This window comes from Bos mutus, chromosome 20 (assembly GCF_027580195.1).
Source record: "Bos mutus isolate GX-2022 chromosome 20, NWIPB_WYAK_1.1, whole genome shotgun sequence".
Classification (NCBI taxonomy): domain Eukaryota; kingdom Metazoa; phylum Chordata; class Mammalia; order Artiodactyla; family Bovidae; genus Bos; species Bos mutus.
The window spans coordinates 38,040,721-38,149,219 of record NC_091636.1 but is presented as its reverse complement, the minus strand read 5'-3'; the positions used below and the strand labels follow the sequence as shown (position 1 = coordinate 38,149,219).

General features: G+C 41.3%; 2 protein-coding genes across 7 annotated transcripts; both read right to left on the bottom strand.

Moving 5' to 3' along the window:
- Nucleotides 1-22,430: 22,430 nt before the first annotated feature.
- Nucleotides 22,431-57,549, bottom strand: CAPSL (calcyphosine like). 5 transcript variants are annotated; one of them, XM_070357648.1, is made up of 7 exons: nucleotides 57,463-57,549; nucleotides 40,560-40,696; nucleotides 37,046-37,223; nucleotides 36,552-36,761; nucleotides 32,182-32,202; nucleotides 31,815-31,842; nucleotides 22,431-22,925 (listed from the first exon to the last, which is right to left on the bottom strand). In XM_070357648.1, exons 2-6 carry the CDS (start codon nucleotides 40,694-40,696, stop codon nucleotides 31,819-31,821), a joined length of 570 nt encoding a protein of 189 aa, XP_070213749.1. In that variant the 5' UTR covers nucleotides 57,463-57,549; the 3' UTR covers nucleotides 22,431-22,925; nucleotides 31,815-31,818. The 5 variants fall into 5 exon arrangements, 4 of the variants coding, with proteins under 4 accessions (XP_070213749.1, XP_005911420.1, XP_070213748.1 ...); XM_005911358.2 differs by lacking the exons at nucleotides 31,815-31,842; nucleotides 32,182-32,202 and adding an exon at nucleotides 31,660-31,763; XM_070357650.1 differs by lacking the exon at nucleotides 32,182-32,202 and having other exon boundaries at nucleotides 22,805-22,925; nucleotides 31,815-31,904.
- Nucleotides 57,550-65,159: 7,610 nt separating this feature from the next.
- LOC102269536 (UDP-glucuronosyltransferase 3A1) lies at nucleotides 65,160-102,412 on the bottom strand. 2 transcript variants are annotated; one of them, XM_005911356.3, is made up of 7 exons: nucleotides 102,319-102,412; nucleotides 99,649-99,750; nucleotides 80,569-80,683; nucleotides 75,706-76,237; nucleotides 70,256-70,487; nucleotides 65,795-66,014; nucleotides 65,160-65,436 (listed from the first exon to the last, which is right to left on the bottom strand). In XM_005911356.3, exons 1-7 carry the CDS (start codon nucleotides 102,410-102,412, stop codon nucleotides 65,160-65,162), a joined length of 1,572 nt encoding a protein of 523 aa, XP_005911418.1. The 2 variants fall into 2 exon arrangements, with proteins under 2 accessions (XP_005911418.1, XP_005911419.1); XM_005911357.3 differs by lacking the exon at nucleotides 99,649-99,750.
- Between the last annotated feature and the right edge of the window lie 6,087 nt (nucleotides 102,413-108,499).

The window sequence follows — 108,499 nt, the reverse complement described above, 5'->3', positions numbered from 1 at the left end:
CGTGCGAAGAGTTGACTCATTGGAAAAGACTCTGATGCTGGGAGGGATTAGGGGCAGGAGGAGAAGGGGACGACAGAGGATAAAATGGCTGGATGGCATCACTGACTCGATGGACGTGAGTTTGAGTGAACTCCAGGAGATGGTGATGGACAGGGAGGCCTGGCGTGCTGTAATTCATGGGGTTGTAAAGAATCGGACATGACTGAGTGACTGAACTGAACTGAACTGAGAATCTGCTCTGCATTACTTTGCCCTAGGCCGGACTATGGGGTTACAGAGATAAGATGGGATATTTCCAGCTCAAAATTGCACAGGGACGAAGACACAGAGCAACAATTAACAATGTTGTACAGAGCAATGAGTCAAAATATGAATTATGAACCTTAGTTTTAAGCAATAGAAGCTAACTCTGGCTAATTTGAGCAGAAAAGGAATCAATACTAAAGGAAATCAACCCTGAATATTCATTGGAAGGACTGATACTGAAGCTGAAGCTCCAATACTTTGACCACCTGATATTAAGAGCCAACTCAGTGGAAGAGACCCTGATGCTGGGAAAGATTGAGGGCAAGAGGAGAAGGGGGCAACAGAGCTTGAGATGGTTGGATGGTATTATGGACTCAATGGACATGAGTTTGAACAAAGTCTGGGAGATGGAGAAGGACAGGGACACCTGATGTGCTGCAGTCCATGGGGTCACAAAGAATCAGACACAAATGAGCCACTGAACAACAACCACTAAGAAGAAGTTGCATGAAGCCAGTGCAAAGTAGGTAGGAGAGTATCAGCTAACAGAGCCTGGAGCAGAGAGAGGGCATTTCCCAGCAGAGGAAACAGCTTGTTCAACAATGATGGAGCTGAGGCAGCCCCTGAACCATCTGAGGAGTTACAAATACAGGAGACGCTGTCTCCTTATCTCTCTCAGTTGGGAAGAGCAGGGTGTTGGCGGTTATTTCTTTAAGTTAGACACAGGATGCTTTCATGAAAAATAATACATAGCTACCTTGAATATCTTATTTAAATTTAAAACATATGAGTGCATGCCCATTCAGCCCTTTTTTACTACAAGGCCAAGGCTATTCCTCTGGGTCACTGATTGCAGTTCCACGTTGTCTTTCTTAAGTGACATATGCCAGTAGCACCTCATCTACTTCTTCTAGTTTTGCTTTCTTTAAAATGGAAAAAGATTTTCAAACACTTTCCAAGATACCTAAGTGTAGATGCATAGGTTTTTAAAGTGTCTCTCCACTCCAGTCTTTTACCATCACTTTTCCCACCCTGCTTGCTAGCAATAACCTTTCAACATGACTTCAGTGAGTCTTTTCAAACCATTTGAGGTAGATTTCCAGGATCAGCAGCAGTCTTTCCATGCATACTTGCATTTCCCCAGCTTGCATCCTGTAATTACAGTATAAAGTCCAACAGGCCTAAATGAGTTTGGGAACACACAACTGACTTGGGTGAGTTTATATCTTACTTGTTTGGCCCTAGGAGAAAGCCTGACCACCCAAGTTCCAATATAGGAGTCAAAGTATCTCAGAGAGAGAGTGGAGTATGCCAGTTCATTCAACACATGCTTCAGTGGAAGCTGTCTTTGGGCATCTCCTTAACTTTGCATCCTTGGTCCAGAGAGTATGCTGAGTGATGGATGAGATGGTCCTTGGTAGTACTGGTGGGACCAGTGGTTAAGCATGTGGCATGCCAGTCTAAGCTTTTAGAAAAGCTGGGGGAAAATCTTCAAGAGACAGGAATATCAGACCACCTTACTTGCCTCCTGAGAAATCTGTATGCAGGTCAAGAAGCAACAGTTAGTACTGAACATGGAACAACAGATTGGTTCCAAATCAGGAAAGGAGTATGTCAAGGCTGTATATTGTCACCCTGCTTATTTAACTTATATGCAGAATACATCATGCAAAATGCCAGGCTGGGTGAAGCACAAGCTAGAATCAAGATTGCCAGGAGAAATATCAATAACCTTACCTACACAGATGACACCACTCTTATGGCAGAAAGTGAAGTAGAACTAAAGAGCCTTTTGATGAAAGTGAAAGAGTGGAAAAGGTGGCTTAAAACTCAACATTCAGAAAACTGAGATCATGGCATCTGGTCCCATCATTTCATGGAAAATAGATGGGGAAACAATGGAAACAGTGAGAAACTTTATTTTCCTGGGCTCCAAAATCACTGCAGATGGTGACTGCAACCATGAAATTAAAAGACGCTTCCTCCTTGTAAGAAAAGCTATGACCAACATAGACAACATATTAAAAAGCAGAGACATTACTTTGCCAAAGGTCCGTCTAGTCAAAGATGTTTTTTCAGTAGTCATGCATGGATGTGAGAGTTGGACTATAAAGAAAACTGAACACCAAAGAATTGATGCTTCTGAACTGTGGTGTTGCAGAAGACTCTTGAGAATCCCTTAGACTGCAAGGAGATCAAACCAGTCAATCCTAATGGAAATCAGTCCTGAATATTCACTGAAGGACTGATGCTGAAGCTGAAGCTCCAATCCTTTGGTAACCTGATGTGAAGAACTGACTCATTAGAAAAGACCCAAATGCTGGGAAAGATTGAAGGCAGGAGGGGAAGGGGACAACAGAGGATGAGACGGTCGGATGGCATCACCAACTCAATGGACATGAGTTTGAGCAAACTCCAGGAGTTGGTGATGGACTGGAAGGCCTGCAGTCCATGGAATTGCAAAGAGTCAGACACAACTGAGTGACTGAACTGAACTGAACTGATGGGAGAAGTGGGTACTTGGGAGAATTTTAATTAGACATATGACACAATAAATATCATATATGTCAGAGTTTATGAAGGAAACTTATAGCACTTTATATTTACCCCTATAGTCACCACACTGATTTGTTTTTGCCTATCTTGTCTGATGGGCTTCCCTGGTGGCTAGTAGTAAAGAATCCACCTGCCAATGCAGGAGATGTAGGTCCAATCCCTGGGTCAGGAAGATCCCCTGGAGAAGAAAATGGCAATCCACTCCAGTATTCTTGCCTAGGAAATTCCATGGACAGAGAAGCTTAGAAGGCGACAGTCCATCGGATCACAGAAGAGTTGGACACAACTGACTGCTGCTGCTGCTGCTGCTGCTGATGCTGATGCTGAGTCACTTCAGTCGTGTCTGACTCTGTGCGACCCCATAGACAGCAGCCCACCAGGCTTCCCCGTCCCTGGGATTCTCCAGGCAAGAACACTGGAGTGGACTGCCATTTCCTTCTGCAATGCATGAGAATGAAAAATGAAAGTGAAGTCGCTCAGTCGTGTCCGACCCTCAGCGACCCCCATGGACTGCAGCCTAAACAATTTGTCTGATGCCCCTATGTGCTTCTGAGTACCCTGACAGGACTGTGACTTACTTGGGGTTTATGTCTGCTGCTAAACACAGTGTCTAAAATCTAGAAGGCACTCAATCATAAATCTAGAAGACACTCAGTCATAAACACATTGAATGAATCAATGTTAGTGAATGATGTTATATTAGTCAAGGTAATTCCTCATCACCATTCGAGACAGAAGAAAGCCAGGTTAGGCAGAGGCAGGCACAGCACCCCTGAGAGAACAGCCCATCTGGGCAGCCACGTGCAAGGAGTCAGTTTTCTCTTCCACAGTTACCTCCCCAGCTGCACTCTTAACCACCATAACCACAGAAGTGAAGAAACAAGAGGGTGGGTAAGGAGGGGAAGAATTTTCCAAAGCTCCCTTTCTTTGATGAATATCTACATTTAATTTTGTTTGCTCGTTTATTTAGCATATTTTAGATTCATATTTGAAGTCTAACTCAGCTTCTAAATTTTAATAACTTGTGGCATTTGTGTGGGATTTGTATATAGCTTGCAATGAGGCAGTTGTTCAGACAGAGAAAGTATGATGCGTAAAACCTGGTGGGTCCAAGAGACCTATTAACACTGTTCAAGACCCTGGTAAAATGAGATACAAACAACTTGAAAAGCCACAGAGGTTTGAAAAATAAAGTTTCAATGCTTAACACTTGAGTTTTAATCTGGTGGATTCCTAAACCGTAAATCATGAGGGCCGATGCCTTTCCACTCTGGGTAAAGATTACTCATTAAGGAGGAGAAAAGAATTTTTCTCCTCCTTAATGAGTAATAAGGAGACTTTTATTTTTTTTAATAACGAATTAGTTGCTGCAAAGTTGCTGCACTAGTCATTAGATAAAATGCAAAATCATCAGAAAACACATTGGTATGAAGCTAAAAACACTGTTACCCACTGAAAACAGTGAAATATTACTTTATATCCTATGACATAGTTTAATTAGATAGGGGTTTAATACATGCTTCAGCAAAATACTGATGAATATGATACACTGTAAAATCTATTTTTTATATAAATTTATTTATTTTAATTGGAGGCTAATTACTTTACAATATTCTATTGGTTTTGCCATACATCAACATGCATCCGCCACGGGTGTACATGTGTTCCCCATCCTGAACCCCCCTCCCTCCTCCCTCCCCGTACCATCCCTCTGGGTCATCCCAGTGCACCAGCCCCAAGCATCCTGTGTCATGCATCGAACCTGGACTGGTGATTCATTTTATATATGATATTATACATGTTTCAATGCCATTCTCCCAAATCATCCCCCCCTCTCCCTCTCCCACAGAGTCCAAAAGACTGTTCTATACATCTGTGTCTCTTTTGCTGTCTTGTATACAGGGTTATCATTACCATCTTTCTAAATTCCATATATATGCATTAGTATACTGTATTGGTGTTTTTCTTTCTGGCTTACTTCACTCTGTATAATAGGCTCCAGTTTCATCCACCTCATTAGAACTGATTCAAATGTATTCTTTCTAAAGACTGAGTAATACTCCATTGTGTATATGTACCACAGCTTTCTTATCCATTCATCTGCTGATGGACATCTAGGTTACTTCCATGTCCTGGCCGAAGTGAACATTGGGGTACACGTGTCTCTTTCAATTCTGGTTTCCTTGGTGTGTATGCCCAGTAGTGGGATTGCTGGGTCATAAGGCAATTCTATTTCCAGTTTTTTAAGGAATCTCCACACTGTTCTCCATAGTGGCTGTACTAGTTTGCATTCCCACCAACAGTGTAAGAGGGCTCCCTTTTCTCCACACCCTCTCCAGCATTTGTTGACTTTTTTCTTATTTCTTGAGGTATGCCTCTATTGCTATGAACCTTCTCCTTAGCACTGCTTTTACAGTGTCCCATAGGTTTTGGGTTGTTGTGTTTTCATTTTCATTCGTTTCTATGCATATTTTGATTTCTTTTTTGATTTCTTCTGTGATTTGTTGGTTATTCAGCAGCGTGTTGTTCAGTCTCCATATGTTGGCATTTTTAATAGTTTTTCTCCTGCAATTGAGATCTAATCTTACTATATTGTGGTCAGAAAAGATGCTTGGAATGATTTCAATTTTTTTTGAATTTATCAAGACTAGATTTATGGCCCAGGATGTGATCTATCCTGGAGAAGGTTCCGTGCATGCTTGAGAAAAGGGTGAAATTCATTGTTTTGGGTTGAAATGCCCTATAGATATCAATTAGGTCTAACTGGCATATTGTATCATTTAAAGTTTGTGTTTCCTTGTTAATTTTCTGTTTAGTCAATCTATCCATAGGTGTGAGTGGGGTATTGAAGTCTCCCACTATTACTGTGTTATTATTAATTTCCCCTTTCATACTTGTTAGCATTTGTCTTACATATTGTGGTGCTCCTATGTTGGGTGCATATATATTTATAATTTTATGTCTTCTTCTTGATCCTTTGATCCTACATAAATTGATCCTTTGATCATTATGTAGTGTCCTTCTTTGTCTATTTTCACAGCCTTTGTTTTAAAGTCTATTTTATCTGATATGAATATTGTTACTCCTGCTTTCTTTTGGTCTCTATTGTGTGGAATATCTTTTTCCTGCCCTTCACTTTCAGTCTGTATGTTGTCCTGTTTTGAGCTGGGTCTCCTGTAGACAACATATATAGGGGTCTTGTTTTTGTATCCATTCAGCCAGTCTTTGTCTTTTAGTTGGGGCATTCAACCCATTTACATTTAAGGTAATTATTGATAAGTATGATCCCGTTGCCATTTACTTTATTGTTTGGGGTTTGAGTTTATACACCCTTTTTGTGTTTCCTGTCTAGAGAAGATCCTTTCGTATTTGTTGGAGAACTGGTTTGGTGGTGCTGAATTCTCTTAGCTTTTGCTTGTCTGTAAAGCTTTTGATTTCTCCATCATATTTGAATGAGATCCTTGCTGGGTACAGTAATCTGGGCTGTAGGTTATTTTCTTTCATCACTTTAAGTGTGTCCTGCCATTCCCTCCTGGCTTGAAGAGTTTCTATTTAAAGATCAGCTGTTATCCTTATGGGAATCCCCTTGTGTGTTATTTGTTGTTTTTCCCTTGCTGCTTTTAATATTTGTTCTTTGTGTTTGATCTTTGTTAATTTGATTAATATGTGTTTTGGGGTGTTTTGCCTTGTGTTTATCCTGTTTTGGACTCTCTGGGTTTCTTGGGCTTGGGTGATTATTTCCTTCCCCATTTTAGGGAAGTTTTCACCTATTATCTCCTCAAGTATTTTCTCATGGTCTTTCTTTTTGTCTTCTTCTTCTGGGACTCCTATGATTTGAATGTTGGGGCATTTAACATTGTCCTGGAGGGCTCTGAGATTGTCCTCATTTCTTTTAATTTGTTTTTCTTTTTTCCTCTCTGATTCATTTATTTCTACCATTCTACTTCACTAATCCTATCTTCTGCCTCTGTTATTCTACTATTTTTTCCCTCCAGAGTGTTTTGGTCTCTTTTATTGTATTGTTCATTATATACTGACTCTTTTTCATTTCTTCTAGGTCTTTGTTAAACCTTTCTTGTATATTCTCAATCCTTGTCTCCAGGCTATTTATCTGTGATTCCATTTTGATTTCAAGGTTTTGGATCATTTTCACTATCATTATTCTGAATTCTTTATCAGGTAGATTCCCTATCTCTTCCTCTTTTATTTGGTTTGGTGGGCATTTATCCTGTTCCTTTACCTGCTGGGTATTCCTCTGTCTCTTCATCCTGTTTATATTGGTTTGTTTGGGGTGGCCTTTGTGTATTCTGGCAATTTGTGGGGTTCTCTTTATTGTGGAGTTTCCTCACTGTGGGTGGGGTTGTACCAGTGGCTTATCAAGGTTTCCTGGTTAGGGAAGCTTGTGTCGGTGTTCTGGTGGTTGGAGCTGGATTTCTTCTCTCTGAAGTGCAATGAAGTGTCCAGTAATGAGTTATGAGATGTCAATGTGTTTGGAGTGACTTTGGGCAGCCTGTATATTGAAGCTCAGGGTTATGTTCCTGTGTTGCTGGAGAATTTGTGTGGTATGTCTTGCTCTGGAACTTGTTGGCCCTTGGGTGGTGCTTGGTTTCAGTGTAGGGATGGAGGTGTTTGATGAGCTCCTATTGATTAATGTTCCCTGGAGTCAGGAGTTCTCTGGTGTTCTCAGGATTTGGACTTAAGCCTCCTGCTTCTGGTTTTCAGTCTTATTTTTACAGTAGCCTCAAGACTTCTCCATCTATACAGCATGATTGATAAAACATCTAGGTTAAAGATGAAGTTTCTCCACAGTGAGGGACACCCAGAGAGGTTCACAGAGTTACATGGAGAAGAGAAGAGGGAGGAGGGAGATAGAGGTGCCCCGAATGAGATGAGGTAGAATCAAAAGAGGAGAGAGCAAGCTAGCCAGTAATCACTTCCTTATGTGTGATCCCCAGTCTGGACCACTCAGAGATGTTCACAGAGTTATACAGAGAAGCGAAGAGGGAGGAAGGAGACAGAGGTGGCCAGGAGAATAAAGGGGGAATCAAAAGGAGAGAGACAGATCCAGCCAGTAATCAGTTTCCTAAGTGTTCTCCCCCATCTGGAACACACAAAGAGATTCACAGAGTTGGGTAGAGAAGACAAGGGGGAGGGAGGAGATAGAGGCGACCTGGTGGAGAAAAAGGAGAATCCAAAGGGGGAAAGAGCAGTCAAGCCAGTAATCTCACTCCCAAGTAAAAACGGGTTCTGAAGATTGGGTTCTTAAAGGTACAAAATTGATAACAAATACCAAAAAGCAAAGATTAAAAATCTAGAGTACAGGTTGGATTTTCAAAAATCTTCTTTTAAAGAAAAGAAAAGAGAAAGTCACAAAAATTATTAAAAATATATATATATATATATATATGAAGTTTGCTTAAAAAATAGGGTCTCTTTTTTTTTTTTTTTTTTTGCAAAGTAACAGGAGGTTATAAAAATGAAAATTAAAGGAGTAATAGAGGACTTAAAATTAAAAAAAAATTTTTTTAACATTTTTCAACTTTTTTTTGTTTTCTTTTGTTTTGTTTTTGTTTTTAATTTTATTTTATTTTTAAACTTTACAACGTTGTATTGGTTTTGCCAAATATTGAAATGAATCCGCCACAGGTATACATGTGTTCCCCATCCTGAACGCTCTTCCCTCCTCCCTCCCCATACCATCCCTCTGGGTCGTCCCAGTGCACCAGCCCCAAGCATCCAGTATCGCGCATCGAACCTGGACTGGGGACTTGTTTCATATATGATATTATACATGTTTCAATGCAATTCTCCCAAATCATCCCACCCTCTCTCTCTCCCACAGAGTCCAAAAGACTGTTCTATACATCAGTGTCTCTTTTGCTGTCTTGTATACACGGTTATTGTTACCATCTTTCTAAATTCCATATATATGCGTTAGTATACTGTATTGGTGTTTTTCTTTCTGGCTTACTTCACTCTGTATAATAGGCTCCAGTTTCATCCACCTCATTAGAACTGACTCAAATGTATTCTTTTTAATGGCTGAGTAATACTCCATTGTGTATATGTACCACAGCTTTCTTATCCGTTCATCTGCTGATGGACATACAGGTTGCTTCCATGTCCTGGCTATTATAAACAGTGCTGCGATGAACATTGGGGTACACGTGTCTCTTTCCCTTCTGGTTTCCTCTGTGTGTATGCCCAGCAGTGGGATTGCTGGATCATAAGGCAGTTCTATTTCCAGTTTTTTAAGGAATCTCCACACTGTTCTCCATAGTGGCTGTACTAGTATGCATTCCCACCAACAGTGTAAGAGGGTTCCCATTTCTCCACATCCTCTCCAGCATTAATTGCTTGTAGATTTTTGGATCGCAGCCATTCTGACTGGTGTGAAATAGTACCTCATAGTGGTTTTGATTTGCATTTCTCTGATAATGAGTGATGTTGAGCATCTTTTGATGTGTTTGTTAGCCATCTGTATGTCTTCTTTGGAGAAATGTCTATTTAGTTCTTTGGCCCATTTTTTGATTGGGTCATTTATTTTTCTGGAGTTGAGCTGTAGGAGTTGCTTGTATATTTTTGAGATTAGTTGTTTGTCAGTTGCTTCATTTGCTATTATTTTCTCTCATTCTGAAGGCTGTCTTTTCACCTTGCTTATAGTTTCCTTTGTTGTGCAGAAGCTTTTAAGTTTAATTAGGTCCCATTTGTTTATTTTTGCTTTTATTTCTAATATTCTGGAAGGTGGATCATAGAGGATCCTGCTGCGATGTATGTCGGAGAGTGTTTTGCCTATGTTTTCCTCTAGGAGTTTTATAGTTTCTGGTCTTACATTTAGATCTTTAATCCATTTTGAGTTTATTTTTCTGCATGGTATTAGAAAGTGGTCTAGTTTCATTCTTTTACAAGTGGTTGACCAGTTTTCCCAGCACCACTTGTTAAAGAGATTGTCTTTAATCCGTTGTATATTCTTGCCTCCTTTGTCAAAGATAAGGTGTCCATATGTGCATGGATTTATCTCTGGGCTTTCTATTTTGTTCCATTGATCTATATTTCTGTCTTTGTGCCAGTACCATACTGTCTTGATAACTGTGGCTTTGTAGTAGAGCCTGAAGTCAGGTAGGTTGATTCCTCCAGTTCCATTCTTCTTTCTCAAGATAGTTTTGGCTATTCGAGGTTTTTTGTATTTCCATACAAATTGTGGAATTATTTGTTCTAGCTCTGTGAAGAATACCGTTGGTAGCTTGATAGGGATTGCATTGAACCTATAAATTGCTTTGGGTAGTATACTCATTTTCACTATATTGATTCTTCCAATCCATGAACATGGTATATTTCTCCATATATTAGTGTCCTCTTTGATTTCTTTCACCAGTGTTTTATAGTTTTCTATATATAGGTCTTTAGTTTCTTTAGGTAGATATATTCCTAAGTATTTTATTCTTTTCGTTGCAATGGTGAATGGAATTGTTTCCTTAATTTCTCTTTCTGTTTTCTCATTATTAGTGTATAGGAATGCAAGGGATTTCTGTGTGTTGATTTTATATCCTGCAACTTTACTATAGTCATTGATTAGTTCTAGTAATTTTCTGGTGGAGTCTTTAGGGTTTTCTATGTAGAGGATCATGTCATCTGCAAATAGTGAGAGTTTTACTTCTTATTTTCCAATTTGGATTCCTTTTATTTCTTTTTCTGCTCTGATTGCTGTGGCCAAAACTTCCAAAACTATGTTGAATAGTAATGGTGAAAGTGGGCACCCTTCTCTTGTTTCTGACTTTAGAGGAAATGCTTTCAATTTTTCACCATTGAGGATCGTGTTTGCTGTGGGTTTGTCATATATAGCTTTTATTATGTTGAGGTATGTTCCTTCTATTCCTGCTTTCTGGAGAGTTTTTATCATAAATGGATGTTGAATTTTATCAAAGACTTTCTCTGCATCTATTGAGATAATCATATGGGTTTTATTTTTCAATTTGTTAATGTGGTGTATTACATTGATTGATTTGCAGATATTGAAGAATCCTTATATCCCTGGGATAAAGCCCACTTGGTCATGGTGTATGATCTTTTTAATGTGTTGTTGGATTCTGATTGCTAGAATTTTGTTAAGGATTTTTCCATCTATGTTCATCAGTGATATTGGCCTGTAGTTTTCTTTTTTTGTGGGATCTTTGTCAGGTTTTGGTATTAGGGTGATGGCGGCCTCATAGAATGAGTTTGGAAGTTTACCTTCCTCTGCAATTTTCTGGAAGAGTTTGAGCAGGATAGGTGTTAGCTCTTCTCTAAATTTTTGGTAGAATTCAGCTGTGAAGCCATCTGGACCTGGGCTTTTGTTTGCTGGAAGATTTCTGGTTACAGGTTCAATTTCTGTGCTTGTGATGGATCTGTTAAGATTTTCTATTTCTTCCTGGTCGAGTTTTGGAAAGTTGTACTTTTCTAAGAATTTGTCCATTTCTTCCACGTTGTCCATGTTATTGGCATATAATTGCTGATAGTAGTCTCTTATGATCCTTTGTATTTCTGTGTTGTCTGTTGTGATCTCTCCATTTTCATTTCTAATATTATTGATTTGATTTTTCTCCCTTTGTTTCTTGATGAGTCTGGCTAATGGTTTGTCAATTTCATTTATCCTTTCAAAGAACCAGCTTTTGGCTTTGTTGATTTTTGCTATGGTCTCTTTTGTTTCTTTTGCATTTATTTCTGCCCTAATTTTTAAGATTTCTTTCCTTCTACTAACCCTGGAGTTCTTCATTTCTTCCTTTTCTAGTTGCTTTAGGTGTAGAATTAGGTTATTTATTTGACTTTTTTCTTGTTTCTTGAGGTATGCCTGTATTGCTATGAACTTTCCCCTTAGGACTTCTTTTACAGTGTCCCACAGGTTTTGGGTTGTTGTGTTTCTATTTTCATTCATTTCTATGCAAATTTTTATTTCTTTTTTTATTTCTTCTGTGATTTGTTGGTTATTCAGCAGCGTGTTGTTCAGCCTCCATATGTTGGAATTTTTAATAGTTTTTCTCCTGTAATTGAGATCTAATCTTACTGCATTGTGGTCAGAGAAGATGCTTGGAATGATTTCAGTTTTTTGAATTTACCAAGGCTAGATTTATGGCCCAGGATGTGATCTATCCTGGAGAAGGTTCCATGTGTGCTTGAGAAAAAGGTGAAATTCATTGTTTTGGGGTGAAATGTCCTATGGATATCAATTAGGTCTAACTGGTCTATTGTATCGTTTAAAGTTTGTGTTTCCTTGTTAATTTTCTGTTTAGTTGATCTATCTATAGGTGTGAGTGGGGTATTAAAGTCTCCCACCATTATTGTGTTATTGTTAATTTCTCCCTTCATACTTGTTAGCATTTGTCTTACATATTGTGGTGCTCCTATGTTGGGTGCATATATATTTATAATTGTTATATCTTCTTCTTGGATTAATCCTTTGATCATTATGTAACGACCATCTTTGTCTCTTTTCACAGCCTTTGTTTTAAAGTCTATTTTATCTGATATGAGTATTGCTACTCCTGCTGTCTTTTGGTCCCTATTTGCATGGAAAATCTTTTTTCCAGCCCTTCACTTTCAGTCTATATGTGTCCCCTGTTTTGAGGTGGGTCTCTTGTAGACAACATATGTAGGGGTCTTGTTTTTGTATCCATTCTTTGTATCCAGTCTTTGTCTTTTGGTGGGGCATTCAACCCATTTATGTTTAAGGTAATTACTGATAAGTATGATCCTGTTGCCATTTACTTTATTGTTTTGGGTTCGAATTTATACACCCTTTTTGTGTTTCCTGTCTAGAGAATATCCTTTAGTATTTGTTGGAGAGCTGGTTTGGTGGTGCTGAATTCTCTCAGCTTGTGCTTGTCTGTAAAGCTTTTGATTTCTCCTTCATATTTGAATGAGATCCTTGCTGGGTACAATAATCTGGGCTGTAGGTTATTTTCTTTCATCACTTTAAGTATGTCTTGCCATTCCCTCCTGGCTTGAAGAGTTTCTATTGAAAGATCAGCTGTTATCCTTATGGGAATTCCCTTGTGTGTTATTTGTTGTTTTTCCCTTGCTGCTTTTAATATTTGTTCTTTGTGTTTGATCTTTGTTAATTTGATTAATATGCATCTTGGGGTGTTTTGCCCTAGGTTTATCCTGTTTGAGACTCTCTGGGTTTCTTGGACTTGAGTGATTATTTCCTTCCACATTTTAGGGAAGTTGTCATATCCCAAGTATGATAGACAAGCTGCTGAGATTCACTCGGTATAAGAGACCCTGAAAAGAGAGACAGCAGACATCTCAGGAATAACCCATGTGATCTGAGTTACACTCTTCCCCACCACATACCAGACTGAAGAATCATAGAACAGCTTAAGGTGGGAATTCCAAGAAAGACTTGAGCTACCTCCAGCCAGAACTGTATTTGAGACAGAACTGTGTTTGAGTGTCTCCTGTGGAGGTACGGGTCAACAGTGGACTGCCACAGGGGCAGGGGCTCTGGGTGCAGCAGACTTGGGTATGGCAGAAGACCTCTTGGAGGAGGTCGCAATTAATCCCAACATGGAGCCCCCAGAACTTACACAGGACTGGGGAAACAGACTCTTGGAGGGCACAAACAGAACTTTGTGCTCACCAGAACCCATGAGAAAGGAGCAATGACTCCAGAAGACACTGACCCAGACTTGCCTGTGAGTTTCTAGGAGTCTCCAGCAGAGGCATGGGTTGGCGGTGGCCTGCTGCAGGGTTGGGGGCACTGAGTGTAGCAGTACATGCATGGGATCTTTTGAAGGAGGTACCCATTATCTTCATTACCTCCTCCATAGTTTGGTTTCAGGTCAAATAACATGGAGGGAACACAGCCCCGCCCATCAACAGAAAATCAAAGATTTACTGAGTATGGCACCGCCCATCATAACAAGACTCAGTTTGCCCCTCAGTCTCTCCCATCTGGAAGCTTCCATAAGCCTCTTATCCTTCTCTATCAGAGGGCAGAGAGACGGAAAACCACAATCACAGAAAACTAATCAGTCTGAACACCTGGACCACAGCCTTGTCTAACTCAGTGAAACAATGAGCCATGCCATGTAGGGCCACCCAAGACAGACAGGTCATGGTGGAGAGTTCTGACAAAACGTGGTCCACTGGAGAAGGGAATATCAAACCACTTCAGTATTCTTGCCTTGACAACCCCATGAAAAGTATGAAAAGGCAAAAAGATAGAACTCTGAAAGATGAACTCCTGAGGTCAGTAGGTGCCCAATATGCTACTGGAGATCCGTGGAGAAATAACTTCAGAAAGAATGAAGAAATGGCGCCAAAGCAAAAACAACACCCAGTTGTGGATGTGACTGGTGGTGAAAGTAAAGTCCATGCTATAAAGACCAATATTGCATAGGAACCTAGAAAGTGAAGTCCATGAATCTAGGCAAATTGGAAGTGGTCAAACAGGAAATGACAAGCGTGAACATCGACATTTTAGAAATCAGCAAACAAAAATGGACTGGAATGAGTGAATTTAACTCAGATGACCATTATATCTACTACTGTGGGCAAGAATCCCTTAGAAGAAATGGCATAGCCCTCATAGTCAACTAAAGAGTCTGAAATGCAGTACTTGGATGCAGTCTCAAAAACAACAGAATGATCTCTGTTCATTTCCAAGGCAGACCATTCACTATCACAGTAATCCAAGTCTATGCCCCAACCAGTAATTCTGAAGAAGCTGAACGGTTCTATGAAGACCTACAAGACCTTCTAGAACTAATACCCCCAAAAGATTTCATTTTCATTATAGGGGACTGGAATGCAAAAGTAGAAGTCAAGAAATACCTGGAGTAACAGGCAAATTTGGCTTAGAGTACAGAATGAAGCACGGCAAAGTCTAATAGAGTTTTGCCAAGAGAATGCACTGGTCATAGCAAACACCCTCTTCCAACAACACAAGAGAAGACTCTACACATGGACATCACCAGATGGTCAATACCAAAATCAGATTGATTATATTCTTTGCAGGCACAGAAGCTCTATACAGTCAGCAAAAACAAGACCGGGAGCTGACTGTGGCTCAGATCGTGAACTCCTTATTGCCAAATTCAGACTTTAACTGAAGAAAGTAGGGAAAACCACTAGACCATTAAGGTATGATCTAAATCAAATCCCTTATGATTGTACAGTGGAAGTGACAAATAGATTCAGGGGATTAGATCTGATAGACAGAGTGCCTGAAGAACTATGGACAGAGGTTCCTGACATTGTACAGGAGGCAGGGATCAAGACCATCCCCAAGAAAAAAAAAATGCAAAAAAGCAATATGGTTGTCTGAGGAGGCCTTACAAATAGCTGTGAAAAGAAGAGAAGCGAAAAACAAAGAAGAAAAGGAAAGATATATCCATTTGAATACAGAGTTCCAAAGTATAACAAGAAGAGATACGAAAGTCTTCCTAAGTGATCAATGCAAAGAAATAGAGGAAAATAATAGAACAGGAAAGACTAGATATCTCTTCAAAAAAATTAGAGATACCAAGGGAACATTTCATGCAAAGATGGGCAAAATAAAGGACAGAAATGGTATGGACCTAACAGAAGCAGAAGATATTAAAAAGAGGTGGCAAGAACACAGAGAACTTTACAAAAAAGATCATCATGACCCAGATACTCACGATGGTGTGATCACTCACCTAGAGCCAGACATCCTGGAATATGAAGTCAAGTGGGCCTTAGGAACCATCGCTACAAACAAAGCTAGTGGAGGTGATGCAATTCCAGTTGAGCTATTTCAAATTGTAAAAGATGATGCTGCAAAAGTGCTGCACTCAATATGCCAGCAAATTTGGAAAACTCAGCACTGGCCACAGGACCGGAAAAGGTCAGTTTCATTCCAATCCCAAAGAAGGGCAATGCCCAAGAGTGGTCAAACTACCACACAACTGCACTCATATCACATGCTAGCAAAGTAATGGTGAAAATTCTCCAAGCCAGGTTTCAACAGTATGTAGCCATGAAATTCCAGATGTTCAAGCTGGTTTTAGAAAAGGCAGAGGAACCAGAGATCAAATTGCCAACATCCATTGGATTATCAAAAAAAAGCAAGAGAGTTCCAGAAAAACATCTACTTCTGCTTTATTGACTATGCCAAAACCTTTGACCGTGTGTATCACAGCAAACTGTGGAAAATTCTTAAAGAGATGGGAATACCAGACTGCCTGACCTGCCTCTTGAGAAATCTGTATGCAGGTCAGGAAGCAACAATTAGAACTGGACATGGAACAACAGACTGGTTCCAAATAGGAGAAGGTGTACGTCAAGGCTGTATATTGTCACCCTGCTTATTTAACTTATATGCAGAGTACATCATGAGAAATGCTGGGCTGGATGAAGCACAAGCTGAAATCAAGATTGATGGGAGAAATATCAATAACCTCAGATACACAGATGACACCACCCTTATGGCAGAAAGTGAATAAGAACTAAAGAATCTTTTGATGAAAGTGAAAGAGGAGAGTGAAAAAGTTGCCTTAAAACTCAACATTCAGAAAACTAAGATCATGGCATCTGGTCCCATCACATCATGGGAAATAGATGGGGAAACAGTGTCAGACTTTATTTTTTTGGACTCCAAAATCACTGCAGATGGTGACTGCAACCAATAAATTAAAAGATGCTTCCTCCTTGGAAGAAAAGTTATGACTAACCTAGACAGCATATTAAAAAACAGAGACATTACTTTGCCAACAAAGTGCAATCTAGTCAAAACTATGGTTTTTTCAGTAGTCATGTATGGATGTGAGAGCTGGACATAAAGAAAGCTGAGCACTGAAGAACTGATGCCTTTGAATTGTGGCATTGGAGAAGATTCTTGAGAGTCCCGTGGACAGCAAAGAGATCCAACCAGTCCATCCTAAAGGAAATCAGTCCTCAATATTCATTGGAAGGACAGATGCTGAAACTGAAACTGCAATCCTTTGGCCACCTGATGGGTAGAACTGACTCATTTGAAAAGACCCTGATGCTGGGAAAGATTGAAGGTGGGAAGAGAAAGGGATGACAGAGGATGAGATGGTTGGATGGCATCAACAACTGAATGGACATGAGTTTGGGTAAACTCTGGGAGTTGATGGACAGGGAGGCCTGGCATGCTGCAGTCCATGGGTTTGAAAAGAGTCGGACAAGACTGAGTGACTGAACTGAACTCCAGCTAGCTTGAATGGGGCAGTGAACCAAGTCTGAATGAATCTCTACTAGAGAAAATTACATTTCTTATACATCCGACTAGTAGACTATGATATAAAGATACATATATCCTTTACAAAAGAGGAATAGAAAAGGAAATAGCAAGTCAATCTTGCGAGAAGATTGAGGAAAGCTTTGCAAAATTTTAAACTTTTGAATTGAACCTTTAAATATGAGACAGTTTAGCAAATAATGACTTAGCTTGTCACTTAGATTGCAACCCCACAGGATATAGTATAATCCACTTCTGGCACTAACTACCCAGAGTTAAAGCTATACTGTTCTTAGTCACTCAGTCATATCCAATTGTTTGTGACACCATGGACTGTAGCCCACCAGGCTCCTCTGTCCATGGGGATTCACCAGGCAAGAACACTGGAGTGGGTTGTCATGCCCTTCTCTAGGGGATCTTCTCGACCCAGGGATTGAACCTAGGTCTCCCTCATTGCAAGAGGATTCTTTACCATCTGGGCTACCAGGAAGTTAAAGCAGGTCCCAGAAATTAAAGGGCACAATCTCCAACAAGAATGTTCTTCTTTCAGATATTTTCTCATTTCAGGGATCCCCAGGCTACTTCTACTTCTGTATTAGTCAAGATTCTCCAGAGAAACAGAACTAATGTGTGTGTGTGTGTGTGTGTGTGTGTGTGTGTGTGTGTGTGTGGAGAGAGAGATATACAGATAAAGAGAGAGAGAGAGGATTTCTTTTGAAAAATTGGTTTGCATGATTGTGAGGACCAGCACTTCTGAAACCTGTAGGGTAAGCTGGCAGGCTGCCAGCAGATGAGAGTTGATATTGCATCTTGAGTCTGAATTCTGAAGGGCAGGCCAGGTCACCTGGAAACTCAGGCAGGGTTTCTATATTACAGTCTTGAATTTATAAGCATTCAGTTAGAAATGAAGGTTCCCACAGCACCCTCAGATTCACCAATTCCCTAGAATGACTCACAGAACTCAGGAAAGCACTTTGCTTACAATTAGTTTTATTATTAAAGATACAAATCAGGAGAACCAGTCAGATGAAGATGCACTGGGTGAGGTCTGAGGGGAAATTCAGGGAGGGACTCTTTGCTCTTCTCCTGGAATCAAAGTTTATCATCCCCCAGCGCATCAATTTTTTCACCAACCAGGAACTGCTACCGAACCTCAGTGTTCAAAGGTTTATACTGGGACTCTTTGGGTGGGCCTGCTTGATCAAATCACTGTCCACGGAACTAAATTCAATCTCCAGAACACTTCCTCTCCTCAGAGATTGGGATGCCCCAAAGTTTCCACTCTCTAATTATGTGTTAAGTCTTTCTGGTGACCAGCCCCTCTCCTGAAACTATCTAGGTGCTCACCCTTTGTCACCTCCTCCCCTTGAAGTATCAAATCATGTCATTTGGTTATTCTGATGAAATATCTCCAGATAAAATCATTATCTTCTGATTTAATTTTTCCCTCTAAGGTGAAACAATAAAGTATCTTATTTCTATTGTCAGTTCACTGGGGCTACAGTAAGTTACACTCCAAATAATAGAAATAGAATAGCCCTGAGAGCAACATAAAATGACTGTGGTATTTTATACACAATGAATTAGAACAGAAGTATATAAAAGCAGCCTAAAGAGAAAAAATCACCCGCAAGCAGGCAAGGCAGGCCGGATCCTGAGTTATTGCATTGACATGCTTCATTAACACATCCAAAGTGAAGTGTATGTCTTTCCTATGGGCTGTTAGTCAGCTATGACAAGTCAGAAAAAAGGCAAGTCAGAGAGGGCATCTTTGTTAGCCCCTCCATAGACTGGTCTCTGGAGGGTCTCACTAGAAAATAAATGCAATAAACTGTCGATCTAACTTCATTAAATATTTTAATCTTCATGCCCTATGTTCTGATTCCAGTGACTAAATAACTTCATGATTAGGTTTCCAATTAGAAGTCTGTCTCTAGGGCAAAATTTTTCTCATTTTCCAACATGAATAACTTGGTTCCAGTATGTGTGATGGGACATAGCTGCACCTACCCACAAAAATCCCTTACATAGATAATGTAGGGGAAAATGAGATGGAAAATTCCTAGGTCTTGTATCACAGGGGCAAATAAAGGATGAGTCACCTCGATGTTGTTAGGCCATGACTATCAAAACCTGGAATGGGGCCATGAGGTACAAATGACAGGACTTGCTGATTAGAAAATGATTACTTTATATGGGGGCACCATCCTTATGGCAGAAAGTGAAAAGGAACTAAAGAGCCTCTTGATGAAAGTGAAAAAGGAGAGTGAAAAAGCTAGCTTAAAACTCAACCTTCAAAAACCTAAGATCATGGCATCCGGTTGCATCACTTCATGGAAAATAGATGAGCAAACAATTGAAACAAAAACAGACTTCATTTTCTTGGGTTCCAAAATCACTGCAGATGGTAACTATAGCCATGAAATTAAAAGACACTTGCTCCTTGGAAGAAAAGCTATGACCAACCTAGACAGCCTATTAAAGAGCAGAGACATTACTTTGCCAACAAAGGTTTGTCTAGTCAAAACTATGGTTTTTCCAGTGGTCATGTATGGATGTGAGAGTTGGACTATAAAGAAAGCTGAGTGCTGAAGAACTGATGCTTTTGAACTGTGGTATTGGAGAAGACTCTTGAGAGTCCCTTGGACTGCAAGGATATTAAACCAGTCAATCCTAAAGGAAATCAGTTCTGAATATTCATTGGAAGGACTGATGCTAAAGCTGAAACTCCAAAACTTTGGCCACCTGATGCGAAGAGCTGACTCATTTGAAAAGACTCTGATACTGGGAAAGATTGAAGGCAGGAGGAGAAGAGGACGACAGAGGATGAGATGGTTGGCTGGCATCATCAACTCAATGGATATGAGTTTGAGTAAGCTCTGGGAGTTGTTGATGGACAGGGAAGCCTGCAGTACTGCAGTCCATGGGTTCGCAAAGAATCAGACATGACTGAGCAACTGAACTGAACCTTATATGGTTATAGAGGTTGTTTTCTTCATTGCCATTATGCCTAAGGATAGAGAGACCTCCATTCTACCTCCACCCTGGGAGATATCTTACTCCATGTTGGTTCCCAGACCATGAAGCATGCCTCCTTAAGGAAATGGAAGGCAATGAGGGTGCTATTTCAAAAGTCACTCAAAAATCTAGTTGTCCACCAGAATTTGTACTTTTCTGAAATTAGATAAATTTTCACTGGTGGGACTGCCTGGGACTACACTTCCCAGCCTCCTTCGCATTTAGATGTAATTGCGTGACTCTTTGCCATCAAATGGAGTGCAAACAGAAGTGACATGTGTCACTTCCAGACCAAAGCTTTTCAGAAAGCTCTTCAGCCTCCTCCATACCTCTTTCCCTTTAGCAGCATGGGTATCATTGATGATGAAACTCTAGAGAGCAAGAAAACCACAACACGGAGGACTCCTGCAACCCAAAATCCCTGCACGGAGGAGAGCTGATCACCGACTGTGAACAGCAGATACATACTACTTCAGGAATGAAAAATAATTATATATTTTATATTTGAGCTTTTGTATTTTGTTTTGTTATATTTTTAGTTAATTCTTATTGGGGTATAGTTGCTTTGCAAAGTTGTATTAGTTTCTGCTGTACAAAAAAGTGAATCTGGTATACATAGACATACATCCTCTCCTTTTTAGATTTTTTCCCATATATGTCATTACAGAATATTGAGTAGAGTTCCCTACAGCAATAGAGTAGGTCCTTATTAGCTATCTGTTTTAAATATAGTAGTGTGTGTATATCAAACCCAATCTCATATTTTATCCCTCCTCACTTCCCCCTTGGTAACCATAAGGTTTTTTTTTTTTTTCCCCTATATCTGTGACTGTATTTACTTCTTATAAATAAGTTCATCTGAGCTTTTGAAAATGTGTAGGTTTATTTATTGTAGCAGCTAAATATTTATTGTAGCAAATAACTATTTATTTGTTTATGTGGTAAGCTAACATACCACATAAATATCCTCTTGCACTTCTTTGTCATATCGAGAATAAACTGCTAAAGGCAACCTTGAACTGAGAGCAAAGCTATCATTCTCTAATCCTCAAACCCAGATGAGGTCTTCTGATCTGGTCTAAGCAAACATGAGAATTGCATTCTCCATAGTCGATGAAGGATTTGGATTCCAGTTTTAGCATCAGTTGCTATGAGCTTGCTCAGTGGAGGTCTCTCTTAAGAGGTAAACCTTGGTGGCCTGGCACCCTCCAATCTTTGAGGCTGGAAGGCTGCAGGACTAGGTCTTGGACTATGAGAAATTATCCAATTGAAATGCCACCCCACAAGTGCTACTTCTCTCCTACACATAACCGGGAAGCACTTGCTTTCTTTGGCACTTTCTTCAGATTTTCACACCTTTAAAGTCGTGAAAGAGGATGGCCCAGCAGTCAAAAACCATAAATTAGCTTGGCCAACAAAGTGGGAAAATAATAAGCCAAATGCGCTGGAAGTAACCAAGCTGCTATCTCTTTACCCTCACTGCTGAAAGTTTTACCCAGAGACCAGAGGCATCAACATCACAGGGAAGCTTGTTAGAAAACTTGAATTTCAGTCCTCACCTCAGACTTCTGAATCTGAACTAGTGTATTAACAAGATCCAGGTGATGTGTAGGTTCATTAAGGCTTGAGAAGCCCAGCTTTAGCCTTCTGTCTCTCCTTCCACCTGCACTTCTTTTCCAAGATGAAGGACCTATGGGTATGCCCAGCTGTTTTTGTTCCCTGAGAAGCAGTCATTAGAGGCAGAAAAATGAGTCAGAAAATCTGACATCACGTGCCTTGGGGAGTAGCCTAGAAGCATGAGTTCGAAAGATGAATTCCAGGGACTTCCTTGGTGGTCCAGTGGCTAAGATTCCATACTCCCAATGCAGGAGGCCTGGGTTCAATCCTTGGTCACGGAACTAGATCCCACATGCCATAACAGAGTTTGCATGCTGCAACAAATGTTGATGATCCCACATGCAGCAACTAAAACCCACCACAGCCAAATAAATAAATAAATATTTAACAATAACAACCAAAAAAGATGAATTCCCAAAACAGTTTCAAAGTCCTCCCTCCCCAGTTTGCCCCAAAGTCCCAGAAAGCCTGCCTGGCTTCTAAAAGGCACTTCTCTTTCCCTTTTCATCTCTCTCAACCTAACAGGCTGATCCAGGAAGTGAGTCACTCCAGGAAGCTCCACCTTCAGTCAGGTGAGCCAGTTCAACTTACCTTCCTTTGGTCACAAGAGGTGTTTAGGTCCTCTGTTCATGCAAGTGTGGCAATTTGCTGAATTTAAATCCCCAATTAAAGTATTAAAATAGCCCCCCCAAAAGCCCTTGAATTTCAGAATAAAATAAATTTTATTTGTAAAGTAGTCACCAAGAGAAATATTAAGATGAGTAAGCTCAGGAAATTTTACACAGATGGATATTCCTCCAATTCTTTTATTATCACCTCCTACTACAGACTCCAAAGACGGCAGATAAAGTGAAGGTGTAGACAAGCAACTACATTTACATCTAGAAGAGGCACAACTATAACAAGGGCATTATTTCACTACGAAACTCCTCTCGGTCTCACTTCGCAGTTTTCCTTCTTCCTTCTTTCTTTCCTTTATTTCTGATTTGAAAGTATATCCTCAGGCATTTAAGGAAATGAACATGTTCCAGGTAAAGAAATAAGATGACTGAAGATCTATTGCTTTTAAACTTCCAGATCTCCCAGAAACTTCAGTTTATCAAAATCTACAGCATTGGACTTCTTTCAAACTCATTCCATTCTCTGAAAGTCCCTGATTTGCTAAAGAATTAATAGACAAAAGTCATAATCTCCAGGATTCTCTCATCATTAAAATGAAATAGGCATCGGTGTCAATAGAAGCACTAACACCAGCATAATAGTTCAAAAAGTCTTCTTTTGAAACCTGAGAGGGATAAAGGGCAAGGGGAAAGAAGGAAATGGTGTCAAAACATGTGGGTCATTGTAGAGCAGTTTACATCTCCCTGAAATCTTTTCTATTGAGTTTGCTTTGCAACTGGCCATCAGTCAAGAACAGGCAAATCAGGCAGGGGAGCCTGGCTTGCCTTTCCCCTCTGACCCTGAAATGGGGCGTCTGCAAGGGCCTGCCTGCCCACTGGCCAGCTATAGTTCCCCCATGACCATCATTTCTTGCATTAAGATAGAAATCACAACCATCATTTCTTGCAATAAGATAAATATCTCTAGAGCAGTGCTATCCAATTCAGTAGCCAAATACAGTGTTTTAAATCAATTGAAATTAAACATAATGAAAAATTCAGTTTCTCAGTCACACTAGTCATCTGTGACTAGTGGCTGACATCTCAGAGAATACAATACAGGACACTGCCATCATCACAGAAAGTTCTATGGGACAGTGCTCCTCCAGAATTTACTTTGTATGCTCTTACTGGTGGTTGTTATTAATACTTTAAGGTAGAGAAATTTATAGCATAAAAGAACAGGTGAAAAACTTTTTAGTGAGGGGGAGGCTAGACCAAACACTTAGATAGGGATAAAACTAGAGAGTGGAGTACTTCCCAGGATCTTTGAGTACCCAGGAGTATATGATGCCTAGGGCTCAGTAACAGGTGCAGGGGACTAGCCACAGGGGAGCTGCTAAAGGCAAACTTGTCCAGCCTCTCAATTTGGCGAGGATATGTGTTAGTGTTTCATGCTTGGCCCTGAGCTTCCTATAACAGGCAATAGAGTTAAGAGCAAAGAAACACAGAGTAGTAACCAACCTCTAGGTTCTGTCTCTCTCCCCCACCCTTAACCTCCCCTGTTCCTTAATACCAGCCCAGAGAGTAATAATATTCCCCATAGTCTTAGAAGCATCGCTCAGAGGATGGGCATTCTGGGAACTTGCTTGGCCCATTAGGTGGCAGTAATCCAACCCTGCAGGAAATGGAATATTAACATCACATTTTCAAACTCTCATTCTTGGCTGTCAAAAAAAAAAAAAAAATGGTGTTTATGGGTAACTGAGTTTTGTTCCTTTAAAAGCACAAGAGAGTACAACCTGAACAGGCCTCATCATTTTCAAAGAAATTTCATCACTGTAACTGAAACATCACTCAGGTAAATTTTTAAATACTTCAGAAGCACCATCAGGGAAGTAAACCTGAAGAAGCATGATACGTAACATGTTTGTTAGTAAAAAGAAATATATTCTGGAAATGCTTTAAAATGGAACTAGAAAAGCTAGATGAATTCTTTTAAGACTAGTTAATGCTTCAGACTTCCCCTAGTGGCTCAGAGGTAGAGAATCCACCTGTCAGTGAAGGAGAGGTGGGATCCATCCCTGGGTCGTGAAGATGCCCTAGAGGAGGAAACAGCAACCTGCTCCAGTACTCTTGCCTGGGAAATCCCATGGACAGAGGAATGTGGTGAGCTACAGTCCATGGGGTCACAAAAGAGTCAGATACAACTTAGCAACTAAACAACAATAACAGTTAATGTTTCAAGCCTTAAAACTGCAGAAATCCTACTAGATCAGAATCAAGTTAACAGCAGGGCACAGTCAGATAATGTAACAAAATGACACGGTTGGTATTGTAAATTAGGCCATGTCTAACTTTGCAGCTCAAAAAGTCTCAATCTCTGGTTCCTAGAAATGAAATCCTAACTATTGCTATGAAAGAGAAGTTCTTGCTTTCAGTGTCTACCTAGCCTACCTCTAGAAGCATGCACAGTTTTTGAAACAGAATACTTAAAATTTTATATCATAAGTATCTTGGGAAATCTGCTTTATAAAACATTATTTTGGAGCATAATTCTATTCAATTTCTATTTAAAAATCCTACCTGGAGAGGATTTACATATAGGAACACGTCACTATCTTTAAATATCTAAAAACAAAATAATTTGTTTTCCAGTTATGCAATGAAAGCATTGTCAACTAACTGTTGACCTGGGATTGTTTTATATGCAGGAACTGTTTATGACTGGCATAAATAATTACATTTGCATGCAAATATTAATAGATATCACCAAGCACCTGCAAAGCACATATGAATATAGGTGGGCTCAGCCTTCACCATCTTCTTCAGATTACTGATTTGTCCCACTTGTTTTAGTATAGATGAAACAAAAGTAAACTGTCACTCAAACCCTATCTAAATGAGCTCAATTATTGCAGCCTGAATTAACGGTGATTCACTATATTCACTTTGTAGTTTCAGAGATCACCTGAAGCAAATGGATAGTGAATGATTTTGCTAAATGAGATTTTAGGCATGACTAAGTATGAAATTTGTAGAATGGTATTTTATTTCCCAGTGTTCTGGGAAACTAAAGGACCAATCTGGGTTTACCTGATGTAATGCCTGACATTTGATAATACCCTGCATTCACACAGCACTTTATCCCATCAAAGTGGAAGCACTCTGGCAGAACAGGCCACTTGGCATCTGTCATTTTGTCTCAACTGCAGGTCGTTGTCCTGCTCTAAGGCTCCCTCAGAGGACTGATGGCCTTCACCTCTGCATGGGGCCTGAGTGTTTCTAGGACATCAGCAACTCAGAACTCCCAAGTTTAAGATCAAGGTGTTCCCAGAATCAATACCAGTCCCGGAGTGCAAGTGTTAAGACAAGCAAAGAAATAGGTACCCGGGACTTCCCTGGTGGTCAGGGGTTAAGACTCTGCACTCCACTGCGGGGAGCAGGGGTTCCATCATTGGTCAGGGAACTAAGATCCCGCATGCCGCCCTGTGTAGCTGAAAATTTTTTTAAATAAAACAATAATAATCAAGAAATAGGTACCCAAGTCTTTGATAACAGGATTACAAACTACAGGCTCAGATTTTGATTCAAATTTCAGGTGCTTGAGCTCTGAGTCACAATTCAGTTCAGTCACTCAGTCATATCTGACTCTTTGTAAACCCATGGACTGCAGCATGCCAGGCCTCCCTGTCCATCAGCAACTCCTGGAGTTTACTCAAACTCATGTCCATTGAGTCGGTGATGCCATCCAACTATCTCATCCTCTGTTGTTCCCTTCTCCTCCCACCTTCAATCTTTCCCAGCATCAGGATCTTTTCCAATGAGTCAGTTCTTCACATCAGGTGGCCAAAGTATTGGAGTTTCAGCTTTAGCATCAGTCCTTCCAATGAATATTTAGGACTGATTTCCTTTAGGATGGACTGGTTGGATCTCCCTGCAGTCCAAGGGACTCTCAAGAGTCTTCCCCAATACCACAGTTCAAAAGCATCAGTTCTTCGGTGCTTGTAAATTTACTATGAGCAGAGTGAAATTGGAGATGAATGGCGGTTGCCTCACCAGCATAACATAAAGCTGGGTGCAATCCTTTCTGCATCTGAGCCGCTTACCTCCAGTCCACTGTCGGGAACAAAGACAGAGCCGGAGACCCATGGTGCTCATGGGACCTTGGGTGAAACAGAAAATTCATCTACAGAGTTCAATGGCTGCTAGGACCTTTATGATACTCTAGAGCAAGAATGAATGAATTCCATTCATGAAGAAGAGGGAGAAGATTCAGAACAAAAGAAGACAGGTCATTATGTTTGGAGATGTCCTCTCCCTGGTTTGGTATACTTTTCTGGTGGAGGCGAGGTCCAACCTCAGCTGCTGGTTGATTGTTCACATTTTTCAGGGAGGGGTTCTCTCCTGAGGAGCACCTTCCACTCTGTTTTATGAGGGAAAATACTGGCTCTGGCGAAGCAGGTGTGAGAATGAAACAAGAAGATGGTGCTATTCTCAGAGAGGAAGAGCTGTTTCACCACAACCCCTCACCGCACCAACTGAGACAACAAGAAGGTCCCTTCTCACACAGCTCTGTTCTCAAAACCCCCGGCGATCATGTGTTTATGTGTCTGTCAACAGATTTCACCCATCATCTGCTTTGGAACACATAATTTTAGGAGATTTATCTATTGTGTTTTTATTATAACAAATAACTAGCTATCTCTATCAAGGTTTATGTCATTTTCATATAAGCAACTTGGAGAAGTAGACTATGCTTAGAAATACAACTTTCAAAGGATCAATTACATGAAAATAACATTATACGACAGTCTATCAAACCCTCGGCATGTTTGTTTCCCTTCAGTTGTAGGCATTTCTAACATTTAAAACTTGGCTATGTCTTTGAACCAAGCTCTTCATTTAAGAGAACAGGCTATAATTTCCATGAAAGCAAGTTTGCTGACTAATCTAAAAAACTGGAAGCTGTGAAGTTGTTTATTCTGTGCCCCAAAGAGATACCCATAAATCCAACAAGAGATAGTCCTTAGAGCATGTTAGTAGAATTACATGAAGAAAGAGTAGAAAGACACCCACACACCATCTAAGAACACATTTGGTTAATTTAATTTCCACTTGATTAAACATCAGCTGAAAAAATTGCATCTGTAAGAAGCCTGATGTGGGTGGAAGCATCCATCACCTGTCGGTACTCTCCTGGTTCAATGAGGCAATCCACACCCGCTAAGAGAAGTGAAAGCCCAGTGACCTGCCTCCAAGAATAGAGGGGTATTTTCCTTGATTGTCTATATCCATCAGAGTTACAATGGAATCTCCAATATACCACTGTGTGAAGGGTCCCAACTGCCCTGCTTCAGAAGCTAGACAAGACAGAAAGGAGAATTTCAGTGCCCGCTTTTCCCTTCCTCTCTGATTTCTTAAAGACTGTGTGCAGTTAGACTGGTGTGAGAGCCAGTAGTTTTATTTGCATTTATTCTAGCACATTGCTTCCAGTTCCAGTTCAGTCACTCAGTCGTGTCTGACTCTTTGCAACCCCATGAACCGCAGCACACCAGGCCTCCCTGTCCATCATCAACTGCCAGAGTCTACCCAGACCCGTGTCCATTGAGTCGGTGATGTCATCCAACCATCTCATCCTCTGTTGTCCCCTTCTCCTCCTGTCCTCAATCTTTCCCAGCATCAGTGTCTTTTCAAATAAGTTAGCTCTTTGCATCAGGTGGCCAAAGTATTAGAGTTTCAGCTTCAACATCAGTCCTTCCAATGAACACCCAGGACTGATCTTATACCACCCCTTTAAAAAGCTCCAATACTTTGGCCACCTAATGCAAACAGCACAGTCATTGGAAAAGACCTGATGCTGGGAAAGATTGAAAGCAAAAGAAGAAGAGGGTAGCAGAGGATGAGATGGTTGGATAGTATCACTGACTCAATGGACATGAATCTGAGCAAACTCTGGGAGACAGTGAAGGACAAGGAAGCCTGGCGTGCTGCAGTCCATAGAATCACAAAGAGTCAGACACGACTTAGTGACTGAACAACAACAAAAAAATTGCTTATCCCCACAACCAGAGAAGAACATGGTACGTGGCAGTGGCTCAAAAAATATTTTTTGATGGGATATCTCTTCACCCTAAAACCATGATGCATGCAGCCTACTTGGAGGGGGCCCAGCAAGCAGAGACATTAGTTTGCCAACAAAGGTTCGTCTAGTCAAGGCTATGGTTTTTCCTGTGGTCACGTATGGATGTGAGAGTTGGACTGTGAAGAAGGCTGAACACCGAAGAATTGATGCTTTCGAACTGTGGTGTTGGAGAAGACTCTTGAGAGTCCCTTGGACTGCAAGGAGATCCAACCAGTCCATTCTGAAGGAGATCAGCCCTGGGTGTTCTTTGGAAGGAATGATGCTAAAGCTGAAACTCCAGTACTTTGGCCACCTCATGTGAAGAGTTGACTCATTGGAAAAGACTCTGATGCTGGGAGGGATTGGGGGCAGGAGGAGAAGGGGACGACAGAGGATGAGATGGCTGGATGGCATCACTGACTCGATGGACGTGAGTCTGAGTGAACTCTGGGAGTTGGTGATGGACAGGGAGGCCTGGCGTGCTGCAATTCATGGGGTCGCAAAGAGTCAGACACGACTGAGTGACTGATCTGATCTGATCTGATCTGATTACTGTATGAAATGTGACTCTGTACTTGGCCACCAAACCACAAAAGAACCATACCATACATTGTCCCCCAGAGCACCATCTGGGCCTGGGAAGAAATCCTATCAAGGTTGACATGACTTTGGAAATCAGCCCCATTGACTGGCTGGAGGAGATCTGCCTCAGTCCATAATTCTACTTGTGCATCATGGGTTTCTCATTTGCCCTCTAACTGGAATTCAGTCAGGATGCCCTGCAGCTCTTGACAGCGGCTGAGTCAGGGGCTTTTCTGGCCTGGCCTGGGTTTGTTTGCCTTGGGAGGGATTAGAGGCCCAGATTCAGTGCAGATACTGGCGGCCTGTTCTCAGCAATCCTGATTCTCAGAATGTTTTCATACATTGTTCCTGCTTCATGAAAAGCTGCCAATTTCACCCTCTTCTCTTAGGCTTGCTTGTCTAATATCATATCTAGGGTCTAGGCCCAACCTGTCCAGGTCCAGGTAAAGTGCTCTGAAGTGTTCTTCTGGAGACCCTTTTTGTCTTTTATCTTCTGACCCAAGTGGTGAGTTTATATTTGCTTTTAATTGCAAAGGGAGTAACATTTTAACTGTATAAGTTAACTAAAAAGAAAATATATACTGAAAAATATTAGCAAATGATTTTTAATGATTCTTCTCTGTTCTTCCCACTGCTACCAGAAGGAATAGATTTAAATAATAAGTGATTTCTGGCCTAGTCACAGGTTAAGGCTGACAGCAGGAATGGAGTGACCCTGACCAACAGGCTATTAGATTTGTTTTCTGGAGGGTGGCGGGGTGGAGGGGAATGCGGATAGAATCCTCACTGTCAACCAGAACCGAACCTATTAGAAGGGAGGTAACTGAATGTGACCAGCTGCACTGTGAGGCATGGATTATCAGAAATCTGATAGCAGTGCCCTGCACCCCAATTAGACAGGAAGCAAAGTACTACTGGGGAAGACAAAGCTGATAGCTGCAACCTAGTCCTTCTAGAATCACATGTTTATTCTATGGCCCTAGTTAAGCAGAGGCATGAGTCATTCCCAGAATCAAAGACACAAATTATCTAGAGCAGAAGGCTTGAAACCAGTGTGCCCAGGTAACCGGGGACCCCTTCCTTAGTCACAATATGCAAGGCACAGGCTGCAGAAAACATGAATATTTTTCTGTCCATTTCTTCATAACTTCTTCTGGTTTTCTACATCATACCTACATGTGTCTTTATAATATTTGGTGCCTTTTGGACAACCACTGTCTACATAAGCATTGATAATAAGTCCAATAGAAAACCAGATTTGTGCAATTAATTTGCAAAAAAAGCTAGCTTCCCATGATATAGAGTTGCTCTCACCCTCAAGAAAAAGGTCCTTTTTCCAGCCTTTCATCAGGGTAACTCAACAACAAAGAAACGTGTCCTCTTTAACAACTGCTATAATTCTCACCCGGAAACATTTGTTTTCACAATTTTTAAATCAATGTATATCCTGATCTCAAATTCCAAATTCACCAAGTAAACAAGTGAACTGATAAGAAAAATGGCAAGTGTGTTCTGACCCTAAATCCAGGGCCACTTGAATACATAAGCTCTTAAAGGGGACCAATACTCCAGTCTATGTCCCCAAACCGGGGGAGGAGTGCAGCCAGGGTCAGAATGACAAGAAGGACTGGGACTGTCTTCGAGTAACAAGGTCATCACCTCCAGCACCATAGCCAGAGGACTGGTCTCTGTGTTTTGATCTCTGGCCCAGGAACAGAAAACAGGCAGAGAGAGCTGTAGTTTCAATATCTACTCTCCAGCAGCAGGCTCTGCCTTTGCTTAGAAGCGTCTCCTGAGGAGATGCTCACACATCAACAACATGAAGCCAGAGCTTAGACCTGAGAGCAGGAGACTCCGAGCCACGAAGTGTCAGGATGGAAACTCTGCTTTGGGGTATGCCCATGGTCCTCGTCTATGCCTCACTCTGTCTTTTTGTGCTGGTGGGAACTTCAGCGTAATGGGCCCACAGCAGGGAGGGGAGAGAGGAACATTCCACCAGATCCCTGATATGATGTGCCCGCTCACGGGGTGAGATGTCCCACATAAATCCTGAGAGCACAGCCCAGTCACAGAATTTAACCACAGGAACTGCCCTGACTCTACTGCTCAAGGAAAAGGTGTCTAGTCTCACATCAGCCTTTAAAATGACCCCAAAATGTCATTTTAAATCTATTGGCCAAACTGAGGCTTACTGAAACCACAAGCAGAGAAACTCAAGTTTTGAAACTTAAAACTTTGAAACTTGAAACTCTATGAAAATAGAGGCAAACGTGGAGTCTTCTTCTGATCCCCAGATTGGTACTGAGACTCATGAAGATTTACCATCAGTCTTAAAAATAGATAAATTCTTCAATCCAGAAATGGACCATCTAATGGGAGGTGGAAAAACACTCTGGGTGCCTGGGTGGGATTATAATATTCAAAATTTTATTAATAGCCAAGGAAGGAATCTAATTTTTTTTAGCCTGGCTCTAGGAGATTTATGGACCTTATTTTAACTGATATATATTTTAGAACTAAGGAAACAGCCTCAGAGAAGTGACAGTTAAATACTCAATGTCTTTATTTCTTCTGTCCTAGAAAATGCAGTGTATGTAAACACCTAAGAAACCCTGGAATGAATATGAACTCAGTGCTGCTCCTGGTTTTGAGCTGATGTTTAATCATTTGGAGCCACATGGCAGCCGTTACAGTCCCCTGTTCCCAGGTAATACATTCAGAGCTTCCAGGCGGTTCGCATCATGACGATGAAATACACATCAGTGTCAATGGACGCGCTCACCCCAGCATAGTAGTTCATGAACTCCTCAGGGGTCACCTGCAGTGTAAAAGTCAGGGGAAAAAAATAACACAAAGCTTTGCTTCTCACCATTTCAGTTGAGGCACGTCTCTAGAACCTGTAAATGGGAGGGAAATTTCAGTCAAGTAGACTTCTTAGTGACACCACTGAAGAATAGATCTAGAAAAAGAGAAAAATGAGGTTGAGAATGGCCATGAGGGAGTGGCCAACAAGAATAAAGGAAGAAAGTCTCGAAAATTTCCAAACCAACCTAAATGGAAAGTGAGATGCAGGTCTCGTTTTCCTATAAGAGCAGAAGCCCATCTGTCCAGGTAAGTGAGACTGAAACTCAGAATAAGAAACATGTGTTCTTTAACTGTAGTGAATACCGTCTTTCTGGGACATGTCAGAAATACCACCCTCATGTTCTTGTGTCAAGACAAGGCATGCTTTTTACCTTTAAAAATGGAGCTCCATCCTACAGAAAAGGAAAGAGATTTCTTGTTAAATACTCCTTGGCTTCATGCTTTTTTAAGATACATATGATTCATTTCAGGCACAGAGTTAAGTTCTAAAAGATCCCCCCACTCCATCCCCACTTGGGTTCTCTCTCTTTCCATGCCTGTTTCAACTAATATGTTTACTTATGCTAAGATTTTACTTTCCTTTCCTTTAAGAGAGAAGAAATGCAGTTACCAATGTATTTTTAAATAGGTCCATGTGACAAGTGCGCTCTAATTCAACTGTATTAGCAGACACAATTAGTTGACTCAGGGAAATAATTGTTTTTTGGTTTGATCTCTATGACCAGTGAATTTAGCCCCAAGTACAGGCCAGCTTATACGGGAGGACACAGACACAGTAATGATGGTTGTCTGGGAAAGTTATCACTTTTCCAGTTAGCCCTCAAATTTCAGTGTCATGAGGGATTGAAAACACCACAAAAAGTGAAATCCATAAATAATTCAAAACCCCTTTCTAGTCCCTAACAGCAAACTCTTCTATCACCAAGTCTTGGGGAACATTCTTATCTCTTCCAAGTGTTAGGTAGTTAGAATAGGAAACAGGAGTCCAGAATGGTGGTGGCTAAAAGACAAGGAAGGGAAAAGCCCGCAAAAACAGAACAAAGGAAGGTCAAGGAAGGTCCGAGGACCTGAGTGAGGACCTCAGGTAGAACAAACAGCACTCCTGGCTAGCCCAATTTACATAGGGCAGGCCCAGAGGGGAGGAAAAAAAAACAAAAAAAAAGGAGCCAAAGGACTCGCTCTCGCTTGTGCTGTCTCTTTCTCCCGCGCGCTGGCGTGCTCCTCCACTCTCTTCTCTTCGTGTCTTTGGGTCCGCATGCCCTCACGCCTCGAGGATGGATTCTCCTGCTATCTTCTAAATAAAATAGAGCTGCAACAATGATTTGTCTAAGAGCTATAACACGGTTTGTCCAAGACCTGAGAGCTGCAACGCATCGAGGGCTTTAATGTCCATCACTCTAAATCTTTGTTGTGATGAGACAGAACCGAGGAGCATACACACTCGCCCGACACAAGAATCATGAGTTGACTGACCCACTTGCATTTTGTGCTGAAATTATAAGGGAACAGAGAAAAAAGTCATAGGATCCATCCTTGTCTCCTTCTCTTCTTCCCTTCTCTCTCTTCCTCCTGCTTCTCTGCTCCCACCCCACCCCATAAAAGAGTAAAAAGCAGTAGGAAGAAAGACGTTGAATGGAGCTAGTAACTGAGCTGTGCCTATCAATGCCTGGAAGTAGAAATAAAGAATACATGTACAAGAGCTTTTGTTAAAAATTATAGAGTACCATTAATGTGCTCCTTTCTTGAGTTTTTTTATTTCTGGCCTGCTTTGCATTCCCCAGTTCTCCAGCTTTCAGCTCCATCTGGAGTTCCTTTATAGCAACAGCTCTTTGTTCATTTAAAATGTGACTCAATTTAGAAAAGTCTGAATCATGCATCAGGTTTAAGAAATATTTTCATTACTCCCTGGAATATCCCTGGAAAGTCCTTGGCACATCTGGGCGATAATAAGTGCTCAATAAATACTATTTAGATTTATGATTATGCTAAGTGAAGTTTCTGTGCATAATATGTGCATGTGTGCATGCTAAGTCACTTCAGTCATGTCCAATTCTTTGTGACCCTGTAACTGTAGCCCACCAGGCTTCTCTTTCCATGGGATTCTCCAGGCAAGAATACCGGAGTGAGTAGATTGCCGTTTCCTCCTCCAGGGTGTGCATAATATATTTAGTCATTAAACCAGGCACTTCTGAATCTTTGAGAGGAAAGATCTCGAATACCAATGTGAATAAGAGTCATTTGGGACACTTGTTAAAACTATAAATCCTTGTGTTCCACCTGCCGCCCCCCCCCCTTAAAAACAATCAAATTCTGCAGTTCTTCAGGGCTGCCAGCAACCTGCATGAATAATTCATTCCCTGAATGATGAGCACTCAGAGAGCTGGGGGTTTATGCAGAGTCTGTGAAATTCAGGTGACATCAAATGCTATAACCGCTAAAAACCCCAATAACCCTTACTTTGAGTATTTGAGAACCTACTGTGGCTTGTGAAGATAAATGTCAGAAGAAACGGGCTGGGAACTTGAAATCAGCTGAATCACAACAACTGGCTATTCTGACTTGGGTTAGAGAAAAGGGCAGCTGAGGTTTCCCCTGGCAAAGGGGAGGAACCACCTGCAGAAGAGGGGTAGATACAGGCTGGGACCCTGCATCAAGATGGGCTAATTTGGGGAAATGACAGTTGACTATTTTTCCACTGCCATCTCAGAGATCAAAGGCCAGCCTCACGGGAAGAAAACACAGTTCTGCTGTTTCTGTCCCCAAGCATTTGACTGCCCAACAGAATCTAGGCTCCTTTTAAAAATCTACTTCTGCAATCACTTCAGGCTAAAATGGAGGATATTTCTCTGCCCCTGGCAGGAAAATGTCAGCAGAAATGACATAAAGACCTCCCTCCCCTTGGTCATAGGGCTCACCATGAAGTTTCACAGAAAAAAAAAAAAAATGGGGAGGGAGGGGCGGGGAATTCCCTTTAGGACAGGAAGGCTTGTTTCCTCTCCCTATCTCCAGCATCTCCGCTTCCAGCCCACTGCCACATCAAGCCTTCCTGTGTGGCAAAAAGGTCAGGAGTCACTGTCCCCGGGGTCCTGCTGCCCCAGCCACACAGGGAACTCCCTTCCCCATCACCTTAAACCTTCAGGGCATTTCAGAGCAGAGCTGATCCTGGGTCAAAAATCCCATTTCTGGATGTTGATAAAAGACAGACAACATTCTGTCTTGGACTTCCCTGGTGGCTCAGATGGTAAAGAAAGAAAGAAAGATTAGTCACTTAATCATGTCCAACTGTTTGTGACCCCATGGACTGTAGCCTGCAAGGCTCCTCTTTCCATGGGATTCTTCAGGCAAGAATACTGGAGTGGAGTGGATTGCCATTCCCTACTCCAGCAGATGGCAAAGACTATGCCTGCAATGCAGAAAATCCGGATTCCAACCCTGGGTTGGGAAGATCCCCTGGAGAAGTGAATGGCACCAACTCTAATATTCTTGCCTGGAGAATCCCAAGGACAAAGGAGCCTAGTGGGTTACAGCCCATGGATTCGAAAAGAGTCAGACATGACAAATGGCTACCACTTCAGTTTTCTTTCATTCTGTCAGGGGAGTGTGTAATTTCCTCGGGTCTGTCTCGTCACAACAAAAATTTGAAGCAACAGACGTCAAAGCCTTCGGTGCATCACAGCTCCCAGACAGTGTTATAGCTCCATGTTACAGCTCAGTTTTATTTAGAAAATAAAGAAAAATATATCCTCAAGGTGTGAGAGCATGCCAACCCAAAAGACGCGAAGAGGAGAGAGAGAGAGAGTGCACGCACACATGCATGCGTGCAGGAGAGAGAGACCCTCGGCCCTTTGGCTCCTCTTTTTATATGTTTTTTTCCTCCCCTTGGGCCTGCCTTATGTAAATTGGGCTAGCCAGGAGCACTGTTTGTTCTACCTGAGGTCCTCACTCCGGTCCTCAGACCTTCCTTTGTTCTATTTTCGTGGGCTTTTCCCTTTCTTGTCTTTTACCCACTGCCATTCTGGACTCCTGTTTCCTATTCTAGCCACCTAACAATTCCATCTCAGTTTAAATACAGTTATGGAAACAGTATTCCTTATCCTACCAGGCAACATGTTTTGTCACTTGAAGACACGAGTTCTTGGAAATGGGTGGTTGCTTTTGTCCTTAAGTTCACTGGAGTTTAGAAATGTAAGTCCATCTCAAAGCCCACCAAAGATTAAATCAGAGTAAATTCTGTTATCTGGCTTTCCCTTAATTGATGCTTCCCTGAAATGACATTTTCATGTAGCGAAGTGTGATGACAAACAATGCTCAGGGGGATGTGTGAAAAGGCAGGCAGCATCCCAAGATGCCCTGTGAACCATGTTCCCCAAAATTGAATTATGGTCTCATTTTGAAGTTGGATATGTATTAGCATGAAGTTTGTTGAAATTAGGCTAGCTGTGTATGGCAAATATGGCAATCAAGAAACAGAACCTTTAACCAAAATGCCACAGTCTTCAGATGATGGATATTTAGCTGTATGTGGCTCCCCTACAAATATATGTGTGCACACACACACATTTTTACTACTTTTGTTCTAAGTTTTCTAGATAGTCACCAAGGAAACATTTTACTTCAATTTATTTTATATATATATATATATATATATATATATATGGTATAAGTCTTTTTAAGGCTTGGGGCCCATTTCCCATTTATAATTACAGAAAGAAATTTCACTAGATTAAGCTCTTCCACTCACCACTCCATCTTTGTCATAGGGTGAGTCAAAGTTATCCAGAAATTTCCGGAACACTTGCTCCTCCGTCCATTCACCATTCTGGTACTTTGGATGGTGTTTTGCATTGTACACCTCTCGAAGGTCTTCAATTGTTATCACACCATCTCCAGTCTTGTCTAGCTTTCGAAAAGCTTGCATAATCACCTCTTTTCTGGCTCTGGACATTGGAGGCTAGAAACATTGGAAAAAAGCCACATACACAAGTCGATGAGCTTTCCTTGTATCATCTGCAGTGAAATATTTGATTCCTCTCAATGATGTGCAATTGCAATCATTTGTGTGCCTTTAAATGATGTGCATTGTGACTGATCCAGAAAATCCCTAAGCCTGTATTGTCTCCTGCCCATCTCCTCCATGGTGTGCTATCAGCTTCCAAACACCAAGTCTTATGATAGCCAGTTCAAACCACGTGAAAGCCAAACCCAGTGGATACAGTGATTCATGGGATCACTTACTCTTAATGTGAGAAGAAACTCATTGAAGTCTATTGTTCCATTTCCATCTTTATCGAACCTCCGGAAAAGCTCTTCCGCCTCCTCCTTTTCCATGACCACAGCATAATCATTTAACCCTTTCACAAATTCTTTGAAATCAAGGGTTCGGTTGTTATTGTCATCCATAATTCGAAACACTCTGAAGATAATATACACATATAAAAAGGAAGAAAAAAACACAAAGAACAAGATATAAGAATAAAAATTCAAGGAGAAAGCCACTCTCAAGGTTTTTTGAAGTAAAGACAAAAGTCTTAGGTTCTTCTCTGGTGAGCTTCTTCCCAGCCCCTCAGAAAAGAAGACAAATGTTTAAAAATATACTGTCTTCTCTAATTATATGACATTCTGAAAATGCCAGAACTGTAAACATGGTAAAAAAAAATGCAGGGAAGAGGAGACAGATTGGGGAAAGCCCAGAGATTCTGGGCAGTGATATTTCTCTGTATGACACTAGAGTGGAAGATACATGACATGCATTTGCTAAAGCCCATAGAACCTCACAGCACTAAGAGTGAGCCGTAATGCATACATTTTAAAAAACTGTTTAGCACATCAGGGAATCCCAGGAAGGAATACAGATTGTGCTGAGAGAATTTAACTGTTTTATAAAAGTTTGAGACCATCTCACTGAAGGGGGATGGAAAGATGAAAGTGCTGACTTAAGTAACTCTGGAAATGAGTAGAGTTCCTAAGACTGAAGACAAAATGAGTTACACATAACCTCTGTACTCCAGTTGATAAAGATATTTCTCATGGAGATACAAGTTGACAATTTCCATGTTGCTATATGGGTGCCCTGGATCCGAACAATTAAAGGGATGATGGGAGCTAAGCTTCTCACTGTTGGAGTGGGGATTTATAGATAAGCTAGGACAGGGGGCTAGAATGATCTGATCAATAAGGATTGAGTTGGAGATATCGGTAGGAACTCACGTTTAGCTTAATATAAACACAGATGAATACATATAAAATATTTACAGATATGTATATAGAGAGAGGGGTTAGCCTATACACCTGTATCTTCTTGTTCTGTCAGTTAAGAGAATCTAGAAGTAACACCTCAGTCAGAACAAAAACATCTAGAGTCTAGATCTTGGTTTAAAGTACAATTCTCCAATAAAAGGAAGTGAGCTTCTTGGAGAAATGTCTGATTCTAGAACTGGGGCAAAAAAATATGCAAGATAAGCTTGGAGCATCTTACACCAAAAAGTAAAGAAGTGCTCAAAGAATCTCTGCACTGATGGAAATACATCAAACGGATACAGAAGCCAACCAAAAGACCTCCCAAGGCCAAAACTGAAACAATTTGAACAATAAAAATGTGTTGGGTTATAACCCAAAGTATAAAATACATATCCATGAGTTAATAATGGTTTAAATAAATGCTTGAATAAGTAGATAAATGTGGGAGAAAAGATAAATTTCTCTTGCTGAATTTCAAATAAATTATGTTCATACTCTGTCCTGAAGGAGGAAACCATGCTCCCCAGGCCCTAAGTGGGGCTCTACATAGGAACTTCCCTTTGAAGAGTCCAATATGGAGAGGCAGAGGGGAAAGCAAGTTTACAGAGGAGAAACCAGGCACTGTCTCAGCCAGGAGACCAAGATCAAGGCCAATGGTGATAAGCCATTCTGATAGTTGGAGAAGGAAATGGCAACCCACTCCAGTACTCTTGCCTGGGAAATCTCATGGAGAGGAGCCTGGAGGGCTACAGTCCATGGGGTCACAAAGAGTCAGACACAACTGAGAGACTAAACCACCATCAGCCTCATGTTGAAAGTACACATGCATCCTTGATTTGATGTGACGAGAATCTCATTTTACTTCTGTGGCCCCCAAAGAAACATAATCCCACTCTAACAATAAGAAGAAAAGGGGCTAAGGGGCAGCCAACCCTTGATGAGAAATGTAGGGAAGGGCAAAACCAGTTAAGGGGAGGAGGCAGAGGGCACATTCATGCAGAAGGCCAAGGAGGAGACAGTGTCTTTTCACAGTAGACTAGTTCACGGTGGAAGGGCTGGTAGGGGCGTGGGGTGGAGGTGGCATAGATGGCAGGAGAGATGCAACTGAGGGGGGCAGGGAGTAGACGAGACAGTGGTTGTCACGAAGGGTCTACACTAAGGACAAGATTGTGGCCCCAGCACGAAGGTGGAGGATGGATTGATACAATGTTGAAAGGAAGTGGGCTGGTCTTCCCATTGGACCGTGACAGCCTGGCCACCAGGAACCATTTGCCCCCATCCTGAGCTTCTGACAGACCTGGGCTTGGTCCAAGAGCGGGGGACTGTTGAAAGTGACATTCCAGTGCTCAGTAACCTGTTGGAAATGAAACCTCATGGCCACCAGGTGGGAGGTTGGAGATCCCCAGCATGGCATTCTGTATGTCTCTAACACACAACTTCTCACACCAGGAAGACACCCGTCCTTGTGACTCTTGGTGTCCTGAGTTCTCCATGAACCCTGGAGAAGCCTTGCTCACCCATGAAAGCCCTGAGAGAGCACGATGCCCCACCCATGGCAGTCACTGGGTTTAGTCTTTGGAAATAGGTAACAGGACCCAGGACTCACCCTTAGGAGGCTTACAATCTCTTTCGACTCAGGTTTCCCAGGCCTGAGGACTAATCCCAGGATCAGAGGGTGGGGAACAGGAGCTGTTCTCCTGTGAAACTGAGGGAATCCCTGGGTGGCAGGTGATTCCTGTGTCCCTGGAAGTGATGGAGACACAAAATCTGCAACTGCCTCTAAATCCCTATTGCTCCCTCCCTATTCTAATTCACTACCCCTCTTTTGGGGGAACTTTCAAATTTTACTCATGCCAAATGATTGATCCTAAGCTCAGTGAATACTTTAATAGTACATCCATTGCTTTCTCTGGACATACAGAGTCATTTCTCAGCCTCTCCTGAACACTACTGAGAGCTTGAGGTCAGCAGAGGCAAACTGTTACATTTAGCATGGATAAACAAGGTCCTACTGTAGACCAAAGGGAACTGTATGCAAGTCTCCTGGGATAATTCAGCCCTTATTGTCACCGCTTTAGGGACTGTCTCTCTCATTACCCTACTTGCTGCTGTTCAGTCGCTCAGTCATGTCTGACTCTTTGCAACCCCGTGGACTGCAGCATGCCAGGCTCCTTTGTCCTTCACTGTCTCCCAGAGTTTGCTCAGACTCATGTCAGTTGAGTCAATGATGCCATACAACCATTTCATCCTCTGTCACCCCCTTCTAGGTGTCTCTAATATCTGGGAGTGCTTCTCCCTTCACTTTGATTTGTCCCAGTAGCTGCATTTAAGAACCAAATATTGTCACAAGGGACCTCAGAGATCAATGCTTCCAAACTCTGCATTTTACAAAGGAGGAGCTGAGATCCAGGAGGAAGTGACTTGCCCGAGGGCCCATGGCTGGTCTCAGCCTCACTTGGCCACACTCTGCCTTTCTCCTTCATCTCCCTGCAGCCCACAGCCCAGGTCCTACCTGCCAAGCCCTTTGATGCCCGCTGAGCCCCTGGCCAGGCACTGCAGGCGAAGCCTCTCGATGGGGTCAGTGGCCACGGTGAGCTTCTTCTTGGCCTGGATCGCCATCTCTCGGTCGTGGCGTGCGGTCCCTGCCATCTGAGAGGGAATACACACTGGTCAGTGGGGCTCATGCCTCCCTGCATGCCTCTGGCTCAGTAGGGGGACCACAGCCTCACTGAGAAGGACATTCACAGCACACTCTCCCACCCACTTCCTGAGAACCATCTCAAACATCCCAGAATTTCCAGATTTCAGCTGCAACAACCATGTCCTGGCACATTTATTACTGGCTTACTAGTCCTGAGAACATCAGATCCCTGCAGCCTGGACAACAGTTTTAAATATACAGCCACCCCTGTTGATGATACACTTTCACCTCTCAGAAGCTCTCTTCCCATCACACAAAAATAAATCTCATTTCTCCAAACACTTTTTGAGCCAGTCTTACCTGCTTTATTCTTTTATCTAGAATTTTCCATATTCCCTTTGACTGCAGATTTAATATTCTCCTTTTTGGTCTAAAGATTAATTTTGATGCTTCTATCTTCATGGAGATTTTCAGTATTGGGCTTTGATGATTCCTACGAGTAATGAGTATGTTTTCCTGGGTTGACTGGGCTTCCCTGGTGGATCAGTGGTAAAGAACCTGCCTGCCAATGCAGGAGACGTGGGATCAATCTCTGGATCAGGAAGATCCCCTGGAGAAGGGAATGACAACCCACTCCAGGATTTTAACCTGGGAAATTCCACGGACAGAGGAGCCTGGTGGGCTACAGTCTGTGGGTCACAAAGATTCGGACATGACTGAATGACTAAGTACACATGAATGCCTGGATTGACTGGTTAGTGTCCATTAACACCTAAGTAGGTTCTCAGGACAGAAAAAGGTAAACAGACTCTCTCTCTTGAAGAATAGCTATATCTTTTTTTCTACAGTTTGCCTTTTGTGTTTTAAACATTCAGAAACAGGAGAGAGGGTGGCTGTAAGGAAGCACTCCACTTTTCAAGGTCTATGAGCAACGTACTGACTGTACTGACCCTGCAGCCAGGCATTGAGAATCCTCACAACCGTGGAAAAGCCACGGAGCTGGAGCCTGGAGACCCAGGTTCTAAGCCTGACTGCAACCCACTCCTGGTGAGATCGGAGCAAATCTCAGGGCCTCCGATTCCTCCTCCTCTGTTAAATGAAAAGATTAGACTAAATGATCTTTAAATTCCAGCTCTGCTCCAAGAAACACTAATCTTCCTAGGAGCCCACTGACCCAGTTAATTGGGGAGATTCTAGAAATTTCTTTTTCAGGGTGAGCTGTGAATAAAAGGAACAAGAGAACTTGATGGATATGCAAAAAAAATAATACTCACGGTGCAGAAAATACTGGTGTTAACAAGGGTACTGCCCTTGACTCAAAGGCTCCCCTCTGACCCCACCCCCCCCAGGTGCTGGCACTTCCTCCTTTCATCAGCGATGATGACAATCTTGCCCTCAAGGGCTGTTCCCTCCAATACAACCCAGAAGGTCTCCCCACAAAGTTCTCAACCCGAAGGTTTGTATGTAGGGGACGAGTTGTATATGAAATATCCAGTAGAGGCAAATCCATGGACAGAACACAGATGGGTTGCTGTCAAGGCCTGGGAGGGGGGCCGTGGGAGTGACTGTTTCATGGGACAGGCTTTCCTTTTGCAGTGCTGGCATTTGATATAGGTGATGGCTGCACAACAGGGAGATTCAACCGTACATTTTTAAATGCCTGATTTTATCAGGTGTGGATTTTACCTCATTGTTTTAATACCCTATGAGCTAATTACTCCTATGATTCATATTTCACAGATTAAGAAACTGACAAGCACAAAAATCAAGCAACTTGCCCAGCTCCCACCATCATCGTGGCTCACGGAAATTCACACACCATCAGGACTGCAGAACCCTGAAAAGTCGTCCAATGCCACCCCTTCCTCTGGCAACTCGGAAACTGGAGCTTGTTGGTTAAGCAACCTGCCCCCAAATCCCGGCCAACAGGGAAAATTGGGGCTTCAGACCAAGCAGGGCTCCACCACCTTTTTGAATACTGCAAAAGCATTTTAAAGTACAATTTGATGGCCCCCCAGGCAGAGGAGAGCAGGGTAGAGTCTGGGAAAACACCCCACCTGATCTGTCTTTGCAAAAGTCCCTACCCAGTGACCTCACAAACAGTTACCTCCAGAATCTAAGCTGATATATCCAGGAAAAAATGACATTCTCTCCTGCCATCCAGCCTACTATGGTACTTCAAATGCCTGTGTTAACTACCCTTTTTAATCATTTAATGACCCAGTTCATCAACAAGTAGCTAATGTTTATCATGTGATAGTTTCAAAAAGTGAAAGTGTTCGTTGCTGAGTCTATCCAACTCTTGCTCACCAGGCTACTCTGTCCATGGGATTTTCCAGGCAAGAATACTGGAGAGGGTTGCCATTTCCCTCTCCAAAGGCTCTTCCTGACCCAGGAATCAAACCCAGGTCTGCTGCATTGCATGTGGACTCTTCACTCTCTGAACCACCAGGGAGGCACCACTGGAGCAAATTACTCCAAGAAGCAAGCCCTTGATTGAATAGCTTAGAATCGTGAACTTCGAGTACTGAACTCCTCTAGTTAGCAAGGCAGGAAACAAAATTTGCTAAGAACTGAGGGCTTTGGGAAAAGGCAGGATGAGTAGAGTTTGGGTGAAGACCATACTCAAGCTTCTGAAGTTTGCATGAAGGTACCAGGGCAGGAGTCTGTTCCCAAACGTATGTCACCGGCATCACAGCACTGAACAAGCGTCCCTGACTCCAGACGACCCTCTCTCAGCCTGGAGAAGCCCGCGTGGGGACAACAGAGCCCATCTAGCCGGGCCTGCGCCAAGCAAGAGGCTGCCCTCCGAAGCGCGTGGCTGCAGCGCCACCTTGTGTTGGCACTGCGTCTGCGCAGGTTGCTGGGTGAGGCGCCAGTTCTGTCCATTCGCTCAACAAACATCTAATAAGCTCTGGGCACTGGGCTAGGAGTCCAGCGGAAGTGGGAAGACAGCTGAACCAAGGGAACTCAGGAGATGTGGCTAAGCAGCCTTGGAGTGGGGCTTTCTCAGGATTTTTCAGAGGAGGTGAGGGTGGTAATCACCCAGGCGAGGGTCGTGGGAATGCGAGAAGCGAGAGAGCAGTTGTCTATTTCCCAAGTGCAAAGGCCAGAGTGAGAAAAAAAAAAAAAGAAGAAGAAGAAGAAGAAACTATTATAATTAGAGAAACAAAAGTATTTTAGTCTGATTGAAGACTAGGGGTGTCTGTAGCGGCGGGGGTGAGAAAGAGCCGTGGAGATCGGGCAGGGATTTGGGAGTCTGGAGTCAGACATAGCCAGGAGTCTGTCCTGAGAGGGGCAGAAGGCCACAAGTGTTTCAAGCGAGGGAGCGGCCGTTTGTACCAAAGACCCCTCTGGATAAAGTGTGGGGAATGGACAGGAAGGTGGAACAGGCTGACTGTGGGAGGTGACGCCAGGCTGGCAACAACCAGATGAGAGCTCATGCTTCCAGGAAGGCGGTGTTGGCGGTGGGGGCAGAGAAGATAGAGAGATCCATCCGTGATGGAGAATAAGCGCCCAGGGGCTGCAGAGGGAGAGGGTCCCAGGCCCCACCCAGAGCTCTCCCTTGTAGCTTCGCATCCCAAGCCCCATGGGGGCAGGCCTGGATATTTGGGGCACAGGATGAGCCTCCGCAATACGTGAACCGTGAACTTTCAGATGTTCAAGATGGTTTTAGAAAAGGCAGAGGAACCAGAGATCAAATTGCCAACATCCGATGGATTATGGAAAAAGCAAGAGAGTTCCAGAAAAGCATCTATTTCTGCTTTATTGACTATGCCAAAGCTGTATTTGACTGTGTGGATCACAATAAACCGTGGAAAATTCTGAAAGAGATGGGAACACCAGAGCAGCTGACCTGCCTCTTGAGAAACGTGTATGCAGGTCAGGAAGCAACAGTTAGAACTAGACATGGAACAACAGACAGGTTCCAAATAGGAAAAGGAATACATCAAGGCTGTATATTGTCACCCTGCATTTAACTTATATGCAGAGTACACATTGAGAAACGCTGGGCTGGAGGAAGCACAAGCTGGAATCAAGATTGCCAGGAGAAATATCAATAACCTCAGATATGCAGATGACACCACCCTTATGGCAGAAAGTGAAGAAGAACTAAAGAGCCTCTTGATGAAAGTGAAAGAGGAGAGTGAAAAAGTTGGCTTAAAGCTCAACATTCAGAAAACTAAGATCATGGCATCTGGTCCCATCACTTCATGGCAGAAAGATGGGGAAACAGTGGCAACAGTGGCTGACTTTGTTTTTCTGGGCTCCAAAATCACTGCAGATGGTGATCACAGCCATGAAATAAAAAGATGCTTACTCCTTGGAAAGAAAATTATGACCAGCCTAGACAGCATATTAAAAAGAAGAGACATTACTTTGCCAACAAAGGTCCGTCTAGTCAAGGCTATGGTTTTTCCAGTAGTCATGTATGGATGTGAGAGTTGGACTGTGAAAAAAGCTGAGAGCCGAAGAATTGATGCTTTTGAACTGTGGTGTTGGAAAATACTCTTGAGAGTCCCTTGGACTGCAAGGAGATCCAACCAGTCCATCCTAGAGGAGATAGATCAGTCCTGGGTGTTCATTGGAAGGACTGATGTTGAAGCCGAAACTCCAATACTTTGGCCACCTGATGTGAAGAGCTGACTCATTTGAAAAGACCCTGGTGCTGGGAAAGATTGAGGGCAGAAGGAGAAGGGGACGACAGAGGATGAGATGGTTTGATGGCATCATTGACTGGATGGACATGGGTTTGAGTGGACTCTGGGAGTTGGTGATGGATAGGGAGGCCTGGCATGCCATGTTTCATGGGGTCACAGAGTCTGAAACGACTGAGCAACTGAACTGAACTGATGAGTGGAGGGACCAGCAACAAACAAAGGGACTGGTGATGGTCACCATATCTCCTGACATCAGACTGGGTTAAAGGCTCTGTCATCCCACCATCCTGAGACACAGCTGCCTGCCACAATCTAAGTAAGCTCCCTGCCTGCATTCCGGGAACCGTTGTGGAACAGGTTACAGAAAACTGAACATGCATGGAGGTCTGTCTCTTCATAATTCTCAGCAAGGTTCATGGAATCTCTCTTGCTGGATTCAGAGGAAAAAAAGCTGAAGAGAATCTTTAGGGAAGAGAGAAATGCTCAAGTCCTGGGTTGCTCTTTATTGGGTTGTCTTTGGCGCCATCTAGTGGCATTGCAACCTCCCTCCCTGTACCGGCTCTTTCGTCTCTCTCTCTCTCTCTCTCTTTCTCTTCCCCTCCCTCCCTCTTTCTTTCCCCTCCCCTCTCTCCTTCTCATGCCAGGTTGTGTGTACAGCTAACAACCAACAACACAGGTGGATCTAGTTACAACAGACAATGTTTGAAGGCAATAACTGGGGAAAATTGAACCATCTCTGCTGACTCCAATCTATTCAGTTTACTGGTCATTACTACGTGGTAGATGGCAAAAATAACAGTGGTTCCTGAGGACGCTTCCCTATAGAAACTACTTCTCTAGAATAAATATTAGATCCCAGTGTGCAAAGGAGCCTAGCAGGTGGCTAGCATGTCCCCGTTCTGAGACTGAAAGACTTAGTCGTGGTTTCTGCAGTAAAGACTGGGAAATCCCCAGAAAAGGTATAATGACAGGTGTGTGTCTGTGTTGTTAACATTGTGAGAGTTCTCTTGTCTAATCCATCTGAGCTTTATTCAACTAAAAAGACCTTTAACATCTCTAGCTATGCGAGCTGCTGCTAAGTCACTTCAGTCGTGTCCGACTCTCTGCGACCCCAGAGACGGCAGCCCACAAGGCTCCCCTGTCCCTGGGATTCTCCAGGCAAGAACACTGGAGTGAGTTGCCATGTCCTTCTCCAATGCAGGAAAGTGAAAAGTGAAAGTGAAATCACTCAGTCGTGTCCGACTTTTAGTGACGCCATGGACTGCAGCCTACCAGGCTCCTCTGTCCACAGGGATTTTCCAGGCAAGAGTACTGGAGTGGGGTGCCATTGCCGTCTCCACTAGCTATGTGAGGGACTATGCTAATTCTGCAGGTGATGTTATAGAGCTGTGCTTCCAAAGAAACATAATCCTGCCTCCCAGGGGACATCTGACGATGTTTGGAGACATTATTGGTTGTCACAACAGGGGTGAGTGATGTTACTGGCATCTAGTGACTAGAGGCCAGAGATGTCGCTCAGCGTATGAGGAGAGCCCTTGACAGTGAAGAATTCTCCAGTCCAAAATGTCAGTCGTGCTCAGGTGGAGAAGCCTCACTGTAGAGAAAGACCTGGGACCAGTAGGGGTGCTGAGACCACCACTGAAAAATAGACATTCCCTCCCTCCACCCCAAACACAGCATCTCTAGGTGTGAGTGCTGGGAATCTGCATTGTCATGTTTCCAGGTGGTCTTTGCTAACACACACCCAAGTTTGAGAAGCTCAGCTGTTAGCGACCAGGTCACTCTTTAGTGGCAGGAGCAAGACCTTGAGGGGAAAGGCTGGGGGCAAGGTTATAACCTAGCACAGTGGAGGATGCAAGCATGAAGCAAGGCCAGGTATACTGACCATTATAACCAGGCCAGAGACCAAGCCCTTGCTCAAAGCTTTGCACACATCAGCACACTGCCTCCCATGGAGGATTCTAGTGAGTAGAAGTCCCTCACCTGAGAATGTGCCATGAGACAGAGGCAGGGTCGAGGCTGATGTCCACTTCTGTCACAGCCACTGTGGACAACAGTTAGGGCAAGGTGCTGAGAAATTGCTTCGGGAATTCAGAGAAAGACCATGAAATGAGATGAGTGGGAGGCAAGGCTTCAAGGAAAAGATTCCTTGGAGAACTGCAAGATTTCCCGGTGGAGGAGGACAGCGAACAGCAGTGCAGAGCAAAGCAGGACACTCGTGGGTCCTAAAGAAGACCCCTCTGTCTCACTGTGGGGTCCTTCCTTGGGTTTTCAGTGCTAGAGTATCAATACTAAAGGTTCCATGTAATTTCCTTCTGGTCAAGATGAACAATTTTTCTTAGTCTCTTCGTTTTGAAGTGGCTTCCCTGGTGGCTCAGACAATAAAGAATCCACCTCCAACGCAGAAAACCGGGGTCTGAACTCTGGGTTGGGAAGATCCCCTGGAGAAGGGCATGACAACCCACTCCAGTATTCTTGCCTGGAAAATCCCTGTGGACAGAGGAGCCAGGCAGGCTATAGTCCATGGGGTTGCAAAGAGTTGGACAAGACTGAGCGACTAACTCATTTTGGAGCCTTAGTGTTATTTATTTGTTAGTTTGCTTATTTTAGTAAAATGATGTGTGAGGTGGTTTTTCCTGCACAAATTATTTTTTTAATTACTTCTACAGTGTATTAATATATGAAACAACTGGTTTTGTTTGGATTGCCAACCCCCATATAAGATTTAATTTGTTATGGTATTTAATCTCACCTGTAATGATATAAGTACACTGTGGAAATAAAATGTCGTTTAAGTCTGGCTTCTTACCAAATTTTCTCTGCACAAAAATACATTTTCTCAAGATGTTTAAAATTCAGTGTTTCAGTTATTGTCAATATGCAGGTTTCCCTAAAGCCCATATCTGATAATTCATAGTCTTTTATTCTTTCTACTGACCTTTGGAATGTGAATTAATTCCTTATTTTAACTTTTGTGATATGGCACAGTTTAAGAAAAAGTATTTCACAAATATTATTGTTATAAAGTGTTTATTTCACACATCTTCTTTAAATTTCATTTTATAATCATTCAATCAGGGTTAAGATTAGGGCTAGGTGAGTTACATGCCTAGGGCACAATGTTTAAGGAGGCCCTCAAATCTCAGGATTGTACAGATGTCAACCCTGAATTTGCCCAGGGCTGAAAGTAAGTATCTCCTTAAATATTTTGCCCCAGGGACCTACCTCAACTCACCCTAGTCCTGGTCTTGAATGCAGCATATATTTATTAAACATCTATTGTGTGGCGCACAACAGCGGTGAATGAGACAACCAAGGTCTCTTCTAGGAGTTTACATTCTTCAGGGTAGGTTTAACTTTGTTGAGTTTGAATCACAGTTGATTTTCTGGAATAGCCAACTGGTTGATTCCAATCTCCTTTCTCTGCTTATTTTGCTTTCAGTTAGGTGGCCATGACTCTCTGGCAGAGACTCAACTGGAAGTGCTGAGGGCTATGGGAGAAATCTCCCATATCTTTTGCCTCCTCCTGCCTTAAACAAGAATGTGACATCAGGAGCTGTGGCAGCCTTTCTGTAATTGTGAAGAAAAGGCCAAGGAAATCACAAAGATATCAACCTAGAACCCAAGCATCACTGAGCTACCAAACTGGTATAGCCAACTACTGGACTCCACCCTCCCATCATGTGAAAAATATAGCTTCTATTTGCTTAATCCAATGCTGATCAGGTCCTCTGTTACTTGAAGCCAAAAGTATTCCTAACTGATATATCTGGCAAAAGCTTATTCCTGCAGTGTTTAAACTGACCCTAGATTTCAAATTTTACCTGGCTAAAATAACTAGCAATCCAGTAGGAGAGCGTTGGCTCCTCTGAGAACTGGGAGAAAACATAAAGTAAAATTTTTCTCTCAGAAGAATTTCATCAACACTTAGCAGCTGCTTCAGCATTTTTGGCTATCAAGGAGACTGGGGGGAAACTGCTTAGCATGATAGTCAAGGATTCGTGTAACTACTACTGTTCATGGGGTTCTCTGGTTGGATGGCATCACCAACTCAATGGACATGAGTTTGAGCAAACTCCGGGAGATAGTGAAGAATGGAGAAGCCTGGCATGCTGCAGTCCATGGGTCACAAAAAGTCAGACACAACTTAGCGAATGAACAGCAACAAGTAACTAACACAATGTAATATGAGCCCAGGTTTGATAGGCACAGAGGCACCAGGGTTAAGGGGTCCTTGTCATAATGAGCATCCCCTGGGAATCTCCAGAGGCAGGAGCTGTCTTAACAGCACTCCCCTGGTTCCTTCTCCAACTCACTCTTCCCCTCCACTCTGTCTTGAGCCTCTGGGGTTTTACCAGGAAATTGCTTGCAATCTATTCTAGTCAGGCAACCTGCCAGATCTTAAAGAAGCAGAGTAAGAAAATATATAAACTACCCAAAGGTAAAAGCAAGGCTTTGGCTGGATTTGTGTACAAAATGCAAATGAATCAAGGTAAATTGGAAGTGGTCAAATAAGAGATGGCAAGAGTGAACGTCGACATTTTAGGAATTAGTGAACTAAAATGGAGAGGAATGGGCGAATTTAACTCAGATGACCATTATATCTACTACTGTGGGCAAGAATCCTTTAGAAGAAATGGAGTAGCCCTCATAGTCAACAAAAGAGTCCAAAATGCAATACTTGGGTGCAGTCTCAAAAATGACAGAAAGATCTCTGTTCGTTTCCAAGGCAAACTGTTCAATATCATAGTAATTCCAGTCTATGCCCTGACCAGTAATGCCGAAGAAGCTGAAGTTGAATAGTTCTATGAAGACCTACAACACCTTCTAGAACTAATATCCAAAAAAGATGTATTTTTCATTATAGGGGACTGGAATGCAAAAGTAGGAAGTCAAGAGATACTTTGGAGCAACAGGCAAATTTGCCCTTGGAGTACAAAATGAAGCAGGCAAAGGCTAACAGAGTTTTGCCAAGAGAATGCACTGGTCACAGCAAACACCCTCTCCCAACAACACAAGAGACAACTCTACACATGGACATCACAGATGGTGCAGCCTTCTTTGCAGCCAAAGACGGAGAAGCTCTATACAGTCAGCAAAAACAAGACTGGGAGCTGACTGTGGCTCAGATCATGAACTCCTTATTGCCAAATTCAGACTTAAATTGAAGAAAGTAGGGAAAACCACTAGACCATTCAGGTATGACCCAAATAAAATCCCTTAAATTATACAGTGGAAGTGAGAAATAGATTCAAGGGATTGGATCTGATAGAGTGCCTGAAGAACTATGGATAGAGGTTCACGACATTGTACAGGAGGAAGGGATCAAGACCATCCCCAAGGAAAAGAAATGCTAAAAGGCAAAATGGTTGTTTGAGGAAGCCTTACAAAAAGCTGAGAAAAGAAGAGAAGTGAAAGGCAAAGGAGAAAAGGAAAGATATACACATTTGAATGCAGAGTTTCAAAGAATAGCAAAGAGAGATAAGAAAGCATTCCTCAATGACCAATGCAAAGCAGAGGAAAACAATAGAATGGGAAAGACTAGAGATCTCTTCAAGAAAAGTAGAGATACCAAGGAAATATTTCATGCAAAGATGGGTACAATAAAGGACAGAAGTTGTATGGACCTAAGAGAAGCAGAAGATATTAAGAAGAGGTGGCAAGAATACACAGAAGAACTATACAAAAAAGATATTCATGACCAAGATAATCACAATGGTGTGATCACTCAACTAGAGCCAGACATCCTGGAATGCAAAGTCAAGTGGGCCTTAGGAAGCGTTGCTACAAACAAAGCTAGTGGAGGTGATGGAATTCCAGCTGAGCTATTTGAAAAAATAAAAAATGATGCTGTGAAAGTGCTGCACTCAATATGCCAGCAAATTTGAAAAAGACCAGTGGCCACAGGACTGGAAAAGGTCAGTTTTCATTCCAATCCCAAATAAGGGAAATGCCAAAGAATGTTCAAACTGCTGCACTATTGCACTCATCTCACGCACTAGCAAAGCAATGCTCAAAATTCTCTAAGTCAGGCTTCAACAGTATGTGAACTGTGAACTTCTCAATGTTCAAGCTGGATTTAGAAAATCTAGAGGAATGCTGGGTGCTTTTGAACTGTGGTGTTGTAGAAGACTATTAAGAGTCCCTTGGAATGCAAAGAGATCCAACCAGTCCATGCTAAAGGAAATCAATCCTGAATATTCATTGGAAGTACTGATTCTGAAGCTGAAACTCCAATACTTTGACCAACTGATACGAAGAACTGACTCACTGGAAAAAAAAAAAAAAAAAAAACCTGATGCTTGGAAAGATTGAAGCAGCTTGGGAGGGATCAGATAGTTGGATGGCATCACTGGCTCAATGGATATGAGTTTGAGCAAACTCTGGGAGCTGGTGATGGACAGGGAAGCCTGCCATGCTGCAGTCCATGGGGTTGCAAATATTAGAACTTGACTGAGCGACTGAACTGAACTGAAATAAACATTTCTTCCAAACTCCCTGGTTTTAATGAAGACACCATAAGAACCAGCCATGTAACTTCTAAATATCCCATTTTTCAGGTGCCGTAAGACCTTGGCAACAGTGATTTCAAACCCACTGCAAAGACCAAGCCCAAGTGTACGTTTTCCTCCACTTTTCAGTTCAGTTCAGTTCAGTCGCTCAGTCGTGTCCGACTCTTTGCAAACCCATGATTTGCAGCACGCCAGGCCTCCGTGTCCATCACCAACTCCCAGAGTTCACTCAGACTCACATCCACCGAGTCAGTGATGCCATCCAGCCATCTCATCCTCTGTCGTCCCCTTCTCCTCCTGCCCCCAATCCCTCCCAGCATCAGAGTCTTTTCCAATGACTCAACTCTTCACATGAGGTGGCCAAAGTACTGGAGTTTCAGCTTTAGCATCATTCCTTCCAAAGAACACCCAGGGCTGATCTCCTTCAGAATGGACTGGTTGGATCTCCTTGCAGTCCGAGGGACTCTCAAGAGTCTTCTCCAACACCACAGTTCAAAAGCATCAATTCTTTGGCGCTCAGCCTTCTTCACAGTCCAACTCTCCATAAAGCATCAGCTGTGTCACCACTTGCTTTTTTGCAGTATTAGTTACCAAAATCACCTACTTAATAATTATTTTACATTTACTTAAAATGCTCTTTTTGGAATCATTTGTCTATTTAATGTTTATTTTATAGCCACTTTATTTGCAACCTATGTGCTCTTAATTGATACTTCTAGAAAGCCAAAAAAGTGTTAATGGATAGAAATTCAATATCAGAATGCCACCTTCAGTGTAAGGATTGTGCCCAGCTACTCATAACAGAAACAGCTTGATTTTTCCTAAAAATGGTAGAGGTAGACTTTTCTTTCATATCAAAGAAGTCTGGAGGCAGTTCGAGTAGTCATCAAGGTCCAGAAAAACTACTACCTTTTACCTTACCATGGTTGTTTTTCCTCAGAGATGCCTAAAGTTACAAAATAAGTACAGCAGTGCCAGCCATTACATCACCCTCCAGGTGACCAGAAAGACAGATGTGAAGGCAAGAAGAATGCACTTCCCAGCTCAATCAGCCTTTTATAAAATGATTCCCAGAAGACTCTACCCAACTTCTTTCATTTAAATCTCATTGGTCACTCCTGCAAAAGAGGCTGGTTCTGTGGTCTCAATGTTTGTGTCCCCCCCAAATTCATATGATGAAATCCTAATTCCCAAAGATGATAGTATTAGGAGTTGGGGCCTTTGGGAGGTGCTTAGGTTTTGAGAGCAAATTAGTACCTTGTAAAAGATCCCCTGCAGAGACCCCTCACCCTTTCTGCCACAAGTGAGAAGCCATCCTTGTACCAGTTAAAGGGCCTTGACCCTTTAACCATGCTGGGTGCTTGACCTTAGACTTTCCAGCCTCCAAGACTATGAGAAATGACTATCTGTTATTCATAAGCTGCCCAGTCTGTAGTATTTTTTTACAGCAGCCCAGATGAACTAAGACAGCTAGGAAACCTAATGTTAAGCTGGAGACTTTGCCATGCTCCGGGTTCTGTTTACAAAGAGGAAGAGACTGGTAGAGATATTAGAGTCCCTCCAGAAAGTAACAGTGTAAGAACTTCTAAATCAGTTTATTTCACAATCTCACCTGCAGCCTGAGGTTTTTGGAGGCAGATGGGGCCATAAGACCACCCTGATGGAAGACACTAAGCCAAGTCCTGGGAGCAAAAGTTAGCACCTTGGTGATTTCTCACTCCTCAAACTCAGTTGTTCCAAAATGAATAAGGTCATCTTAACACATGCTGTTATCAAGCATACTCTGAGTTTAGACAAACATAGCCTAAGATGAACTAGGCCTGAGGACATCAAATCACAGCCCATGGGCTGAATTTGCTCCTCTGCCTAGTTTGGTAAATAAAGTTTTATTAGAAAATAGCCACATATGTTTGCTTATGTGTTACCTGTGGCTGTTTTCAACCCACAACTGCCAAGCTGAATAGCTGCTACAGAGACCTTCTGGCCTACAAAGCTTTGACTATTCAGCATCTGATCCTATACAGTAGTAGGGTTTCTTAGGTGGCTCAGTGGTAAAGAATCAGGAGAAGCAGATATGGGTTCAATCCCTGGGTGGGGAAGATCCCCTGGAGGAGGAAGTGGCAACCCACTCCAGTATTCTTGCCTGGAGAATCCCAAGGACAGAGGAGTCTGGTGGGCTATGGTCCACGGGTTCGCAGAGTCAAACACACCTGAGCGACTAACACACACACACACACAATTGCTTGACAATTCTGCGTTGGTTTCTGCCTTACAGCCACGTGAATCAGCCGTAAGTACTGCCCTGCTCACACAAATGACACTGTACACTTTGAAGTATTGGGGAAATCTTAATTCTATTTGGCTTCAGGTTTTGAAAATATGTAGGAGCACTGGAGGGAAAACAGGGTCCTGGGTGGCAATGGAATCATGCCTGGAGGTGTGCAAGAACATCATGGATGGTGGGAACGTTCACGGACATTAGTGTCCCATGGAGGCAGCCGTGGCCTTTCTGCACCCACAGTGATCATTCCTGTAACACTGTCTTCTCCCAAATGCCAGTGTTTGTTTCTGGAACATAGAAAACTGCTTCTACGCACCTTGCTGTTTTTTAATATACAAAACTGAGACCAGAATGAAGATCAAAAATTTGTAAGGAAAATTCAGTAGGGTGAAGTCTGTTGAATGTATTAATTAAAGAGATGAAAGAAAAAGCTGATACCAGAAACTAAACACTCTGCTCTTTGCACCTGCGCACCCATCATAACTGCAAGTTACCAGGCGAGGCATGTCCCTTGAGACCAAGAGCTCCTCCCGTGCAGAGACACCAGACTTTCCTCAATCCCTTATTCCACTATCAATCTCCTAAATCTCCTCAGCCTCTGGATTATCTTTCACTGAAAGTGAAAGTGTTAGTCACTCAGTTGTGTCTGACTCTGCGACCCCAAGGACTGTAGCCTGCCAGGTCCCTCTGTCCATGGGATTCTCCAGGCAAGAATACTGGAATGGGTTGACATGCCCTCTTCCAGGGGATCTTCCCAACCCAGGGATCATACCCAGGTCTCCTGCACTGCAGGCAGATTCTTTACCATGAGTCACCAGGGATGCTGAGCTCAATATTCTGTTTGCCCAGCCCCTCCCCTGCCCCATTCTCCATCCACATCTGTGCTACAGGAGGTTGACCTCTATGAACTGCATTAACCAGATTTCTTTGCTTTAAGGCTTCAGGTGAATTCAGCTCACAGGAGGCACCAGCAGGGAGATCAGAGGGCAAGCAGAGAAAGTATTAGTGGCTCAGTCATGTTCAACTCTTTTCGATCTCTTACACCCAACAGCTTATACCTCTCACTCCCCCATCCTCAGACTCCTCCTCCCTCTCTATATCTGTAACCATCTGCTCCCTTTCATTCATGAATCTGCAGTGGTCCCTCAGCCCTAGACTCCCTCCAGCTCTCACCCTTCAAAGCCAAACTACTTGGAAGAGACTCTGTTTTTAACTTTCTCATGCCCCATTCCTACTTCAGTCCACGGCAGTCTGGTCTTCACTCTGTCACTCCAGAGAACATACACTCAGGAAGTCATTACCAGCCTGACTGCCAACTTCAACAGTCACCCTATTTCACTCCTGCCAGCAAGACCTTTTTCAATCCTTCTTGAAACTCTTCTCTCAATGTCTATGAATCTAACTTCCTATCTCCCTTCCTCTCGGGTCTGATCTCTTTGGTGTCTCCCTTGTCTTTAAACGCTACTATTTTCCAGGATTCAATGATTTATCCTCTTCTCACTCTCATATATCCTGCAGCAATCTCAGCCTCATCCACTGTTTATTACAACTCATCCCATATCTTTATTCCAACTTGTTCACTCTCCTCAGCCTCAGAGCCAGATCTCAAATTTCCACACAAAACATGCACTTTAATAACCTACAAACATTGCAAGTTTAATGTACCAGAACCAAATTTATTATCTTTGCCTCCTTATTATTCCTTGCCTCAGGAAATGGCAACACCATTTTCCAGGTCATTAACTGAACATCATCCTAGGCTCCTTTTAACCCTCTGCCTTGAATTAGCAGCCAATTCCCTAAAATATCACCATTTTGACACCTCCGGAATCTGTTCCTTCCCCTGCCTCCATTGCCATGGATACCACTTTAGCCCAGGACCTGGTCTTCTCCTATTTCCATTGTGGAAATTTCCCCTCAACTGGTTCCCAGCCTCCAATCTTGTCCTTCCAATCTATCATTCAGATGACTGGCCGAGTGATCTTCATAACATGGAAATCCGAACTGCATACTCAAGTCTAAGATCCTTTGGTTGCTCCCCACTGTGTACAGGTAAAGAGCAAACATCTTAGCATTTGATGTGTACATTGGCCCTGCCTATCTCTCCAGTCTTTTTTCTACTAATCTCCATCCCTTCACAATCTATTCTACATCCATACTCACTCATACTCCACAAACACATCATGGTGTTCTGGACCTCTGTGCCTTTGTACATGAACTCCCATTTTCAGGAACACCCTCCATCCCTTGTTGGTCTAGGGAAATCCTACTCTTCCTTGTAGAACCACTATGGTGAAGCCTCATATAACCACTGTCTTCAGAGCGAAACAGCCTGCATCTTCCTTGGTATAATCTGTGCAAAGCCCACAGACATCCACACTGCACTATGATATAACTTCTCTTTCAGGACTGCCTCTCCTGCTAGGTCCTTAAAGGCATAGACCTTTAAGTTTCCTGTTATCATATTATCAACACTTAACAGAATACTACAGACTACTACTGGAATTCATCATTAGTATTATTAGATAATTACTATTTGAATAGAAATACAAATGAATGTTCACAATTTAAATCTCACTATTTAAAATACACAATGACAAAATTAAAGGATTTCTGTAGTTGTAAGATTTTGAGGAAAAAATAAGAGATTTAAAAACAAGAGAGAATTCCATCTACTTAGTATGTTTTAACTATGCCCCAGACTGGAGGCCAAGGGGGTGGACACCTGGATAAATGGCATTACCATTTGCTAAGGTTCTTTTCAACTTCGTGACCAATCCAATCAACTCTTTAGTAAAATTTTTAACATACTGTGTCAGTTTAATAAGAATTCTGATTCTTATCTGATTCTAAGTGGTCAGTTCAGCAGGCAAGGTGTCACAGAAATAACATAACAGAATGTTAGACAAACCAAAGTCTAAAGCAAAGCTCAATCTTTTCATTGTTTTTAACTTGGAGATATTTAACCTTCCTGAAGCTGTTTTATCAATGGTCATACAGGCTCCTTACAGCAATTTACCCAAACACTTCACACTCAAGCACCCAGGACCTAGTGACTGCTCACTGATGGTTGTTTCCTTCTCCTTTACTGAAGGAAATTGATTTTCTACATGCTTATCCAAGCACCCTACACAAAGATGACAAAAACCTCTCCCAGTACCAGGCCATTTCCATGCTAGACCGCCAGCCAAGAATGCTCATAAACATTTTGATTTTCTTTTTAGAAAGTCACATCTACTGTCTTCTTTCCTTTTTAGCTAAAGTGAAACAAAAGTGATCAAATCAATATAGTGTTAATGGAAAAAAAAACTTTGATTTACCTTAAATGCTAATCTGTTGCCACCAGTTGCTTTGAACTGAAACTATGGACGCTCTCTCTTGCAACTGGGAAGACTGGTCCCCTCCCATCCCCCTTTGCCCCTCCCTTTTACCTTCCATCCTCACCCCTCCTGATCTGCCTTCTTCCTGACAATTGGATATCTTGGAATCACTACTGCAAACTTACAGTCTCATTGGCTCAGCTCACTGTCAATCGTGATCCCGGCCCTACCTTTTCTTGAGTTTACACTTCTGTTGCCTAGGAAATGCAGTGACCGTCAAAGCCTGAGCTGTTTACCCTAGGAGAGAAGCCAGCCGGAAGTTGACTGGCAATTGTTTGGTTTCTAAAAGGGCATAAAACTTGCCTCCTAGGTTTTATAAGATAATGTTAAGCAAATTCTCTTCCTTCTTTAGGCAAATCTTGCCTGCCCTTCTGTTGTCTCCAGATGACTTGCTGCTAGAGTGTCTAATTATCAGGTGAGACTTAAAATCATAACACAAGGGAGCAGGCAGGTATAATTACAGGTGGTTCAAAGTTCTCCCACCTTCTCACAGACACACAGAGAAGATGTCATTTCCCACTGTTTCAATCCCTGGTGGTTTTTTTTTTTTTTTCTCTCTCTTTTTTTCCACTTCTCATCTCTTTTTATACTTATTCCCTAACTGTAAGTTTGCCAGAGGAGAAGTGGCCCTGTTTAGAAAAAGAACTCCTGACTTATGTTCTCTCTCATTGTATCTATAGCATCTCTCCTCCCTTCATCATCTCTGCCACTTTTCTTGCTTCCATAATGAAATGACACAAAGAATGGAAGACTAGAACCATGAAGATCTGTTCTTATCTTACATTATATGTATTCTCAGGCAACTGTGGCCATTAATTTCTACAATCTCTAGAGTAGGCTCTAAATCTACATTGTCAATTTCTCAGAATTACCCTGGAGGTCAAGGGGGTGTGTTCTCTGTGGATTTTAATGGAGATTTGTCTTGGTTGAGGGGATTTCCAGCAGAGTGTAAATTGAAGGGCAAAAAAAAAAAAAAAAAAAAGCCACTTGTTTGAAAATAAGTCCTTTTCTCTTTTTGGGGGTTGGATGCTGAGGGCCTCTGCCTATGGTTCATGACTCTGATCAAGCACTAAGCTGGTGCTGACACTGACAGGGATTAGATGTGCTCCCCACCTCCACTGCAGGCTTGTTCTGAGTGTCTTCTCCACACACCACTAGCCATTTTCATCCAGAAATGCCCCTTCTTGCAGCAGCTGACCTCATGGCATCAAGCTGTCTGTTTAACTTTCACTAAGTGAAATTGGGCTTCCCTGGTGGCTCAAATGGTAAAGAATCTGCCTGCAATGCAGGAGACCCAGGTTCAATCCCCAGGTTGGGAAGCTCCCCCTGGAGGAGGGCATGGCAACCCACTCCAATATCCTTGCCTGGAGAATTCCATGAACATAGAGGCATGGCAGGCTACAGTCCATGGGGTTGCAAAGAGTCGGACACGACTGAGCGACTAACACAACAAAGTGAAATTACTGCGAAATTACTAAGCCAAACTAATAAGCTCTTAGGGAGTAATCACTTAGAGAAGATGCACCACCAATGACAGATACATCTGCTTTTTAATTAAACAGTAAGATAATGGGAAACTGAGAGCCAGTAGAGGGCCAGGAAAGTCTGGATCATCTTTACACATTCCAAGGTGCTCAGCACGGTACACTGTACAGAGATGAACTCAGTCAGTGCTAGTTGAATCAAATTGTTGACCTGGATTAAATGCATTCATATGAAGGCTATTTAAAATATCTGCTTTTCAGAAGAAGTTAAGTCCTGTACTAAGTAGGAGTTTGTGTAAGACCACATACATTTCATTTACTTCCTTTCACTTGAATAACTGGTTGACAATTAAATAAATAATGTAATCACCTTGTAATAACTTGCAATTAGGGTGTGATAAACCAAACAAAGAAAGGTTGACATACATTAAGACAGTATGGCACTGCCACAAAGACAGAAGTATAGATCAATGGAACAAAATAGAAAGCCCAGAGATAAATCCACGCACCTATGGACACCTTATCTTTGACAAAGGTGGCAAGACTATACAATGGAGAAAAGATAATCTCTTGAACAAGTGGTGCTGGGAAAACTGATCAACCACTTGTAAAAAATAAAAAATGAAACTAGGATACTTTCTAACACCATACACAAAAATAAACTCAAAATGGATTAAAGATCTCAACGTAAGACCAGAAACTATAGAACTCCTAGAGGAAAACATAGGCAAAACACTCTCTGACATAAATCACAGCAGGATCCTCTATGACCCACCTCCCAGAGTAATGGAAATAAAAGCAAAAATAAACAAATGGAACCTTATTAAAATTAAAAGCTTTTGCACAACGAAGGAAACTATAAGCAATGTGAAAAGGCAACCTTCAGAATGGAAGAAAATAATAGCAAATGAAGCAACTGACAAAGAATTAATCTAAAAAATATACAAGCAACTCCTACAGCTCAATTCCAGAAAAATAAATGACCCAATCAAAAAATGGGCCAAAGAACTAAATAGGCATTTCTCCAAAGAAGACATTCAGATGGCTAACAAACATGTGAAAAGATGCTCAACATCACTCATTATCAGAGAAATGCAAATCAAAACCACAATGAGGTAACATCTCATGCCAGTCAGTATGGCTGCTATCCAAAAGTCTACAAACAAAAAATTCTGGAGAGGGTGTGGAGAAAAGGGAACCCTCTTAACATTGTTGGTGGGAATACAAACTAGTACAGCCACTATGGAGAACAGGGTGGATATTCCTTAAAAAACTGGAAATAGAACTGCCTTATGACCCAGCAATTCCACTGCTGGGCATACACACTGAGGAAACCAGAATTGAAAGAGACACGTGTACCCCAATGTTCATCGAAGCACTGATTATAATAGCTAGGACATAGAAGCAACCTAGATGTCCATCGGCAGATGAATGGATAAGAAAGCTGTGGTACATATACACAATGGAGTATTACTCAGCCATTAAAAAGAATACATTTGAATCAGTTCTAATGAGGTGGATGAAACTGGAGCCTATTATACAGAGTGAAGTAAGTCAGAAAGAAAAACACCAATACAGCATATTAATACATATAAATGGAATTTAGAAAGATGGTAACAATAACCTTATATGCGAGACAGCAAAAGAGATACAGACTTTTGGACTCTGTGGGAGAAGGCAAGTGTGGGATGATTTGAGAGAACAACACTGAAACACGTATATTACCATATGTGAAACAGATTGCCAGTCCAGGTTCGATGCATGAGACAGGGTATTCAGGACCGGTCCACTGGGATGACCCTGAGGGATGGGATGGGGAAGGAGGTGGGAGGGGGGGTTCAGGATGGGAGACACATGTAAACCCATGGCTGATTCATGTCAATGTATGGCAAGAAAACACTACAATATTGTAAAGTAATTAGCCTCCAATTAAAATAATTTTTTTAAAAAGAGAGGTTGACATAAGGGAAAATCACATCTACAGAGCATTGGTATACATTGATACACAAAAGTATCAGTATGAGATCACAGCCGGTGGTGATGCAAAAACAGGTAAGCACAACAACAATGAAAGGAAACGTACATGACATCTTGACCTTCATCTCAGAATCTTAAAATGAACCTCCAAAAATAGGTATTTAATGCATAAATCCTTAGTTCATATCATGTTTAATGTCCATTAAAGCTCAAAATTAAATATTTTGCTGTGCTTATAATTTCTCCAATGTGTAATTCTATGTCATAATTATGGAAGAACCCAGGAAACCACTCATAAAATAGACATGGATTAGGTCTGAGTATGTGAACTTGACCCCTAATCTGACCAAGGCTTTTACAATTAGTCCTCTCCAGAAAATGGCTCTACTTCTTGCACACATATATCTCCTCCTTTTTCAAAATTTGGAAATTATAATGTACTTGCATTTTCAGTTATATTTGAATGCAACAATAACTCCCAAATACTAAAATTTGAGGTACTCAAATAGAAAAACACTTAAAAACATGTATTATCCATAGAGATTTTCAAATCAATTTTAAAGTCTAATCTGTGTAAAAATGGCATCCACTTTTGATGGATGTACCCAACTACAAAGCCACCACTGAAATCAAGATACAAAACATTTCCATCACCCCATTTACAGTCCACCCTCCCACAGCCTATAGCCCCATGCAGCCAATAGTCTACCTTTTGTCAGCAGAGGCTGGTTTACATTTTTTTGAATTTATATAAGTGAATCATGTGGATATATATTTCTTTGAAGTCTGGCTTCTTTTGCTCAGCAAGATCACTTTGAGATTCATGGATACAGTTGGGTACATCAGTAGGATGTTCCTTTCTATTGCTGAGCCATAGTTCTTTTATGGATGTTCCACAATATGTTAATCCATTCACCAGTTTTCTTAAGCTGAAGCTGTTACAAATAAAGCCACTGTGAACATTTATGTTCAAGTTTTCAGGTGGACACATGTTTTCATTTAACTTAAATAAATACCTGGAATTGGAATGGCTCAGTCAAATGGTAAGTGGATGCTTAACTGTTTGGGAATCTGTACAGCAACTTTCCTAAGTGGCTGAATCACTTTATGTTCCCATCAGCAGTGAAACATATGGATTCCAGTAGCCCTATCTCCTTGCCAACTATTGGTATTGTCAATGTTTTGAATACGAGTTGTAATTCAATAACTACCTACACTATGAAGACTTTCTTTTGGAACTTTTATACTCTCAGCATTTATGTTTAGGCCTTTTTGATACACTTTGAGTTCATTTTGTGTGGTATGAAGTCCAGTCAAAATCCTTTTGTGAAATCCATGTACCCTTATGTTCATAGCAGCACTATGCATAATAGCTAGCACAGGAAACAACCTGAATGTCTACTGACAGATGAGTGGATAAGGAGATGTGGTGCACATATACCATGGAAAAGAATGCATTAATGCCATTGGCAGCAACACAGATGAAACTAGAGATTATCAGACTAAGTGAAGTCAGAAAGACAAAGAGAAAATGCCATATGATCGCACTTACATGCAAAACCTAAAATACGACACAAATAAACCTGTCTGAAACAGAAACAGACTCACAGACATAGAGAAAGACATAGTTTTCAAAGAGGGTAGGGGTATGCGGAGTTGGGGAAGAGAGGAATCAGGAGTTTGGAATTAGCAGATGCAAACTATTGTATATACAGAATGGATAAACAACAAGGTCCTACTGTCTAGCACAGGGAACTATATTCAATATCCTGTGATAAACCATTGTGGAAAAGACTGAAAAAGAATGTGTATATATATACACATATATACATAATAAATAACTGAACCATTTTGATGTCCAGCAGAAATTAACACAACACTGTAAATCAACTATACTTCAATGAAATATATTTATAAAAAATATCCTTTGTGTGTATTAAATTAAGGCCAAATCCCACTCAGATATACAATTGTTCCAGTACAGTTTGCTGAAAAGATTTTTCTTTTTCCATTGAACTGTCTTTGCACTTTTGTCAAAAATCAACAGAACCTATTCAGTGGGTCTATTTCAGAATTTTCAAGATGTGCCTGCTGCAGTTGCCAGAAAGAGATCACAGAGACCCTGTATTCCCTGCAATGGGAGCCAACAAAGGACTGTGATCAGAGAGTGATGAGATCAGATTTCCATGCTATCAAGGCCATGCTGGCAGCCAGCCCTGCAGAGGATACTTGAAGGGAACAAGCTGGAGGCCTCATTCTGGCTCACGGATTGCTACTGATCAGATTTCCTGGACTGGGACAGAGCCTAGAAAGCAGCAGAAAGGGTTGGCTTCACTGAGTTACCTGATCGTCAGGGAGGATTTTGTGGTGAGAGCAGGAAAGAGGAGTTACCAGCCAGGGAGCCTCATCCTTAGGTCCCTGTGTTGCCTGTGAGGGGAACAAATAAATTCATTCCAGTGACAACCCAGATAGGGCTGCATGTCTGTCCCTCAAAAAATTTATGTCAGAGACCAGTTTATGAGATTTCATTAAGAATTATAGAAATAAAACCTTATCTCTGACACACACAGACACACTCACTTCTGCATCTGACATGCTCCTGACTCTGTGGGACTCCCTTGCAGCATAAGAACTCACAGAACTGGGTAGACACCGGGCACCCAGTTCTCCATACAACCAGGCAGACCCCGTCCCAACATTGGCAGATGTGGGTCTTTTCCTATTTCTGCAGGGAGCATTTATAGTAACTGCTTCATGTTTTCCTTTGAACTATTTCGACATGTGATTAACAACCCAGAATTAAGCAACCCAAAATTGCAGTTGCAGGACCATCTCTTGTTTCTAACATTTTCTTCATCGTGTTTTAATCCACTGGATACCACATGATGAAACTTTTAAGGAGGAATTTAATTCCATTTCAGAATGCAAAAGCAAACAGGAAGTCAGGATCACCAAAGGTGAAATATTTCATGAGAGCAACAAACCAGAAAGGCAACTTAGAAGAACAGTACAGGACAGGTGTTCAAAAAAAAATTTTTTTTAAGCTACAGACAGCAGGATGAGTCACCATCCCAGCTCTCCACCACATGTCTCCAGGCTGTGTCCAGGAAATAAAAAAACACTTTGAAATTCCAGAGTGCGTAAGCCACTCTTTTTCTAGCTTCTGTTACTAGGAACTGAATGTCATCCCTAAGTGTTTACCACATGTAGGGATGTTCTTTGCTAGGTGGGATGGCAGATGGAATGTTTCCTGTATCAAGAGGATTGGGCCAGCCATGGCTCCTGGACCTAAGGCCCCAAGCCTTGCATGGAGGTTCCATTTCTCCACTTAGGTTTTCGTAACCCTAATTATTCAAGTGGGGATCTTGAGGACGGAACATTGAAACATGGGCAACAGGTGGCCTCAGCTGTGGACCAAAGACAGGCTCCAGGCCTGAGAGAGAAGGAGGTACTCTATGCAGGAGGGGACCAAGTCCTCACAGGGGTGTCCCTGCTAGCCTGCAGGACAGAGGCCAGGCTTCCTGAGCTGTGAGATGAGATGAAAAGGAAATGCAAGAGGAAGGCGGACAAGGAAAAACCGACCAAACAGGTCGTGTGAGTTTTATGAAAAGTGAAAGGGAAACGGGGAAAGAGCCTGAGAAGCCTCCTGGACAAGGGAGGCTGAGTGGTCAGAGCACCATGTGCAGGGATCACAAGGGAGGAAGGAGCAGGCTGGGCTGAGGAGAGGTGTCCCTTGGTTGGGGCAATCCAGAAGCTCAAGTGTAGATTCAGACACAAAAGTAGACATGGGCTGCTAGAACCTTGATGGTGGTTAAGGAAAGCTGGGGGGTGGGGTATCATTTAACCTGTGTGGAATGTTAGTTTGGAAAGATGAGTAGAGTTCTGGAATTGGAGGATAATGATGTTTGCACAGCTGAGTGAATGTACTTCATGCCACTGAACTACTTCTTAATGATTAAAATGGTAAATTGCATGTGATGTATTCTTTACTGCAGTATCCTTAAAAAGCACCCCAAGAGTTCTTCATAAAGATTTCTAAACAGAGACAAAAAGCAAGGGAAATGCGTGTTCTATCATCGAGTAAAAGTGAAGGGGAGGAGGCAAGTACAGTGCGGGGGGAAGACTTCAAAGAGCCAATGGCTCCCCAGCACACCCTCTCCAAGGCTCCACTTTGCCTCAGGCCTTCTTCAGTTTCCTGGCCCCACACAGCCACCTGGCCACCAGACCCAGCAGCTTCCCACAGAGCCACGCGGTGCCCAGGGTGACCACCAGCAGAAACAAGAGGACGTCCAGTAGGTACTGCTCATACCACGGCTGCTGGAAGGCATGGGGCTTGAGGTGGGCTGCACCCCCTGTCTGGAGGATGTGGTCGATCCAGCCCACCAGCCGCTGGGCAGGGGTCAGGGGCTGTGAGCGTCTGATGATGCTGGCGGCCTCTGCGGCAGATTTGTACCTGTCAGCAGAGACAGAGGGGAGTTGTTAACTCAAGTGGTCTCAGAATTCTTAGAGACCTTGTATCACACACACATGCACACACACACTTTCTACCATAGCACAGAAAACTTCCTTTCAAGGAAAATTGTTGGCCTGGTCTTGCCACTGTCCAACTGGGTCTGCTTGAAAAGTTCAAATTGATTCCTGCATGCAAAGACCCATGATTAGTGCTGAAAGTGCTAACATATAAAAGTACACCCATATTATTCTGTGTCCTGGAAGTTTCAGCTTTTACTGCAATAAGACCCACGTGGTGCCCATCATGGCTTACGCCTCCATCAAGCATTAAGGAACCACAAGCCCCAAGAGCTGCACACCTCTTGTCTTCCATGACTTGCTTCATCTTCAGAGCCAATGTCTCAGCCTTCATCTGCTCTAACTGGATAGAGACACCGAATTTTCTGGTTTCTACTCGGAGCAGGTTTTCATCCTGGTCTTCAAAGACAGGAATCCCCACCATGGGCACGCCATGATGGATGGCCTCCATGATACTATTCATCCCACCATGAGTGACAAAAAGGCGGATGTGAGGGTGCGCTGTTGCAAATTAGAAAGAGAGCAGGACACCTCAGGATGAAAGTTTCCGGACAAAAAGGAAAGTAACAAGGGCGAAAAGAATGTAAAAAGGGATCTCAACATGCTGTAAAAAAATGAATTTACTGACTTACCTCAGGACACATTCAAGGGTGAATATTCTAAGACACAGATTCTGCTCTTGTCTCTGTACAGAAACTTCTCACCTCAGCCCTAATCCATCTAAGACTCAGAACCCAGGGAAAGCTTCAGAGAAGAGTGATAAGCAAGGCATATTCCTCCCCCGACCTATTCATCCATCCATCCATCCATCCATCTCTACCCTGTCTCTTTGCTTCTCATCTCTGTTCTCTCTCTATTACTCTCTCACACAGTCATTCTCTATGTCTCTGTTTCTCTCTCTCTCTCTCTCTCTTTCTGTCTCTTTGTCTTTAGCTCACTTGATCTTTTGCTCTCTAGGTCCCTCCCTCTTTTCTCCACTACCCATTCATTTCTCATTTATCTGAATTCTTAACACTATCATTGACATAACAACTCATGTGGCATTTATAAAACTTAACACTACAAGTATTTTCTCCTCAATTTTATGAGAAATCTTTAAGGTAGGGAATAATGGACCATACGTTTCATTATTTCCAGTTCCTCTTTGCCTACCCCACCCTTACTTTTGTTGTTGTTCAGTCACTCAGTCGTGTACAATTCTTTGCGATGCCATGGACTGCAGCATGCCAGGCTTCCCTGTCCTTCACCATCTCCCACAGCTTGCTCAAACTCATATCCATCACGTTGGTGATACCATCCAATCATCTTGTCCTCTGTTGCCCCTTTTCCTCCTGCCTTCAATCCTTCCCAGCATCAGTGTCTTTTCTAATGAGTCGGCTCTTTGCATCAGGTAGACAGAGCATTGGAGCCTCAGCTTCAGCATCAGTCCTTCCAATGAATATTTAGGATTGATTTCCTTTAGGATTGACTGATATGCTTGCAGTCCAAGGGGCTCTCAAGAGTCATCTCCAACACCACAGTTCAAAAGCATCAATTATTCGGTGCTCAACCTTCTTTATGATACAATTCTCACATCCCTACATGACTACTGGAAAAACCATATATGGACATTTGTAGGCAAAGTGATGTCTCTGCTTTTTAATACGCTGCCTAGGTCTGTCATAGCTTTTCTTCCAAGGAGCAAGCATCTTTTAATTTCATGGCCACAGTCACCATCTGCAGTGATTTTGGAGCCTATGAAAATAAAGTCTGTCACTGTTCCCATTGTTTACCCATCTATTTGCCATGACATGATGGGATTGGATGCCATGATCTTAGGTTTTTTGAATGTTGAGTTTTAAGCAAGCTTTTTCACTCTCCTCTTTCACCTTCATCAAGAGGCTCTTTAGTTCCTCTTTGCTTTCTGCCATAAAGGTGGTATCATCTGCATATCTGAGGTTATTGATATTTCTTCCAGCAATCTTGATTCCAGCTTCTGCTGTATCCATCCTGGAATTTCACATGTGTACTCTGCATATAAGTTAAATAAGCCGGGTAACAATATACAGCCTTGACCTACTTCTTTCCTCCTTTGAGCCAGTCTGTTGTCCCATGTCCAGTTCTAACTGTTGCTTCTTGACCTGCATACAGGTTTCTCAAGGGGGCAGGTAAGGTGATCTGATATTCCCATCTCTTTAAGAATTTTCCACAGTTTGTTCTGATCCACACAGTCAAAGGCTTTAGTGTAGTCAATGAAGCAGAAGTAGATGTTTTTCTGGAACTTTTTTGCTTTTTCTATGATCCAACAGATGGCAATTTGATCTCTGGTTCCTCTGCCTTTTCTAAATCCAACTTTAAACATCTGGGAAGTTCTTGGTTCATGTACTGTTGAAGCCTAGCTTGAAGGATTCTGAGCATTACTTTGCTAGCGTGTGAAATGAGTGCAACTGTGCGGTAGTTTGAGCATTCTTTGGCATTGCCCTTCTTTGGGATTGGAATGAAAACTGACCTTTTCCAGTCCTGTGGCCACTGCTGAGTTTTCCAAATTTGCTGACATATTGAGTGCAGCACTTTCACAGCATCATCTTTTAGGATTTGAAATAGTTCAGCTGGAATTCCATCACCTCCACTGGCTTTGCTCCTAGTGATGCTTCCTAAGGCCCACTTGACTTCACATTCCAGGATGTCTGGCTCTAGGTGAGAGATCACACCATCGTGGTTATCTGAGTCATGAAGATCTTTTTTGTATAGTTCTTCTGTGTATTCTTGCCACCTCTTCTTAATATCTTCTGCTTCTCTTAGGTCCATACTATTTCTGTCCTTATTGTGCCCATCTTTGCATGAAATGTTCCCTTGGTATCTCAAATTGTCTTGAAGAGCTCTCTAGTCTTTCCTTTTCTATTGTTTTCTTCTATTTCTTCGCACTGATCCCTGAGGAAGGCTTTCTTATCTCTCCTTGTTTTTCTTTGGAACTCTGCATTCAGTTGGATATAGTTTTCCTTTTCTCCTTTGCCTTTCAGCTATTTGTAGTCCTCCTCACACAACCATTTTACCTTTTTGCATTTCTTTTTCTTGGGGATGCTTTTGATCACTAACTCCTGTACAATGTCACTAACCTCCATCCATAGTTCTTCAGGCATTCTATTAGACCTAGTCCCTTTAATCTATTTGTCACTTCCACTGTATAATTGTAAGGGATTTGATTTAGGATATACCTGAATGGCCTGGTGGTTTTCCCTACTTTCTTCAATTTAAGACTGAATTTGGCAATAAGGAGTTTCTGATCTGAGCCACAGTCAGGTCCCAGTCTTGTTTTTGCTGACTGTATAGATCTTCTCCATCTTCGGCTGCAAAGAATATAATCAATCTGATTTCAGTATTGACTATCTGGTGATGTCCATGTGTAGAGTTGTCTCTTGTGTTGCTGGAAGAGGGTGTTTGCTATGACCAGTGCATTCTCTTAAAAAATTCTGTTATCCTTTGCCCTGCTGCATTTTGTATTTCAAGGCCAAACTTGCCTGTTACTCCAGGTATCTCTTGACTTCCTACTTTTGCATTCCAATCCCCTAAGATGAAAAGAACATCTTTGTTTGGTGTTAGTTTTAGAAATTCTTGTAGGTTATCATAGAACTGTTCAACTTTAGCTTCTTTGGCATTAGTGGTTGGGGCATAGACTTGTATTACTGTGATACTGAATGGTTTGTATTAGAAACAAACTGAGATCATTCTGTCATTTTTGAGCCTGTACCCTTATTGACAGAAAACTAAAACAAGTGTTAGTGAAGAGTTCATTTCAAACTCTGCCTCTCAATAGGGATGTGAATCAGAATCCACTTGGTTCCTTTGGAAGGGGGACTTCTTTTCCCTACCCCATGCCTTCTTAATTCAATGTTCAGAACTCTCTATCTTAAATTCCCCAATATGTTTTTGAACCACAATTTTGGCTATGACCCTCTGATTCAGTCAGTGTGACCGTGAGGAGTATCCAAAAAACAGTAAAGAGACAAAGAAAACCTTTTTGGATGTAATGAGCTCTCTACTACCAAAGGATTTGATGAACCAAATCACCAGCTATGAGATTACTCAGTTTGGCATGAGTAAATTATAGCACACCCTCAGACACCACCAGCATCAACTTTGTAAAGGTATGAGTTGCTCACACCTGTGGTACTGAGGAAGAATGTATCAATATGTGTGGATATATGTTTGTATAATGGCACGTGGCTGAAAAGGAGAATGGGGTGGCAGAGGGTAGTTCAATAGCATCACCAAGTCAATGGACATGAATTTGAGAAAACTCTGGGAGATAGTGGAGGACAGAGGAACCTGGCATGCTACAGTCTTCGGGATTGCAAACAGTTGGACATGACGTAGCAATTGAGCAACAACAAAAAACGTGGCTGAACAAGGGTTCAAGAGACCATGGGAGACAGTGACAATATGCCCCCTTATATGAGTTCTCAGACAAACTGTTGACAAATCATCTTGGATTGTGTTTGAGCAACCCTCTTTAGTGCCAGATAAGGTATGGTCAAAATAAACTGAAAGTGATACCACTTCCGGCTGCAGGTATCAGAAATGGAGAAGAGGAAATGCTGTTTGGGGCATTTTGGAAGTATAGCTTGATTTCTCAGCAACTCCAGTTTGGCTGTTCCATTCCTTGGAATACTTATGTGAACAGGACTGCCTAACTAGATGTCAGAGCCCTAATGAACCCCAAAGATAACATAAGGACGAGAGAAGTAGACTTGGAAAGTCCTTACCCAAGAGGTCATTCTGAGGAAGCCAGTCCATGATTTTTACGTTTGCTGCCAATTTGACATCTCTGGGCCAATGAGAAGGCTTACATTTCCAAATCACCCCTTGAGGGAGACGAGCAAAGGCAGCATTCATCTCCTTGAGAATCTCCTGGGACTGATATCTGCTCACGATGGAGCCCAAGGCCACAAGGACAAAACCAGAGTCTCCAAATTTGGCAATGAAATTCTCAAGTTCCTGGAGAGAGGTAGGAAAGGAAAGGAGGTGAATAATGTTGTCAGGGAAAGCCTAGACAGCCAAAAGATGAAAATCATCTATTTACTGAACATACTCTCCTGTTAACAGTTAGAGTTCACTGCCTTGAAACTGTTCTCATAGCCTCTAAGACAGCTCAGTGCCCTCTGCACCAGGCTCAGATCCTCTGGATAGATGGCCTTGAAGAAATTTTTATGAAACCTTGGGACACATTTTCCCATATAAACACTTTAAATACTCACTCACAAATGGATGTGAAGAGAGCTTTAGGTAACCAGCCACCATAATGGTGCACATTGCACATGAGGTACTTAAGACTGCAGCACCCATGTCTCAACCCAGAGCTTTCATGTATCACAATGTTTTATGGAAGAGGAAAGTTGAAGTGGTGGGAATCTCTTTCTTCATTGAAAACATGACCCCAGTACCAGAGTCATCCTCAACCCTCATTCTAGATCCAGGCAGATATGGTCATTCAGGAGTATTCAAATGTCAGATCAGAGGAGCTAGAGCCTGGGGGAGTGCGGTCTGCCGTCCTGGCCCATTAGGGCCTGGTGGGCCTTCTGGGGACTGAGGTAGACATGCTGGGAGAATATTCTGCTGTGTGTCTTCTTCATATTCTTTTTAGAAACCTGTATAGCTTCTTTGTTGAGGTATGTGTTAAGGTTTGTGGACCATTTTTTAATTGATTTTTTTGTGTGTTGTTGAGTTCTAAGTATTCTTTGTATATTCTTAACATCAGTCTTTACCAGGCAGGTTTTCGGCAAATATTTCTTTCCAATCTGTGGTTTCTCTCCTGATTCTCTTGACAAGGTCTTTCTCAGGACAGATAATTTTAATTTCAATTTAACATACTTATTAACTCTTTTAATGTACTTATTAACTCTTTCTTTCATAGAATATATCCTAGGTTTTATGTCTAAAAAGTAATCACCAGACTCTATTTCATTTAGATGTTTTCCTATGTTATCTTCTAGGCATTTTATACTTTTCCATTTTATATTTAAGTATATTACCCATTTTTTAGTTAATCTTTGTTGAGAAGGTAAGGTCTGGGTTTAGATTCAATTTTTTTGCAAGTAAATGTCCAGTTGCTCCAGCACTGATTGTTGAAAAGTATCTTTTCTCCATGGTATTGCCTTTAATCCACTGTCAAACATCAGTTGACTAAATTCATGTGCATCTTATTTGTCTATTCTTTTTCTAAAACCACACTGTCTTGATTACTGTCCTTCACAGTAAGTGGTAAAGTTGAGTAATGTCAGTTCTTCCATCTTCAATATTGCATTAGCTCTTCGAGCTTTTTGCCTCTCCATACAAATTTGAGGATCGGTTTGTCAATATTCACAAAATAACTTACTGAGATTTTGATTGGGATTTACAATGAATCTTTAGATCAAACTGAAGAGAACTGACATCTTGACAATACTGAGTCTTCCTATCCATTAACATGGAATATCTCTCCATTTATTTAGTTCTTTGATTTTTTTCATCTGAGTTTTGTATGTCTTCTCATATAAATTTTATATATATTTTATTAGATTTATTTTTAAGTATTTCATTTTGCAGAATGCTAATATAGGTGGTGCAGTGGTAAAGAATCTGCCTGATGATACAAGAGATGCAAGTTCGATCCCTGGGTCAAGAATATTCCCTAGAGAAGGAAAATGATTATTCTTGCCTGAATAATCCCATGGACAGAAAGGCCTGGTGGGCTACAGTTCATGGGGTTTCAAAGAGTTGGACATAACTGAGTATGCATGCAACATATAATATTATGTTTTAAATTTCACATTCCCCCTGTTCATTGCTGGTATATAGGAAAGGTACATTAAACGTATATTCTGTGACATTGCTATAATTACTAATTAGTTCCAAGAGTTTTTTCTTGACTTTTTTTGATTTTTACATGGACCATCCTGTTATCTGTGAATAAAAACAGTTTCATAATATATATGATTTTTGTTCCTTTTTTTTTTTTTTGGTCTTACTGCTTTAACCAGGATTTTCACTAGAAGTTAAAAAGAACTGGTTGTGGCCAGTCAGCCAGCATTAGCTCCAGGATCCCCTGGGGTTCTGCAGTCAGTGGCATCATGACCCAACCTTGCCAACCAGCAGCTTGCCAACTGCCCCACAAAGCAAGGCCTGGCAACCAACTGGACCAGGGTCAAGTCAACACCTACCAGACCATCCACAGTAGTCAACCTGCCACAACAGAAGAATCCATGCAGCCCACACAAGGGACAGTCCTAGAAAATATAGCTCTGGTAAGCAGGGAGAGGGGTGTACACTGCTGTGACATATGAGATTATTCCTACAAAAGATCCCTTCCCTAAGGTCAGGAAAAGTAACCAACCTAACAAGTACATAGAAATGAAAATAGCAAATTAGGCAAAATGAAGTTTCAGAGGAATATGATCCAAGCAAGTTTTCATAAATAAGATAAACTACCAGAAGAGTTAAGTGAAGTAAATATAAGCAATCTACCAAAATAAAGAAAAGAATTCAAGATGATGATCATAGAGATGATCATAGAATTCAGGAGAAGAATGGATAAACAAACTGAGAAGTTAGAAGTTTTTAACAAAAAGTTAGAAAATATGAAGAAGTACCAAATAGAGGTGAAAAATACACTAACTGAAGTGAAAAATGCACTAGAAGGAACTGACAGAGTAGATGATACAGAGGGATGGATCAGTGAACTGGAAGACAGGGTAATGGAAATCACTGAAGCTGAACAGGAAAGAAAACAGAATCAAAAGAAGTGAAGACAGTTTGAGAGACCTTGGGGACAATATCAAACATACTAATACTTTATAGTGGTCTAGAAGGAAAAGAGAGAGAGAAAGGGGCAGAGAACATTTATGAGGACATAATAGCTGAAAACTTCCCTAACCTGGGAAATGAAATAGACACCCATGTACAGGAATCACAGAGAGTCCCAAAAAGGATTAACTCAAAGAGGACGATACCAATGCGCACTGTAATTAAAATGGCAAAAGTTAAGGAGAGAACAATAAATGCATCAAGGGAAAAGCAGCAAGTTAGGTACAAAGGAACTCCCATAACGGTATCAGCTGATTCGTCAGCAGAAACTCTGCAAGCCTGAAGGGAGTAGCACAACATATTTAAAGTGATGAAAGGGAAAATCTACAAACAAGAATACTTTCATTTAGATTTGATGGAGAAATCAAAAGTTTTACAGACAAGCAAAAAGCTAAGAGAGTTCAGCACCACCAACCCAGCTTTACAAGAAATGTTAACGGGGCCTCTCAAAACAGAAAGGAACAGGCCACAATTAGGAACATGTAAATTACAAAAGGAAAAACACATTGGTGAAAGCAAATATACAGTAAAGGTAGTAAATCAGCCACATGCAAAGCTAGTATGAATACTAAAGGACAAAAGTAGTAAAATCATCTATTTCCACAACAAGCAGTTAAGATGTACATAAAACCAAAAAAGAAGTAAAATATATTGCAAGAAAGCAGTTATGAGGGGAGAGGGAGTAAAAAATCAGACTTGATAAAATGCATTTGAAATTAAGACTAGCAACTTAAAATAATCACATAATGGATTGCTATATACAAACCTCATGGTAATCACAAATCAAAAAAAATCTATAATAGATACACACACAAAGAGTAAGAAATTTACACATAACACTAAAGATAATCATCAAATTATAATGGAAGAGAACAAAAAAAGAAGAAAGGAACAAAAACAACCCTAAAACAATTAACAAAATAGCAATAAGTACATACCTATCAATAATTACTTTAAATGTAAGTGAATGAAATACTCCAAACAAAAGACATAGAGTGGCTGAATGGATACAAAAACAAGACCTATATATATTCTTCTTATAAGAGACTCACTTCAGATCTAAAACCACACACAGACTGAAAATGAGGGAATGGAAAAAGGTATTTCATGCAAATGGAAATCAAAAGAAAACCAGGGTAGCAATATTTACATCAGACAAAATAGACTTTAAAACAAAAACTATAATAAGAGAAAAAGAAGGACATCACATAATGATTGCGGGATTAATCCAAGAAGAAGATACAACAATTATAAATATATATGCACCCAACATGATGTTGTTTGGTTGTTTAGTCACTAAGTTGTGTACGACTGTTTACAATCCCATGGACTGTAGCCTGCCAGGATCCTCTGTCCATGGGATTTCCCAGACAAGAATACTGGAGTGGGTTGCCATTTCCTTCTCCACAGGGGATCTTCCACCTAAATACATAAAGCATATATTAACCAACATATGTTGAAAATGTGGGAAAGTTGCAACACTTACACACTATTGTCAGGAATGTCACTATGTAAAATAATACAGAGAATCATCAAAAAATTAAAAATAGAACTAATAAAATAATCCAACAATCCTAGTTTTGTGTATATACATAAATGAATGGGAATTATGATCTGAAAGAGATATCTATATTCCCATGTTCACTGAAGCACTATACACAATAGCCAAGATGTGGAAACAACCTAAATGTCCATCAAAAGATGAATGGTTAAAGCAAATGTAGAATAAACATCCTCTGTATAAACAGCCTCTTCTCCTTCTGCCTTCAACCTGCCTTTAGTCCATGGGGTCACAAAGAGTTGGGCGTGACTTGGTGACTGAACAACAACAGTTTAAACATACAGTTAGTTTGTATTATTTAGCTTTGTAAACAAGGAAAATTTTCAATATGTGAAAACATGAATGAATCTTGAGGTTCATTTCATGCTAAATGAAATGTCAGTCACAGAAGGGCAAATACTGCAGGATTTCACTTATATAAAGTATCTAAAATAGCCAAATTCATAGAATCAAAAAGTGGAAGCTGGTTTCCAGGGACTGGAGGAAGGAGAAATGGGTAGCTACTTTTCAATGGAGGCAGGGTTTCAGTGAAGCAGAAAGAAGAGGATCTAGAAATCTGCTATATAGCATGACACCTATAGTCAATAATAATGTATTGCACTGTTAAATACTTGTTAAGAGGGTAAATCTCATATTAAGTGTCTTAACAACAGAAGAATAAAATACAAAATAGAAAAATTAAATTAAAAGTTATATACTAGGGGTTTTGCCTATCTCACTCTACTTAAATTCCAGGATCCCAGTGGCAGGAGCAGACACCAACTCTACACTGAAGACCTCTGCATGAAATCCACACTCTCAGGTTTTACTTACCTGTGGTACTGGTTTAATAGGTTTGACCATTAAGCCTCCAACATTCACAGTGTTTGGAAACAGAGGCCGAGCAAATTCAAAGGCAAAGTCAGAACTGACAAACCACAGCTCTGCTTTCTTTAGAAGATGAGATAAAACTGGCCTAGAACCTTCCTGGAAATGTTCTTTGATGGTGTTGTCAAAGGTAGAGTGTATTTTCCACTGCTCCACAGAGAAAACAAGTGACATCAGAAAATTCTTCACTCTACCCCAGAAGTCCATATGGTCAGTTAGGAAAGACTGAAATACTGGAACATAAGACAAGGGGCTTGGCAGGCCAAAGTCCAGTCTGCTAACTAATGTGGAAAGAATGGACACAAACAGCTTCCCGAGTTTCTCAGCAATTAGAAATGAACAGAAGTCAAAGGCATCAACAACTATCAGGTCGAAGTTCTCATTCTTTAAGGAATCCATGATATCACGTCTCCTTAGCAAATAACTGCATCGAGTCCCAAGTATTTCCATTAAATTTACAAAGTGTTCAGATTTTTTTCTGTAAGAAAAAAAATTAATAACAAATACTCACTGGAGGTCTTAATTTCACAATATTTAGGATAATCTTCAGCTCAAAGAAAATATCCAGTTAAGAAAGACCATATCTGACAGCCTACTTTTACCCACCAATTTTATTACTGTCCAAGAAATATCCTCTACTCTACCACTCTGGTCCAGGTGTTTCTACTTCCTAAAATATACTCACTTCTTCCCCTCTCCTTTCTTTGACCAATCCAAATTCACCCACCATCATGCCAATTCAAGGTCCTTCTGCTTTGGGAGCCATCTCTGTAGCAAATCTCGTGGTTCCGTGTCTATTTGATATATTCTGTGATGTTCTGTTTTATTTTCATCTGTATACTGACTTATGAGCAACTGTCTTATTTCCCAGCCAAGCTGTGGAAGTAACTTCATGACAGAGTCCATCAATACTGATGATGATTTTGCTTTTTTTTAAAACCATCTTATATATCCTGCATCTGATAGCTTGTAGCGACTGATCTGATCTGATACTAATATTAGAATCCAAATTCTAAACTGAACATGAGATTTATATCTTTCTTTTTTTTTTAATTTTATTTTATTTTTTAACTTTACAATATTGTATTGGTTTTGCCATATATCAAAATGAATCTGCCACAGGTATACATGTGTTCCCCATCCTGAACCCTCCTCCCTCCTCCCTCCCCATACCATCCCTCTGGGTCGTCCCAGTGCACCAGCCCCAAGCATCCAGTATCGTGCATCGAACCTGGACTGGTGACTTGTTTCATATATGATATTATACATGTTTCAATGCCATTCTCCCAAATCATCCCACCCTCTCCCTCTCCCACAGAGTCCAAAAGACTGTGCTATACATCAGTGTCTCTTTGGCTGTCTCGTATACAGGGTTATTGTTACCATCTTTCTAAATTCCATATATATGCGTTAGTATACTGTATTGGTGTTTTTCTTTCTGGATTACTTCACTCTGTATAATAGGCTCCAGTTTCATCCACCTCATTAGAACTGATTCAAATGTATTCCTTTTAATGGCTGAGTAATACTCCATTGTGTATATGTACCACAGCTTTCTTATCCATTCATCTGCTGATGGACATCTAGGTTGCTTCCATGTCCTAGCTATTATAAACAGTGCTTCGATGAACATTGGGGTACACGTGTCTCTTTCAATTCTGGTTTCCTCAGTGTGTATGCCCAGCAGTGGAATTTCTGGGTCATAAAGCAGTTCTATTTACAGTTTTTTAAGGAATATCCACCCTGTTCTCCATAGTGGCTGTACTAGTTTGCATTCCCACCAACAGTGTAAGAGGGTTCCCTTTTCTCCACACCCTCTCCAGCATTTATTGCTTGTAGACTTTTGGATTGCAGCCATTCTGACTGGTGTGAAATGGATACATAGAAAACCCTAAAGACTCCACCAGAAAATTACTAGAGCTAATCAATGAATATAGTAAAATTGCAGGATATAAAATCAACACACAGAAATCCCTTGCATTTCCATACACTAATAATGAGAAAATAGAAAGAGAAATTAAGGAAACAATTCCATTCACCATTGCAACGAAAAGAATAAAATACTTAGGAATATATCTACCTAAAGAAACTAAAGACCTATATATAGAAAACTATAAAACACTGGTGAAAGAAATCAAAGAGGACACTAATAGATGGAGAAATATACCATGTTTGTGGATTGGAAGAATCAATATAGTGAAAATGAGTATACTACCCAAAGCAATTTATAGATTCAATGCAATCCCTATCAAGCTACCAATGGTATTCTTCACAGAGCTAGAACAAATAATTTCACAATTTGTATGGAAATACAAAAAACCTCGAATAGCCAAAGCTATCTTGAGAAAGAAGAATGGAACTGGAGGAATCAACCTGCCTGACTTCAGGCTCTACTATAAAGCCACAGTCATCAAGACAGTATGGTACTGGCACAAAGACAGAAATATAGATCAATGGAACAAAACTGAAAGGCCAGAGATAAACCCATGCACCTATGGACACCTTATCTTTGACAAAGGAGGCAAGAATATACAATGGATTAAAGACAATCTCTTTAACAAGTGGTGCTGGGAAAACTGGTCAACCACTTGTAAAAGAATGAAACTAGAACACTTTCTAATACCATACACAAAAATAAACTCAAAATGGACTAAAGATCTAAACATAAGACCAGAAACTATAAAACTCCTAGAGGAGAACATAGGCAAAACACTCTCTGACATACATCACAGCAGGATCCTCTATGACCCACCTCCCAGAATATTGGAAATAAAAGCAAAAATAAACAAATGGGACCTAATAAAAATTAAAAGCCTCTGCACAACAAAGGAAATTATAAGCAAGGTGAAAAGACAACCTTCAGAATGGGAGAAAATAATAGCAAATGAAGCAACTGACAAACAACTAATCTAAAAATATACAAGCAACTCCTACAGCTCAACTCCAGAAAAATAAATGACCCAATCAAAAAATGGGCCAAAGAACTAAATAGACATTTCTCCAAAGAAGACATACAGATGGCTAACAAACACATGAAAAGATGCTCAACATCACTCATTATCAGAGAAATGCAAATCAAAACCACTATGAGATTTATATCTTTCTAATGTAAAGTTAAATGATTTAGAACAAACATAAATGAAACTTTGTTTGAAACTTGTTAACAGCCTTTCCACTTTATGCTCACCGGGGTATTTATAGAAGTTAATGCTCAATTTTTACTGACACCGTATTAAGACCCATTTATTACCCTATTCCAGGAACTATTCTCCATCAATGTTTTTCCATCACTGCCTGCAAAGAAAATGATTCTTTTTGTATAGCCCAGGGAGAAATAGACAAGAATGTTTGTGACCAGAGATCACAGGTACAGGTATTTTGAAGACCTGTGGGCCTCCTAGTATAGCAAAGGACTGAAAGAATCAATGGCTCAGCAAACCCATAACCTGTACAACACTACACCATGTCAGCCCACTTAAAGAAGGCCAATAAGGTTGATAATTCATTAGCAATATTCAGATCTCTACCTGCTCTTTAGAATCAACGTTGAGGGACGGTGATTAGCTGAAATTATCCTCTATTATATTTTTTAAAGATTCTACATAAAGAATGATTGCCAAATATCAGGGTAAATTCAAAATAGGAAGTACAAAGTCCTCAAAAGTAGAACATTAATCCTATCTGAAATTAAGTTGATTCATTGAAAAAGATTACAAGACGACACTGTGTGGTGTCCCCATGAACTATAGCCCACCAGGCTCCTCTTTCCATGGAATTCTCCAGGCAAGAAAACTGGAGAGGGTAGCCATTCTCTTCTCCAGAGGATCTTCCTGACCCAGGGATTGAAAAGTCTCCTGCATTGCAGGCAGATTCTTTACAGTCTGAGCCATCAGGGAAGCCTTGTGCTCCATATATTCCACCATATTTAACATGTGTGTGTGTGTAGAACCAGTCTTCAAAGAAATCAAGTTGCAAGAGAAGAAACAAGACATAGACTTAAAAAACATAGGCCTAACAACACAAAGTTTCAAATGAGTACTTTAGATCAGATGTCTTAAAGTGGAGAGAATTTGATCTTCTAGTTTTAGAGAGTAAGAAAGTTTTAAGAAAAAGATTTGAACACAACTTTGATAGTGAGTAGAATTTTTAAAGAAAGAAGGGGGGTGGGTTAAGCCACTGAAATTAGCCAACTGAGGCATGGATATTGTCTTTCCTCTTATATGTCAAAGATAAAGAACTTTCTATACATCCCAGGTGATGACAAAAACTCTCAGACTCATCTCTCACTGTGCTTCATCAAAGTATTTGAGGTATTTTTAATGTATTTAAAAGAGCAACATTTCAAGGTATGAAAAAAAAATCAATATTCATGATGAGTGTTTTTCCATTCTTGAATTTATATAAGGAGAATGGAGAAAAAATAAGTATAAAATGGTGGGTAGGGTTTGTTTACCAACAATGATAAATTAGGTTGTCTATCCCTCCTTCTGTGTTGGGGAGAGTATACACAAAGTTTTGTAAGTGATGTATCACCAACAAGATCCAGGAGCAACAATCCCTCACAACTATCTGCCACAACTAAAAGCAGAAATTCATGTTTTTCATGGGAAAAGGACAATATACAGACTAGATAGTATGAAAATCATCTGCTTCATCCATCCACCCATCACCCCATATCATTCTTCCTTCTCTCCATCCATTTATCCATCAACTCATCTACTGCTCTTAAACTTATTCCCAGTATCCATGTATCCATCCATTTATTTGTATCACTGAAATACTAGGTCTTTCATTGAGAGAATAAATTACCTGTTGTGCAAAGCTTCTGTCACAAACAAATCCAGATGTTTCCTTATTTCATTTTCAAGATCTCCAGGTGAATGCCAACTGATAACCTGGAATGAGTGTTCCTCCTTTTCTAAATCTAAGAAAACACCAACAGGGAAATATTTAATATGTCACATAACTCAGACCAAAATTAGCATGATATCATAGTGTACTTATTGCAATAATTTTATATATATTTAGATGTTTGCTTTTTGAATTTGTTCTTGCCCTCTCATTCCTTTAATCATATGACAATACTTATTAAGAACTTTACAAATATTCAGTCACTTTTATTCAATTTAAACTGCTAGAGTTCCATTCAAAGCCTTTGATTAAAGGTATTCCTCATTTAACAGGTGAGAAGACAAAGATGAATGGGGTGTCAAACAGTCAAGGATACACACATGGTAAGTGGTATACTTTGTATTTAAGTTATATATAAATGCATATATAATATACATATATTTGTGCACACATATATGCTATGAAAAAAAATTAGGTCAACACACAGTGGGGAGGATTCTGGGAAGATGATAGAGTAGGAAGCACCAAAAATTTGTCTCTCCATCTAAACAACAAACGCACTGACAGAATCTTCTAAAATAATTATTTTGAAACTCATAGTCCATGGAGGGCTTGCAACTTCCAGGGTGAAAAGATCAATAAAATTGACAAATATTTAGCTAGAAATACTAAGAAAAAAAGAGAGAGAGCGAATACTCAAATTACTAAAATCCAAATTGAAAATGGTGTCATTGCCAGTTATACAGAAATTAGTATTATAAGAAATATGTGAAAAACTGTACACCAACAAATTGGATAATCTAGATGAAATTTTAAAATTCTTAGAGACATAAAACCAATTAATAGTAAATCATAAAGAAATAGAAAATTTGAATAGATTTATAAGTCATAAGGAAATTAAATCAGCAGTCAAAATCTCTCAATAAAATCAAGCCCTGGATCCAATAGTAGCACTAGTAAATCCTACCAAACATTTAAAGAAGAAATGCTTCTTCTCAAAATGCTACTCCTTCTCAAATTGTTCCAAAGAGTTGAACAGATGGAAACACTTTCAAACTCATTTTATGAAGCCAGCATTTCCCTGATACCAAAGCCAGACAGTTCAGTACAGTTCAGTCATGCACTCGTGTCCAGCTCTTTGCAACCCTATGGACTGCAGCACACCAGGCTTCCCTGTCCATCACCAACTCCTGGAGCTTGCTCAAATTCACATCCATCGAGTTGGTGATGTCATCCAACCATCTCATCCTCTATCATCCCCTTCTCATCCTGCCTTCAATCTTTCCCAACATCAGGATCTTTTCTAAGGAGTCAGTTCTTCACCTCAGGTGGCCAAAGTATTGGAGTTTTGGCTTCAGCATCAGTCCTTCCAATGAATATTCAAAACTGATTTCTTTTACGATTGACTGGTTTGATCTCCTTACAGTCCAAGGGGTTCTCAAGAGTCTTCTCCAACACCACAGTTCGAAAGCATAAATTCTTCGGCATTCATCTTTCTTTATACTCCAATTATCACATCCATACATGACTACTGGCAAAACCATAGCCTTGACCAGACGGACCTTTGTTGGCAATGTAATGCCTCTGCTTTTTAATATGCTGTAGAGGTTAGTCATAGCTTTTCTTCCAAGGAGCAAATATCTTTTAATTTCATGGCTGCAGTCACCATCTGCCGTGATTTTGGGGCCCAAGGAAATAAAATCTATCTCTGTTTCCATTGTTTCCCCTTCTGTTTGCCGTGAAGTGATGGGATCGGATGCCATGATCTTTGTTTTTTGAATGCTGAGTTTTAAGCCAGCTTTTTCATTCTTCTCTTTCACCTATATCAAGAGGCTTTTTAGTTCCTCTTTGCTTTCTGCTAAGTGTGGCATCATCTGCATATCTGAGGTTATTGATGTTTCTCCTGGCAATCTTGATTCCAGCTTGTGCTTGTGCTTGTGCTTCATCCACATGACATTTCACATGATGTACTCTGCATATAAGTTAAACAAGCAGGGTGACAATATGCCAGCCTTGATGTACTCCTTTCCCAATCTGGGAAAGCCAGACAAGCACACTACGAAAAAAGGAAACCTATAGACTAATGTCCTTTATAAACATTGATACAAAAGCCCTCAAAAAAAAGCAGCAAATAAAATTCAACAGAATATGAAGAGGATTATACACAATGGTTTATTCCTCGAAGGCAAAGATACCTCAGTAAACAAAACCAATTGATAAAAGATACCAGATTAACAGAATGAAGGACAAAAATCACATGACCAATTCAACTGATGCAGAAAAAGTATTTGATAAAATTCAAAATCCATTCATAATTTAAAAAAAAAAAAAAACACTCAACAAACTAGGAATAGAAGGAAAACTTCCTCAACTCTTGAGAGTCCCTTGGACTGCAAAGAGATCCAACCAGTCCATCCTAAAGGAGATCAGTCCTGGGTGTTCATTGGAAGAACTGATGTTGAAGCTGAAACTCCAATACTTTGGCCACCTGATGTGAAGGGCTGACTCATTTGAAAAGACCCTGATGCTTGGAAAGATTGGGGGCAGGAGGAGAAGGGGATGACAGAGGATGAGATGGCTGGATGGCATCACTGACTCGATGGACATGAGTTTGGGTGGACTCTGGGAGTTGGTGATGGACAGGGAGGCCTGGCGTGCTGCAGTTCATGGGGTTGCAAAGAGTTGGACACGACTGAGTGACTGAACTGAACTGAACTGAACCTCAACATAATAAAAACTATGTATGAAAAACCAATAGCAAACATTATACTCAGTGAAGAAAGACTGAAAACTTTTCACTAAGGTCAGTAACAAGACAAGGAGACCTCTTAACTATTTCTATTCAATATAGTACTGGAAGATGTAGCCAGAGTAGTCAGGCAAAGGAAGCAAAGAAGGAAAAAAGGGCATCCAAATTGGAAAGGAAAAGTAAAAGAATCTCTGTTCACAGATGATGTAATCTTACATGTTAAAACCCTAAAGATTCCACAAAAAATGTTGGAACTAAAAAGTGAATTCATCAAAGTAGCAAGATAAAAAGTTCATACATAAAAATCAGTTGCCTTTCTATACTATAAATGAATACTTTAAAATATTTTCAAAAATAATTCCAAATACAGTAGCATCAAAAAGAATAAAGTACTTGGGATTTAGCTTAGCCAAAGAGTTGAAAGATTTGTGAAGTGAAAACTGCAAAGCAATTTTGAAAGAAATTAGAGGAGACAAATAAATGTAAATACATTTCCATGTTCATGAATTGGAAGACTCAGTTGTTAAGATGTCAATACCACCCAAAATGATCTACAGATTCAATGCAATCCCTATCAAAATCCCAATGATGTCTTTTGCAGTAATGGGGGGAAAAAAAACCATCTTAAAACTACTTTGAAATCTCTAATATCTGAAATAGCCAATGACACAAGCACCCATGCTCAGTCACGTCCCATAGTTTGTGACCCTATAGACTATAGCCCACGCTCCTCTGTCCATGGAATTTTCCAAGCAAGAATACTGGAGTGGGTTGCCATTTAATATTCCAGGGGATCTTCCTGACACAGTGATTGAACCAGAGTCTCTTGCATCTCCTGCATTGGTAGGCAGATTCTTTACCACTGTATCATGCATAGCCAAAGCAATCATGAAAAAGAACAAAGCTAGAGGAATCACACTTCCTGATTTCAAAATTCACTAGAAAGCTACAGTAATTAATATAGTATGGAACTGGAATAAAACAGAAATGCAGACCAATATAAAAAAGCTCCCCAAAACATTTTTGACCAGGGACCATGACCATTCAATGAGAAAACAAAGTCTTTTCAACAAGTGATACTGGGAAAACTAGATCTCCACACACAAAAGAATGAAGTTGTCAGTTCCAATTCAAAATGGTGACATACATATTGAATGAAGTAAATCAGACACAGAAGGAGAAATACCATATGGCATCCCTTATATGTGGAATTGAAAAAAGAAATGATGCAAATGAACTTATTTACAAAATAGAAAGAGACTCACAGACTTAGAGAATGAACTTACGGTTGCCCCAGGGGTGGGGGAGAAGACTGGAAGGAAGGGATAGTTGGGAAGTTTGGGATGGACATGTACACACTGCTATGTTCAAAAAAGAATAAACAAAAAGACCTACTGTATAGCAATGGAACTCTGCTCAATGTTACGCAGCAGCAGCCTGGATGAGAGGGGAGTTGGGAGCCTCAGCCATTTATATGTATGGCTGAGGCCCTTCACTGTTCACCTGAAGCTATCACAACATTGTTAATTGGCTATACTCCAATACAAAATAAAAAGGTTTTTTAAAAATGATGGTGATGTAGGAGGCTCTTGAACTTCTATTTGATGGCTCCATAAACCCATCATATCTGTAGCTACATACAGATAAATTCCCTCTGAAAGAAATCCAGGAACTAGATGAGTGACTATGCATCTATTGAGCGAAAAAAGAAAACAGCACATCAAAATGGGTAGGAGGCAATGGTGAAAAATTGAAAGCATTTCCCCTAAAGTCAGGAACAAGACAAGGGTTCCTTCCCACTTTCACCACTACTATTCAACATAGTTTTGGAAGTTTTGGCCACAGCAATCAGAGCAGAAAAAGAAATAAAAGGGATACAAATTGGAAAAGAAGTAAAACTCTCACTGTTTGCAGATGACATGATCCTCTACATAGAAAACCCTAAAGACTCCACCAGAAAATTACTAGAGCTAATCAATGAATATAGTAAAGTTGCAGGATATAAAATCAACACACAGAAATCCCTTGCATTCCCATACACTAATAATGAGAAAATAGAAAGAGAAATTAAGGAAAGAATTCCATTCACCATTGCAACGAAAAGAATAAAATACTTAGGAATATATCTACCTAAAGAAACTAAAGACCTATATATAGAAAACTATAAAACACTGGTGAAAGAAATCAAAGAGGACACTAATAGATCTGTTCATGGATCAGAAGAATCAATATAGTGAAAATGAGTATACTACCCAAAGCAATCTATAGGTTCAACGCAATCCCTATCAAGCTACCAACGATATTTTTCAAAGAGCTAGAACAAATAATTTCACAATTTGTATGGAAATACAAAAAACCTCGAATAGCCAAAGCTATCTTAAGAAAGAAGAATGGAACTGGAGGAATCAACCTGCCTGACTTCAGGCTCTACTAAAAAGCCACAGTCATCAAAACGGTATGGTACTGGCACAAAGACAGAAATATAGATCAATGGAATAAAATAGAAAGCCCAGAGATAAATCCATGCACCTATGGACACCTTATCTTTGACAAAGGAGGCAAGAATATACTATGGAGAAAAGACAATCTCTTTAACAAGTGGTGCTGGGAAAACTGGTCAACCACTTGTAAAAGAATGAAACTGGAACAGTTTCTAACACCATACACAAAAATAAACTCAAAATGGATTAAAGATCTAAACGTAAGACCAGAAACTATAAAACTCCTAGAGGAGAACACAGGCAAAACACTCTCTGACATAAATCACAGCAGGATCCTCTATGGCCCACCTCCCAGAATATTGGAAATAAAAGCAAAAATAAACAAATGGGACCTAATTAAAATTAAAACTTTTGAACAACAAAGGAAACTATAAGCAAGGTGAAAAGACAACCTTCAGAATGGGAGAAAATAATAGCAAATGAAGCAACTGACAAAGAATTAATCTCAAAAGTATACAAGCAACTCCTGCAGCTCAATTCCAGAAAAATAAATGACCCAATCAAAAAATGGGCCAAAGAACTAAACAGACATTTCTCCAAAGAAGACATGCAGATGGCTAACAATCACATGAAAAGATGCTCAAGATCACTCATTATCAGAGAAATGCAAATAAAAACCATAATGAGGTACTATTTTACACCAGTCAGAATGGCTGCTATCCAAAAGTCTACAAGCAATAAATGCTGGAGAAGGTGTGGAGAAAAGGGAACCCTCTTACACTGTTGATGGGAATGCAAACTAGTACAGCCACTATGGAGAACAATGTGGAGATTCCTTAAAAAACTGGAAATAGAACTGCCATCAGTTCAGCTCAGTTCAGTCTCAGTCATGTCCGACTCTTTGGGACCCCATGAATTGCAGCACACCAGGCCTCCCTGTCCATCACCAACTCCCCGAGTTCATGCAAACTCACGTCCATCAAGTCAGTGATGCCATCCAGCCATCTCATCCTCTGTCGTCCCATTCTCCTCCTGCCCCCAATCCCTCCCAGCATTAGGGTCTTTTCCAATGAGTCAACTGTTTGCACGAAGGGGCCAAAGTATTGGAGTTTCAGCTTTAGCATCATTCCTTCCAAAGAACACCCAGGACTGATCTTCTTCAGAATGGACTGGTTGGATCTCCTTGCAGTCCAAGGGACTCTCAAGAGTTTTCTCCAACACCACAGTTCAAAAGCATCAATTCTTCAGCACTCAGCTTTCTTCACAGTCCAACTCTCACATCCATACATGACCACTGGAAAAACCATAGCCTTGATTAGACGGACCTTTGTTGGCAAAGTAATGTCTCTGCTTTTCAATATGTTATCTAGGTTGGTCATAACTTTCCTTCCAAGGAGTAAGCATCTTCATGGCTGCAATCACCATCTGCAGTGATTTTGGAGCCCAAAAAAATAAAGTCAGCCACTGTTTCCATTGTTTCCCCATCTATTTTCCATAAAGTGATGGGACCAGTTTTCTGAATGTTGAGCTTTAAGCCAACTTTTTCACTCTCCTCTTTCACTTTCATCAAGAGGCTTTTTAGTTCTTCTTCACTTTCTGCCATAAGGGTGGTGTCATCTGCATATCTGAGGTTATTGATATTTCTCTTGGCAATCTTGATTCCAGCTTGTGCTTCTTCCAGCCCAGCATTTCTCATGATGTACTCTGCCATATGACTCAGCAATCCCACTGCTGGGCATACACACCAAGAAACCATTATTGAAAGAGACACATGTACCCCAATGTTCATCACAGTACTGTTTATAATAGCCAGGACATGGAAGTAACCTAGGTGTCCATCAGCAGACGAATGGATAAGAAAGCTGTGGTACATATACACAATGGAATAATACTCAGCCATTAAAAAGAATACACTTGAATCAGTTCTAATGAGGTGGATGAAACTGGAATCTATTATACAGAGTGAAGTAAGCCAGAAAGGAAAACACAAATACAGTATACTAACGCATATATGTGGAATTTAGAAAATGGTAATGATAACCCTGTATGTGAGGCAGCAAAAGAGACACAGATGTATAGAACAGTCTTTTGGACTCTATGGAAGAGGGCAAGGGTGGGATGATTTGGGAGAATGGCATTGAAACATGTACAATATCTATGTGAAGCGAATCGCCAGTCCAGGTTCGATGCATGATACAGGATGCTCGGGGCTGGTGCACTGGGATAACCAAGACGGATGGTATGGGGAGGGAAGAGGGAGGGGAGTTCAGTATGGGGAACACGTGTGCACCCATGGTGGATTCATGTTGATATATGGCAAAAGCAATATAATATTGTAAAGTAATTAGCCTCCAATTAAAATAAATAAATTTATATTTTTTTAAAAAATGGGTAGGAGAGACTGAGACACAGTCTTACCATAAATCCCAGCCTTGACACAACAACCCACAATTGGGAAGGAACTCACAATTCCCAGCTTCTTTCTGAGAAGCAAAGGGTTGGAACCCCAACATCTGGAGGTCCAGCATTTAAAACCTCTACTTGATGGACAAGACCCCCAAACCTCTAGATTTCAGAGCATATGGCATCCACAAGAACACAAGGATATAGCAAATTAAGTAACAGGTTTCCATCTGCTCATGCGGATCCACTATGGCTAACCCTCCTGGCCCAGCAGAGAGCAGCGGACTCATACATCCTCAGTCTTTCCAGAAAGAGATCTATTTGCTTATCTTCAAAGTTCTCATAACTTATTTTAAAAGAAATCCTACAAAACAATATGTATATATTATATAGTATGTTATATAATATATTATTGGGTCTATAACACATGGAAATGTAATATATTGCCAACAACAAAAAGAGCACTGGGGCTGAGGAAAGCCAAACTGGGCCAAGAAAAAGAATCCAGATGGTACTAACACACAAAATTATGAGAAACACAAATTAAAAATACTAAGTTTGATAGAACAATAGTTTTATATATATACTTTTCCTCCTTCATAAAAGATATAAAAATAATTTAAGTAATAACTATAATAAAGTATTGTTCAGTCTGTAACATTTATAGATGTAATGTGTGTAACAAAAACACCATTGAAAAGAAGACAATGGAGAACTCTATGTTACTCTACAAATGAGTAATAGCTCTATATCTCACTGGAATTAAGTTAGCAGAAATTTAATTAAGCAATTGACTATATATATATATAATACACACATACACACACACACACATACATACATGTGTCCAGTGGCTTAGTGGTGTCTGGCTCTTTGCGACCCCATGGACTTTAGCCCACCAGGCTCCTCTGTCCATGGAATTTTCCAGGCAAGAATACTGGAGTGGGTTTTGCCATTTCCTACTCAGGGGATCTTTCCAACCCAGGGATGGAACCTGTGTCTCCTGCATCTCCTGCATCGGCAGCCAGATTCTTTACCACTTTAGCCACTTGGGAAGCCCACTTGGTATATATGTATGTATATATACATATCTCTTAGCTGCACAGGGTAGCATGTGGGATCTTAGTTCCTTGACCAGGGATCAAACCCACACCCCCTCTAGTGGAAGCACAGAATCCTGACCACTGGACCTCCAGGGCAGTTCCAAGCAGGTGATTCTGAGATAAGATGTATATAGTAAGTCCTAGAACAACTGCTATGAAGACCTACAAGACCTTCTAGAACTTACACCCCAAAAAGATGTCCTTTTCATTATAGGGGACTGGAATGCAGAAGTAGAAAGTCAAGAAATGCCTGGAGTAACAGGCAAATTTGGCCTTGGAGTACAGAATGAAGTAGGGCAAAGGCTAATAGAATTTTGCCAAGAGAATGCACTGGATATAGCAAACACCCTCTTCCAACAACACAAGAGAAGACTCTACACATGGACATCAACAGGTGGTCAACACCAAAATCAGACTGATTATATTCTTTGCACCCAAAGATCGAGAAGCTCTATACAGTCAGCAAGAACAAGACCGGGATTTGACTGTGGCTCAGATCATGAACTCCTTATTGCCAAAATCAGACTTAAATTGAAGAAAGTAGGGAAAACCACTAGACCATTCAGGTATGACCTAAATCAAATCCCTTTCGATTATACAGTAGAAGTGACAAATAGATTTAAGAGACTAGACCTGATAGAGTCCCTGATGAACTATGGACAGAGGTTTGTGACATTGTACTGGAGACAGGGATCAAGACCATCCTGAAGAAAAAGAAATGCAAAAAAGCAAAACGGCTGTCTAGGGAAGCCTTACAAATAGCTGTGAGAAGAAGAGAAGCAAAAAGCAAAGGAGAAAAGGAAGGACATAAGCATCTGAATGCAGAGTTCCAAAGAATAGCAAGGAGAGATAAGAAAGTCTTCCTCAGTGATCAGTGCAAAGAAATAGAGGAAAGCAATACAATGGGAAAGACTAGAGATCTCTTCAAGAAAATTTGAGACACCAAGGGAACATTTCATGCAAAGATTGGCTCAATAAAGGACAGAAATGGCATAGACCTAACAGAAGCAGAAGATATTAAGAAGAGGTGGCAAGAATACACAGAAGAACTGTACAAAAAAGATCTTCACAGATAATCACGATGGTGTGACTACTCACCTAGAGCCAAACATCCTGGACTGTGAGGTCAAGTGGGCCTTAGGAAGCATCACTATGAACAAAGCTAGTAGAGGTGATGGAATTCCAGCTGAACTATCTCAAGTCCTAAAAGATGATGCTGTGAAAGTGCTGCATTCACTATGCCAGCAAATTTGGAAAACTCAGCAGTGGCCACAGGACTGGAAAAGGCCAGTTTTCATTCCAATCCCAAAGAAAGGCAATTCCAAAGAATGCTCAAACTACCACACAATTGCACTCATCTCACATGCTAGTAAAGTAATGGTGAAAATTATCCAAGCCAGGCTTCAACAATACATGAACCGTGAACTTCCAGATGTTCAAGCTGGTTTTAGAAAAGGCAGAGGAACCAGAGATCAAATTGCCAACATCCGCTGGATTGTCAAAAAAGAGAGTTCGAGAAAAACATCTATTTCTACTTTATTGATTATGCCAAAACCTTTGACTGTGTGGATCACAATAAACTATGGAAAATTCTGAAAGAGATTGGAATACCAGACCACCTCACCTGCCTCTTGAGAAACCTCTTTGCAGGTCAGGAAGCAACAGTTAGAACTGGACATGGAACAACGGACTGGTTCCAAATAGGAAAAGCAGTACATCAAGGCTGTATATTGTCACCCTGCTTGCTTGACTTATATGCAGAGTACATCATAAGAAATGCTGGGCTGGAGGAAGCACAAGCTGGAATCAAGATTGCCAGGAGAAATATCAATAACCTCAGATATGCAGATGACACCACCCTTATGGCAGAAAGCAAAGAAAAACTGAAGAGCCTCTTGATGAAAGTGAAAAAGGAGTCTGAAAAAGTTGGCTTAAAGCTCAACATTCAGAAAACCAGAAAAGATCATGGCATATGGTCCCATAACTTCGTGACAAATAGATGGGGAAACAGTGGAAACAGTGGCTGACTTTATTTTGGGGTGGCTCCAAAATCACTGCAAATGGTGACTGCAACCATGAAATTAAAAGATGCTTACTCCTTGGAAGGAAAGTTATGACCAACCTAGATAGCATATTAAAAAGCAGAGACATTACTTTATCAATAAAGGTCCATCTAGTCAAGGCTATGGTTTTTCCAGTAGTCATGTATGGATGTGAGAGTTGGACTGTGAAGAAGGCTGAGCACCGAAGAATTTATGCTTTTGAACTGTGGTGTTGGAGAAGACTCTTGAGAGTCCCTTGGACTGCAAGGAGATCCAACCAGTCCATCCTAAAGGAGATCAGTCCTGGGTGTTCATTGAAAAGACTGATGTTGAAGCTGAAACTCCAATACTTCGCCACCTGATGGGAAGAGCTTACTCCTTTGAAAAGACCCTGATGTTGGGAAAGATTGAAGGCAGGAGGAGAAGGGAACAGTAGAGGATGAGATGGTTGGATGGCATCACTGACTCAATGGACATGAATTTGGGTAAACTCCAGGAGCTGGTGATGGACAGGGAGGCCTGGTGTGCTGCAGTCCATGGGGTCACAAAGAGTCAGACACGACTGAGAGACTGGACTGAACTGAAGAACATCTGCTAAGGGAAAAAAAAAAAAAACTTTCAAAATAGTGAAGAAATTATTAAAGAACTTAAAGTACAAAATAAAAAATATCCACTTAATGTAAAGAAGATAAAAAAGGGAGAACTAAAATGGATGCAGAATTAGAATATCAACAAGGAAGCCAAATGTTTGAACACAACTATAAACCAATTCACTTCATGAGAAATAAATGGGGAAATAGTGGAAACAGTGTCAGACTTTATTTTATGGGGCTCCAAAATCACTGCAGATGGTGACTGCAGGCATGAAATTAAAAGATGCTTACTCCTTGGAAGGAAAGTTACTGCCAACCTAGATAGCATATTCAAAAGCAGAGACATTACTTTGCCAACAAAGGTCCATCTAGTCAAGGCTATTGTTTTTCCAGTGGTCATGTATGGATGTGAGAGTTGGACTATGAAGAAAGCTGAGCGCTGAAGAATTGATGCTTTTGAACTGTGGTGTTGGAGAAGACTCTTGAGAGTCCCTTGGACTGCAAGGAGATCCAACCAGTCCGTTCTGAAGGAGATCAGTCCTGGGTGTTCTTTGGAAGGAATGATGCTAAAGCTGAAACTCCAGTACTTTGGCCACCTCATGCAAAGAGTTGACTCATTGGAAAAGACTCTGATGCTGGGAGGGATTGGGGGCAGGAGGAGAATGGGACAACAGAGGATGAGATGGCTGGATGGCATCACTGACTCGATATACGTGAATTTGGGTAAACTCCGGGAGTTGGTGATGGACAGGGAGGCCTGGCGTGCTGCAATTCATGGGGTCACAAAGAGTCAGATATGACTGACCTGAACTGATAAACCAATTATGGATAACAGGCATCTGTAAAGCACTCCACCCAACAACAGCAAAATGTATTTTTTTCAAGTGCACACAGAACATTCTCTAGAACACACCACGTTTAAGCCATTACTAAAACACAATAAACAAACAAACAAAAAAAAGGTTATTTTCTCCAACACAGTGGAATGAAATTAGAAATCAGAAAGAATTTGAGAAATTCACAAACACTTCAATATGAAAACAGCAAACTCCTTAAGTAACACCAGTAAAAATGACAGTATAAGAATATCTAGCCCCATCCCCTCCCAGAAACACCAATCTGAACAACTATTCATGCATGAAAGTAACTTCACAGGAGCTAAGGATTCCAGGCAGGGGATCACAGCACCTGGGCAAAGCATAGAAATGAGGAAAGATGTATTTAAGAAGTTAAGAACGATAGATTCATATTACCCACCTTACCTCTCCAGCAAGCCCAGGCAGCCCAGCACAGGGACAGTTACCTTTCCCATGGGAGAAGGAAAGTGAAGTAAGATTCAACTTTACCATGTACCCTGGCACTGGCCCATCCCAGCACAGAAATGACTTCCACAGTCAGAGATGCCTTCCACGGCACCAGGCTTCCCAGGCACTCCCACAAACCCAGGTCCCTCACCCACCCTGTTGCCTGACAGCTCCCATGGTCCCAGACTCCTAAAGACGCTCACAACTCAGGTTTACCCCAGTTATCAGGCCATGCACGTGCCTGCGAAGTCACTTCAGTCATGTCTGACTCTTTTCAAACCCATGGATTGCAGCTCACCAGGCTTCTCTGTCCATGAAATTCTCCAGGCAAGAATACTGGAGTGGATTGCCATTTCCTCCTCCAGGGGTCTTCCTGACCCAGGGACCAACCTGCATCTCCTGTGTCTCCTGAACTGCAGGGGGATCCTTTACCCCTGAGTCATTGGAGAAGCCTATAGTATCAGGCCAGCCCCTGCAAATCTGGACTGCCAACCAGCTTCCAAAATCTCAGGCTTTCAGCCTATCACAGCACCAGACTAGCCCCCATAGACCCAAACTCTTCTGGAAAACTGAGGAGAGAGCACTCCCAAATTCATCCTGTAAGGCAGGCATTGTACTGATATCAATGCCAGAAAACATATCTCAAAGAAATCACAGGGCAATATCCCACATGAATACAGATATAAAATTTTAAACCAAAATTTAAGGCAACAGCATCTAAAAATATATAAAATAGAAAATATATCTTGACCAAGTCAATCAACATTCCCATGAAATGAGGTTAGTTTAACATTTGAATATCAATCAGTGAAATTTATGTTAGTGGAATAAACAAAAAATTATATATTCATACCAATACATAAAGCAAAAGCATGAAATTCAATCTCATCAAAATTAGAAATTATGCTCTTCAAAATATACTGCTATGAAAAAGATAAGCCATAAACTGGGAGAAAATATTTGCAAAGCTTATATATGATGAAATATTTATATTCAAAATATATATTTAAAGGACTCTGAAAATTCAGTAACAGGAAAACAAGCTACTCAACTTTAAAAATGGGGAAAATTTGGGAATTCCCTGGTGGTCCATGGACTAGGATTCAGTGCTTTCCTTGCCAGAGAGTGAGTTCAATCCCTGGTTCGGGAACTATGATCCTGCAAGATGGGTGGAGTGGCCAAAAAAAGAAAATGGGAAAAATCTGACAAACCATGAAAAGTGAAAGTGAAGTCATTCAGTAGTATCTGACTCTTTGTGACCTCATGGACTGTAGCCTACCAGGCTCCTCCATCCATGGAATTTTCCTGGCAAGAATACTGGACTAGGTTGCTATTCCCTTCACCAGGGGATTTCCCCAACCCACGGATCGAACCCAGGTCTCCCACATTACAGGCAGATGCTTTACTGTCTGAGCCACCAGGGAAGCCCTGATAAATCATGTATTACCCATATATCACCAATGAAGATATATGAGTAACAAGCACATAAAAAATGCTTAGCATCAACAGTCATGAAGGAAATGCAAACAGAAACCACAACTAAATACAACTAAACACCTACACAAGAATGGCTAAAGTTGAAAAGACTAACTATACCAAGTATTGACAAGGATTTGGTACACATGGAACTTGCATTCTCACTTTTTGTGAGAAAGTAGAATATTAGAGCCATTTTAGGAAATAGTTTGACCATTTCTTAAAAAGTTAAACATACACCTAATGCTGCTGCTGCTACTACTGCTAAGTCGCTTCAGTCGTGTCCAACTCTGTGCGACCCCATAGACAGCAGCCCACCAGGCTCCCCCGTCTCTGGGATTCTCCAGGCAAGAACACTGGAGTGGGTACACCTAATGCTACATACACCTAATTGTCACTGCATTCCTAGCAATTACTTCAGAGAAAAAACAGCACATGTTCACACAAAGCCTTGGTCACAAGTGTCGATAGCAGGTTTATTTTTAATAGTGCAAAACTGGAAACAACCCTAATGTCCATCAACAGGCAATTCAATAAACATGCTGTGATGATCTACACAATAGAACATTACTCAGCATAAAAGGGAATGAACTATTCAGACACACGATGTAAATGAATCTCAAAATAATTATGCTGAGTAAAATAAGAGTAATTATGATCAAATTTATGTAAAATCTAGAAGATGCAAAGTAACATATGGTGACATATTAGCAATTAACTGGCAATGAGAATTGAAAAGTAAGAAGAGAGGACCAGAAGGGGAAACTGCTAAAGGACATGAGAAATATTGGAGGGTAAGAAATATATTTTTCTATCTGAATTATGTTGGTTTCACAGTTATAGATATATTTGTATGTATATGTGTATGTACATACACATATGTATTTAAATATGTGCTGCTGCTAAATCACTTCAGTCGTGTCCAACTCTGTGCAACCCCAAAGACGGCAGCCCACCAGGCTCCCCCGTCCCTGGGATTCTCCAGGCAAGAACACTGGAGTGGGTTGCCATTTCCTTCTCCAATGAATGAAAGTGAAAAATGAAATTGAAGTTGCTCAGTCATGTCTGACTCTTAGTGACCCCATGGACTGCAGCCTACCAGGCTCCTCCATCCATGGGATTTTCCAGGCAAGAGTACTGGAGTGGGGTGCCATTGTGCAGTTTATGCAATATTACTTCAAAAATGTTTTATAATGAAGATAAGGAATTTCTGTGGCCAAGAGGAAGTAACAAGATTATATTTACTTCCTACTTTAAACAACTAAAAAAATAAAAGAACGATATACAATAAAATGGCTTTTAGACATTGGACACCCAGCAGTTCAGGGCATTGATGGCTGGCTGAAGAAAATTTCCAGGGTACAGCTCATGGAAGAGGTACCCATATCTGGCCTGGCTGTCTCCCACAGCAGCTAGAATTCATAACACAGAATGCCAGAAAAGCAAAAGAGCACCACATAGAGGAAAAGCTCCCTGAGTTTTTTTCAGTGCATACATGTGATGAAACTACCCGAAGTAGTTTCAAACTAGCCTCACACCACCCTTATGGCAGAAAGCAAAGAAGCACTAAAGAGCCTCTTGATGAAAGTGAAAGAGGAGAGTGAAAAAGTTGGCTTAAAACTCAACATTCAGAAAACTAAGATCAAGGTATCTGGTCCCATCACTTCAAGGTAAATAGATGGGGAAATAATGGAAACAGTGAGAAATTTTATTTTGGGGGGGCTCCAAAATCACTGCTGATGGTGACTGCAGCCATGAAACTAAAAGACGCTTGCTACTTGGAAGAAAAGCTATGACCAACCTAGACAGCATATTAAAAAGCAGAGACATAACTTGGCCAACAAAGGTCTGTCTAGTCAAAGCTATGTTTCCAATAGTCATGTATGGATGTGAGTGTTGGACTATAAAGAAAGCTGAGCACTGAAGAATTGATGCTTTTGAACTGTGGTGTTCGAGAAGACTCTTGATAATCCCTTGGGCCACAAGGAGATTAAACAAGTTGATTATAAAGGAAATCAGTCCTGAATATTCATTGGAAGGACTGATGCTGAAGCTGAAGCTCCAATCCTTTGGCCACCTGAGGTGAAGAACTGACTCCTTGGAAAAGACCCTGATGCTGGGAAAGATTGAAGGCAGGAGGAGAAGGGGATGACAGAGGATGAGATAGTTGGATGGCATCACCAACTTGATGGACATGAGTTTGGGTAAGTTCCGGGAGTTGGTGATGGACAGGGAGGCCTGGTGTGTTGCAGTCCATGGGATTGCAAAGGGTCGGTCATAACTGAGCAAATGAACTGAACTGAACTAAACTGACCCAAAGCCGAGAATGGCTACTACCATTGATGAGGCAGAATAACACCCAGAGATTGTAGAGACCCAGGGTCTCTTTCCACGCTGTTACCTAACTTTGATATTTAATGAATATCTATGGACAAGTTCCTGAACCAACTTGATAAAGGTGACATTTTGATATTCATCTGTCTAACTCTTGTAACTTTCTCTCAGCTGGTTCTAAAATTCAGAGGGAAATACAGTTGTATTTTATTAAGCTTTATAAGCCCCCCAAATTGCCTTCTTTTGATGACAATAGACTAAGATATTGTATATTTTGTTCTCAGGGCTAAGGTGAGACTACTGCTGCTGCTGCTGCTAAGTCGCTTCAGTCGTGTCTGACTCTGTGCAACCCCAGAGACGGCAGCCCACCAGGCTCCGCCGTCCTTGGGATTCTCCATGCAAGAATACTGGAGTGGGTTGCTATTTCCTTCTCCAATGCATGAAAGTGAAAAGTGAAAGTGAAGTCACTTAGTTGTGTCCGACACTCACCACTTGATAAAGGGAAGAGCCCACGAGCCCAGTTAAAAGCCTGAATTCCAACATAGAGTTTCTTTGATGTACTCTTATACTTACACACCCAAAGAACACAGAACTTGCTGAAAAGAGTGAGAATTGTCCAGTCAAGAGAAAGTTACTCTAGGCAGATATCAGCTTGAGTGTGTGTAAGCCAGTCGATCAGTGATGTAACTATATAGTTCCCCCAAAACAAAGAGGACCTGTTACATGGAGAACATCCAGCTAGTAGACAGAGATACAGAGAAGCTGTCTTGGGGAAAGGAAAAGAGTCAGAACTTCAGACAATTAAGTTCTCTTTAGGGTGGAACCTGCTACTTGTGATTTCAGTTATTGATGGGAACAATAGTACATCTAATATCAGAAATATCTGCTACTTTAAATTTTTGAAGTCATTTATTTAAGTTGTAAATAAAAATCACTACAGGGAAGTTATCTAAACAGGTACTTTAACTGGACTCATGCACTCCTCACTATATCAAGTGGTGCTCACCTTAGCCCTGAGAATGAAAGATACAACATCTTAGTCTGCCATCAAGGGAAGAGAAAAACGAATATTTTATTTCAAAACCTAAGAAATTTTCATTGAGATGTGAATACTGAAAGAAACTCTGAACTTCGATTAAAACTCAGGTAAAACTAAGAGGAACCCCCAAACTGTTTGCAGATTTTGGAGTGTTGTGTAAGTTTCTAAAAGAGATAGAGGGTCTTTTGGCAGTTTCTCAAAGCCATGGGAACCACCAAAATGAAATGTTCATGACTGACAGTCAAGGCAGATACAAAGGGGTATGGATAGAAGGGATATTTGATGAACAATATGGAACCCAATCTAGAAGGTGATTAACACGGTATTAGGACTCTTTGCAACCCCATGGACTGTAGCCTACAAGGCTCCTCTGTCCATGGGATTTTCCAAGCAAGAATACTGGAGTGGGTTGCCATTTCCTTCTCCAGGAGATCTTCCTGACCCAGGGATTGAACCCGGGTCTCCCGCATTGTAGGCAGATGCCTTACCGTCTGAGCCACCAGGGAGCTCTTTAGAACAGTCTAAACAACAGCAAAGCTGGAAATTCATCTTCAGAATTTTATAATTGCTCAGACTTATTTTTTCCAACAAAGCTGCTTAATTTTGCAAATTTTTTTTTAAATTTAAGTTTTAGCAACTCTGATGGAGAAACCCAGAGCTTAAAGTCCCAGATTCACCCACCAGAGGGGACGACAGAGGATGAGATGGCTGGATGGCATCACCGACTTGATGGATGTGAGTTTGAGTGAACTCCGGGAGCTGGTGATGGACAGGGAGGCCTGGCATGCTGCAATTCATGGGGTCGCAAAGAGTCAGACACGAGTGAGCGACTGAACTGAACTGAACGGATTAACTTGCTATGTGAACTCAAACAAATCATTCAAGTTCCCTGAGCCTCTGTATCTTTATCCGTCAACAGAGAAAAGCTGATTGGATTAATAAGCTTCATTTTAGCTGAAACTCTTTCAACCGGTGTCACTAGATTCAGTAACTCAAGAACTTCTGACATTGCTATATACAACTCATGAGGCGACTGATTTTTCCATAATAATGTATGGAGGCTTGCCTGAAATAAAGTAACATCCAGATAAGGGGGTAAACTATAGACAAATAAAATGTAGAGGTTATTGAGATATCCAGCGCTTGTATGACTCAGGGCGCTCAAACCGGGGCTCGACAACAACCTAGAGGGGTGGAGTGGGGACGAAGGTGGGAGGGATATTCAAGTGGGAGGGGACATGGGTAGACCTATGGCTGATTTATGTTGATGTTTGGTAGAAACCTAGATGCAATATTGTAAAGCAAGTATCCTTCAATTAAAAATAAATAGATCTAAAAATAAAATGCTTCCAAAAAATGAAGAGGGAACATTTTCTAAAAAAAAAAAAAAAAAAGATATCAGCACTTAACATAAACATACACACACCCCCGACACATTTTGTCCATTATTTCAATACTAGATTCAAAAAAGTTTCGCGTTAAGCAGTACTATACAAAGGGCACTGCCTCTTTTTGGCTGGGATTGAAGAATTCAATAATTATGAGAAAAGATACCTGAGGCTAGACTTCTTCCTCTATTAGAAAGCATAGTGACGTTATGACCATGATCCTGAAGAATCTGAGACACCCGGTGCATTAGTAGACTATGGCTTCCACCTAGGAAAAATATATATCATTTTTGTGAAGACGAGAACTGAGGGTATGAAATTGATGTGGAGGTGTGGGGCAAACCAGGGTAAGATAACAGAAAGCTGACAGTGAGCAGAGAAAGATGAGTTTCTCCAGTACCTCTTTCTCACTCTGGTTAAGTCCCAAACTGGATACCTATATTCTGCCTGCCCAGATCTTTGACCTATCTACCTTTGACCTCCACTATCTTTGATCTGTAGTGGAGGGCAATCCTCCATTAAAGATTCCCTCTTATGACTTGTGGTCTTTGAAACAATGTAATGTAATTTTGGTGTTTAAGTCTTTGGAGTTCCTGAGCCTAAGGCACACCCTGCATTTTAGCTGGGGTCTTATGGAGAGGCCATAGCCTAAAAAAATAACTGTACTGGTAGATATTCTGGCCCAGTGCCATGCATGTGAGTGTGGAGTGTTCCTAATAGGCAGTCAATCCAAGCTATTTCTGAAATTCTTCTCTTTGGACATGAATGCTAGAGTAGGAGCCAGAAATATGGAAGCTTGAATTTGGTTCTAAGAAACAGCCATTGGAAGAAAAGATGCGGAGCCACCACTTAGAGCCAAAATGCTTGAGATTCAAATATATTTCACAGGAAGTTTCTCAGTTGAATGTCTCACATCCACTAAGACAAGCAGGAAAACTGTGGGGTCCATAGGATGGGCTTGCAGTATCTTATATGCATGAGAAACAGGACATCCATCCTAGGACAATCCGGGGATCTTTAAGAAAGAGAGGCTTAATCCTTGGGAGAGATGTGAGCTCCATTATACCAATAGCCTATCTAAAATTATGTACTATCATGGGGCATTTTTCTTGCATCTGTGAGTCTCAGCAACAGATCAGATCTCCAGGGGCATTTTTATGTACTATCATGCATCTTTGATCTGTCTCAGCAACAGAGAAAGCCAGATCTCCAGAGAAGGGACAGACTTGCCAAAGTTGGGAAGTCGGGGTCTTAGAGAGAGGAAAGTCCCATAATCATCGGGTCAGTGGTGAGTAGTACGGGCAGGGCTCAGTTGATAAGTCGTGTCCAACTCTGTGTGACCCCATGGACTATATAGCCTATCAGGCTCCTCTGTCCAAGGAATTTCCCAGCCAAGAATACTGCTGTGGATTGCCATTTCCTTCTCTGGGGATCTTCTCCACCCAGGGATGGAAACCCTGGTCTCCTGAATGGGCAGGTGGATTCTTTACCACTGACACCTGCGAAACCCAGAGAGAGGTACAGAGCTACATAGTGTGTGTCTGTGGGAGTTACTCTAGTATTTCATATCCATACTTGTGTTGCCTGAGGTAACACAAATTACATAAAACATAGTACCCCTGCTTAGACTGCCTGCTCTTGTTCACATTAACTGTTGGAAGAAATGGCTGCGAGGGAGAAGAGGTTGGCACAGACACAGCTGTTCACGTGGCTCTTCATAAGGGGCAAAGGTGGGGCTTCCGGCACCTGGTTAACTGCCCCAGCTCTGTCCTTGGAGTTGAGGCTGGAGGACAGTGTACTTTCAAGAGAGAAAACTTTTTCTCTGTTACCTCTATCATTGAAAAATAGGTTTATAATAGGCTTTTTAGAAATCCCCACTGTAAAAAAGGAAAAGAGTGGAATCTGTGGAAGAGGATGGTTTTGAGGTAAGAAATCATAAGTGAATTCCCAATGTGTGCCAGGAGAGAGGTCTGTTGTGCTCTTGTAAAAGGCACCTCATTTCCCTGACCCTCCGTTTTCCTCTCAGGAAATAAAAAGGGAGGCCCAGTGAGAGTTCTGTGATTTCTTCCAGCTCTAGGATCCCCAGGTTCTCTGGGATCTAAAAGCAAGCTAGGGAGCCCACCATCTTTTCAGGATGGGTCAAATAAAACTCATGGAGAAACTCCATCCTCTGAGGACTCCTTATCCTGATAAAATTTCCCCTTTTGTCTTCTGTTCTCTCTGGGGCAAAAGTAATGGAAATAAAACTGGGTCCACGATGCGCAGAATCAACGGTTCCACTCTCCTTCAAAAGCTTCCATCAGCACGGGTGAGAGAGGGGCTCCCAAATGCGCCACTGCCCTGGGGTCCTCCCGTCTGCCCGCCCGCTCAGTTTTCCAGTTAGGAAACAGTCCCAGTTCGTGCTGCTGTCCCAGGAGCACCTGTCCCCAGAGCCTGAAATGGACTCCACCTTCTACTTTCTACTGGCATCTGTTGCACACCGCTCAGAAGTTCAAAGTGACCCTTTCAAAATCCCGCAGGTACCTTGGAGGAGACGGCCTGGGGTCTCAAGCTCAGAAATAGACCAAAACTTCTGGCTCCCGCTGTGCCCACAGGGAAGCGCATCCAGAGCTTAGGAAACTGCTCCTCTTCTCCAGGTCTATCAATAATTTCACCTTGGTAGTAGAGACCTCTCTCTGCCCCACAACCCTCGCCAGCCTCTCCCTCCTCTAACCTAGGACACAAACCCAGCCTGGAAAACCATATGAAAAGCCCCTCTGACTAAGGGGGCTGTTGGCATGACTACTGGCCGGGAGCCTGGAACAAGCCTGTCCTGATTCTCCGGCCAAGCACTCACCCAGTGAGGATATAGTCAGGATTTTGGCGGCCTCTGAGAGCAGGAGCGCAGGCAGTAAATATATGACTAGAAGAAGCACCCGCTGCGCCCCCATCGTCGCTCCGGAGAGGCTGCGGAGCCGAGCCCTAAACTGCGCGCCCGGCGGCCCGAAACCCGCGCGCCCTTCGCACGCGCAGCGCGCAGGCAGTGAAGGAAAGACGCAGGCCAGGAGCAGGGGACAGAGATCCTGTGGGTCTTTGCTCTATACGTCCGTCTCGCCCTTTGGCCTCTCCTCCCCAGGAAAGTACACCATTGGATATTCTGTCCTCACCCTCCCTAAATCTGGGCAGTGGGGAGGAGGGATTAGTGTGCTTAACCCTCTCAATCCACGTAATCACCAGGACCTTCCGGATAGAAAAACACTCTGAACCAGTAATGGTAAGGACCTTAGGAAATCACATCGAAGAAAGTTATACCTCCAAATGGCGCCGACCCAACTCCCTTTCAGGGATCCATCCAGAAGTTATGGGACCCCCATCTCCTTTCGAACTGCCCTAAAGATCTCCTAGGGCCATCGGAACGCCCCATTTCCCTGGTACCTGCTTAAAATCTCTACTGACTGTCCCACGCTCAGGATCTCAGAAATTGATTACCAAAGGAAAGTGACTTACCTTTATTTCTCAGAGTTTCTTTGGAAAGTACTGAGTAACTCACTCATGAAAGTTGCTAGTGTAGTGATTTAAACACCTCTGAAAGTCCAGGTTCAGAAGACTGAACCTCTAAAAGCTGAAACTAATTCTGAATGGGAATCATAAAATAGGATTGGTGAGCACCAAGATGTTCTATTTTTATAAAAGTATGAAATTTTTCTTTAGAAAAAATTTTAAACTCTCCTAATAATTATTGCACTTTTTTCCCTTCCAAGTCCCTCCCTCCGTGTTTGGGCCATACTGTTTGAGGCTATGTGAGTATATGTGTTGTGGTGGTGGTTTAGTCTCTCAGTCATGTCCGACTCTTGCAGCCCATGGACTGTAGCCCGCCAGGATTTCCCAGAAAAGAATACTGGAGTGGGTTGCCATTTCTTTCTCCAAGAGAGCTTCCACATCCAAGGATTGAACCCATGTCTCTTGCATTACAGGTGGGTTCTTTACTGCTGAGCCACCAGGGAAGCCGGATTACAAGCATACACATTGATAACTGTCATCTTTTCAGATATTATGTCTTCTCAATGGGGAAAAAAAAAATTGATCTGCAATATGAAGGTACCATTTGACATTAGTGTAATCACATTACCTTATCTACAAACTTATTCAAATTTGATCAACTGTCTCAATAGATATCCTGTGTTGTAATATTAATTTCTGGTGCAGGAATCAGTCTGGGATCACACACTGCATTTAGCTATCATGTCTGTTTCATCCCCTTAAGTAAGGATTGATTTCTCAGCCTTTCTGTTTTCCTTTCATGTCTGACATTTATTTTGTAAAATGGCTCTCAATTTGGGCTTATCTGATGTTTTCTCATTCTACTTCACATTACAGAGTTTTAGCAGGAATACTACAAAAGCTGTGTTGATTCCATTTCAGTGAATCACAGCAGGAAACCCGAGATGTCAGTCTGTCCTAATACTAGTGATAATAACTTTGATCACTTGTTGAAGGTGGTGTCCAGTGAGATTCCCAACTGTAAAACTACTATTTTTTAGCCCAAATTAGGAAATAAGTTGTGGGGAGTCCTTTTGAAACTGTGTAAATTCTGTTCTTCATCAAATTTCACTCACTCATTTTATTATGTTTTCTATTTATTGACTGATTCAATTATTCCTTTTGTGGCAAATTAATGATTTTAACTCCATTTTCTTTCTTCATTTATCATACAGCATTCTGTTGTATGGACATGCATTTGAGCAAACTCTGGGAGATAGGAAAGGACAGGGAAGCCTAGTGTGCTTCAGTCCATGGGGTCGCAAAAAGTCAGACACGACTTGGTGTATAAACAGCAAATACTGTTGCTAACAAAATTGCCTTCTGCCCCATCTATTTAATTATCCCTCCACCTATATATCTGTCTCTATTCATTTATTATCAGTCTTTACTCCTGGATCCACATTTCTTCAATGGAATACATTCTCTTACCATCATTATTTTGGAGACTTTTCTTTCTTGCTTGCACATGATTTCTAGACTCAGCTTGTACTTTCCCTTCCTCTGTTTTACATTTATCCATTCCTTTAGGAACTCTTTTAGTAGGAATTGGTGTTTAGAACCCTGGATATGGCACTAGAAGTACTCACTGTTATTGAAGCACCACTGTTTATATCCCCCAAATGGACAGTTATGAAATATATAGTGCTCAGTTGCTTCAGTCATGTCCAACCCTTTGCAGCCCTATGAACTGTAGCCCACCAGGCTCCTCTGTCCATGGAATTCTCCAGGCAAGAATACTGGAGTGGGTTGCTATTCCCTTCTCCGGGAAGTCTTCCCAGCCCAGGGATCAAATGCATGTCTCCTGCAGCTTCTGCATCGCAGGTGGATTCTTTACTGCTGAGCCACTGGGGAAACTTGTGAAACATATAGATATAGATATAAATATTACATACCTGTATCTCTCTATATAGTCAGGTTTATATCTACTTTATTTAAAAAAAGCATGCATTCACACTGATACCTTCAATTTCAATACAAACCAGTGATAATTCTAATCTTTGCCACTTTCACACTTGTAATTTCCTTTTTAAAGTTAAAAAATCTGACTCTCAACCTCTTTGGTGTATTGATAATTACTCCTTTGCTCCATCATACTGAGCACTGAAAGAAGGTACCAATCCACCAACTGTGAACAACAAACCTACTTAATAGACCACACAATTTTTTGCAGTTCTCTTTTTTTTGTACTGACAACACAGTTTTTAAGGTATTGTGTTCAAATGGCAATTGTGAGATCAGATATGTGGTTACCAGAGGAAGGGGTGGGGGGTATTGGGAATATAAAAATTTTAGATGGCATGATTCAAATGAGCTCTAAAAATGTATGAATATCAGAGAAATAGGAGCATAATATTTGATGATATTAAATAGTTACTATTCATTTGGAGAAGTATCATAATGTTATTGTGGTTATTTAAAAAGAGATACCTTGGCTCTTCAGATCCGTTCTTGAAGACAGATGAAGTATCAGAGTGTTTTGGATTTGCTTCAGAATAATTTGGGGCAGGGGATGGAGGCAATGTTGAAAATAGGTGAGAATATAGAGGAAAGAAAATTTGCCAGGAGTTTATAATCTTAAATGTTGGACATGGGAAAATTCTGATTTTACAAATATTAGAAATCTGTCATTAAAAACTTTTTAAACTCTCCATGATTCTAATTTTTCTTGCTGTTCCAGTTTTTGAGGTCACACCAGTAGTATGTATACATTTTCATAGTTTCACACAGTCCCAGTGAAATAACTCACCTTCATTACAAAAGTACCAATTTTGTCTCTAGTAAAGCTTTTTACCTCAAGTCTGTCTGATGTTATTCCTAATTATTCAGGTCTTCTTTTCCATTAGCATTCATGGCCTGTCTTTTTCTATCCTTTTATAGTCAACCCTCCTGTATCCCCATGTTTTAGATGTGCCTCTTGAAATGGCAATTAGCTTGTTGTTAATCAAGCCAGTCAATTTTTGTATCCGAACCGAAGTGTATAGGTTTACATCAACCATGTTCTTATTTCTCCCTCTTATTCTTTCTTTTCTTCTCTGTTTTGTCTTCCTTTTCAGCTTGGAATACTTTTTGTTACTCCATTTTCTCCCTCTGATTCCCCTCTTGTCTCTTTTATCCAAATAAAGTATCCCAGATTCACAACATGCCTTTACCACTTATCAAGGTCAAAAATTAATCCTTATCTCTACCTACTTCTGGGCAACACAAGGACCTTAGAAGTTCCATTTACCCACTCCTGACTTACATGCTATTTTTGTCCCACATTTGGAGTCTATATTTTTAACCTCAGGAAACATTATTTTTTTACTTTAATTATTAATTGTATTTATTAAAGACTTTACACCAGATTTCAGAGAACTCAGTAAGTAATGAGAGATACTGAGGCATTACAGAGTTAGTAGCTATGGAAGGCTGCCACCACCCCCTTGTGCTAAGGGAACAAAGGAAAGAAGTGAGAGTTACTAAAATTTAGAGCCTTGGTAAAGAATCTGCCTGCCATGCAAGAGACCCCCGTTTAATTCCTGGGTTGGGAAGATCTGCTGGAGAACGGATATGTGCCCACTCCAATATTCTTGAGATTCCCTATTAGCTCAGCTGGTAAAGAATCTCTCACCTGCAATGTGGGAGACCTGGGTTCAATCCCTGGGTTGGGAAGATCCCCTAGAGAAGGGAACAGCTACCCACTCCTGTATTCTGGCCTGGAGAATTCCATAGACTGTGTAGTCCATGGGGTTGCAAAGAGTCAGACACAACTGAGCGACTTTCACTTTCAGAGTCTTGGTGGTGAGAGCCATGCAAAGCTTGGAAGGAGAATGGAGGAGTGTCTTGCTCATTTGGTGTTGATGCTTTAGGACCACAGAAGGAAATCCACAGAACTGAAACCCAGACCTGAGAGGGGCAGTCACCAGCCAGTGCTAATATCTGTGAGGGGCCCAGGGAGGCTGACTCCAGTATTTCGGAAGAGCTGCAAACAGAAAAGCACTCCTGGCACTAAAACCGCCACTGCCACCATGAAAAACCATCCCTGTGGTGTTGCTGGCATAAGCAGGGAGCGCACAGGATGCCCCAAGTCCCCACCTGTCCCTGCGGCCTTCCTCTGGTGTCGCCTGTTTGCAGAGTCCCAGAGGGAGGGAGCTGGGCATGCATTTGGCAGATTGCCAGTGTCACAAGGCAGGGCAAAGTTTCTCAAAGCTGAGAAACAACAGCTTCATAACTGGTAAACCTGGCCTGCCATTTCTGGAACCAGAAATCCAACTGCCTCATTCCTGGTCCCATGGTTGTATTAGCAAATAACTGTTATTTCTATATCAATATCTTGAAAATGTAGTTTTCTTGACTGTATTTGCATTTGAACATGATAAAAAGTTCAAATACATTTTTTATTTTCAAAACTATTGAAAGAAAAGATTATATTAAAAAAAAAAAAAAACAGACTTCCCTGGTGGTCCAGTGGTTACGAATTTGCCTGCTGACGCAGAGAACACAGGTTCAATCTCTGCTCTGGGAAGATCCCATATGCCACAGGGCAACCAAGCTCGGGTGCCCCAACTACTGAAACCCATGCACTCTAGAGCCCATGTACCGTAACTAGAGAGTAGCTCCTGCTCTCTGCAACTCTGGAGAAAGCCCACACACAGCTATGAAGACCCAGGCAGCCGATAAACTTTTTAAAAAAGAAAGAAAGAGATATCTAGTTAATAACTGGTCTTAGGAAGTGTTCTAAGTAGTCGATTTCCATTATTTCCTAGTTTCCATAATCCTAGTGCAATTGGGGACCAGTTAATGCAGCCACTTACCACAACTTCAACATAGCATTTCACATTGGATCAAAAAGAAAATGTCAGGCCAAATACTCTAAATTTGCTCTTTGTGGACAGGTAGGAAACATATCAGACGTGTGAGTCTCTAGCTATACTGTACATACATATTTTAATTAAATTTTTTTAATTGTGGGAAAAAAGTCACTATTTCATTCATGTTCCTGTTCTTAACATTTTGAATGATATAGCTATCCAGTGATGGACAGATGTCTAATAATATACAGAATTCTATAAATATGTCTCTAACTACAGTCTCGTTAATGTGTGACTTTTATTTCTTGGTGATGGTTTTAAGGATTTGTATTGGCCAGTCTTCTAGCTTCCTGTTGTCCTGGAGGACTCATGTTTCCTTTGGTTGCTTTTTTTTTTTTTTTTTTAACCCAATACCCAAAGGGAGCTTTCGCTCCCTTTTACCTCTCCTTCTTCAGAAATGAAGTGTTTCCAAGACCGTTACCTTGGGTCCCCTCATGGTGTCATGTCCCTTTCCTGGTGTCATAGCTTTGATCTACCAGGACTTCTTTTTCAAGATTTTTATACAAAATATAGTTATTCTCCTTCTAGGTGCAGTTTTAACTCATCCTTGGGCCTTCTATGGCCTTTTTCTCTTTTTTATATTATTCCTCTTGACCTAACCCTCGAGAACTTTGTAGTTTCCACTTATGGGAAGGTGTGGGTTTT

What these genes read in the sequence shown, in the direction of transcription:
- CAPSL (XM_005911358.2), bottom strand. Translation starts at nt 40,696, where the DNA reads ATGGCAGGGACCGCACGCCACGACCGAGAGATGGCGATCCAGGCCAAG. An exon ending in GGCATCAAAGGGCTTGGCAG is followed by an intron (nt 37,224 to 40,559) that starts GTAGGACCTGGG and finishes TATTATCTTCAG; the next exon opens with AGTGTTTCGAATTATGGATG. An exon ending in CCTATGACAAAGATGGAGTG is followed by an intron (nt 31,764 to 36,551) that starts GTGAGTGGAAGA and finishes TTTACACTGCAG; the next exon opens with GTGACCCCTGAGGAGTTCAT.
- LOC102269536 (XM_005911356.3), bottom strand. Translation starts at nt 102,412, where the DNA reads ATGGGGGCGCAGCGGGTGCTTCTTCTAGTCATATATTTACTGCCTGCG. An exon ending in CCTGACTATATCCTCACTGG is followed by an intron (nt 99,751 to 102,318) that starts GTGAGTGCTTGG and finishes TATTTTTCCTAG; the next exon opens with GTGGAAGCCATAGTCTACTA. An exon ending in ACAGAAGCTTTGCACAACAG is followed by an intron (nt 76,238 to 80,568) that starts GTAATTTATTCT and finishes TTTTTCTTACAG; the next exon opens with AAAAAAATCTGAACACTTTG.